Below are 144,179 nucleotides of genomic sequence, written 5' to 3' on the forward strand. Positions count from 1 at the left end.
AAATTGTTTAAAAAATCACTGGAGTATGATTTAGTTATATTAAAATATGATTTTAACTACAATTCTGGTTCAAGTTGGCTGACTGACAATGCGTATTTATCTCTTCTTCCCCAAGAGGCCCCAATACAATGATAATGAAGCATTTGTAAAACCACAAAATGAAGAGAATGGTAGAGGCTATACCTGGCTGAGAGATTACACTTCTGGAAGAAGGAAATCTGGTGGAGGATTAGCTAATGAAGAAAGAGGGCAGGGAACAGTGCAGCAGAGAAATGCAGAGAGTGTGGCCGAGGGGATAGCCACTCCTTTCTGCAGAACCTGGCAGTATCTCAGGAATGGGAAGCACCAGGTCATACCAAGAGCAAGGTAGTGAAAGGATGAGTACCCTAGAGCTCAAAAGGAGGATCTTGATACTATTCTACCAGTTACGTAGATGGCTTAGGAAAGGGGGAGAGGGAAGGGAATAGGGCGGTGATCTGGCTTTTAATTATTTTGGTTATTATTATTATTCCAGCAGAGGCCTGCCCACCTGGAGCTGGGGTTCCTTTAAGATCCAGGAGAATAAATTGGCAGTTATATAGGAGCAGACTGAGTTGCCTCATTAAAAAGGCTGTAGAGACTGGCAAATCTTAACACAAAACTTGCCTTCACATGGGGAACTTTGTCTACTGCATCAACTAAATTTTTTTTTTTTTTTACTTTTTTTTTTTTTTTTTTTGCGGTACGTGGGCCTCTCACTGCTATGGCCTCTCCAGTTGTGGAGCACAGGCTCCGGACGCGCAGGCTCAGCGGCCATGGCTCACGGGCCCAGCCGCTCCGTGGCATGTGGGATCCTCCCAGACCGGGGCGCGAACCCGTGTCCCCTGCATCGGCAGGTGGACTCCCAACCACTGCGCCACCAGGGAAGCCCCCATCAACTAAATTTAACTCTTGCTACAGCTTCACTTTCTCTTACAGATTAAAAGATTGAAAGTGGTCCAGGCAGCCATTCCAAATTAAATTAAATTAAATCTTAAAATTCCAACAGTAGAGATCAGCCTTATTTGCTAAGGTTTTAGAGAGTAAAACCACATACAATGGGTGGGAATAAGAGGGGAAAAATGTTTGGCTCAGTGAAAGAAATAACTTCTTAACAACTAGGGCAATTCAAAAGTAGAACAGACTACTCTGAGAGGTAGCAAATCCCCATTCACTGAGAACCTATGTGCTGATCAGTGCTATAAAACAACCATTAGCTTTGCAGCTCCACTCAAGGTTATTTTTAGTATATGTTGGGAAAAAGAGAGTTTTGTCTTAATGTCCCTCTGAGTTCTCCACCAAGCAATCACTCCTTAGCTTCCCAAAGACTTCTCTGCTAGTACCAAGATTCAACTCTGCTGGTCACTCCCTAGAACTATGGGTAGAGGCCCCACAAAACAAGCTATCCCCTTACAATAGTGCCAGAGGAGGTGTGAGAGGGGCAAGCCTTCTATAAAAATCACCATTAGTTTAAGTTGCATGGGTTTATTGAGCATAACAACATTTAAAAAATGATTTTCCTTTGCTTTTGCTTCTGTACCTGTGGTAAAATCTCTTCAAAAGGGATACTCACTGGGCATAAGTTGCTATACAGTAGTAGATAACCAGAATGTTTCTCTGCCTTTTTTCCTCCATGGCATTGACTTTTTTACAAGACCAAGTCTGTAATCTTGCAGAATAACACACATTTCTGATTTTCCTTGCGACTTCATTTAGGATGGTCACTCCCTCAATAATACAAAGACCCAGGAGAAACTTTGAAATTATTTTCTTCAAGGGCTCGATTAAATTCTTTGCCAAAGGTTAATTTCTTTTGGGGCTTGGTCTGAGAGTTGAGGGGCAGTGGTAGTTCTAGGGATACAAAGGTAAATCAGATACATTCACTTTGCTAAGATGCTGAAGAGGTGAAATGTGCAGGAAGTTAAACCCATTGATCTTGGCTCTAACATACAGTCATTTAGTGATTTTTTTGATCTACTTGTCTCCACCTCTACTGCACTCACGAACCTGGGTTTCCCTTCTTCCATTTTTGCTCCCCACCAAACAATTCCTCACACAGTTGTGAGTGATCTTTATAAAATGTAAATTAGATCCCCCAGTTTTGTTTTTTTTTTTGCGGTACTCGGGCCTCTCACTATTGTGGCCTCTCCCGTCGCGGAGCACAGGCTCTGGACGCGCAGGCTCAGCGGCCATGGCTCACGGGCCCAGCCGCTCCGCGGCATGTGGGGTCTTCCCGGACCGGGGCACGAACCCGTGTCCCCTGCATTGGCAGGCGGACTCTCAACCACTGCGCCACCAGGGAAGCCCCCCATTTTTTTTAACAGGACTTGTTGTCTTCTAGATCTTGCCTACTTTTCCAACTTCAGCTTGTACTCACTACATCCTAGGTATACAGATATTCCTTCAGTCATACACAAATATTTCTGTAGTGTCTACTATTTAAAATATTGTTCTAGACAAAAGAGAAAAATCTTTTCCTCATGGAACTTAACTTTCTTCTTGTTCCTTGAACAAGCCCACCTTCCTCCTCCCTCAGGGCCTTTGCACAGGCTATTCTCTGCCTAGAATGCTTTTCTTTGCACTTCCCGTTCCTTTTCTGACTATTCTATTTAAAGTAGCTTCTTCTGGGGCTTCCCTGGAGGTCCAGTGATTAGGACTCGCGCTGTCACTGTGGTGGCCCCGGGTTCAATCCCAGCTTGGGGAACTAAGATCCCGCAAGCCACGTGGCACCACCCCCTCCAAAAAAAAGTAGTTTCTTCTACTCCTGCTGTGAACTCCATATATTTCCTTCATAACTCATACCAGGGAGTATATGTATGTGTGTGTGTGTGTGTGTGTGTGTGTGTGTGTGTATACAGATATATAAAGAGTTTTTTGTGTAATACGTCTATTCTCTAAGGCCGGGATCATGTTCATTTAGTCTGCCACTTTATACTTAAAACTTAGCATAATGACTGTTAGCACGTGGTAAGGGCTCAATAAACATTTGCTAAAAGAATAAAGACTCTGATTATATTTTTATTGAAAAGAATCAATGATGCCCAATTATCTAAAAAGCCTGTTATTTATATCCTTTTATATGTACACTTCAGAAAAAGGTAGGAAAGTCTCTAAATTGTGATTTATGGGCTGTCAGATTGGCCACCGGACCTATCTTGATCTTAAAAAAGTTACTCATCTAATAAATACCGTGAATGTGAAAACTCTGAGTCTCCACTGCTATCTCCTCTCCATATTGGTGCTAATTTTTATAATAATCTAAGCATATAAAAAGTATACATAGTTCCAAATATTTATCAGCTTACAGCAATATGATTGTAAGTCATGGGTGAGGGAAAAAATAACCATGTACTAAACTGGAAAAACAGGTTTTTGAGTTTTAGAGTCCAAAGGTAGCAAAGGTGTAGTTAAACGAATAAAGCAAAACCAAAAATTGTTAAAAGAATGGGGTAAAAGCAGAGAAAAGGAGGTCCCTTAATGAGAACAGTGGACATTATATTCTTGACCAAGTAGATATAGGTCACAGAGTGCTGTGTTGGTCACAAAGGGGACCAAATTAGAGACGATGGATGGATTCTTATAAATCCAACCCCACTATGGGAAAGCAACTCCAAGCATAGGCCCTATGATCATAGTTCAGTAGCATATTTATTATTCCTATCACGTAAATTTCTTTTCATTCTGCTAACATATTAAACAGTGAATACAGAATATACATTCACAAAATACAGAACTTCCAGGCTAGATACAAGAAAAAAAGATTTAAAACATCAAGGGTCTATATATGGTCTTCTGTGATGGAGTAAACTGCCTAATGTAGTTATTGCATATTGGGCTTCCACATAAGAATTCATTTGAAGAGTGGATTCTTTTAGAAAGTCTGAAAACTACTTGTCTAAAGGATGGCAGAACTATTACAATACATGGGGATTTTTTTAAAGGTAGTATTTCAAAATGCTTTAGTTGATTTGCAAAAGTAAGGCCAAAAATTATAAAATATTCCATGGCCCACAAAGATCTAAAATGCCCAAAATATAATACACAAAATATACTTTGTATTTTAATTAATTAATTAATGTATTGCTGACTTCTGGATTTTGCTGACCTAAAAACGGGCTTCAAATAGGTACATCTGAATTTAGGGTATTATTCCTGGCCTTGAAAACTCTCTCAATCACTCTGTTTTGGAACCTCAGGCAAGTGACTAACATATGACTTACATAAAAAGGACTGGTTGTGCTTAATACTTGAAGATTATATAGCTAGAATAATGCATGTTTTACCTACAATTCTCCTTGCACTGATTAAACTCTTTACAGCTATGACTTCTGTTGGTAGGATCCTGTTTCTTAGTTCCATTTCTACCTAATGGGATTAAATGATACTTTTTTTTCTTAAATGTAATTTTTTTCCCCTAAAACTGTTGCATATTATCACCCTCTGTTTTGAACTAAAGGTATTTCCTAATTCCTTCTTCCTTTACCATAAACTATACCAAACACAAATGCAAACAAGTTATTTGCAAACTATAATGTTTTAAAGAAGGAGAGTAAGAACTGGGAAGTCAAGAAATCAATTCGAGTTAAGTAAATTACTGAATTCTGAGACTGAATAATTACAGGACATAAATAATTTGGACTCTTAAACATAAACCACCTCTTCTATTGCTCCCCATCATCTAATCAGGGTCTCTAAACTTTCCGATCCCGTAGCATGTGCTCGTTTTCTAGGGTTGCTGTAACCAAGTACTACAAACTGGGTGGCTTAAACAACAGAAAATTGTCTTACAGTGTTGGAGACTAGGAGTCCAAGATCAAGATGCCAACATGGATGGTTCCTTCTGAGGGCTATGAAGGAAGGATCTGTTCCATGCCTCTCCCCTAGCTCCTAATGGTATGCTGGCAATCTTGGAGTTCTCTGGCTTGTAGAAGCATTACCCCAAAATCTGCCTTTATCTTCAAGAACACCAGTCATATTGGCTTAGGGGCCCACTCTACTCCAATATGACCTCATCTTAACCAATTACATCTGTAATGACCCTATTTCCAATTAAGGTCATACTTTGAAATACCAGAAGTTAGGATTTCAACATAAATTCCGTGGAGGGGACACAATTCAGCCCATAATGCACATAATACATGTTATTTATTTATTTATAAATTATTTACATCCAGTACTGCAGAAAATTATATACACTGTAACCCCTACAAAATTGGAAAATTTAAAAAAACAATACAAAGGTAAATATACTAGAAGTAGTAATATTTTCTTTATGAACCATAACAGGTTGCCTTGCACACACTCTGGATTATACACATCTCACCAATTTCAAGGATAAAGTCAAGCTCTTTGGCTTGGTACATCCTACCTTCTAACATCTGCCCTCTGCTTACTTCGCCTGCCTCTTCTGTCACCCACCACATACCTGGCATTCCAACCAATCTAAAGTATCTGCAGTTTCCCACATGTGCCAGGCTCTTTCTCGGTTCAGCAACTCTGCACTTGCTGTTTCCTATTACTGGAATGTGCTCATTCTCTTTGCTTCCCGTGAACACATAGTGAACTCTCAACCATCTTCTGAAACTCAGCTCAAATGTCATCTCTGGAAAGCCTGCACAGACTGCTCTAGGCAGCACAAAGCACTTTTGCAGGGCAGGTAGCACCTTGTTCATATCTCTATTATTGCAAATTTCTGTTAACATATACATTTAGGCTGAACTGATATGTGACTATTTTTGATCTAAAAACCGATGTAATTTCATGTGGTTCAACTAAATATTTCACTAGACAAGTCCATCGAGAGCATGGACGGTATTATTCATTTTTATATTTCCAGTGACTAAAATGGAGTTTGACATAAAGTCCATAATATATGCTTCTTGAAAGTAAGGAAAGGCTTACACATATACCTTCCACTTTCAGATTTTCCTTTTCAAGAATGGGTAAATATTCACTTGATCCTTCCTATAAAATAAACCATTGGTTTAAGCTTCATTGGCTTTATTTAGTTCAATAGTATTTTAAATTACTTTCCCTTGCTTTTGTATCTGTGTGTGTGGTAAAATCTCTTCAAAAGAGGCACTCGTTTTTTAAAAACAGAGAAAAGGCAGGAAGAAGCTATGTAAGTATCGTTTTGTAATCAATATAAATATATTTTACAATTTTACTGTTTTACTTTCAAAATATTTTTATGCTTTCGAACAAAAAATACAAGTAATCATAAGGAATATAAACAGGAGAGCTAAATAAAGAGATTATTGTATAAAATGAATGATATTTTAAATTCCAACAATATTTTAGAGAGCTAATGTAAATCTAATTTTAGAATTTCAAATTTTTCCTAATTTTATTCAGTTTGTAGAAAAGCTGTGGTAACTGAGATAGCATTTAAGTATTACACAGAGAGTTAAAAAGCATGGCCTGCAGAAGTATTCAGCTAGAGTTAGGAAGCAATACTTGGTGAAGCCTGCGAGAAATTAGAAGGAAGTGAAACACAGTTACATGAACATTTTCCACTCTTCCTCATTAAGCCCTTAAATTAACAAAATGCATGCACTGAGTCTTCAGCATGCCAAGGCAGTCATGAGCAACACCTTTCACAATCTGGTTCTTGTCTATTTTAGAGACTCCTCTGCTTTTACGGCATTTCATGCCCTGTATACTTGAACTACAATGAACTTCTCACAGAGAAAACCACATTAAATATGTCATTATTACATATCTTTTTCTAACTGCTCTTTCCTCAGCCTCAAAAATCGTTTTCCATCTTTTTGCCTTCTACTTGTTAAAAAGTCAGCTCAAATATCATCTTCTCTGGGATTTTCTTCCCCATTTCTCCAGCTAGTGTTGTTGACCTGCCTTTTGCATCTTCACTGTACATAGTTCATGCCACCACTGCATTATTTTAACCGTAGTGCTATAATTCACCTGTTGACATCTATCTTCTCAATTATATTATCACACAGTGCTGGGTACACCACAGATACTCAATGCCGTTTGTTATACAAATAAATCAGTAAGAAATGAAATGACAGTCTTGAAAAACAAAGTGCTAATGAAAAGCTTATTTGGAAACAGAAATTGTGACTACAGAGTAAAGTCTGTTCCACGAGGACAGAGACCATGTCTGCCTTGTCTACTGCTATATTCCTAGTACTTAGTCTACTGCCTGGCAGCATGTGGATGCTTTGTAAGTACTTACTTGAGAGCTTGTTTGGAGGTTCTAGCAGGGGAGCACCTCAGTCCACCTCTACTGAGGACAGTTGTCCTCTTCGACCGAGCGCACAGCTTTGGGAGGGACACACATGGAGTAGTGAGGGAGGGGATACCTTCCTAGCCAGCCAGATTGGCCAGATCAACCCTGGTGATTAATGGGGTGACAGATGTTGCAGCCAGATCACCCTCACATCCTATAAATATTTACTAACTAAATACTTAATGTATATGGAAAATAAGAAAAAGCAGACTACATATTAATTGAAGATAAGCTGAAGAAGGGCATCCATAAAGAGGTAATAAGAGAAGCACCTCTAGCATAAGAGGTAGTATATCAAGGAATAAAGAAACTGTAGAAAACAATAAGATCATTGATTAGCAAAAATTTTTTATAAAAATTACTAAACATATTATAAACATGAAAGAATACTGAGGGGGAGAGGCAAATATAAGTTCATGTAAATATGATTTATGTTTTCAGTTAGTCGGAGTGGTCATAGACATTAGCCTGACCACAGAAATAAAAATAACAACGTCCTTCACATCTGCAAAAGATTCTGTATCATTTGCCACTAGGCATTTGTGTTTTCCTGTTTAATACCTCTACCTGGGGCATCAAAAGTGGTATTTAATCTCCAAATGGAGTTAGTTATTCATTTACAAGCATACCACATTATGACTGCATACCTGTAATTTATATTGGTGCTGCATCATTTTAGGCTTGCTTTCCTATGATACACTGAAGCACTTAACTTGGTATCATCATCAAACAATATTTAAGAGGACCTGTGTGCCTCTAATACCTATGCCCATGTACTTACAGTTCACTATGAAGAAGCTGAAATCTCTAAATGTCCATTCCACTCACACTATTTTTTTTTTTTTTTGGCCGCGCCACACAGCATGTGGGATCTTAGTTCCCTGATCAGGGATGGAACCCATGCCCCCTGCATTAGAAGTGTGGAGTCTTAACCACTGGACCACCAGGGAAGTCCCTATACACTCACACTTTGGACCTAGATCAAGGTGATGGTCAAGGTACACTGGCAGTATTTGTGAACTCAGATGGCAAGATTAAGACTTCAGGGCAAACTCCACCCAAGGTTATAAGAATTCTACACATAGAAAGCTTACCCTCTTTGCTTGGCACTTGGACTTGCCCATCTGTGCTGGCAAGGTTGGATGTGGCAACCCTTGACCCCAGGTTTCATGCCGTGTAGTCAAGGTTTCCAGGTACCTGATTTATACCTCCTTTTTCTGTCCTCTTTCACTAACAGATGTAAAACTCCCAGTGAATTTATTCTAGAATTTAGTATTTTCTACTCATTGAAATCAAACCTAGGGATAAAATGGGGCAAAGACTAGGACTAAAATCTTAAAAATAGAAATTACAATGTAAATAGACTTAATCAGAGCTTGGCTTGGATTTAAAAGTTAACTTAAAAAGTGGGTATTTATTTGATGGTTTTTTAGTTTAGCTGTTTTAGTTATACATCTATTTTTCAATCTAATGGTACACAGAAGTAGTCATTCATCCAAGGAGAATCAAGAAAAGCCAGCACTTGCACCTGAGGCAAGATACATGTTACTTCATGGCGCTGTTCATTAATTATTCAGACAAGCTTTTCAAATTAGAATCTGTGAAATCAAAAAATTGAAATGATAACTTTGTGACAGTCATAGTTTTGTAATTTCCTGGCTCTACTGACAAGTGCAGCATTTGCACAAAATTGCTCTTCTGTGGGTCATCCCTTCTGGGAATCTGTTAGACCGGCTTCAGGATATTCAGGTTACCCAGACTTTGTCTGGGCAACTGAACTGTAAAGTGTCTTGAGAAGTTCAAGCCACTGCTTATATAGGTCTGTCTGTCCTTACCCTCTCCCACTCTCACTCCTTCCCCTAAAAATACTCTTGGTCTAGTATGAGATAAAAGCACTTGTGTCTACCAGCACCCCTAAGAAACACTGCATCTTTTCTGAATGTGTATTTTTGAAACATAATTTAATTAACTGAAATTTCTAAAAAGGCATGATCAATGTTTAGATTTAAAATTTTGACACTTTAGACTTCTGCTTCCTCTTGCAAGATAGGCTACATTAGAAAATTAGTTTAGTGTCAGGATGAACATGGAATTCCAGTTCATTTGTGAAAAGTTCCTTGTAGGGCTTTTCAAAGCATAGGATGAGGTAAAATGTCCACAAACACGAGGCTTACACAAGGCACTCAGTAAACATTATCCCCCTACCCACAGTGATGGTCTGCGAGTGTGGCTGAAACAATGAAGCAGAGAACAGTTATTCTGGAGGTGAAGTTTTCCTGTTCAAGAACAAAGTAAAGTATAAGCGGCAAAGGAAATTCACAAATTGGGTACAGGGCTGGGTTTTCAATCTAGAAATTCTATGAATTTATCATCTTTCTTTACACCCTTTGCCACACTTAGGTTTCAAAGTCATAATATATACTTTACCCTCTACCCACCAATTCTTAGCTAAAATAGTTCCCTCTTTCCAGAAAACTGACTAGTACCATAAAACTTAGGCTTGTCTTTTTAGAGATTTACAACACTGAGTAAGGCTCCTGTCATACATTTTACAGGCTTCCTATCCCTTTCTTAAAAATAAGTATCAAAGGATTTCCCTGGTGGCACAGTGGGTAAGACTCCATGCTCTCAATGCAGGGGCCCCGGGTTCGATCCCTGGTCAGGGAACTAGATGCCACATGCATGCAGCAACTAAGGAGCCCTCAAGCCGCAACTAAGGAGCCCACCTGCCACAACTAAGACCCGGCACAACCAAATAAATAAATATCAAAATGATCTGATGTCCTTCCATACAAAAATTCTGGCAGCAAAATTAACCTGCCAAGAGATGTTACAGATGGTTTCTATTTACTCTGTTTGATCCCTTTTATTCTTTCTGCCTTCTTCCTGCTCTGTGGTGGCTGCTGACTCTCCAACGAAGCCTTTAAGCAGCAGCCACTGCCTCACCTACAATTTTCAACTTCCCCCAAACTTGAGTACATATGCGAACTGGAAAGACTGTGATTGAGCAAGCAGTTAAGTCATATTTGTTGTAAAATATCAGTGGTTAAGAGGTGAGAGTTCAACTCACCTGCATTGTTGAATTAGAAAAATACGGGCTGAAAGTTTCACATCTTGATAGTTAAGGCCCTTTCTTTTCCCCCTGACCCAAGTTCCAGGCAGGAGAGAAAGGGGGAAGGGCAAAGGGGTTAAGTGCCCCCTCCCACCCTGAAAGGAGCTGTCCTGAAAGCCTCACCCAGACTGCCATGACATCACTGCCATCCCTAGGAATGAGGGAGGTTGGGCAATCTACATTTTTGTTTGTTTGTATTTTTTTACCTAGGCACGTTGCACCTGAATGAAATAAAGTTCAGGTAGTAGGAAGAAGGGGGAAAACAGATACTAGACATCTCTGCCACAGACATACTGAGTTTGAGGTGCTTTTGATATATCTGTGGAAGATGCTGAGTGGTTAGGTCACAAACACAGAGGACCAGCCAGGTTTACAGATATACGCTGGGGAACTGTCACTATAAAAACAATTTACTGACATTATGGGCATTTTTGAGATTGGCCAAGAAAAGGAATAATGTGAGGGAAAAAATGCCCTTAAATTGAAACTTGAGAGTCTCCAGAGGAGGAGCCTATAAAATATTGTGAGAAGGAGCTGATATGATGAGTCTGAAATGTTTTTGAGATACTCAAGTGAACTAATAGTTGCACTTGAATTTGAATGATAATTTTCTCCTGGTGTCCCCACACCCATCCTTTATTTATTAAAAATTTTTATCTTGGATACTATATGGCTAAACAAATGCTATTTGGGTACTTTAACTTCTTCTTGTAACCTGATCTCATAATAATTAATTGCCTTTTAATTAATTAATTAATTAATTTGGCTACCCCGGGTCTTCATTGCAGCATGCGAGATCTAGTTCCCTGATAAGGGATCGAACCTGGGCCCTCTGCACTGAGGGCGTGGAGTCTTAACCGCTGGACCACCAGGGAAGTCCCGCCTTTTATTTTTTTAACCGGAGTTACTTTAATTATTTCTGTATGCAACACCTCTACTTACAACACAGAGCATATTTCAACTCCAGGACCTCAAATAGGTTGTTTTTTACCTCTTAAATTTAAGAATGATTATAACCAGGGTGAGGGAAAAGATTTACATAATCATCACAGAGCCCAATGTTGGTGGATGCCAGAGAAATTAATGGTGAATCTATGGTTCAGCGGGTTCTTTTGTCATATATGTATACATGGATTCAAACTTGAGAGGGATCTTATCTGTCAGCAGAAAGGGCAAAAATATAATGTTATGCACATTAATAAGTTTCCTTTTCTATAGTTAATTCCAGTAGTTCTTTTAACAGGTTAGGTGTGGATGGATGCAATGCTGGTCAACAGGTTTTTTACTTCAACAGTAAAACATAAAGTTTTCAGATGAATACAAAGAAACTGGTCCTAGACATTATGTTTTGTTCCAGTTTGATAGAGTTCTTTTTCAAGTTTATTCAGAGTTGCTTAACTCCAAGGTTCTGAAGACAGCTATGGAAGAATCAAAATTGACCCTCTTACCCCTGTTACTACTCTGTTATCTAAATAGACCTTTCTTCCTACAGGACAAGATTATGTCAGTGTTTTTCTTACAGCCCTGACCATCCCTGTATGAGGGGGACACCCATAAAATCTCATGCTATAAACCTGGCACTGTTTCACTATTCAGATCTGCAGCTAGAGCTATTCTGCACTTTTGGAAAAGAGTTATAGAAATGTATTCTGAGTTGTATGAATTTTCAATGCATCACTGTACTAATATCAATACATTAAGAAAGAGTAAAACTAATAAACTAAGAAACAGTCACTATGACTGAAATGCATATGTAGGTATAACTAGATTCATCAGAAAGCTAAAATTTTGACTTTTTTTTTGGCTGTACCATGTGGCATGTGGGATCTTAGTTACCTGACCAGGGATTGAACCCGCACCCCCTGCAGTGGAGGCATGGAGTCTTAACCACTGGACTGCCAGGGAACTCCATTGATTTTTTTGTGGATATACTACTGCATCACTATAGAACTATTCTATTAGTTTCTGGTGAAAAACATCTAAATTAGTTAATCAAAATTCAGGCTGAGTCATTAATTGATTTATCCATTCAATAACCATTTGGTGGGTGTCTAACGTATACAAGGCATTTGCTAGATTCCAGAGATACAGTGGTGAGTAAGAGTGAATAAGAAAGATGTGGTCCCTGTCCCCATGGAGCTTACTATTTACTGAGGGAGACAAATGATAAAGAGTAAGGAAATAATTGTAAAATAATTATAAACTGTGATAGGTGCTCTGAAAGAAAGAGAATGCTGTGACCAAGAATAATGAAAAGAGGAAGGCCTGTAATGACATCTGAAAGAAGAGTTAGAGGTGGGAGGGAAGAAGTGTTCCAGGCAGGGAACTAGCCTGGGCCAAGGGTCTTAGGCAGGACTGGGCATGATCAAGGAACAGAGAGAAAGCCATGTGACTGATGCAGCAGGAGCAAAGGGGAGTGTGGAAGAGATGTTCTTTCCATTTTTCCACATGATATAAAGGTAGAAATCAAAGGTAGAAATCAAAATCCTAGAGCAAGAGTCAGCAAACTATATATTGCAGTCCAAATCTAGCCTGCCTATTTTTATAGTTTTACTGGAACACAGCCATGCCCACTCATTAATATATTGTCTATGGCTGCTTTTGTGCTACAAGCAGTAGTTGCTAGAGAGACATGTGGTCTGCAAAGCCTAAAATATTTACTATCTGGCTCTTTACAGAACAAGTTTGCTGGCTCCTGTTAAGTGTGGACTAAATTAGAACTGACAACATGAAAGTTGAAAAGATCAGGCTTTCCTAAGGCATAGAACCACCCTTTATAACTGGTCAATGTTGATTCACAAAAGAAAGACACATAAAGATGTGCAGGTCAGTGTGATAGAGGTAGGACTTTGAGATTTCCATGCCAGAAGGGTAGAAGGGATGTCTTTAAGGTTAATACAGGGTTTCATAAAGCAGAGGGGGGACTTCCCTGGTGGTGCAGTGGTTAAGAATCCGCCTGCCAGTGCAGGGGACACGGGTTCAAGCCCTGGTCCGGGAAGATCCCACATGCTGCGGAGTAACTAAGCCCGTGCGCCACAACTACTGAGCCCACGCTCTAGGGCCCGCAAGCCACAACTCCTGAGCCCGCGTGCCGCAACTACTGAAGTCTGCACGCCTAGAGCCCATGCTCTGCAACAAAAGAAGCCACCGCAATGAGAAGCCCACGCACGGCAAGGAAGAGTAGCCCCCGCTCAACGCAACTAGAGAAAGACCGCGTGCAGCAATGCAGACCCGACACAGCCATAAATAAATAAAAAACAAAAACAAACAAAAAAAAACTCAGGGTGTCAGGAACCGGGACAAGGCCAGAGGATAGTATACTGCAGAGCAAAAATCAGTTATGCTCAGGAATACTGGAGGACATTATACACAGAGAAAACCAGATTCTAGGAGGACAGCTCTAAACACTGCTAACACACATTTATCGTGGCTACGAGTTCACATATATTTGCTTAGTATCTGTCTATTCTAGCAATTGACAAAGGAAGGGCCCTGAGTTAACAAACAAACAAAACTCTCAAAGGCTACCTTATGCGAAGTCAAGTCACTTTTTTCTAGATCAGAAGTCAGACTGGGTTACGTGACCCACAGATATGTTTTGTCTGGCTTGCACAGGTTCTTAGGAAACCTCACATTAAAAAAATCTAGATATTTAGCAAGTAGGCCTGCTTCATTTCCATATAGGAACAATCAGCAATGTACCTTGTAGATAAGGCATATAATTCCCAGTTTCCACAGTCCTCACCACTTCCTATTATATTATAGTCAACCTGCCTTATTATTTTTTTAACCTATCAAGACCATTTGATTGTAACCTCTGATCCTCATCTTACCATAAAGATCACAAACTGCTCTTTATATACTTCTTTTCAACATTTGTTTTCTAACCATGTCCCAGATACTATGCATACAAATATAAATAATGCATCATCCCTGCTCTTAAGGAGGCTCTCAGGCTAGAAGCAGAGACCACTGAGTTAAATGCTCCTAGGCAGAATGATGATGGCACAAAGGAATGATCAACTCTGATTTGGCAGGTCAGGAAGCACAGTACTAGGGAGATGCTTGAACCCAATCTTGGAGGGGTATGACAGGCAGAATGCACAGAGCGACAAAGAATGCCACTCTTTTGGCAATTACACATAGTTCAGAATAGATGAAACAGAGGAAAGCTGTAGGAGAGTGATAGAGAAAGGAGTGCTGGGGTTATATCAAGAATGGCTTGGGCTCCCCTGGTGGCGCAGTGGTTGAGAGTCCGCCTGCCAATGTAGGGGACACGGGTTCGTGCCCCGGTCCGGGAAGATCCCACATGCCGCGGAGCAGCTGGGCCCGTGAGCCATGGCTGCTGAGCCTGCGCGTCCGGAGCCTGTGCTCCGCAATGGGAGACGCCACAACAGTGAGAGGCCTGTGTACCGCAAAAAAAAAAAAAAAAGAATGGCTTGTATTTACACTGGAAAGTGTGACTTTTATCCCATATGCCAAAGGGAATTAGTGAAGAGACTGAGGCATAATCAGGTTAATATTTTAGAAATATAATTTTGGAAGCAGCATGGAGGATAGTTTAGAAGATGGAAGACTTACAGTTAGGAAGGGATCATTGACAAAATCCAAGCTGGCTTGAGGCCTGAAGGCAAAAGGCAGCAGTGGGAATGGGGAAGAGAAACTGGCTAGAGACAGTGACTGACTAACGCAGAGGGTGAGAGAAAAAAAGAAGTCAAAGAAGAGTCCCAGGCTTGTAGCTTGAATGTTAAGGTGGATAAAAAATGCAGGAAAATGATACATGGGAGGATGAGAATGGATGGTATAAAATCTGAGGTGTAAGTGGCTACAAAAGCGGCAACATACATTTAGCATCTGGATAAGAGTCAGGAATCGGGCAGAAGGTCAAGGCAGGAGAGAAAGACTTGGGAATTGACAGCATTTCTAATAAATCAGAAGACACTGTGATGCGTAATACCACATAGAGGTATTCAGAGTCAGATAAAGAGCAATGACATAACCCTAAGAATCCCCAACTCCCCAATAAAAATTAATTAAAATAGCATATGAGAGAGAGAGAAAAAAAAAGTACAGTCTGTGTCCTCAGAGGGCAGCCAGGTGTCAGACAAGAAGATGGAGAACCAGGGTACAGGGTAGTATGTTTTCAATAGAGCTGTTAGCTGTTAGAGGAGGAATGAAAAGAGGTGGGAGAGATAATAAGTGAGTAAACAACAACAACAAGTGAAAAGAAATGGGGACAAGAAGAAAAGGAACCAGCAAGTTAGGAATCTAGTCTTGACAGGGAGAGAAGGCTTCTCCAAGGAAGTGAGGCTTAGCTTGAGCTGAGATCCAAAGGATGTGATGTCTCATAGGTACCTCATGTTCATCAGGTCCAAGATCAAAGAGCATCCCAAACTTGTCACTCTTCCAGTGTCTCCTAGCTCAGTGAATGGTCCCACTGTCCATCAAGTCACGCAGGTTAGAAATGTAGGAGGTATTAATGACATCTGCCTCCCTTATGCCCATTATCCAAATCATCACATAAGCATCAGGTAAAGAGAAAAGCAGTCGGGTAGAGGAAACAACATATTTAATATCCCTAAATTGTAAGACAGTATGGTGCATTCTGGAAATTGAAGACCTTTTACTTTGAGATAGAAGAGGAAGGGGCTAGATCATGATGGGTTTTGTTGGTCAGTTAAGGATTTTGTTCTTTATCCTAAGAGAAATGGAAGCCATTGATGGGTCTGAAGCAAGGAAAAGTGACAAGATCAGATTTATCTTTTGAAAAGTGTATTCTGGGTAGAATGGTAGGCAGACTGGAGAAAACTGGAGTATAAGAAGACCACAAAAAAGGCTACTGTTGTCATCCAGGTGAGAGGGGTGGTACTTGGAATAGGGTACCAACAATGGACATGGAGAGAAGTGGATGGTTTTAGTGGTAGTAGAGATTAAGCCAGTAGGAATTGGTGACGGTAGTGGGAATTCTCTCCTAGTTCAATGTTGTTAGGAATGACCTAGTTGTAAGGGAATGGCTGATTACATGGGAGAAAAGACAGATAATTGAGCATGTTTTGTAACAGTACTGCCCTTAGACCTGAGTGAGTACCCTCCTCCTGCTGCAAAGGGCAAGGAGTGCATGAGGTCAAGGGGCCATGTCTGTCCCTTGAGCCTGCACTCCTCTTTCGGAGTGGCTAGATCTGAGGGCAGATGGAGTGGCTGATTACACATCACTACTTGCAGGGGGTTCAAGACGTGGACATAGCTTGGACATGCTGGGTGAGGTGGGTGAAGAAGTTGGGAATGGGAAGAGAACAGCGTCAGTCTGAGGACTCCATTAGTCTAAGAATTCTAAATTTAAACCTGGCTTTCCAGATCATTATTTAAGTAGATTTGCCAAGGTAGGAGAGTAGAATATATTTTTAATAATAGTTTGTTATCTTGATTTATAACTTAAATATTTAGACACACGGTCTGTGAACCTCCATAACCACACTCTTGCTCAGGCTCTATAAATTTAGGGTCTGCCTTGATAAGAGTGTATAAAAGAATATAGTGCAATTAGTAACGAATTCAGGTGAGAGTCCACTTTAGCTGGGCCCTTAAGAAGTCAGATTTTCCAGACTGCTGCAGGGGAGATAAGGGTATAAATGGTGCAAGTTTACAGGCACTATATTATGTATATAAGAGACACTCTCATATCTGGAGGGCAAACAATTAAGAAGTTATTTTAATTGTAATGATTTCAGTGTGATTTTGAAAAGCTTCTTAAATACAGCCGAAGTTTAGGGCGCAGAAGGGATCTTAGTAATCATGTAATCAAATATAGTCACTTAATAAATGAAACAGAAGTTCAGACAGATAAAGAAAACCCTGACTGAGGTCACAAAGCCAGTCAGTAGCAGATGATTTCCAGCCCCATAATCTCTGTCCACACTTTTCAGTAAGACATCTACTGTCAGTCAATTCCACTACACAGCTTACACTTGCTTTCATTGCTATGCATTAAAGTACAGTGAATAGTTTTCATTACTTTAAAAATTTGATGCACCTCAAAAAAAGTCTATAAACCAATATTAAATTTTGACTCCAAAATATTATTAAAACCAATCCCCTTTACCCCTCAAAAGTGAAAACAAAATAAAGAATTCCAACTTCATGAGGTCACGAGAACTGGTAATTCTGGAAAGTTACTTTTAATTGTTTTCCACAAAGTTACAGGCAGCTTAGGGCACCTTTTGGGACTCAAAATATCCTGACTGGTCATCTCCTCATTTGACTACTTTTATTTTTACATCTGTTCCTTTGACTTCTTGGTCTCATGTAAGACCTTAGAGTAAAATTATAATCGTACTCTTCACTTGGTTGCAATTACTGTAACCCATCTTCTCAAATTCCTTATCTTCTAAGGTACAATTCACAGCACGCGCTTACAAAACATCTAACACTCAGACTGCTAACTAAACGATAAAATACACACTTAAAAAAAAAACCTTGCTTTTCAAACATCTATAAATATCGCTAGTGAATTTTTCTTAGCGAATCTGAGTTATAATAATAATAAAATTAAAATCTTTAACGGTCTAATCACAAGCGCTTAAAAAAAAAATTCTCCAGGAGAGTCTTACCTTCAAGCTCGGTAGTAATCCGAAAGTTCTAGGTGTGCAGAAGTTACCTCCCTCAAAGCATTAGAGATGACGATCTTAGCAAAAGAGTAACACATCTTGTCAGGACACCAAGTGACTTTTAGCTCCTCCCATCAATCGACTACTGCCTAACAGAAGGAAGGATTTAATTTCCGGCAAAATTTTCTCCTTGGAGCTGAGAATCTGCGAAATTCGGCTTTCTGAGCGGGAAAAGGCAGGGGAGGGACCAAAAGGACCCCCCAGGGAAAAAGGAAGGGACAGTGGTATAAGACAAAGTCGACGAGGCAGAGACGAGCGCGGGGCCGGGGCAGACTTTGGGGTCTGGAGTTGGGGTTCTCTCAGACACTCACTGGGCACCCGCGTTCACGCTGACGACAACTGGACGACCCTCCCCTCACAGCTTGCTCCGCCATTAGCCGCGCCCCGCGGCCCTGTGACCTCCAAAACTGGTACGCTTGGCGATTCCCCCCACAACTTCGGCTCCAGACTTGCGCTTTTGATTGGTTCTTAAGATATCTCTCAGCGTGGCTCGCCCAATGGAGGGCCCGGCCGCTCCGCCCCTTCCCTGCCCCCTGAGGAGAGCCCGCCCCTGCCCCGCGCCTGGGAGCGGAGGAGAGTAAATACAACAGGAGCGCAAAATGGCGGAACCGCCGAGCTTAGTGCACTGCGCCCCCGCCGCCGTCTCGGAGAAAGAACCGTTTTCCAAGCTGCAGCCCCCCTCCCGGGACCCGCCAGGTCCTCTGTCTTCCAAGAAGATCCGGACTGAGGAGAAGAAGACGCCGCGGAGACTGAACGGAGAAGGAGGCAGCGGCGGCAACAGCAGGCAGCTGCAGTCTTCCGCGGCACCTTCGCCTCAGAGCTATGGCAGCCCTGGGTCTTGGAGCTTCGCCGCTCTGTCTGCTGCCCCCTCCTCGTCCTCTGCTCGGAGCAATTTCTCTTTCTCCGCTGGCACGGCCGTCCCCTCCTCAGCCTCTGCTTCCTCGTCCCAGCCGGTGCCGCGCAAACTGCTGGTCCCTCCTACGCTGCTGCACGCTCAGCCTCACCATCTCCTGCTGCCGGCCGCCGCCTCCTCAGCCAACGCCAAGCCGCGCAGACCCAAGGAGAAGCGAGAGAAGGAAAGGAGGAGGCACGGCCTCGGCGGGGCAGGCGAGGCCGGCGGGGCAGCCCGCGAGGAGAACGGGGAGATGAAGCCGCTGCCGAGAGGTGGGTGCCGGCGCCGGGTGGGGGGAAGGGAGGGCGCCCCAGGTCCTCGCCACCCGCTCGCGCCCGCGGGGCCCAGGCAGGGGGAGCGCGGGGGCCGCTTGCGCCAGCCTGGAGGGGGCGGGAGGCGTCCGGTTCTCCCTCGGAGATTTTGCGGTCCCCATGGGGACAGGAAATGGAGCCTGTAATTTCGGTAGCACCGAGGGGGATGGCTGAAATCTATTTTCTGTATCGTTTCTGCCTCGATAATGCGCGGCAGGATTGGTAGAATTCGATGTAGAGGACCCGCCTAGGTGTGTTTCGCTACGGAGGGAGATGGGAGGGAATGGGATCGCGAAGGGTTTGGTCCTGTAGAAGATGCTTGATTATTAGACCGTTTAGACGTGATCACGGAATTTGTATTTGTGACACAGGCTCTAACGCCAGAAAATCCTGTCAAAAAAAGGGGTGTGGAGAGCATTGGCGTCAGCTGGAAGCTACCAGAGGCCTGAGCTTTTCATCCCTATTAGGGAAATGAGGTAGTGTGCAGGGCCCGGAGTGTGCTGTTTCATAAGGTATCCTCCCTCCACCCTCCTCTCCGCTCCGTATTCTTAAGTGTTGTGAGTGGTCCTGTTTGAAATACCACCCTTCAGAAAGAATTTTCAGCCATATTCTTTTTTTCCTGCAGCAAATGATAAAATCAGGAGCATTGACGTTTTTTGGCCAGACCAAGTACTTGCTGCAAAATGTTTTAGCATCAGAGAAAGGCAAATTCTTAAGCGTTCTTTTCAGACACGACTGCGCGGTTTTCTTTTAAAAAGTAGGCTAGTCATATGATTTTCAGGAAGTATTTCTATAAAATAGATGGTCCTACCTATTTAGATGTTTGATACACAGTTTTGACAGTGGTACAACGTGGAGACTGGTTGAAAATTAGATCTTTATGTGATCAAAAGCTTAAAGCACGTAGTGATCTTTATTATAAATGTACATTGATACACAGTATTGTGAAAGTATTTTTGTTTGTTTTAGGAAAAATGAAATGTCAAGCAGTTTTAGCATTGCTGATCTAATGGTAGCTTAGATCATGAAAAATTCTGTTTGAATTAGAAAGGTATATTTTCGCAATTTTTAAAAATGTTGTGCACGAGTATGTAGCAACAGTGTTACTTTTTTGATATTTTGCCTGTAGCAAAGCTTTGACATCTAAGCATAGGCATCAGGTACTCTGGCACAAGGTAAAGGATCCCTCAGCTTTGGAGAGTGTTGTTTCCAGGAAAGTGGTTTTGAGGATGGAATTTATACGACTTCTAGGCTGGGATTTTAGGTGATTAGTATTTTAAAGCAATTTTGTTTTAATAATTACATTTAAAATTTGAAAGTGCCTGGAAGTCAGCATTTGCAGCTCAATATCAGTCTTATTTGTGATGTGTATTTGCTCTTCTAAGGTCTTTGAATGAGAACGTGAATATGGGTATAACATTGTTGATGTATTGGAATGGCTGAAAATAAATAAGTAAGCATTCTTTAACAATTCTCTGGAGCACATAAATTGCTTTTAAAGTGAAATGGCTGTTAAAGAGAAAGTTTTCTAGTCTTTTAAATTACATTTAGAATCCTCCTTTTGAAGGCTACAGCTTACATTATTAAGCCTGAATATAAGCAATGATAGCTTTTATTCCATGATTTATGTAGGTTTTTTGAGTAGTGACTAGATAGTAACACTATGGTAAGATTTTCTTTTCTTTCTTTCTTTTTTTTAATGGAAATGCTGCTATTTTATAGAGGAATAACTAAAAATCAATGAGAAGGATTGCTTTTCAGTGTCTTGGTGATACATTTAATGGTGAAAATCTTTACCTCTTAATTTGGGAAGTACTCATATCCTTCTGAAGTTCAGATTTAACTGAATTGAGGTTCTGTTTTATTCAACTAGGAAAATTTTTAAAAAACAGAAATATTAAAATAACAAAATTATATACATGCATTTAATATAGATATAATTGCAAATATAAAAGTCCTAATTTGCAATACATTTCTCATTTTTCTGCGTTTTTTGTGAAAGTCTTAGTGAATGGATGACCACGTGTCTGTAGTTTTAAGTATATATCTCTTTTTGGTATTGCTTTAAGTTGGATAGTTGATAGGATAGCACATAGGATAGTTCAGTGACTCCCACAATTATCCCATAGATCATTGATTGACCAATCTTGATCAGAACTGGAAATTAGTTATAAAGACACCAAAGCAAGGAAAATAAATCCTTCTCTCAAAAAACAAACAAAACCCCCAAAACCATCCAAAAGATGCAGCCCCCAAACTCCATTAAGCAGTTAAACTCCTGTATTTATTTGTAGTAGTTTTTTTTTAAAGTCTTTAGTCAGAACTGCTACATTTTTACATTGACTACCATTCTAACAGAAGTTATTTGGATTAAATGAACGTGTGTGTATGAAAGGCAGGGCATTTAGTAAATGTTGAGTCAGAAGCATGATGATTTTTTTTTAACCTCATAGTAAATGAAAGATGGGTCGATCCAGATAGAGGAAGGATCGTTGACAGTAGATCTGAAAGTTAAGAGTGATGAACAGGAAGGTTATAAAAGCATACCAGTCTAGGTCCATTTAGCATAAGGGTTGATGCCTTACAGACCTAAAACCTCTGAGGCCATCTAGTCATAGTACTGTAGCCGACTTGCATGACAGCCCGAGTCATCAAGTAAATGTTAAATTTACTTCTTATAAAAAGAAAAGTGCAAAACATTTTAGATTTTTTTAAATTAGTTTTATTTTTTATTTTATTTTTAAAATTATTTTTGTCTGCGTTGGGTCTTCATTGTTGCCCACGGGCTCTCTCCAGTTGCGCCAGCGGGGGCTACTCCTTGCTGCTGTGCGCAGGCTCCAGGCGCCTGGGCTTAAGCCCTTGTGGCTCATGGGCTCTAGAGCACAGGCTCAGCAGCTGTGGTGCACGGGCTCAGTTGCTCCACGGCATGTGGGATCCTCCCAGACCAGGGCTCGAACCCGTGTCCCCTGCATTGGCAGGCGGACTCCCAACGAGTGAGCCACCGGGGAAGTCCTAGATTTTTAAAACTATGAGATAAAAGTTTTGGTGTATAAAGAGGTAAACTACTAAAGAGTTCGCAGCCCATTTTCCTGTAAGACTGAATAAATTATTAACTGGTAAATGTGGAAGGTAAAAGTGAACATGTGCTGAAGGTGTCCAACATTTAGAATTACAACAAACAGGGACTTGTGTGGCGGTCCAGTGGGTAAGACTCCGTGTTCCCAGTTCAGGGGGCCCAGGTTCGATCCCTGGTTGGGGAACTAGGTCCCACATGCATGCTGCAACTAAGAAGTCCACATGCTGCAACTAGAAGATCCTGTATGCTGCAGTAAAGATCAACTGAGGATGCCACATGCTGCAACGAAGACCCCGTGTGCCACAACTGAGACCAGGCATAGCCAAAATAAATATAAATATATACATAAATATTAAAAAAAAGAATTATAGCAAACAATAGAACAAACATATTATTAGATAATAAGCTGCCTTAACTGATTCCAGTAACCAGTAAAACTTGTATAGATCTTCTAATTTTTGTTAGAATTTTTGCTTTGCATTTATTACCTTATTTCCTTAAAATGACCCTGTGAAGTAGCCCAAGACAAAACCAGTGCATTTCACTAAATTTTTGCCTTGAAAGTGTAGTTACAGAATTTAATGAAAATAGAGGCTTTCCTTAGAATTGAATAATTTGAGGTATGTAATTATCAATGATTTTAAAGGGATAGATGTTAAAAGATTTTTCAAACTAGGCTTTTCCTCCATCTTTCTAATACTGTTATTCTGCAATTTCAGGTTAAATTCACGTTGAGAGTTTTCATCATTCCAACGAAATATTTGTCAGTGCTGAGATAGTAGTTTACTATGATTTAGTTTTCCCGTGTAACCTTTTGCTTTTCATGCCTTGTTTTTTCATTTGCTTAGTTTTGTCTTTCTGTATCCTCCAGCAGCTCGGTAAAATGCTTCTCAGTACAATTTTCCACATGGTCAAATCTGTCACATAAACTTACCACTTCCACTTATTCCTGTAGTCATCCCCTCTGTAGCTGTCCTTCCTGCTTTATTCTGGATTGTTTTCTGTTTAGGCCTGCTGCAAAGCTGTTATCTTGGGACATTCTGGGAATGTTTTTCACTTTTGTTGAGTCCCTTTTTTCCTGGATCCCATGCCTTCCTTTTAGTTTATTCCTTCTTTTTGGTTTCTCTCCTATTACTGTGAAAGAGTGCATGAGATATTTTGAGGGCTTTCGTTTTTACCCTCACACTTGACTGTTGGGCTGTTGAGAGATTTCTGTATTGGAAATCATTTTTCCTTAAAAGTTTGGAGGTGTTCCTTTATTGCTTGGCTTCCAATGTTGATGCTGAGAAATTTGATCTCCAAAAAACTGTCTTTTGTCCTATCTGGGAGATTTCAACCCTTTCACTGAAATTTAAAATTTCAGGTATCTTTTAAAAAAAAATGTTTTATGAGCTCTTCTCTATTTCTGTATTATAGCATCTTGTTTCTTTTTCATGGGTACAGCATCTTCTGTTATCTCTTCAAGGATATTAATTACAGTTTCTTTGACATTTTCTTCCATGCCTTGCATTGTTTTTGGTTCTTCTTTTTTCTGTTTGTTTTGGTCTCTTTTTTTTGTTGTTGAAGGCTTTCTTCAGATCTGTGTGATCCTCAGCAGTTCCTTCATATTCAAGAGAATGTTGCAAAACTAATTGAAAGCTCACTGGGCATGCATGAGCATAGCTTAGTGACTGATGAACTCCCTTGTTTTTATCTTTATTTTTTCTTCTCTAGGTGGTGGGTAAGAAGGCTTTCAGTTTCTTCAAATAATGGTCCTTCATTTTTCTGTCCGTCTGCATAAGTGGAATAATGGAGTGAGGAGAGGATTGGCAGAAGTAATGAGTATTGATGGCAGAGTTCTAGCGCTGGGTGGAGGAAGAAAGCTATTACAGGTCTCACCAGTTTCTAAATTTTCACTTAGTCTCCTTGTATTTATACCAGTACTCGCTTCTCCCTTTTTCTGTGTGTGTCGCCCCTGAGGCTGGAGCCACGGTGTGATTCAGTTTTGCTGAACACCTCTCATTCCCTTAGGAGTGTGGGGGTGGGAGCGTGGGCGGGGGGGTGAAGCAGTGTGGTTCTGTCATCTTGCCTTTCCCAGCACCTCCCATTTCTAAGCCCTTCTGGGGTGCTGCAGAGTAAACAGGGTTCTTTGTCATTATTTCTTTCTATAGGGACTTACCTTAACCTTCTTCCATTTATGCCAGGTCATTTACCATTCCACCATCAACGTTCTGTCTTTATAAATTATATCTCAGATTACAGTTACAGTATCTCCTAGTTACATTAAAGGTGGAATTTATGTTTCTAGTTCTTTTTCTCCCTATTGTTGTGGTATGTTTTTCAAGAAGAGATCTTAAATTTTAGCCTTATTTTGATTTGTTCGTATTTGTGGGACACTGGTGAAATCACTTAATCTTTTCGAGCTCATACTCATCTGTTATTATCGGTGTCCACAGCATGGTTGTTAGAATTACATGAGCCTGGTATATGGTAGGCATTTGTAGGGATGTTAGTTCCTAACCATTCTTTCCTGTATAGTACATTGGACACGTTTAGTTTCACTGAATTCATGGGTATGTATAACCTGTATAGTTTTCCCATTGGTATCCTGGTTTCTGAGAATTTTGAATTTTTGGTATTAGTATGAACCATACTAACTTGCTGAAAGAAGTTTATATGTCAGAGGTTTCCAGTTATTATAGTAAATGTCATTAATTTTTCACCATCCTCAAATGAATTAAAGTTTCAAATTACAGATAAACCACTTAAAATAGGATATTGAAAAAATAATGATATTTTTTCAGTTACAGTAAAAAGAATTCTGATGAAAGAATTGTGGCTTATATAAAATCTTTGTGTGTGTGTGATTAAGGAGAATTAATAATAAATGTACACTCTTACCAACTAAACTAATTTTTTATCACTTTAAACATTTTTATTTCTGAAGGTACATTAAACTTTGTACGTTTTTTTTGAATTTTAGATTTAAAATATTTAACTTGTTTTGAAAATATTTAACTTTTTATCATGAAAATAATTTAATTAATACAAAAGAAACCAGAACAGTATAATTTTGGTTTTCTCCTTTGAGGATAATGAAAATGTCAGAATTAGTAAATTCTGTCAAGCTTTTTTGAGATGGGCCACAAGCTGATGCAGTGAGTACTTAGGTGCAGTTTGTGCTAGAATATAAGCTTCTTGAGGACAGAAACAACAAAAATAAGAACAAGGGTTAACATTTATAGAAGTATATACTCAGCACTTTATATAGATTTTTATTTAATTTTCACAACTTCTTTAAAGTTTAGTTAGATAGTAGACTTTTGAAAGTGCTTTATGGAAGCTCAGAATAATTTAAATGACTTGCTGAAGGATATGAAATAAGTAGTAAATCTAGGTTTCAGATCTTTAGATAGTTTGACCTCAGAGCTCTCTCTCTAAACTACTGTGCAAAACCATGTTAATATTTTTAAATCTCCTTCATCCAGAATTGTACCTTGCATTGTGAGATAGTTTGCCAAGTAAATGAACTGGGCTTTGATGGAAAATTAGGATTTATGTAAATGGAGATGATGGAGACAGGCTTGTTAGGCAGGAGGGATGGTGTGAGCAAGATTGTAGAGACAGGAGTGTGTCTGGCATGTTCAGTGGTCTGTGAGAAGAACCATTTGGCTGGGATTGATGATTTTGTACAAAGTTGTGAGATAGGACTGCATGGCAGTTGAAAGTCTGCCATAATCTGCTTTCTATTTGTCTGGATAAGGAGTTCAGACTTCATTCTGTGGGCAACAGCAAGGCACCGTTTTTTAGTAGGGCGATAATATATTCAAACTGGTATTTTAGGAATATTACTTTAGTAGCATTGTTTAGGAGAGATTGGCTGAGAAAATTGTAGAGTCAGGGGTATTAGAGACTACTGTAGTAGTGAAATGACATGATTTTAGTGGTGAAATGATTGGTGCTCCTGGACATGAAAAGGAAGATTTTAAGAGGGATTATATGATAGGGCATCATGGTTTTCAAATATATAGCAAGAAAGGAGAATTTACATGTTATTTTATGCTTTCAGATGGAGAGAATAAGCATTTTTTGAAAAAAATGTGGGTATGCCTGTAAGAGAACTGGTTCAAAAAGATGGATGTGAGTTTGAGATGCAGGCAAGTACCTTATTAAAGTTCTGTTATCAGATGCATGTCAAATTAGTAGTGAGTCCAAGGGTGAGGTTTAAAAATGTTGCTCTGTATGTAGGAGATTCTGTTTAGTTAACATGTGTGCTTCAGTGTGTGTATGTGGAGGGCTTTTTCTGTGAGGAGCAAATAATCTCAGATCATTAATTCTTAGGTAACCAGCTGTTCACAGTCTTCAAAAGGTCTCTAAAAACCCCAAGATTAGGCATGGTCCCTTAACCTTCACTCCACTCAGTTTAACAATTTACATTCCATTTGTCCTTCCCCTTTTAGCATCCCCTGCCATTTTCCTTATCTCTGCTGCAGCTATTTTAGCATTTGGTTTAGTTTGGGGCCCTTTTACAGTAGTAGACTCTCTGGCTTTGCTAATGACCCTGTTAGTTTTCTTATGTCTGTTGTTAGCACTCCTCAAATCTTAGCTTAGTCCAGAGGTTTAGATCTGTGTATTCAGTTGCCTCCTTGACATGACCACTATTAGGTGGTCCATAGAACCTTAAGAGTAATATGTTCACAACTCATTGTCTCCCTTACCCAAATTTGTCTTTCCATGTATGCTCCTTATCTCAGTGCTCAAGTTTGAAAACTGAATTCTCCACTTTAACTTTATCACACCTGTAGCCAGATCTTTTCGCTTCTAGCCACTGTCTTTCCCGTCTATCTACTTTTATGCCTTCCGTTCTTTTAGTATTAGTTGAAAGCTAATTATCTCTAGCCTAATTATCTCTAACCTCAGTTATTGTATAACTGCTTCCTTATTGGGCTCTCTACTTCACATCTATGATCTTTCATTTCATTTTTCATTCTACAGCCTAAGTGATAACTAGAGATCTAAATGCCTATTTGATGTCACTTTTCTGTTTATGAGATGATGTTCAAATTCCTTAAAATGTCCCCTAAGGTTCTGGATGATCATATCCTCGTTTAGCTCTTCAGCTTCTCCTCAGTGCTCCTTGCTGCCTAGAACTTTCTCCATCCATTATCCTTCCATCTCTAGTTCCACACTTCTACTCCACTGAACTTACTCATCTTTTAGGACTGAACTTGAAAGGGAGGCCTTCGCTACTCCCTGGACTAGATTAGGTCTCCTTGCTGTCTCTTCCCATATCACTTTGCCATATCCTGACTTTCTTCACTTCATTTTTTTTTTTAAATTTTTATTGGGGTATAGTTGATTTACAGTGTTGCATTAGTTTCAGGTGTACAGCAAAGCAAATCTATTATATATATATATCCACTCTTTTTTAGATTTTTTTCCCACATAGGCCATTACAGACTATTGAGTAGAGTTCCCTGTACTATACAGTAGGTCCTCATTAGTTATCTATTTTATATATACTAGTGTGTATATGTCAGTCCCAATCTTCCAATTTACCCCCCCCCACTTACCCCCTGGTAACCGTAAGTTTATTTTCTACATCTGTAACTCTGTTTCTGTTTTGTAGATAAGTTCATTTATAGCCTTTTTTAGATTCCACATGTAAGCAGTATCATATGATATCTGTCCTTCTCTGACTTCCTTCACTTAGTATGATAATCTCTGGGTCCATCCATGTTGCTGCAAATGGCATTATTTCATTCTTTTTCATGGCTGAATAATATTCCATTGTATATATGTACCACGTCGTCTTTACCCATTCCTCTGTTGATGGACATTTAGGTTGCTTCCATGTCCTGGCTACTGTAAATAGCATTGCAGAGAACAATGGGGTGCGTGTATCTTTTCAAATTATGGTTTTCTCCAGATATATGCCCAGGAGTGGGATTGCTGGATCATATGGTAGCTCTATTTTTAGTTTTTTAAGGAACCTCCATATTCTCCATAGTGGCTGTATCAAGTTACATTCCCACCGACAGTGTAGGAGGGTTCTCTTTTCTCCATACCCTCTCCAGCATTTATTATTTGTAGACTTTTAAATGATGGCCATTCTGACTGGTGTGAGGTGATACCTCATTGTAGTTTTGAGTTGCATTTCTCTAATAATTAGTGATGTTGAGCATCTTTTCATGTGCTTTTTAACCATCTGTATGTCGTCTTTGGAGAAATGTCTATTTAGATCCGCTGCCCATTTTTTGATTGGGTTGTTTGTGATATTGAGCTGCATGAGCTGTCTGTATGTTTTGGAGATTAATCCCTTGTCGATTGCTTTGTTTGCAAATATTTTCTCCCATTCTGAGGGTTGTCTTTTCATTTTCTTCACATGTTTAGTTGTCTTCTTCACCAGACTGTAAGCTTTCTGGAATCTGGGGCTGTGATTATCTTGTTTCAGGTCAGGCCTTCAACTTCTGGGTACTTGATAACTTTGAGAATGAATAAGTTGCACTACGTTATGGCTGTTTTTGCCTCCTCAGAAGAGATGTCTGATTGTTGTTCAGGAAAATCTTGGCAGGTTATTTCAAATGTGAAAACAGCAGAAGGTGATAATGGGATGAGAAGTTGACCAGCTGCTCACAAACAATGGGCAGATTGTCAGGTGAGCACAAGAGGCAGGTATTAATGGCATGATAACTAGAAAAAAAATGAACTGTGTGGATAATAATAATTGAATGTTTGACTCATCTTGAATTATCACAATTGCTATTTTATATATTCTAACCTCAAAAAATTAAACTTATTACACATTGTACAAACAGGATTTTTTATATTTTTAATCTGAGCTTGTTTACAAAATCTGTAATGCAATTATAAATGAAAACCTTTGCTCTGTTTGGAATTTATTTAGACATAAAATTAGGTAGGAATCATAATTAATTTTGTTCCAGTAATTAGTTTTTTTTTTTTTTGCGGTACGCTGGCCTCTCACTGTTGTGGCCTCTCCCATTGCGGACCACAGGCTCCCGACGCGCAGGCTCAGCGGCTGTGGCTCACGGGCCTAGCCGCTCCGCGGCATGTGGGATCTTCCCGGACCAGGGCACGAACCCGTGTCCCCTGCATCAGCAGATGGACTCTCAACCACTGCATCGCCAGGGAAGCCCCCAGTAATTAGTTTTTAATACCATTTACTGCATAGTTTTTCCTTTCCACACAGATATAGAATGCCAGCTTTTATCACATACTACTAAAAATCAAAAAGTTCCCTCTTTGAAATGCAAATCAAAACTACAATGAGGTACCACCTCACACTGGTCAGAATGGCTGTCATTAAAAAGTCTACAAATAGGGACTTCCCTGGTGGCACAGTGCTTAAAAATCCGCCTGCCAGTGCAGGGCCACGGGTTCGAGCCCTGGTCCGGGAAAATCCCACATGTCACGGAGCAACTAAGCCTGTGTGCCACAACTACTGAGCCTGCGCTCTAGAGCCTGCAAGCCACAACTACTGAAGCCCGCATGCCTAGAGCCTGTGCTCCGCAATAAGAGAAGCCACCGCAACGAGAAGCCCACGCACTGCAACGAAGAGTAGCCCCCGCTCGCTGCAACTAGAGAAAGTGTGTGCGCAGCAACGAAGACCGAATGCAGCCAAAAACAAACAAACAAACAAATTAATTAATTTTAAAAAGTACGAATAATAAATGCTGGAGAGGGTAAGGAGAAAAGGGAACCCTCCTGCAATGTTGATTTAATTGGGTGCAGCCACCCATGTAAATTGGTGCAGCCACTATGGAAAACAGTGTGGAGTTTCCTTAAAAAAACTAAAAATAGAGATGCCATATACTCCTAGGCATATACCTAGACAAGACTATAATTTGAAAAGACACATGCACCCCTATGTTCATAGAAGCACTGTTTACAATAGCTAAGGCTTGGAAACAACCTAAATGTCCATCAACAGATGGCTGGATAAAGAAGATGTGGTGTATATATACAGTGGAATATTACTCAGCCATTAAAAAAGAATGAAATAATGCCATTTGCAGCAACATGGATGGACCTAGAAATTATATCATAGTAATCAAAGTAAATCAGAAAGAGAAAAAAAAATACCGTATGATATCACTTATATGTGGAATCTAAAATGCAACACAAATGAACATAACAAAATAGAAACAGACTCACAGACATAGAGAACAGGCTTGTGGTTGCCAAGGGGAAGGGGGGATGAGGGAGGGAAGATTGGGAGTTTGGGATTAGCAGATGCAAGCTATTATATATCAGATGGATAAACAAGGTCTTACTGCATAGCACAGGGAACTATATTCAATATTCTGTGATAAACCATGAGGGGAAAAGATACGAGAAAGAATATATGTAACTGGGTCCCTTTGCTGTACAGCAGAAATTAACACAATGCTGTAAATCAACTATAGTTGAATAAAATTTAAAAAAGTTCCCTCTTGGCACTTTGTGCTCTCCCACTACTTCCATTCTGGGGGTGATCTGTTTTATGTTCCAATGGTTTTGCCTTTTTCAGAATGTCTTTTAAGTTGAACTATCTAACTTTTTCCATGTTTGGCTTCTTTCACTTAGCATGTTGCTTTTGAGTTGTTACATTAATCAGTTCATTCTTTTCTATTTCTAGTAGTAGTTCATTGTATGGAGACACCACACTTTGATTTTTCGTTTGCCAGTTGGTGGACATTTGGATTGTTTCTAGTTTTTGATAATTATTAAAAAGCCTGCTACAAACATTTACATACAAATCTTGGGATAGATACATGTTTTCATTTCTCTTCCGTAAATACCTAGAAGTAGAATTGCTGGGTTGTATGGTTAAGTGCATGTTTAACTTCATAAGAAACTGTCAAACTTTTCTAAAGTGGCTGTACCATTTTTCATTCCCACTAGCCCTTTGATATTGTCAGTTTACTAAATTTTAGCCATCCTAGTGGACATGTAGTAGTATTTCATTGTGGTTTTAATTTGCAATTCCTAATGATTAGTGATGTTGAACATCTTTTCATGTGCTTATTTTCCATCCCTATCTCTCTTTTGTGCAGTGTCTGTTCAAATTGTCTATTATTGGGTGTTTTCTTATTATTAGGAAATTGTGAAAGTTCTCTACACTGTGAACAAGTTCCATATGAGATACGTATTTTTGCAAATGTATTCCCCAATTCCTTGGCTTTTCTTTCTCTTAATATTGTCCTTTATACTTTTTCACAGCAGAAAATTTGAATTTTGATTAGGTCCACTTTATAATTTATTTCTTTTATGGTTTGTGCTTTTTGTGTCTGAATTAAGGGAGCTTTGCCTAACCCAAGGTCATATAGGTTTTCTCTTATGTTTTCTTTTAGATACTCTATAGTTTTAGGTTTTAAATTTAGGTCTGTGATGTATTCGGAAAATTTTTGTATTTGAGTTTTGTTTGTTTGTTTGTTTCTCCAGTACACGGGCCTCTCACTGTTGTGGCCTCTCCCGTTGCGGAGCACAGGCTCCGGACGCGCAGGCTCAGCGGCCACGGCTCACGGGCCCAGCCGCTCCATGGCATGTGGGATCTTCCCGGACCAGGGCATGAACCCGTGTCCCCTGCATCGGCAGGCGGACTCTCAACCACTGCGCCACCAGGGAAGCCCTGTATTTGAGTTTTGGATCAAGGTTCCTTTACTCTTATTTTTCCTTTTTGATTAACTTAAGAGTTATTTTGTAAAGTACCCCCTCCGCCCCATCCCATAGAGATTTTTATTAAATATATTGATTGAATTAGGGGCAAACTGTAATTGTTACAGAATTACCTTTGTACTTAAAAGCTACATGTATATCTTTACCTATTCTTTTATATCTCTGTAAAATTTATTGATATTTAATACATATTATGAGTTTTCTTGTATTTTGTTTTATTTTGGGGAGTTTTTTTTTCCAGATTATTACTGGTATATAAGAAAGCTTTTGGTTTTTCTACATGTACTTGATAATTGGGTATATAATTTTATAACAGTGAAAGGTTATCAATTATAATCAGGAACAGGTTGAATTACAGAAAGATTACTTTGTAACGTTCAGGAAGTGATTTGTTTGTGGTACATCAAGCATTGTGTTAGTCTTTAAAATCTGAGATCTCTAGCAGCAGAGTGTATAATTGTTCAACTTAAACATTTTTAGTACTTAGATGCTGTGGTAGGTGTTAACAAAAATGACTAAATCAATAATTTGCAGTCCATGCCTTCAAGTAACTTAAACAATCTAGCAGGGTACTAGAAAAAGTAGTTATAATATTTAGTACAGTAAGTTAAATACCACAAGGCAAATGGAAAGTAGTGGTGGTAGCTAGTGGGAGTGGGCGCAGGTAGATGTTAAGAATCCCTTTCTTTCTTAAGAATCCCTTTCCTCTCCCGAAGGGATGCAGGAGGAAGGAGAGGGTGTTTTGAGAGAAACTTTGAAAGACAGTGTGGTAGGATTTCAATAAAGAGTTAAAGAAGTTCTAGTTAGAGCGTTATATGAAGTGTAACATTCATGGGAACTATATAGGAAAACTGAGCTGTGCAGTGTCACAGATACTGAGGCAGGAAATAATTTATAGATGTTTGATTCTCTTTATAGCTTTGACATTATATATTGCTAAGCATCTTTATTCTAGCCCTTCATCGTAGATTTTAAAATATCAGTTGTTTTTGTAAGATGCTCTGTTTTAACATTTCTCTGAAGTCATTGTATGTCTTGTACATACATAACTTAGCCCAACTTCTTTGAGCATAAGAAGATTTTGTGAAGGCTGCATTAGGTATTGCTGTGTAACAAACTAACCTAAAACTTGGAGGCTTAAAACAACAACCATTTTATTGTATCTAATGATGTTCTGGGTCAGGAATTCAGCAGGATTGGCTAGATAATTTTGCTTCATTCGGGGCTGACTGGGGTTACTCAGTGGTGTTCATTTGATGGTTAGTCTTGTCTGGTGAGTCCATGATGACTTTACTCATGTGCCTGTTGCCTGTCAAGGATGATGAGATGCTGAGCTGGTCCCCTCTCTCTCCTGTCATCTCAGTGCCTTTTTACATGATCTCCTCATCAGGATAGTAGGATTTCTTACATGGCAGAAGGAGACCAAGAGACCTGGGTGGAAACAGCAAGGCTTCTTCTAACCTAGCTTTGGAAGCTTGAAACAGTTCCTCCCTGTATACTTATTAGGGCCTTAATAGGTATATTTGTTTTGTAAAATTTTACTAAGAGCATATTCTACATTGAACTGAAATAGATAAAGCACCTATAGGAGAGTTATTTAGTGGTATTAGCTAAATACATAACTTTTAAAAATTTAGAACCTTAATTGGTTGTATGAAAAAATATAATTAGGAGTGTATAAAAAGAGCATTTGTTCCCACTTATGTTATTATATTAACCGGAAAGAACTATATGATTTACTGTTTGCATTATAGAGTATAATTTTAACTAAATAATTGTATAATGTCGACTTAAGAGGTCTAGAATGTCCCAGGTTTTATGTGTCACTTTTTTTTAAAAGAGAAATTGGGGCTGGATAGTGAAGGGTCTTCTATTATGCATTTCTCTTTAAAAAAAATAAATTTATTTATTTTTAAAATTTATTTATTATTTTTGGCTGTGTTGGGTCTTCATTGCTGCATGCAGGCTTTCTCTAGTTGTGGTGAGCGGGACCTACTCTTCATTGCGGTGCTCAGGCTTCTCATTGCGGTGGCTTCTCTTGTTGTGGAGCACAGGCTCTAGGCACGTGGGCTGCAGTAGTTGTGTCTTGCGGGCTCTAGCGTGCAGGCTCAGTAGTTGTGGCACACGGGCTCAGTTGCTCTGCAGCATGTGGGATCTTCCCAGACCAGGGCTCGAACCCGTGTTCCCTGCATTGGCAGGTGGATTCTTAACCACTGTGCCACCAGGGAAGTTCAATATGTGTCACGTTTTATATAACAACTATAGTGTAAGATTCAGCGACTAGAGTGGTTTAATTCTGTAACCTAGATACCAATTATAATATCTCACTACTTAATATCTTTGTTTTACAATATATTGAAAAAAGAAGAAGTAATTATACTTCTGCTTTAGAGGCAAATTTTTCCTGCTAGGTCAATGAAGAAAACCTGACTTGAAATCATCTTCCATGTTATGCCTGGCTTGGCTTTCATGTAGGTATATAAGTATTTTTGTTTTCCTGTTACTTTTTTTTGGTGTTCTTGGGACTACTACTGCTATACTATTTTGTCACTCTATGCATGTTACTAGAGGCTTTACTAATAAAATTCTACTATTTGTTTTTAACAATAATGGCTACATTTATCAAGTGCCTTTAATACACTGGGCATGTGTTGGAAATAATGCATATGTTGCCTTTAATTCTTCTAAAAAAATCTAAAAGATACATGCTGTTGTCTTTGACAGATGAGAATGCTGAGGCACAACACAATTCAGTAGCTTGTTTGTGTCAGTTGGTCAGTTGGTGGTAGAGCTGAAATTTGAACTTAATATGTCTAACTGCAAAGCCTGAGTTATTTCCACCGTACAGTAGACCACCTGTCCGAGGTTTCATTTTCTGTGGTTTCAGGTACTTGGGGTCAACCACCGTCTGAAAATATTAAATGGAAAATTCCAGAAATAAACAATTCATAAGTTGTAAATTGTGTGCTGTTCTGAGTAGCATGATGAAATCTTGCACTGTCCTGCTCCATCCCTCCCAGTTAGTTAATCATGCCTTTGCCCAGCACATCCACACACTGCATGCGCTACCCACCTGTTAGTCACTTAGCAGCCATCTCAGTTATCAGATCTACCGTCATATTCATGTACCCTTATTTTACTTAATAAAGGCCCCAAAGCATAAGAGTAATGATGCTGGCAATTTGAATATTCTCTTGCTGTACCTAATTTATAAATTAAACTTTATCGTATGTATTGTAGGAAAAACATAGTATACGTAGGGTTCAGTACTACTTGTGATTTCAGGCATCCAACCGGTTTTAGAATATATCCCCCCAGGGTAAGGGGAGACTACTGAATTACAATCCATTTAAAGTTTCTTCATCTCCAGCTGTCTTAAACTGTCCCATTTTCAACATTTTGTCCCTTTTTTTTCTTTTCTTTTGGCCTCTAATATGTTAGCCAGAGCAACCTGCCTATTCCTTTTTTTTCTTTCTTTCTTTCTTTCTTTTTTTTTTTTTTGGCCTATTCCTGAGTAGTAGCAGACGTAAGAATTGTACAGTTTGAACTTCCTCTTCATATCTTGAGGCAGAACCATTTTTTGCACTGCGGTACAAAACATAGAATGTTGTTACTGTATGAGTCACTGTACTATTTCCCCGTTATAAAAAAAAAAAAAAAAAAGAAACATAGAATTACGGAATACTAGAAAAGAAGGAGTCTTCAGAGGTCAGTTATTATTGCCCCTGATTATATAAGCACAAGCAGCAGAAGCTCCATGGCACTCCCTCATTTCAGCAGTTCACAAGTCCTTGTGTTCTTAGTCGACTGGGTCTGCATAAGTCTCTCAAATCTCGGGGTTCTTCGTGTATCAGTTTTCACAGTTATGTCCATAAGGACAATTCACCCTGATTTCAGCAGTTTCCCTCAGTGTGGATGGGTAAACAACTCCAGAGGAGGAGTCAGGTGTTTTAAATACCATCTGCCTCATGCCTGTCAGATCTCAGCCATCCCTTAAATAGGAAGAAAAAGTTTTCTTCTTTTCCTTCCAAGTTTCTGTAGCCTGTTTATACATTATTTCTTCCCCTATCGTACAACTCTATTTACTGGGCAAGACTTGATGCAGAAGAGCCAGAAGTAGTGCTTATATATGTGCAGGTTATGAGTTAGAAACTGTCTCTTATTTTTAAATATCAAAAAACATTCATGGTAAATAATTCTCTTTATAGTTATTGGTTTTCTTTCCTAATGTGTGGTATAAGAGTTTTTAACTAGAAACAAGGGGACCTGATTAGGAGTTGTCCTGGTTCTGCCATTTAGTGTCTGTTCCTGGGAAAATCTTTTAAGTGCACTGAGACCCAACTTTTTCCTCTGTAAAATGAGGATAGTAGGTGAGATTTCTAAGTTGTTCCTATGAAAAAACAAATTCTGTGGAAACTTTTCTGACAACTGCCCCACTCCAGCACTATCTTATTCTTCTCTTGTTGTATCTCCACTATACCCTGCTTATTTCTAGAGTTTTATAAAAGAATTTATGTACTTTCTTATATTACATTATGATTTCTCTAATTTGTCCTGTACTTCTTTCTTATGTGGATTCAACAAGCATTTACTGCCTGCTGTACACTTGGCACTGTGGGGGGAATGCAAGGAGGAAAGCTATTTATATTTCTCTCTTTTTTTGAAAGGAGCATTTTTAAAATTAATTTATGGCTGCGTTGGGTCTTCGTTGCTGCACATGGGCTTTCTTTAGTTGCGTCGAGTGGGGGCTTCTCATTGCGGTGGCTTCTCTTGTTCCGAGCACGGGCTCTAGGTGCGCTGGCTTCAGTAGTTGTGGCTCGCGGACTTAGTTGCTCTGCGGCATGCGGGATCTTCCCGGATCAGGGCTCGAACCCGTGTCGCCTGCAGTGGCAGGCAGACTTCCAACCACTGGGCCACCAGGGAAGCCCTATTTATATTTCTTGCTTTTAGAGTATTTATAATTTAATTGGAGAGATAATTAGCTGCAGTGTAAGCAAGGCTCTGTATTGTTACTCATCTTGTTTCTTTTTTCTGCATATTGACCTTTTTTTTTGTCTTCTGTGACTGCTGACACTTTAGATGCTTATCACTAGCAATTTGTTTCTATTTACTTGAACCATTTTCTTCTTTTTCCCCTGGAAACTGCATTCATATTGAACATCATTTATATGCAAAACACTCTTCTAGGTTCTGTAGAAGATAACAAAGATGAGTAAGATATGATAACTACAAAAGAGTTTATAATCCAGTAGGGCAGATGGAACAGCTACACAATCAGAATTCAAATCGTAAGAGAGAGAGGCAGTGATCATTTCTAGTTGTAGGGATCTAGGAGTGCTTAATGAAAGAAGCTGAATTTCACCTAGATCTTTCAGGATGTGTAGGATTTTGGTAGGCAGAGTTGGGATGGGCAAGACATTCCAGCTCAATGGTATTAGCAAAAATACTGGAGTAAGACATTTGAATAATAATGAATCAAACATTCTGGAATTTTGTGTATGTATACATGTGGATGAGTAGTAGAAGAAATTATTAAAAGATAAGGTGAGTCTTGACTAAGATCCTTGAATGGCATACTATGGGAATTTTCTTTTTTTGGTAGGGTTTGTTTAAAGCAGAAGAGAGTGCCATGATAAACTATACTTTCAAGGAATATTTGGTCACTCTATGCTTAGTGGACTGGTGGGGAGGAGAGAAACTCTAGGTAGGAAGATCACTTTTTTTCAAAAGGTAATGAATCAATGGTGGTGGTAGCTATGGAAAGTGAAAGGAAGATAGACATATTTTAATGGAAAAATAGACTGAACTGAGCAGGTGACTTAATGTTACGGGGAAATGGAAGAAGGAAGTATTATAAAGGTTTTTGAGAATTTTTTGAATTTTAATGTTAGGATTTTGTGCCATTAACATAAAGAGAGAATTAAAAGGAGAGCTTGAACCTTAGTTATATGATAAAGATGATGATTTTGGTGTTAAATATTTCTTATGGAGATGAAGGCGTGGAACTTGGTAGAAGGGTTGGGTTGAGAGATTAGTTTGGGGATTCATTTGCCTAAAGTTATAGTTTAAATCATAGGATTGCATTTTTAGAGGAAATAGAAAGAAGAGAGGAAGCATGCCTAGGGTATACGCTAGGGGAATGTGCAGGTTTGGGATGATAAATTGTGAGTTATTGAGTAGTCATGTAGGATAGTGCAGTTTCACTGCAACTTAGGGAGAATTTTGAGTTGGAGGTCAATAATGTCTGTTGCACTAAGGACTGAGAAAAAAGGGCTGAGAAAACATTGGATTTGGTGGTCTTGATTAGCTTTGTTGGGGGGAGGAGGTGTGATAAGTGTCTTCTTTCCCCATCCACTGTATGTGCAGTCCTTTCTCTTTTTATTGTATCCTTCATCTTTTTCTTTCCGTTGATGTTCTTATTTTTGTAATTTACTTTCCCTTCTGCCTCCCCACTTCAATTCTGTATCACTTCTCTTATTCTCCTGCTTCCTGCTTGTTCTCAGATCTATTTCCAGCTATACTTATTCGTGGATCCGGAAGGATAATAGAGGAGGATATCAGTGTTGTTGCTAGACCCATCAGTTTCATGGACTGCATTATTGCAGCGTGAATTATGGCACATATAACAAAGCAAGTAAAACTGTGATCACATGAAGCCTATTTGAGGTTGGGCTACACGAATGTATTGCAGCTGAAAGCTTTAGCATGAAATTCTACCAACATTTCTTAAGAACTGCCAGTGTGGATTTTTATGACACTTATATTAAAAAAAAAAAATCTGAGGACTTCCCTGGTGGTCCAGTGGCTAAGACTCTGCGCTATCCCAATGCAGGGGGCCCGGGTTCAATCCCTGGTCAGGAACTAGATCCCTCATGCCACAACTAAGAGTTCACATGCAAGTAAAGATTCCGCATATCACAGCTGAAGATGCCACATGACACAAGGAAGATCTCTCACGAGGCAACGAAGAGCCTGTGTGCTGCAACTAAATACCCGGGCGGCCAAATAAATAAATAAATAAAAATAAATACTTAAAAAACCTAATGAGCCTGTATGAATATCCCTCTTTATAGCAAAATCTGTGGTTTAATAAGTCTTAATATTGTGTGGGATTTCTGTGTTTCTCTTAAAAACTATTAAATCTAACAAATGTATATATGTATACATATTCATATATGTATACATATATAATTGTGTTATATTTTCTTTTTTTCTTTTGTTCTTCTCTTTTTAAATTATAACATAACCTTGAGGTAATGTATGTAAAGTGAGGCAGAAATGCATTTGAATAGTTGTAAATGAAGGGAGGACTTGGGAAAAAGTAAGATTATTTGTGTGTGTTTGTTAGTTTCTAGTATATTAACTCAGTGTTTTATTTTGAAGTGTTTTTTACTCATCTCTTTCCTTCTAATATGGCTTAAGTGATTCTAATTCTTTCTTAAAAAAATATTTGTCTGAAAATAATTATCAGTTCTTTCAGGGAGAAGATTTAGGCTAACAACTTATTTACACATGTAATACATAAATATGTATCCCTTTCTGTTGCAGAAATTTTAAATAATTTAAAAGTACATGAAATAAAAACCAAGAGCTCCCTTTGTTCCTTAGGTGTTTGTGTCTGTCCTTCCAGACCTTTTGCTATGCATTTACATATATACATGTTTACATATATACACTCACAGAAAAGAATATTCAGTTTATTTTTTAAAACCTAAATATCCTATATGCATTTTTCTGTAACTTGTACTTTTTAACTTAACAGTGTGTCTTGGAGCTCTGTCCATTAGTGTTAAATTTATATACACATGTACAGTATGTGTCTGTGTGTATGTTTTTCTTCTAATTAACTACGTTTTGCCTTTATAAATTTATATAAAGTATAGATTTCAGTAAGCTTTTAATTTTAGAATAGTTTTAGATTTACAGAAAAGTTGGGAACTTTGTACAGAGTTCCCATATATGCTATATTCACTTTCTCCTATTGTTAAAAATCTTAAATTTGTATAGTATATTTGCCACACTTAATGAACCAGTATTGATATATTATCATTAACTAAAGTCCATATTTTATTCACATTTCCTTAGTTTTTACGTAATTTCCCTTTTCCGTTCTAGGATCCTATTGAGGATAACACATTTTTAATTAATTAATTTTTGCTCTGTAGAGTTTTATTTTTCAATTTAATTTAATTTTTTTCAGTTATACATACACATGTATCTATTCTTTTTCAAATTCTTTTCCCATTTAGGTTATTACAGAGTACTGAGCAGAGTTCCCTGTGCTATACAGTGCGTCCTTGTTGGTTATTTATTCTAAATATAGCAGTGTGTACGTGTCAATGTCAAATTCCCAGTCTTTCCCCTTTCCCCACCCTCCCTCGCTGGTAACCATAAGTTCCTTCTCTAAGTCTATGAGTCTGTTTCTGTTTTGTAAATAAGTTCATTTGTATCATGTTTTTAGATTCTGAATATAAGCAGTGTCATGTGATATTTGTCTTTCTCTGTCTGACTTACTTCACTTAGCATGATAATCTCCAGGTCCACCCATGTTGCTGCAAATGGCATTAATTCATTCTTTTTAATGGCTGAGTAATATTCCATAGTATATATGTACCACATCTTCTTTATCCATTCATCTATTGATGGACATTTAGTTTGCTTCCATGACTTGGCTATTGTAAACAGCGCTGCAGTGAACATTGGGGTGCATGAGGATACCACATTATATTTAGTCATCATGTCTGTTTAGGCTCTTCTTGGCTATGGTAGTTTCTTAGAATTTTCTTGCTTTAGATGACCTTGACAGTTTGAGGAATACTAGTCAGGTATTTTGTAAAATGTCTCTCAATTGGGATTTGTCTAATGTTTTTCTCATGATTAGACTGGGGTTATGGGTATTTGGGAGGAAGACCATGGCTTTGTAAATTTTTAAAATAAAATTTAATTAAAAAAATAAAATAATACTGAAAGGTTTATAGTGAAAAAGGGCCATAAAACTCTCCATTCCTGTCTCCAGCCCCCTGTCCAGCTGTAACTCTTTTTTTTAAAAAAATTATTTATTTATTTATTTTTGGCTGCATTGGGTCTTTGTTGCTGTGCGTGGGCTTTCTCTGGTTGCGGTGAGCGGTGGCTGCTCTTCTTTGTGGTGCACAGGCTTTTCATTGCCGTGGCTTCTCTTATTGCGGAGCATGGCCTCTAGGCGCACGGGCTTCAGTAGTTGTGGCACGTGGGCTCAGTAGTTGACTTGTGGGCTCTAGAGCTCAGGCTCAGTAGTTGTGGTGCATGGGCTTAGTTGCTCCATGGCATGTGGGATCTTCCTGTACCAGGGCTCGAACCCGTGTCTCCAGCACTGGCAGGAGGATTCTTTTTTTTTTTTTTTTTTTTTTTTTGCGGTACTTGGGCCTCTCACTGTTGTGGCCTCTCCCATTGCGGAGCACGGGCTCCGGACGTGCAGGCCCAGCGGCCATGGCTCATGGGCCCAGCCGCTCCGTGGCATGTGGGATCTTCCCGGACCGGGGCACGAACCCGTGTCCCCTGCATCGGCAGGCGGACTCCCAACCACTGCGCCACCAGGGAAGCCCTGGCAGGAGGATTCTTAACCAGTGCACCACCAGGGAAGCCCTGTAACTCTTTTTTAAAAAATTTATTTTATTGAAGTATAGTTGATTTACAATTTTGTGTTAATTTCTGCTGTACAGCTAAGTGATTCAGGTATACATAAATATATATATACACATATATATATTATTTTTCACATTCTTTTCCATTATGGTTTTTTACAGGATATTGAATATACTTCCCTGTGCTGTACAGTAGGACCTTGTTGTTTATCCATTCTATTTATAATAATTTGCATCTGCTAATCCAAACTCCCTATCCATCCCTCCCCCGGCTGTAATTCTTAATTCTCATCTCCTTTTAATTCCAAATTTCTAAATAAAATGCTCATTCTGCCTTTTATTTTTGAATCAATCAGCTTTAGACGTATATTGCATTCTTGTTAAAATAAATAAGAATTTAGCACTTTAAAATTTAGCTTCTTTCCTATCTCTGATAATTTCATAAACCTTAGTTGAAGCAATAATCAGGGCTTATTGTGACTTTGCAAACACTGTTCAGTGCAGATCAGAGATCCTTTTCTCTATGGCTTTCTTGGTTTTCATGTAGCTAAAAATTACCTCTCTTTTTTATTTACATATATACTTATTGCTTCATTTTCTGTGTTATTCTCTGTTGTGTGATAAGAGGTAATCTGGCAATTCCCCTTTATTCCTGGGGGGCCTTGTTTCTGCAGTTCTCCATTCCTGTGTTTCGACCTGAACTGTTACCCTTTAAGCCAGCTGCACAGCTTTCATACTGATATTTTCTTGTGTTGCTCTCCTGTGCTCTGGGTCCCTTGTTTCCTGGGTCTCATGTCTTCTTCCTTCTTTGTTTACTCCTTTACTTAGCATGCCCTCATGTAACTTCCTCAGAAAGGATGCATGTGTGGTAAAAATTTTGAACTTTTGCTTGTCTGAAAATGTCTTCCGTCATGCTTGATTGATAGTTTGGCAGATTTTAGAATTCTAGGTTAAAAAATATTTTCATTACGAATTTTGAAGTTACTGCTGTATTACTTTCTAGTGTCTACTGTTGCATTGACGGAGTCCAGTTCCACACTGTTACCTGATCTTTTATATGCGATCTTTTTTTTTTTTTCCGCTTCTTCTGGAGGCTTTTAAGATCTTTTTTTTATCCCCAGTGTACTGAAATTTCATGAGGGTGTGCCTGGTGTGTTTGGGGCCAGAGGGGCTACAGTGGTGAAGTCCATTCTTTGTACTCATCCCTTGAAGAATCTTCATTCTGGAGACTGATCTTTTATGGGAAATATTTATTTATTTATTTATTTATTTATTTATATTTTTCTTCCTTATGCAATTGGTTTCTTTTTCTGAAATTTCAGTTAATTTGATATTAGATCTCCTGAATAGATCCTTTGTGTTGCCTTATTTTTTTGCTATTTTTCACTTCTTTGTCTTGTTGCTCTGCTTTTTGGAAGATTATCTAAACTTTATCTCTTCCAACCTTTTAATTAAGCCTTTCTGTTTTGCTATTGTCTTTTTAATTTTTAAAAGTTCTTGTTTTTTAAATTTCCTCATTCAATTCAGCTTGAGTATTTTAGGGAAGTACAATCAGCTTGTCTTTGCCTTGCCTAGGGTACCTGAGCCTTGAGGCCTGTTCAGTTCCTACAGAAAATGAAAGTTTCAGTGTTTGTCTTAAAGGGTGAGATTGAAATGATCACTTGAATGTTTGGGGTGAGGGTGGGAGAACTGGGAAGTCCAACTCTTTCTTATATAAACTTTTAAACAATTTCCCTTATTTTAAGATCCCTGTATGTGCGTATGTGTGTGTGTATACATACATATACAGATGTATACACATAAATGTGTGTATATGTGTGTGTGTTTATATATATACACACAGTATACATATATATGTCAGATTTGGGATCCTTTTATAAATTTACATTTACATATATCAACTTGCAGTTTTCGTCTAACGTATCATGAACATTTCCCCCATGATGTTAACTGTTATTTAAACATGATTTTTAATGGCTTCATAATTTTCCATTTCTGAATATAACCAAATTTATCTAACCAATCTCCATTATTAAACATTTGTTATTTACAGTTTTTCACTGTTAAAAATAATGTGGGATGAAGACCCTTGTATGTGTATTTTTGTGCAGGCTTGGTTTTCTTTTTATTAATCTTAGTTGTGGAATTGTGGGATCAGAGGAATGATGAGTTTTAATATTTTTCCAACATATTGTTAAATTGCTCTCCAGTAAAGACTATTAGTTTATGCTCATCACTGTGTAGAAGTGCCTATTTCGCTTCACCTTTGCCAAGCAGCACTGGTTACTGTTATTTTTAAGAAAATTGGTCTTTTAAAAAATTTTGTGTCCATGTAAGATGATGGATATTCACTAAACTTACTGTGGTAATCAGTTCGTCCTGTATGTAAGTCAGATCATTATGCTGTATACACGTTAAGCTTATTCAGTGCTGTTTGTCAGTGATATCTCAATAAAAATGGTCAATTTGATAGGTGAAGAAATGATTTCATGTTATTTTAATTGAGCTTTTCTTCATGTTTGACATTAGCATTCTTTGAAATTTGCTTGTTTTGTGTCCCTTGTATCTTTTCCTGTTTTCTTTTTAAAATTTTATTTTTCTATTTTTAATTTTTCTTTTTTTTTGGTGGTAAATTGTGAAAGTTCTTTATATAAAAAGAACTCTGCATAAAAAAGAAATCAGCCCACTGTCTTTTGGGGAAAATTATTTGTCTTTATTGAGACTTACCCAGAAAAATTTTGGATCCCTACTGTTATCGGAGGAATAGCTTTATTAAATCTTAGAACTGTTTGTCAGAAATGACCAGGTCAGTTAGAAAAGGGATATACATTTGAAGAACTACTACTGAAAGACTTTCAGGACTAAGAATTCCCTTCCTTGCCATGGAAAAGAAGGAAGGATTAACAAAGATCAACCTGGAGCACCTTATTGGAGAGAAAGTCATGATGTACTGTAGAAAATAACAGTAATTTCTCACTTTTATTACAGGACTCGTTTCATGCATTGAACAAGCATTTATTGAGGGAGAGCCTTCTCTACCCTCAAGGAATGTACACTGGTGGGGTTAGGAATGATGCTAAGAAGAAAGATATGTTTGTAACTAACTAGAATACGGTGTGATATAGAGAACCTGCTTGCTGTATTATAGCACAATGGACCTGGTCTAGTTTCTTAGCACAGAACAAATGAGAATGAGCCTATCAGTGACTGCCAGAAGTTAGAGCTGTCACGTCTTTTACCTGGAGTGATAAGAGACAGGTGAGACAATAAAAATGAAATGATTCTCAGCTGCTATTTAGTTTTGAACAGTTAATTTTTTCTTCTGTTTTTGAGGCCAATATGAGGATGACAGTGAGAGTTAAAATTTTTGTCAAAATGAAAAGAGTAAATTATATTTCTTATAATTTTGAAAGCAGGGATGTATGTAGTACATTTTTTAAAGTAATTAGAACTGTTAAAAAATGGGTGGCAATCTCCTGTTATCTGGAAATCTGTGAATTAATTCTGAAGATTCCAGATGAATGGTTTGTTGATGTATTATTTGATCAGTCTCTTAAAAGTATTTACAAAACTTTTTATGTTTTGCTTTCTTACTGGAGCAGTTCATATAATACTTGTGTGTGTGTGTGTGTTTTTCATCCCTACATTATTATAATGACATTAATACTTGTGGAGACAAGTGAATTTTATTATAATCAGACGAAAACATTTATTTTGTTATTTAAGAACTGGTTTCCAAAGTGGTACTTATAATAAAAATCAACTGATACCTTGTCGATTTTAACATTCTTTAGTGCAGCACTATTACTCATTTTTATCTCATACACGTAAATGCTCAATAGAAATGTATTGGGTGAGTGAAATACATGTTACATTGATGCATATGTGGCATATACTGCTAAATCATAAGTTGACCATATGTTTGAAAATCCCATTTATATTTTGTTTGAAATTATTTTCATCAGGTTTCTTTTTTATATCTTCTACGTATAAGGTATGTCTTTAGCCCATGTGTGTTTTTCCACATATATAATTTAAAGTATGTTGTGAGTTGATAATGACTTATTTATTCCTTCTCTTTCCCTCCATTCTTAGATTCCTTTTGCATCTTTAAATTCAAATCATATCATGGGTCTCTTAGCATCTGTGTTCCGTCTGTCCCCTATCCCCCTTTGTATTTTCAAATAAAAAGTGTCCTTATGTTAAATTGGGCTTTTCAAAACAGATAATTTGTTGTTCTTATGGTGGAATAATTCTCACTTTTATTCTAAGAATTGTGATGGGAAGATGAGCTAGAAATTCTTTCCAAGCCTTAGATTAAATCATGAAGGATAAAACTGTACAAATTATTGGTCATGAAAAGAAGTAAAAACTAAGAATGACACTTGTTAAAGAACAATGTATAACTGTAAACTTGATGGCAGGGAGCCTTTTCCTTGTGAAAAGACCTCGAAGTGGCTTTTATAAATATGAATGCATGACAGTGTGGTAGCAGCAGACTTGAGGTTTTATAGACAGTGAGGTTCTGACTTGTTATGGCCCCAACTAGAGAGCATGCGTGCCACAAACTACAGAGCCTATGTGCTCTGGAGCTCCGGTGCCACAACTAGAGAGAGAAAACCCTTCAGGCCACAACTAGAGAGAAACCCACGTGCCGCAACTAAGACCCGACGCAGCCAAAAAATATAAAGTCTTTATTTAAAAAAAAGAAAAAGAGAAATAAATGCTTTTCTACTATGTATATATAGACTGATTTGTTTTTGCTTCATTTGCTTTGCAGGTTTTGGGTGTAGTATAGGGTAGGAGGTAAATGCAGTTATGTCGTCAGTCACTCTTATAGTCTTGACTATGCCACTGTTTTTGTTTCCATAGGTGTTTTTTGTATAATGACTTCACACCTTCAACTTATTTTTACTTGAACTATTTAATACCATACTTGAAGGCATATTTCAAAACCCCTTTTCCTGTATTACAAAACTAATATGCTCCTATTGCAGAAACTTAGAGACTTTTTGCCACTTAAAAGTAATGGCTTACAAAAAGAAATGAAATTGAGTTATTTGTAGTGAGGTGGATGGACCTAGAGTCTGTCCTACAGAGTGAATTAAGTCAGAAAGAGGAAAACAAATACCGTATGCTAACACATACATATGGCATCTAAAAAAAAAAAAGGTTCTGAAGAACCTAGAAGCAGGACAGGAATAAAGACGCAGACATAGAGAATGGACTTGAGGACACGGGGACGGGGAAGGATAAGCTGGGACGAAGTGAGAGACATATATACACTACCAAATGTAAAATAGATAGCTAGTGGGAAGCAGCCGCATAGCACAGAGAGATCAGCTCTGTGCTTTGTGACCACCTAGAGGGGTGGGATAGGGAGGGTGGGAGGGAGACGCAAGAGGGAGGGGATATGGGGATATATGTATATGTATACCTGATTCACTTTGTTATACAGCAGAAACTAACACACCATTGTAAAGCAATTATACTCCAATAAAGATGTTAAAAAAATAAAAGTAATGGCTTTTAATGATTTGCACTGTTATCTTTCAGTCTGTTTTCTGAATGTGTATATTAATCATAAATTTTAAAAAATTGTGATGTGTAGAGGCAGGAGGTATATATGAGAGATCTCTGTCTTCTGTTCCATTTTGCTGGGAAACTAAAACTACTCTAAAAAATAAAGTCTATAATGTCTATAAATAAGTATATTTATAAATAAAGTCTATAAAAATTGGGTCATATTATATTATAGTTTTATTTCCTGAGAAACTAGTTTAATTTTATTCTGAAAAAAATTTGTTTTGTGACTGTGATGGTTTATAGTGTATCATATTCTTTATATATGTCATTAAAATTCTATAATTATTTTAATCTGTGGGGTTGGAAGTCAGGATCCTGGTTACCCTTAGCAGTGCTGCATAATAAAGACTGGAAGGGGGTACCTGAGATGGGTTCCGGGTGCTGTTCATTTTTGTGAAAATTGAGCTGTATACTTATGTGCTTTTTTCTGTATGTATATTATACTTTAATAAACTTCTGAAAGTTTAATAATTATTGAAATAATACTTTTAGGTTAATAAGATTAATAGGGAAAAGAAATGCTGAGACATTTCAGATGACTATTTTCTTCAGTTGTGGTTAATGATATATAACTAGTTCATTTAAAAATGTGTAGTTACTTAGGCAATATTAACTTATATATGTGTCTGAGCTCCAGCTATTTGTACTGACATTTTATGGCTGGATGACAGCCTATGACATGTTTTCAAGGACTTTAAAACAGCAAAAATTAAGAGTAGTGAGCCAATCTGAAGTGTGAGAACAGCTTAATCTATTCTAGAATTTTAGAATAAGTTGTATATGAACATATGAGGACTTTATCTAGCTTTTTCATCTCTGTGTCCCTAACTTTTTCTTATACTCAGCAATGTGTATTTCTTAAGTCAGTGAATCCCTGTTTTAGTTTGCTCAGCCATCAACTGTCCTCTCATCTGCTTTGAGTATTATCACTTTAAAAAAAGCACTTTGTCAGTTTGATAGGTGAAAATATCTTGTTTGAATTTGTTTTTTAAATTAATAAGTTTTAAAATGTTTATTAAATACATAGATTTAACTTTTTTGAGAATTATCTAGTTAAGTAGTTTGGAGAGTCGTTCAGTACGGTAGCCCCTAGACTCGTGGCTTTTTTTTTTTTTTAATTAATTAATTTAATTTTTGGCTGCTTTGGGCCTTCATTGCTGCATGCGGGCTTTCTCTAGTTGTAGCGAGCGGGGGCTGCTCTTCATTGTGGTGTGTGGGTTTCTCATTGCGGTGGCTTCTCGTTGTGGAGCATGGGCTCTAGGCGAGCGGGCTTCAGTAGTTGTGGCACATGGGCTCAGTAGTTGTGGCTTGCCAGCTCTAGAGCGCAGGCTCAGTAGTTGTGGCACATGGGCTTAGTTGATCCACAGCATGTGGGATCTTCCCGGACCAGGGCTCGAACCCATGTCTCCTGCATTGGCAGGTGGATTCTTAACCACTGTGCCACCAGGGAAGTCCTCATGTGGCTTTTGAACAGTTAAAGTTGAGCTACTTTGAATTGAAATGTGCCATAAGTGTAAAATATAGACTGGAATTTGAAATCTTATTATGAAAAAAGGAATGTAAAATATCTCAGTAAGTTTTTAGTATTGGTTCCATGTTGAAATGATGTTTTAGATATATTGGCTAAATAAAATATTACTAAAATTAATTTCACTAGTTTTGTTTTGTTTCTAATGTGACTACTAGAAAATTTAAATTTACGTATGTGGTAACCATTATATTTCTGTTTGCAGAGCTGATCAAGACAGTGATCTAAACATTAGGTGACTAGGACCTGAACTTAGGGTAGTATTTATAGAAAGAGAAATAAGGAGGGATTTTAAGAAATTATGAAATTGGCATATATGTTATATAATCTTGGGTGTTACATTACAGGCTTTTTGCAGTTTTGTGTGTTTCCATCATAGCTTTGTAATCAGTAGTAAGCTTTTTGAAGACAAGGATTTCATCACTATTTTAAAATTCTCCTCTGCATTTCGTCTTTTGCTGGGTGCATAGGAGCTTGATTGAACAACAGTAATTAAAAGGACATCGAATAATTTTATACACACAAAGTTTGAATTTTTAGAATGCAGGTCAATGATTCTTAGAGTTCCTATACCCTTTATTTTAATATCATAATATCACCAGTTAGCCACGTCAGTCATATCTTTTTTAAAAGGTGCAAGTATAAGGGAACTAACATCTAGTCTTATATATATACCAGGCTCTGGGTAGTCATTTTATATCTTTCTTCATTTAGTCCTTGTAGTAACTCATGAGAAAGATATCAACCATTATTTTACATATTAGAATATTGAGAATGAGTATTTTTTCCAGTGTTATGTTAACCAATCCAGATATTCCCAGCTTCAAAATTAGCCCCTTTTCCGTTGTAGTTTACTCTCTCGATTAAAGTTAGCCACTTACTTTAAGTGATTTGAAGTTAGTTTGTTGTTGTATTGGACATGAAGTATGTGAAGAATAATCTTTAGAATAAAATGTGTAGTGATAAATTTTGATAGTTTATGATGTATTATGTATTCCAGTGTTCAATATATGAAAGGAAGTTTATAAATAACTAAAACCTTAGAGAAAGAAAAAAAAGCATGTTTGTTTTTCTTTCTGATTTTCTTGGTGTGTTGTAATTCTAGAAATTTCACTGTAGTTCATGAAAAAAATAAAATTTTAAAATACTTTTAAATATTTATTTTGTCTTTTAGATAAAATCAAAGACAAAATTAAAGAAAGGGATAAAGAAAAGGAAAGAGAAAAAAAGAAGCATAAAATAATGAATGAGATCAAGAAAGAAAATGGAGAAGTAAAGATTTTGCTGAAAAGTAAGTTTATATTAAGTGATTTCAGTTGTACTGTGTTACATTGTTCAGTATATATGTATTGGCTTAGTGATTAAAGTAAGAAATGTTATTTGGTGCTGAATTTTGCTGGGAATAAACATTTGTGGTCAGACTATGAAAAGTAAATATAATAGTGGGGTTTTCTAATCTGTGTAGTAATATGTCTTTAGTATATTTATTTAGTGAGTTATTAGAAAGTACTAAAGGTAATTATAAGGTTCCTTAAATTATTTGAAAATAGGTTCTCTAACTCTGTGTTTATATTACTAGTCTTTATCCATATTTAGATAATCTAAAATAAAAGGCTAAAGAAATTTTTAGCATGATAGTTATGGTGGAGGAAGTGATCTTACCAGTATTTGATGATAATCACCATAGCATAGTCTGGGATTTAGAGGGAGCATTTTACTCTGAGCTAAATAAGAAGGTGTTGTTTTACTGTTTGTTTCTTGCATGCTTAAGAATATCCTCTTTTTGTTTCCTGTTTTTTCTCATTACAACTATTTTTAGTTGTTGTTTATACATAGGGGTGGATGGTGAGGTAATAATATAAATCCTGTCAATAAATCTGAGCTTTTCCAGAGAGAATTTGTGATAGAAGGATAGTTTTAAATTCACTCAGATAGCAAGGTAAGAAGAATCAGTGGCATTTGGTTGCTAGATAGCTAGCAAATTCATTTGCTGCCTCATCAAGTTAACAATTTGTGGATCAGAACACGTTGACTTTGATTAATTTCATATTGAATTTATGTGTGGATAAGCCTTTCTATCTGCATAAGGGAGAAAAGGCCATAGCACTGTAGGTGCAATGAAATTACTGGTTAATTTATATTATTTAAGGTAAACAGTATTAGATTCTATAATTTCATTTCATTCTTTGTTTCCAGATGTTCTTTGGTGGCACTTTGTCTAAGCTCTATTTTATACTTGTCAGAACTTTATTTTCTATAAAATTCTTTTGACCTTGAAGAAACATGTCAGAGCTTAAGTTGATGGCTACTTGGTGAATGCTCATGGTCCTTTTCTTCTATTTTTTTGCAAGTGTGTTTTATCTATGTTGTCTAAATAGACTGTAAGCCTTTGAGGCAGGAGTTGAATATAATCACACTAGTGCTCTACAGCAGCTAATGATTAACACTTGAAATGTTTTCTTATTTTTACCCTCTTGGTTTAGTCAAATAGTCATTTTTTATTGGTTTAGTCATATAGTCATTTTGTTATCCGTTTGTACAGTGATGTAAATTCCTGTCACTTGGTTGAATGTTAGATTCCTAACATACGATTAATGTGAAGTATGTGAACCTAGAAATTACATGTGCAAGCAGAATTTTAAATAGCCTGAAAAGTGGAGATTTTCCAGTAATATACAGTGGTAACCTTGACTTTGAAGTAAATGAAAAATTTAAGAGGTATTTTGAACCAAGCTAAACTAAAACCTAGTGATGATAGAGGGGAAAAAAAGAGATAGATTTGGAAATAAATTGGTGACCTCTGGGATGACCATAGGAAAATCTATTTATTGTAAAATGGAGGTAAATAATGATTACTGTCTTACAGGGTTGCAGAGATTAAATGAGGTAAAGTAAGGGGGAAGTGCCAAGTACAGTTGTCTAGCCCTCAGGTATTCAATAAGTAGCTATGAATGTTACTTATAAACACATGAAAGATTAACTCTTGTGATTAAAAACAATGACAAAACTATCTCCCCTCCTAGTGGGTAGTATATAGATAATTAAATGAATAAAAACATGATTAATTTGAGAAATTGTGCCTGTCCCATGGTAAGCACTGAGTAAGTGTAAGCTATTGCTACTATCTGGCAAAAACAATTTGTTCTGCTTGTGTGGCCGGCCATTTCCCAAGTGAGCCTTATGATCAGGGAAAGGCATCCTTTGTTACTGGTGTCCTGGAGCAACAAGAGAATCAGTTAAGTGGGGGCAGTAAGTATCCTATTATTTACTACTTTATGTCCCTTTTTCTTTTATGGCTTTCAACTTTTATTCTCTCCTTAAAATTTTCTCCTCTGATAATGCTAACAATTGCAAGCTATGGCAGATGCAGGCATTGATTGATTGGTGATGACACTTGAATATCTGACAGTAGATGCTAACTCTCACTCCATGGGACTTCCCTGGTGTCCTAGTGGTTTGATCCTAGTCCAGGAACTAAGGTCCCACATGCTGCGGGGCACGGCCAAAAAAAAAAAATTTTTTTTTAAAAGGGGGAAAAAAATAAAGTAGCTAACTCTTACTCCACACCAGTCTTATTTCTTCCACATTTTCATTAAAAACTGCGTTATGACTAGAAATATGTACATGATTATATACATGCCAGAAATGTTTTATTGATGCAGAAATCTTGTAAATGTTTTTCACTGATAAAATAGGAGCTTGCTTTATTAGAAACAGTTTAAAGGAACAAATAAATTTGAAACATAAGCTTATTTAGCTCATCCTTTTATATCTAATGTCTACCAACTACTTTTTCTGAGTACACTTATGTGTTTCAGCCGTTTTGTTGTTTATTGATAAGGTGTGAGAACATGGATGTTATGATTATAGTATTCTTGAGAGTAAATTTTATCATTATAGCATATCAGCGAAGCTTGCTGACGAGCAGGTAGAAAGGGGATGAAAAGAAGCCGGTGTTCAAGGTTATTGGTAGTGTACTAAAGGTCACAGGTAGGTAATTCATGACAGGAGGAGCGAAGATGTTACTGTGCCAAAAAAGGAAGGCCATTCCCCAAAGACCAAAGGTTGAAAATAGCTAAGCTAATTACTGCTTTGTTTCTGTGTATGATAATGGAATTATATATATATATTACTTCCCATATTAGATATGAAATCACATCCAGTATCTCTGGGCAACCTTTATTTTTCCTTTATTAACACTAAAAATATACTAAGGTTAGGAGTGGAAATTAATTCCAGTGATTTTGTGATTTTTAAAGATTTAAAAAAAATAATTTGCCATTAACAACGCATGCTGTTTTTTTTATCTGTTTGTGTGTGTGGTTTTTTTCTGTCTCTGTATGAGTGCCTCTTTCTTCTGACTGTGTATGTGTCTCCATTTCTCTCTGTGTCACATTCTCTCTTTGGCTATCTGTGCATGTGTGTGTCTACTTGGTGTGTGTGTGTGTATGTGTGTGTTTGAGGTCCACTGTGCATATGTGTGTGGCTCTTTGTGGGGAGGGTCTCCCATCAACCTTATACTTTTATACTTTTTGAGGGTCCATATTACTTAGCAATTCTTTCCGTTATAGGTATTTACCAGGCTCCTTTAAAAAAAACACTATAGTTCTGATTTATTGGGCTCCGTTTGAAGAATTATGAATTTAGAGTAAATATGTACTTTAAATACCTTTTAGTATAAGAGAAAAACATTAGTATTCAAAATGATCTTATCTCCTTAAGTATTTAAAAATTTCCTACATATGTATCTGTTGCATTTCATGTATCATTCCAAGATATTAAATGAGTGATTGTATAAAACTTTTTTAAAAATTACCTAGTAAAGGCTAGTGCCTTGATTTGATTTAAATGTAAAGAATGCATTTTACCTGTACCCACTGAGGGGGGATCCCCAAGACTACCCCCAGGTTTGATGATTTGCTGGGAGGATTCACAAGACTCAGCATAAATTTGTACTCATGGCTGTGGTTTATTATAGTGGAGTATACAAAGTAAAATTAGTAAGGAGAAAAGGCACGTGTGGCAATTTCTGGAGGAAGCTAGGCACAAGCTTCCAAGAGTCCTCTCCTAGTGGAGTCACAAAGGATGCACTTAATTCTTCCAGCAGTGAATTGTGATAAAATATGTGAAATGTTGTCTACCAGGGAAGCTCATTAGAAACTCAATAGTCAGGGTGTCTACTGGGAGCTGGTCACATAGGCACCCCCTGTGTAGCATGTAGCAAAATTCCAGAAGGAAAACAGGTGTTAAACGTAAACCATATTGTTTGCACAAACAGTTCAGGTACAGTGAGCCACTCTTATCAGGGAATGGTAGTAACCTTCCCAAAATACAAGTTCTCAGATACCAGCCAGAGGCCACCCTTGCAAGCAGGCCTGAGGGTAGCAGTCTCAGATGTGTTATGTTTAACCCTTTTCTGCACACTGTGCTCACTTTAGTATTTAATTACAGAGTAGTTTGTCATGGAAGTTTAATTACTTGATGCTCAATATAATAGTCTCTTGACTAATTTCTTATTAGTTTGTATTTTCCAGTTTCTATTATACTACTACTGTTTTCATCCATCCTTGTGACTAAGAAATAGACAAACTGTTGTACCTATTTTATTTTAAAGTAACATGAGTGGATATTTACTATTTTAACTTTAAAATATGTGTTGTAAATATAATAGGATATTAAGCTTATATTTTCACTCAAATGAAATTCTGCTTATTTTGGCACACCATTTAATTTGTACAATTTTACATGTATTTCCAGTTTAGTTATTAATTATACCTAAGCCTGTTAAACTTTAAGTCCTGTTTTTTAATACACTACTGTCTTTTTTGCTTGACTCATTTGGATTTTACTTACATATATTGAATATAAACCTCTTATAACTTTCATTTTGATTAACTCCCTGGTTTTTTTTTTGTTTTGTTTTGTTTTTTTTGCGGTACGCGGGCCTCTCACTGCTGTGGCCTCTCCCGTTGCGGAGCACAGGCTCCAGACGCGCAGGCTCAGCGGCCATGGCTCACGGGCCCCGCCGCTCCGCGGCATGTGGGATCTTCCCGAACCGCAGCACGAACCTGCGTCCCCTGTATCGGCAGGCGGACTCTCAACCACTGTGCCACCAGGGAAGCCCTTAACTTTTTATTATTAATTTTTTCCTAAGATTTTAACCTGAATCTGATGTTTTGATAGTTTATACCTGGGTAGCAAGTATGAATTTGTTAATATATTTTAAAACTACTTACATGTAGACTCGAGAAAATTAACACTGTATTAAGTGTTGCATTTTATGACTTTGCAAACCTGCATAATCAATAATGTTGACAGATTTTTAGTTTTGCTTTTCATAATGATACCAATTTGGTCTCCATTGCATACTTACGAATTTTTAGAAGAGATAGTTTATTATTAACATTAAACTTTGCTTTTTCAAGAATTGCTATGAACTTGAGAGAATATTTATGGTTGTTGTTTCAGGGTTAGGATTTAGTGATAGTATTCATATGGTGAAAAACTGACTGAATGGGAGACAAGGGAAAAAACCTATGAACTTCAGGTAGTCTGTTGGTGAGAGAAATCTTTGCATTCATGGAGTCATTAAATGTTCATCTGTAGCAGTGTACTAGATGCCAGGAGGGATTTGATGATTGGTAAAAAAAAGTGTTTCACTCTGAATTCATCAAAGTTATTTGTTTCACTCATACAGTATCCTGAAGGACGTTTATTATACAGGCATCCTATGAATGAAAAAATAATAACTTTATATGACCATATTCATAGATATAGAATATATAATAACATGAGTTTAGAGTGAAGTGATTTCAGTTCCAACTACAAAGATGAGGGAAAACAAAATGAAGAAGATGATGTAAGAGTAGTCTTTAAAGGATGGGTAAGAAAGAGTTCAGTAGTAAGTACTAGGCAGGGCAAGGATATTTTAGGGAAAGAAAATGCCTTTGCCAGTAGTAGAAAGATAAAGTAGGACTAGGTATGTTTCATAAGAAATTATAAGTAGTGCAGATTGGACCAGAGCATGGCGTACTTGAGGGCATTGACTCTGGATTCCAGACTGAAGAGGTTGTATTTGAGAACGCTTGAAAGCAGTTGAGTCAAGGGATGAACATGATCAAAGCAATATATAAAACGTATAGAATGATTAATATGCCTCCCGCATTAAGGATGAGAGATAGTCATGAGGCTTTTAGACCAAAAATTAAGGCAGTAGTATCATGGAAGTAAAAAATAATCAAGGATGAGTTGGGTAATTACATAAAACATTGGAGAGATCAGGAAGAGTGATTTGAGAGAATATCATTGGATTTGATATATGAACATTCTGGGAAAGTAAATTTGAGTAGACTGGAAGCAGACCCAGAACTTAGGGGATAAGAATGGTCAGTTAATAAAGGGAAGGCACTGGGCATTGCAGTTTTTTATAAGAAGTTTGATGGTCAAAAGAAGAGGATAGAGAACTTTAAGCAAGGGTTTTGGAGTTGATGGGATGGACTTATTTTGGGGAAGTAGGCAGGACATCTCATTCACCAGAGACAGAAAAGAATAATAGAGATATGTGAGGATGGAAGAATTTGGCTAAAGAAGCAGGTTGAGAAAACTTAATTCATGACAGGTTATCTATAAAAGTGAAATAACAGATGGAAACAGTGAATGCCTTCTTTCCTCAACTGTTATCTTAATGACTTTTTTCATATTATCTTAGGAAGCATAATATTTTCTTGTGAGGATGTTTACTCTTTTCTCTTTTCTTATCGTATAGAAATAAGTATACTGTGATAATGTTGTATTTATATATGTACACTTAAATTCTGTAGCTGTATAGCCTCTGTGGATTAATCTTTTATTCTTTGGATTTCTGAATTACTGAGCCCAGGGTCTACTTGCCTTTGGTTACAGAAACTCATTAATATATAAACTTACTATGACCCATGTCTTTTTCTTTCTTTCTTTCCTTTTTTAAATTTCCCTCTTTACCAGTACATGGATATCATTTGTACTTAGGACATGATAAGTGATTCTAATTTTGTCATCTCTTATGGTACCTTGTTAGGTCTTCACTGGAAACTTTGTAGACTCTAGTAGATCTAACATAGCCCATTTTGGATGAAAGAGTACTTTACCAAGAAGGACACATGGTAAAAAGCTAAGGAATTGCTATGTTTGTTGCTGATACACTATGCAAGTATTTTTCTCCTTTTATGATTTGTAAGTCTTGACACCTATATGCAATTTTTAAGAATTTAAAGTAAAAATGATATATATCGATGGAAAGCATCTGCAGGGCATTGTTCATATTGACTTTTGTTCATCTTTCCATTTCTGACTTTCTGTATTTAGAATTTGAAGATTATGGTTTCTAAAGCATTCGTTTCATTACTTCAGTAAATACTGATTGAGCATCTGCTACATGTCAGAATGGTACCATGCACTCTAGGCATAACTTTTTCTTAAGCCTTCCTCTGTGTGTGTGTGCCTGTGTGTGTGGAGAGAGAGGGAAAGAACCTGACTAAATTATGATTATCAATACTGTGTAAAACAAGTCCCAAATATAAACTTCATTCTGAATGAATTTTGCTTATTTATTATAAAACAATTCCTAAAGCATGGTTTTTAAAGAAACTAAAATACAGAGTTTCAAAAAAAATGTTTCCCAACAGGTGGGAAGGAGAAACCAAAAACAAGTGTAGAAGACTTACAAATTAAGAAGGCAAAGAAGAAGAAGAAAAAGAAACACAAAGAGAATGAAAAACGGAAGCGTCCAAAAATGTATAGCAAATCTATTCAAACCATCTGCTCAGGATTGCTGTCTGATGTTGAAGATCAAGAAGCCAAAGGCATCCTAAATGATAACATAAAGGATTACAGTGGAAAGAATTTGGATACCAAGAACTATGATTCCAAAATTCCAGAGAACAGTGAGTTTCCATTTGTCTCATTAAAGGAGCCACGGGTTCAGAACAACCTCAAAAGGTTGGACACTTTGGAGTTCAAACAGCTCATTCATATTGAGCACCAGCCTAATGGAGGTGCATCAGTTATCCACGCCTACAGCAATGAACTCTCCCACCTGTCTCCTGTGGAGATGGAGAGGTTTGCAGAAGAGTTTGTGGGTCTGGTGTTCAGTGAAAACGAGAACTCTGCAGCTTTCTATGTAATGGGTATTGTTCATGGGGCAGCTACTTATTTACCTGATTTTTTAGACTACTTTTCATTTAATTTTCCCAATTCACCAGTGAAAATGGAGATATTGGGAAAGAAGGATATAGAGACAACAACTATGTCCAATTTTCATGCTCAGGTAAGAGGTTTTAGTTTTTTTATTTTAACTTTTAATTATATGTTTTAGGCAAGTTTCTGTTCTTTGTTCCTCATTTTGCTATACGTTTGAAATAAAGAGATAAGAATATAATGAAACCTCTTGGGAATATTAAGAATAAATTACTTTCTTGATGTGAACGCTAGAGGTTAAATTTCAGCTTCTATTTATCTGTGTTTGTTTTTTTTTTTTTTTTAAAGAAAATCAGTGAAATAATTAAGATTCTGTTGTCCTTTTTACCGTGGATTTATTTTGGAAGTGAAATGAATTTCGCTATGTATTTTTCCAGTCCATACAATAGTTCTCTTACTTGAACATCACTTAAAATTGTCTTCTTGCTTTATGCAGTAATGCTTTAATGCTTAGCATTGCATTCATCATGTGGAAGGTGCTGAATAAATGTTGGCTATTAAATATATTGTGATACAAAGGAATCATCAGTTAAATATGTGATTATGTGAGAAAATGAGCAGACCAGTGCATATATTGAGCTACTTTCTATTTCCTACCCTTCTCTGTGTTGTAGAATATAGATTATTTTAAAAGCAGAGACAGGGCTTCCCTGGTGGCGCAGTGGTTGAGAGTCCGCCTGCCGATGCAGGGGACACGGGTTCGTGCCCCGGTCCGGGAAGATCCCACATGCTGCGGAGCGGCTCGGCCCGTGAGCCATGGCCACTGAGCCTGCGCGTCCGGAGCTTGTGCTCCGCAACGGGAGAGGCCACAGCGGTGAGAGGCCCGCGTACCACAAAAAAAAAAAAAAAAAAAAAAAAAAGCAGAGGCAGAATCCAGTCCACTGGCTCTTGGAAGTGAATGTAGGCCCATCTAAGTCTGGTGCATTGTTACTCATTCTCAGAGCAGAGACTGCTTAGGTCAAAGATCAGCCAATTTTCACATTTATTTGTGCTAAACTTTCGGTATTGTAAGTAATAATTGACATTCTAGTTTGGAAAGAGGAAAAAAGTGAAGAAAGTTTCAAAGGGATCTTTTAGTGATCATCTATCCCGAACTTTCTCAACTTAAACAAACGTAGATAGGAGTAACTTAGGGTTTTAAGGTTACTCAGTGCCAGGTTACACAACAGTGCCAGGAATAGAACAGAATTTCCTTAAACTTCATCCAGGTCTCTTTTCCTTATTTTGAGTATATTTCTTTTTTTGATATGTGTTCAAGTTATAGTCTCCACCTTAAATGATAGTCTGGACATGCAATAACATCCACTCATACCAACCCCCCACCCCACAGTATGTTTGGTGTACATTGTGTAATATACTGAAGTCTAGAAAATATACTGGTATTTAAAATTTTAATGTGTGTGTGGGGGGTACTTATTGCCTATATAACATGTTTGAGAATTGGAATTTAAATATTTTTTAGAGCCGAAAGGGAGCTGTAGAGCATCTGTCACTAGCCCTGTCATTTTATAGAATTTCAGAATGGTTAATAATTTGTCTGAGATTACACCTGTGTTTAGTGGTAGAACTAGACTGTCATCTAGTGATAGTATCTACTATATTTATTGAATGCTGACTGCCAGGAACTATTCTAAGCACTTTATATGTAATAACTCATTTACTCTTCATTACAATTTAATTTTAGCAATGAGGAAACAGTGAGAGAAGAAATAATTGCCCAAAGTCCTTTGGTATTAGATCATTCATTTGTTTTTCATTTATTATGTCTGCTAAGTGCTAGGTTTTATGGTAGGCCTCTTGACTTCCAATGTGATTTGTTTCCACTGTATCATAAACTTTCTGCTGCCATACTATGCAAGTTATTTCCATCATCTTTTAAACGTCACAATACTTACATTTGCTTTTCAGATAGCTTTTAAGGTTAGGAATTACTAATTTTTTATTAAATGATAATTTTCATCCTAATTTGTGCAGTATGTACAACATGAAAACCATGCTTCCTTTTATTAAATACAACGTGATGTTGGGACTTGTTAATCATGCCAGTGTGTGGCTAGGTTGTGGGTCTCAAGTCCTTGAAGTGCCACCTACCCTGGTTGCCATTACCTCTTAGGGTTCTTGGATAATACGTATGGCACAGAGGAAACTCTAGGCAGATGCATCCTCTTTGTTACCAGTTGTGGCTCTGGCCCCCTATCTATGTGATCTGCAAGGACTGCTTTTAAATAATTAATTAATTAGGCTGTGTTGGGTCTTCGCTGCTGCTCCCTAGTTGTGGTGAGCGGGGACTACTCTTTGTTGTGGTGCACGGGCTTTCTCATTGCGGTGGCTTCTTGTTGTGGAGCATGGGCTCTAGACGTGCGGGTTTCAGTCTTTGTGGCACACGGGCTCAGTAGTTGTGGCTCGCGGGCTCTAGAGCGCAGACTCAGTAGTTGTGGTGCATGGGCTTAGCTGCTCTGCGGCATGTGGGATCTTCCCGGACCAGGGCTCGAACCCTGTCCCCTGCATTGGCAGCTGGATTCTTAACCACTGTGCCACCAGGGAAGCCAAAGGACTGCTTTTAGTTCTGCAGCTTTAGATTTCATGGCAGGAAGCTGCCTGTGCACGGTCCATGTGCCTTTACCTCAGTATCCTCCAGATCCAGCCACTCCTATGGTATGAAGAGGAGTATCTAGCAAAAAGCTTTCCTGAACTGGTCATTTGATGTTTCCCCAAACTGGATTTTTACTTTGCTTGTTTTTTTAAGAGCTTAGAAGACTGAGGAAGTTGTTTTCTGCAGACCAGTTTTGTTTGGTTGTTTGTTTAATTAAAACCAGAGCAGCGAAAAGAATTTGCCCTAAATTCTGTAGAAACTAAAAGAGGACAGTATAGGTAAGATGTAGGTGTTTCTATGATCTTTATAGTGATAATGCTTTTCTTTGTGATAATACTCTGTAGTTGTCACAGAAATTCATTTTTGCATTTGTTTAGCCTTTATCCTTGAAACATGTTAACTTGAGATTTTTTTTTGTGTGTATGGGTATATATATGTAAACACACATGCACGTGCACATGCACACACACAATACTGACAAAAGGATCAAGACATCCTGTTCTTTGATTTTGGAATTCTTTTTACTTGCATAATTCTATATTTCGTCTTCATCTATATCCCTGCCGATTGCCTGAAGAATCTGAAGACATGGTAGAATTATATATTGTCTTATAGGTCATGTCATTTTTCTGATGTTAGTGGTATAATATCAATCAAACTGTATGAAATAAAATTCTATTTGAGAATAGAAATGGATTTTTGTAGAAAGTTTGTAACCTATCTATATCAGTTATTTTGCTGCAAATCAAACCGAAACCCTCAAAACTAAGTGGCTTAAAGATTTTTCTCACAATCTGTTGGACTCTCTGGACAGTCTTTGTCAGCTCAGCTGGGGGCGGCATGGCCTCAACCATGTCTGATGGTTTGCTGGTCAGTTGGTCTTAGGAGACCTTGCTTATTTGTCTGGCGGTTTGGTGCAATGTCGATTGGGGCGATAATCACATTTTTCTCATCATTTAGCAGGTTAGCCTGGGCTTGTACACATGTTGATAGTTGCAGGGTAAATAGAGCAGAAAGAGGGGGCAAGCCTCTGCTTGTTTTGTGTTTGCTGATGTCCCATTGGCCAAAGGAAGTCATGAGGCCAAACCCAGATTCACTTCTTGATGATAGGAGTGACAGAGTAACATTGCTCAGAAGTGAGCATACATGCTTGGGAAGAGTTTTTAGCCATTTGAACTCATCCACATCTGTCTTAGTTTTTCTACCATCTGTATTTTCTTCAAATACTCATTTGGACATTGATCGTTCTCCTGTGCCTTTGATGGTAGGGAAACAGAAAGGCAAGTAAGACAGGAGTTTTATCTGTCAAGAAACAATTGAGATTTCTGTCTTGCCATACAATATTTAATCAGCATGCACTCCAAACTCTGTAGTAAGAACTGTGAGAATATGAAAACTGGGGCAATTATCTTCTAATCACCCTTTTCCCTCCCGCAAACTCTAAATCTTATTTTTTATTTTAGCCTGGTTCTGAGTTGCTTGTAGCAAATAACTTATGTCAAGTGTTAACTCATAATTAAATGGCTAATATTTTAATAGTGAAACAGTTATTAAATCTGGTCGGATCTGTTAGCCTTGCCTCTCTGCAAAATGAGGGGAGAGAACTAACATTTACTGAATTCATGGGTCATTCACCATGCTAGGCCAGTAAAGATGATTTGACATACCATCTTTGACCACTGCCAGCCTTTGTACTGAATTTTCATTTTGACCAGTTGTGCTTGTCATGTCCTCCTTGAATGCTTTTGAACTGATCTGTTATGGCAGGTACCAGATGTTCTAATTGAGAGACTTTTTCCTTATTTTAGTTATAGTTACATGAATATTTTTGAAATGTTGATTATATGTTATTTCTTGTTATATGTTTTAATTTGAAAGGATATGCCAGATGTGATGGGGAATGGCTCCCCCTTGTGGCACACATATTTTTGTTAGATGTTCAGATTGCCTCAGTAGGAATGTGGTGAGCTGGTCTTGTTTTTTAAAATACGAGACTCCCTTCTTTCCTCTTGCCCTCCCCCCCAAAAAGCTCACCAGAATTGAACCAATAGCCTCTTCTGTCCTCACCCCCTCAATTTTTTGCTGTAATAACTGTCCTGTTTTTGTGTTTTCTTTGGATTAATGATGATACTAGCTAGAAGCATCTATAATATCTTCTATATTTATTATGGATAACTATACTGTATAAAGTATAAAGTATTTATAACGTATTCTGTGGAATTTTTACTATCTTGGGATGTTATAGGTACACTAAAAGAAAACAAGTAAATAAGAAAAACAGGTTTTGAAGTCAAAATAGTTTGTCTAATACTGGGCCAAATAAGTTATGTTTGTTTACTGTGAGACTTCTCAGAACCTAGCCTTTAATAGTGTGTGGTGAACCTCTCAAACAGGAAGAGTTTTCCAAACTTACTGGACTATAGAATCCTCTCTTCAGGGACTGACATATCAGGGAATACATTTTGGGAAACAGCATTATTTCAAGTGAGTCATGCCTCATGGTTTTTTGAATTACATGTGTCCATATTCGCTTCCCTTGTTGCAGCAGTTTTTACAAGTAAAATAAGAGAAAGCAGTATTGAGACTTACAGATTTACTTTTGGCAATGTATTTCCTGTCATAAAGGCTACTTTTTTCTTTGTAGCAAGCCAAACTCAGAATCATAAGGTTGTGTTTTTGTTTTTTAAAGATTATTTACGTAAAGAAAAATGAATAGGGTTTAGTTTAAACGTGATGTAACAGTTCTTTTCCCATTAACCAAAGCTTCTGAGATTTTGTTATTGACACTTACTGGCAGAGGGTTCAAGAAGTCTTTTATTTCCTGCTCTCCAGTCTCCCCCACCCCCCCTAAATGAAGGGAAATGTGAAAATACAGTCATGGTGGTGGTAGGGTTTTTGCTGGGTAGGGAGACTCCAGGGGAGGTTTAGATTAAAAATGTTACATCTGTCAACAGCTTTTGCAAATATATGAATAAGTATCATTTCTGTCTTTTATTGTGTTTTTTGAGAAGTATACCTAAATTGGGAGGAACAATATGTGTCCTCTTTGTAACTCTACATTTCCGTTTTAGGAAGCATATAGGGCATGTTTTAAAGCAGTGACATTTTTTGGTATTTCCAATTTAATTTTTTAACTGCATCAGAAAACTGATAGTATGATGAATGTTTACTGAAGCAAATACAGTAATTTCATGTCAAGCGTCATCAGGATGTGAGATTTTCCAGATTAGTGGTTTTTCTAGATAATGGAAGCATACAGTTGTAAGGACCAAGATTTATCCTTTTCCTGAGCATATACAACATAACTTATCTCTTTTATTTTCAGTCTAGGCTTGTCATTATGATATTATAATATTGATGACCTAGGGGAGCTGCAGCTGTGCTTACCTCTTGCCCCTCCTTTCTCTTCTAAACTTGTGGTTTCTTATCCTTTATGATTTTAGATGTTAGTTAGAATTATGCCTAGTGTAGAAACATATATGTAAGAAGAGTATCCTTCTGTGAATCATGGCCTTTGTGACAGTAATTTTGACTATTTAGAGATTCTTTCAACTCTTATCTGTTTCCTTCTCCCATCCCACTGCTTTTGAGTTGTAATTGTTGGATAGATTATTTTTGGAGAATTGAGGCTTTTTTCCTTATGATTATTATAGATTTACTTTTATTCCATGTAATAGAGGAAACTGGATTATTTGCTATATAATATTGCCATATAATAGGTATCGCATAATAAAAGGTGTACTATTTACTTTTTTGTGAAAAGTGTGTGGATTATATTCTTATAATTTTTTTTACCAACTTAAGATGTATCTATATGGTTCATCAAGAAGTATATACTTTTTGAATTTGAATACATTGTTATGTGTAGTTTTCCATTTTTGAAACATTAAATTAATGGTTCAAACTGATTTAGTATATGTTTCAGGTATTGGGTTATTAATCTAGAAAGTTGTATTAAATGGTATGTAATTAAAAGTTACATTACAGTGTGTTTGTTTATTTTAATTCGGGGATAGTTGATTTATAATATATTAGTTTTAGGTGACAAGGTCAGGATTTTTATAGATTATACTCCATATAAAGTTGTTAAAAAATATTGGCTATATTCCCTGTGCTGTACATTATATCCTTGTACCTTATTTATTTTATACATAGTAGTTTGTACTTCTTAACTCCCTGCCCCTGTCTTGCTCCTCCCTCCTCCCCCATTCCCCCTCCCCCTCCGTACAGGTAACCACTAGTTTTTTTCTATATCTGTGAGTCTGTTTCTCTTTTGTTATATTCATTCATTTTACTTTTTAGATTCCATATATAAGTAATAATACACAGTATTAATCTTTCTTTGTCTGACTTATTTCACTTAGCATAATATTCTCCAGGTCCATCCATGTTGTTGCAAATAGCAAAATTTCATTCTTTTTTATGGCTAAATAGTATTCCATTGTATGTATATACCACATCTTTTTTTTTTTTTTAAACTCATCCTGTGAATCTGTTGTCTTCTGCTTTTACATAATATTCATTAATTGTTTAATCTCCTCAATATGTGAATTTATGGCCATTTTTCTAATCCCTAATGATTACTTGTATAGTATAGGTCCTTTTTTATTTTGTTCAGTCCTGGTCCTGTTTTTTTTTTGTTTTTTTTTTTAATTTTATTTATTTACTTTTGGCTGTGTTGGGTCTTAATTTCTGCATGAGGGCTTTCTCCAGTGTGGCAAGTGGGGGCCACTCTTCATCGCGGTGCATGGGCCTCTCACTATCATGGCCTCTCTTGTTGTGGAGCATAGGCTCCAGACACGCAGGCTCAGTAGTTGTGGCTCATGGGCCCAGTTGCTCCGCGGCACATGGGATCTTCCCAGACCAGGGCTCGAACCCATGTCCCCTGCATTGGCAGGCAGACTCTCAACCGCTGCGCCACCAGGGAAGCCCTGTACCACATCTTTGTTATCCATTCATCTGTTGTTGGACACTTGGATTGCTTTTATATCTTGGCCATTGTAAATAATGCTGCTATGAACATTGGGGTGCATATATCTTTTTGAATTAGTGTTTTCATTTTCTTCAGATATATACCTAGGAGTGAAATTGCTGGATTGTATGGTAGTTCTGTTTTTAGTTTTTTTGTTGTTTGTTTTTTGTTGTTGTTGTTGTTTTTTGCAGTACGCGGGCCTCTCACCGCTGCGGCCTCTCCCGCTGAGGAGCACAGGCTCCGGACGCGCAGGCCCAGCGGCCGTGGCTCACGGGTCCAGCGGCTCCGCGGCACATGGGATCCTCCCAGACTGGGGAACGAACCCGTGTCCCCTGCATCGGCAGGCAGACTCCCAACCGCTGCGCCACCTGGGAAGCCCTGTTTTTAGTTTTTTGAGGAAACTCCATACTGTTCTCCATAGCGGCTGTACCAATTTACATTCCCATCAACAGTGTACAGGGGTTCCCTTCACATCCTTTCCAACATTTGTTATTTTTGATCTTTTTGATGATAGCCATTTTAACGGGTGTGAGGTGATATTTCATTGTGGTTTTGATTTGCATTTCCCTGATGATTAGTGATGTTGAGCATCTTTTCATGTGCCTGTTGGCCATCTGTATGTCTTCTTTGGAAAAGTGTCTATTCAGGTCTGCCTGTTTTTTAATTGAGTTATACTGTATTTTAAAATTCAGATTACTTTCACAAGCTAAGATTTTGATTAATTTAATTTTTTTTTTTTTTTTTTTTTTTGCGGTACGCGGGCCTCTCACTGCTGTGGCCTCTTCCGTTGTGGAGCACAGGCTCCGGACGCACAGGCCCAGCAGCCACGGCCCACGGGCCCAGCCGCTCCGCGGCACGTGGGATCCTCCCGGACCGGGGCACGAACCCGTGTCCCCTGCATCGGCAGGCGGACCCTCAACCACTGCGCCACCAGGGAAGCCCTAATTTAATTTTTAAAATTTAGTTTTAAATTTATTTATATCCATCCTATTGAGTCATCAGATTCTTATCTTTAATATTTGAAGAATGAATGTCTTAGAAGAAAATTGCTGTTTTGTTTTAAACCTGATAGCTAAGTATATGTAATTTATATAGAGACCATACTTAGTGGAATATATCTGTGTTGTGGGTTTTTTGGTTTTTTTTTTCCTGCACTGCGTGGCTTGTGAGATCTTAGTTTCCCGGCCAGGGATTGAACCCGGGCCCTTGCCAGTGAAAGAGCGTGGAGTCCTAATCACTGGACCGCCAGGGAATTCCCTATCTGTGGTTTTAATAGTGGACAAACAGAATGTACTTTACAGTTGTAGCACATTTTGGTGAAAAGGGGAGAGAATTGTGCTTTTATTTTATTATAGCAAATTATGTGTTTAAGTGAATTTACATATAGTATATATGTATTTTGCCATGAGGTGACCAGAACTATGAAGATTCAAATACCATATTTAAGGTTATAATCCAACAAATAGAGTCTGTATTACTTTACTCTTTAAAATTCAGTTTCTCCCAAATATCCTTTGAAATATTTATGAATTTTAATAGGGTATACTTTAAAAAAATCATCAAAAGATATAGCCTCCTTTTAGGTAGCCTCAAAATAGACATAGGAGAGGAGGAAAAGTCAAATTTGTTTTAATTTAGTCTATTGTGTTAAAATTTCTAATATTTAGACGTGTTTTATTTTATTTTACTTGTAAACGAAGAACAACATTTGTAAACTTGGAAATTAATGTAAAGGAGTAATTTGAATGAAATGATATGGCTAGGTCAGTAATGTTCTCTTCAATCAGTGAAATGATCATTCCAACCTAAAACAGCAACATCTGGTTAAATCAAAGTTAGTTAAGTACTTAAGTTATAAGTCATTTGTCTTTAATATTACCACCCAAGAAGCTTTACTTATTTTTTCTGTTACTAAATGATACATGTTTTTACTTAACATTTAAACACAGAAATTTTACTCTAAGAGGGCTGAATGTTAAACTTGTTAATAACTAGTTCCGGTTTTTTTTTTTTAATATTTATTTATTTGGTTGTGTCGGGTCTTAGCTGTGGCACGCAGGCTCCTTTAGTTGTGGCTTGAGGGCTCCTTAGTTGCGGTTCGCCTCCTCCTTAGTTGCAGCAGGCGGGCTCCTTAGTTGTGGCATGCAAACTCTTAGTTGTGGCATGCATGTGGGATCTAGTTCCCTGACCAGGGATCGAACCCAGGCCCCCTGCATTGGGAGCGAGCAGTCTTAACCACTGCGCCACCAGGGAAGTCCTACTAGTTCTGTTTTTTTGATTATTAATTGTATTTATCCCTTCTCTATAGTTAAATACTGTTATAGTAGGGTTTTTGTTTGTTTTTTTTTTAGAATGGAAGTAGTTATTTGAATTGCATGGCAACCACTATGTAGAACTCCAAAATCTATTTCAGTTATTTGAGAAATGAGTTATTTCATGTTTTTGCCTATTAAATAAACTGTTATAATTTCAGACTTTACATTTCCTCAGAGTAGATTGTCTCTGACTCTTAAATCCTAACATTCATATTAAAGAGCATTCTTTCTTTATTGATGTATCTTTTGTATGCATGTATTTAGTTCTTGCACATACTCCCTTGGAAAAAAAGAGTCCAGTAGACCATATATGTGTTTGCCTTTTGCTTTAAAAGTATGTTTAAAGTACCCATTTCTTTGCGAGAGCTCATAAATTCAGTTGTGCTTAGTACTTTGGAAGGATTCCCTCCCTGAACATTCCTCCCTGCCCTGATTATTTAGTTGATAATTGAGTCACTGTCCAAATTATTCAGCTGATCCTTGTTGATGTTGATAATTGAGTCACTGCCCAAATTATTTAGTTGATGTAGTAGAATGAACCAGCTGGATGGCAAAGACTTTCTTGATTCTGGCTTTGTTACAACTAGTTAACGATTTAGATGAGTCATCTAAGTTTAAACAAGACAGAGAAGATTGAGGCACAGAAAATTTACTTATTTGTGTGAAGTGGAAATATTACCTAATGTGATTTGTAAGTCAAATGAATATTTCAAAGCACTTGTAAATTTGTGTTTTACAATAGAAGGTGTTTGATTTCACTGAATGGTCTTCTCTCAAAAACACATATGACCATTTGCAGATCCAAAACTGAAGCCACAAGCTCAGAGTCACGCAACAGAATTGATATCAGTTCTTATAAATTTGCTAAATTTCAACTTGATATTTTTAGCTTTGTTAGACTGCATTACAGAAGTGCATAGTGATGACTAATTTTCCTGTTGTAGTACTCTTAGTATATCTAAACATCTGAAGCCTAAATATTGTTGTAGAGTCAGATTTTAACTTTTAGCTCTCTCAGTACTGGAGATGCTAGGAACTTTTGGGAGAGAAGAAAAAGGTCAGATCATGAGTACAAAATGGGGACACAGACCCCAACTTTTTTTTGTAACTTGGGTATTGGAGCAAGGTTTTATGGTTCTGAGAAGTGAATTTGTGATAGTGCATGAAAACTTAACCTTGTAATTCTGGTAAATTTATTAAGGAATTAATGTATCATTGTTATGCTGTTTTGCTTATTATGCTAAAAAATAAAATTCTCAAATGTTCTGTTACGATAGAACTTTTATTGTCATGTTTTTGTTGTGGGTGGGGGCTTAAATACATTGATACAGAATACTATCTATATCAGCTGCAATTGTGGGAATTCACCTTGTGATATGAAAATATTTTAGAGTCTGTGTCCCTGATGTGATGAAAGCTCATCCATCTGGGTTTGCCTGGTACGGGACTTTCCATTTTAAAACTGGAATAGACCCAGGCAAACTGAGACAATGTAATTTCCCTACAGTTAGTGGCCATAAAGGCTGATCCAGAGAAAAAAATAATTAGGATTTTGCTTGAAGTTTGTTTATGAAAAGAAGTTGTTTTGCTTTAAAAATACTCTTGTTTACTACTGTTAGTATATGAGGTTTCTTTGCAAGATTTAAATGTGTTTTTGAAAACTTAGGTACCAGTGATCCTTGAGGTATATATAGGTTGTTTTATTTTGGTTGATATTCAAATGATACCCATTTGCTCACACTGTACAATTACTGTTTTCTTTAGCAATCTGAGGTAAATCTTTCCGGTTAAGGAAACTCAAACTCAAGGAATTTAAGTGATTTCTGGAGGTCACATAGCTGGTAGATAGCAAAGGTAGACAGATTTGGGACCTAGGACTTTTGGTTCTCAAGCTCTAGTAGATTTTCATCAGAAAAATGTAAACTGGATCCTAGTTAACATGCTAAGATCATTCCCGGTGGCCTTTTGGACATACAAACTACTGGTGATGGTTAAATGCAACGTTTTCAGAGGGTCTACTTTTGAAAATTCTGACAAAAAGATATGAACCATTTAGGAAAATATAGGTACAGGAACTTCTGAATATAATTTCAGTGGCACTGTAGATCAAATAATAAACTGCTCTGTTATAAGGAGAAATTATAGTTAGTTGTCTGGAATTACGCTGTTTATCTCAACTGTATTTTCATAAGCAGTGTGTAGGAATAGCTAGAGAAGGTAAAATAGCTTGATTTTGTGCCGATCTTTTCTTTTTTCTTTTTTTTTAAGTGCCTTATTTTTTTTACTGTTTGTGAAAGGCTTTTTTTTGTTGTTTTGCTTGCCACACATTATGTTCTAATATTTTCAGACAACATAATTTAGTGTTATCCAGTGATAACAGGCATTATCTTATGTTTAACTTAATTAACTCCATATCCTTCAGGTAAAAAGAACGTATTCTCACGGTACTTATAGAGCTGGCCCAATGCGACAGATCAGCTTGGTGGGAGCAGTAGATGAAGAAGTGGGAGATTACTTCCCTGAGTTCCTTGACATGTTGGAAGATTCACCATTTTTAAAAGTAAGAGAAAACAATATCAAGCAGTCTAAGTTGTGGGAGTTACTTTCATGCTATTAGTGATAACAGATCATGGCTGTTTCAGAATTATAAAAACTTTGATTTCATTTGAATTATAAGGAAGGAAAGGAAGAGATGACAAAGTAGAAGTAATTCTTGTGTAGTGTTGTGTGTGTGACTTCTCAGGTACTGATTTTAATGGCAAAGCTAAGTGGTGGAACAGAAAATAACACTTGCCTGTAGCTGCCACTTTAGGAAAATAAGTTCCATCCGTTTATCAGCTTTTTATAAACTGAGTGCCAGAGGATTTAAGAGGTACAGAAAGGATGTCTACTAAATTAAAGCGTTCAGGACAAGGGAATGGCAGTTTGGGTTTGTGGAAAACTGGCCTGGGAAGTTGTATAACTATTTCAATCTTGCGAGATCCTACCTGGGTTGGGCAAGCCGTTTAAACTTTCTAGGCTTCAGTTTCCTCATCCATAAAATAAGGTATTTAAACTATGCAGCTTTAAGGCCCCTTTAAATGATTTTTAGCCAGATTCTGTTCTGGTTTTTTTTTTCCCCCAACAGTCTCTGCATTCCAGAAAATATTTCTTCTTATGGGTGGCTGCGGCTATCCTATTGAGAGAAAAATCTCTGATCTGTGTAGTTAGGTCAGTTATTTAATCAGTAATTCAAAGCTAAAAATGTGACAAGATCAGTTTGTCTCTAGTATTTGCCACATAATCTGTTAAACATCTCTTCTTTTTTCACTTCTGCATACTTAATTTTCTAGTCTATATGTGTATATATATCTTTTTCTTCCTTTTCTTTTTCACCCTACTCCATTCCCCTTTTATTTCCTTTTTTGTTCCTTTTGAACCTTTGGTTCCTTGTCTGTTTCACCCAACTAGTGACATGGAATTTGGTTGCACTTATTTTGAGTGCTATTTTAAAAACACCATCATTTAAATATTTATGTTTCAGATTTTAATTTTAAAAGCAAATGAGCTAAATGCATTCTTTCTGGAGAAATTTAATTTGACAAGCTCCCCTTTTTGGAAAGGGGGTATGGTTTTTAAAAAAATACTCATTTTGTCACCATTCCATGGATAGTGGCCCTTGGTCATTTCTCTTTTCTTTTCAAAGATGTTAATTCCTGCTTTTAGACCAGCAACCTTTTCAAGAAACTACTACACAGAAATAAATTTTGATTTTGGTTTAGTTTTCCTTTTTGTTTTGTTAGGTTTTGATTATAACTAATCAGAGGTATATCCCCCCTCCCCCCCCCCTTTTTTTTTTTTTTTTGCGGTATGCGGGCCTCTCACTGTTGTGGCCTTGAACCCATGTCCCCTGCATCGGCAGGCGGACTCTCAACCACTGTGCCACCAGGGAAGGCCCACCCTCTTTTTTTTTGAGGTATCCATTTTTTAAACTCAGTTGTTCATTTTTATAGATTCTCATGGAAGACACTTATTTTGCCAACTAATTAACATCATATGACCCATATATTTGGGAGAAGGAAGAGTAATAAATGATAAATACAGTGAATCATACCTCTCGCAGGGTTGGGGAAGTGGGGGAAACCATCCAAGAATAATTACTCTCTTGTTATGTTTGAAATAGAATATTATGAAGGAAAATTTATGAATATATATGAATATATTTAAAATAGGTATGTATTTCAAATGTATATATGAAATTTTGTCAAGAGGACAATAGTCTTTAATGTATATTTGAAGATACATTTTAAAAATAATTAATTTCTCTGTAATTATTTGCCTCTAGTGTACACTGCCATGGGGGACACTATCTAGTCTAAAATTAGAGAGTCGAAAAGATAGTGATGATGGTCCCATCATGTGGGTACGCCCGGGAGAACAAATGATCCCTGTGGCCGATATGCCAAAGTCACCTTTCAAAAGGAAAAGGTATGTTGGATATAAATGTTTTTTGCTGGGGATGGGTATTTGTACATTGGTATGTGTATATTGTTGAAATTTGGAGGAAGAAGGAAGGGAAAATTTAGAGTGTAATTGAAATGTAAGTTCAAAAATGGTTACACATGCTGATATAATTTCTTATAAGTATCAAATATAAATAAAACATGAAAAAGGTAGGCAGATGACAATAAATTGTAACTAGGAATGGAAAAAATATCATTCACAACAGAGACATAAACTGTTTTGGAATAAATTTAATGAATATTCAGAAATAAATTTAAATAATATTCATTTTAAGAAAACTGAAACATCTTATGAAAGATATAGAATAAGATCTAAACAAATGTTTAGATCTGTGTTCTGGATTGGACAAAAATGATAGTCCTTTGGAATTTTTAGCATTACAAATAGACTCACACTTCCAGCACTGGATAAAATAATTTTAAAGTTCATAAGGAAGAATAAGTGAAGTCAGTCTAGAAAGCTGTGAAAAAGAAGGTAAGTATGAGGGGGACCTTGTCTTACTCAATATTAAAAAGTACTATGAAGCTCAAAAAGATCATTGGAATAGGATAGAGTACACAAACAGATCAAAGTATATTGGGAACTTAATAATGAGTTAAGTGGGAAAAGAAAAATTTATTTAATGAATAATGCTGGCATAAATGAGAGTCCATTTGGAGGAAAACAAAGCCATAACCCCAGTGTTATATAAGAAGTAAGGGATTTGGACATAATAAGTAAAAAATAAAAATATTAGAATAAAATGCTTAAGCTTAGGAGAGATCTTCCTAAGCAAATATTAAAAGATACAAAGATAATACTATTTGTGAGAGAAAAGACATCAACAACAAAGTTCAAAACTATGATAGACTGGCATTTGTAACATGTGACAGACCAAAGTTAATATACAAAGAGCATTTCTAAATTGAGAAGAAAAATGTAGAACAACCCAATAGAAAAATAGGCCCCAGGTAGTCGATTGTATATTAAATATATATTAAAAGAATTATGAGATATTATTTTTACCTGTTACATTGGCAAAAATTATTAACAGAGCGAGTATATTACAGGCTGGTAGGTACCTGAGGAAACAGGGTAATATATATTATTGGTCTATGGGTGAGCTTCCGTAATCATTTTTTAGAAGTAATCTAAAATAGCTCATAAAGTTTAACATATGTATACTCCTTGAACCAGGACCCCTACTTTTGGGAATTTGTCCCAAGAAATAAAAGCACTAAAGGTAAATGTATAAGAATGTTAATTGCAGCATTTATTATATTGAGATAAATTTTTAAAATGGTCTGAATGTCCATTAACAGGAGAACGGTTGAAGAATGTGGTGAAATAGTTAATTTCATAATATGAAATTTTGTCTGTTGAGCTGGATATCCATGGTACTTGAAAAGAGCAAAATGTAGAGTATATGTCCAGTATGATTCTATTTTTATGAAAAGAAATTAAAAAAACATGTATAAGAGTATATTTATGTAAGCACAGAGAAAAGTGTAGAAGAATGTACACTAGCGTAACATTGATGGGAATGGAGTGGGTGATCCTGGGGGAGATAATCCTTTTTTTAGATGTCTAAAGATGGTCTCACTGGTTATAAATTTAAGAAGAAAAAACAGAACAGGGAGAAATGGTCATAGAGTAAAATGTAGGTTATATGAGAGCAGGGACAATGTTGTGCTTGTTACTAATGTGTCTCTAGCACCTAAACAGAGTGTCTGTTTAATAAATAAATTTTGGTTCAATGAAATTTTTACAAGTTAAATTTTAAGCTGGTAGTAAATGGTAAACTTGGTGTGTATCTCAGTGATTCTTAATTTGGATTTACAAATCATTTTAAGAATCTGAAAGACTCTCCCTAGAATAATGCAGATATATACAAACTTTTACATGTAATTTAAGGGAGTTCACCAGCCCCTTGAGGAACTTGTAATCCTCAGGGATTACAATCCATGGTATATATGGTCATTTCACATCACGTTATAGTCTGACCAACTAATGACAACAGTGCCCTAGGCACTGTGCCAAATGCTTTAATAAGGTCTTAATTCATTAGAATGTGGTATAATGAGGCGAGACTTGGTTTGAAAGCCTGTTAGCTTTCCACAGAAAGCAACATCATCATCTAGATTTCTAATACCTGTAAAACATTAATCACAAACAGCAAAAAAGTATGTTAAAGCATTGTGTGTGTGTCTGTGTGAAAGTTTATATAAAACTGTAAGACAAGAGTGCACAAAGAGTAGTAAAGTAGTAAAGTTTGAGGGTGGGAAGTTAGAGAACCAAAAAGGAAGAGTGACCCTAGGGGTAGACTAGGATGAGACGAAAAAATAATGGGGGCAATCCTGATTTGTCTCTGGAAGCAACAGAAAAATCATACAGGGAGATAAATAAGATGATGACTCCCAAAATAAATTCTTCTCACCCAGTTCCCCTTCTGCAGCAAAATTGGAGAGGGTTTCTGCAGTGAGTGAGGCCAAGTAGGCAGCACCTTCTGTATGCATATGGATTCTAGAAGGTGAGCAGTGGAGGAGAGGCCCAGTGGGAGATGTCTGTCCTCCAGGGTGGAGCTAAAGTGTTTTTTTCCCCTTACCTCCAATAAACCGTGCATGTTTTATGGAAGCACTTATTGCCTAGTGTTTTCTTGCTGTTTATTTTTTGGTCTTTCTCTCACTAGAATATAAACTCCTACGAGAGTAAGGAACTTGTCTGTCTTATTCACTACTGTCTTGTTCAGTAGCTCCAGTGCTTAGATAGTGCCTGACACAGAGTAGGTGTTCTGTAACTATTAATGCGTTTAAAAAGTTAAACCTGTCAATACATCAGTACAAATGTTTGAAGGCAATTAAGCCTTAATATGCATAAGCCTGCCTCTCTCTGTCTCTATATATATATAATTTTGTTTCAACAGAACTACCAATGAGATAAAAAACCTGCAGTACCTACCTCGAACTAGTGAGCCTCGTGAGATGCTCTTTGAAGACAGAACAAGAGCTCATGCAGATCATATAGGACAAGGTTTTGAACGACAGACTACAGCTGCTGTTGGAGTGTTGAAGGCTGTGCACTGTGGAGAGTGGTATATATTAACTACTGCTATTTAATGGCTTCTAAAATTTTTCTTGGGAAGTTTTTCAGTAATTCTTCTTACTGTGGGGGAAAAAGTTTCATTTTCCCCTGTATTTGGATATCCTAGTTGTATAATTGTACTAAAGAAGATTTTCACTTACTAGAATCTAGATTTTATCTTTTGGGCTTGACTGAAGTAGTTTCATTTCCTACGTGACTAGAGTTGAAAACAGTTGTCTTACCTAAGGTAATGGAAAACCTAAGGTTCACTTGGTGCTTATTGTATGCCCATTTACAAATGTTCAGTTAATTTTCTCTACTTTTAGGCCCGTATTTATTGCACAAAAGGGAGACTGAGGCTCTGGACTATCAAGTAATGTTGTCATAGTCATATAGTTAACAAGTGGTAGAGCTGAGTCTGATTTCAGAACTGACTCCAGATTCTTGTGTTTTTTCTTGATGCTGTTTTAACTTGCTATCTTTCTAAGGTTTGGTATCTACTAAGTGTTTGTTTACCTTACTATATTAATTTTTTCTGGCTTTGCTTGTAAGTTTCACTGACTCTTTTGATAGATTAGAAAAATGGATAATTTTCTTAATGAAAATGGATAATATACTTAGAGGTGGTCATCCCATATGTTAAAAAAATTTCCATTTATTAAATTGATAAAACCCATAGAGCAAAGCTATATTTATACTGTAAGATAACTTTGCTCAATTAGGTTTTGTTTTCAAGTTGAGTATTGTTTGGGTATGAAACTTAAGATGGAATATGCTGTTTTGCTTATTAAATCAGTTGAATTAGATACTAAGTATGTAAGAAAATTTTCTAAGTAAAAAGAAACTTTTTAATTCTGAAAGTATAAAATGTCAGTATTATTGCATAGATTCCTAAGATGTTGTGAAAAATATTGCCTGTATTTTCTGTACAAGGAAATTTTTTCAGGGGCTGTGAATACAAGATTGACCCTTTGTTCAAAAGGGAAAATTTAACGTAATATTTTATAAATTAATACTGAATGGAGAGGCCACTGTAAACTGACCTTCTTTCTTAACATAAATGAAGCTTTATCAATTTCAGATATACAAAGTAACTAGTACTGAACTAACCCTAAGAGGTCCTTAGGAAAATGACATTAATAGTTTATAATTCAATAATAATAATTTATAATTGTGTTTAAGTTAAATGGTAATTATCAAATATCTGTAGTTGTTCCCATATAGTTTCTAACATAATCTGGTTTAAAATACTAATTTTGTCAAAGAGTAAAGGCAAATTTATCTCTTTGGAAATCATTACAACCCCCTGTTTCAAATTAATGAGATTTTTCTTGAATGTTTGGTATAAAGGATTAAGAGTGGCATCAAAATTTATTTAGGGTGAACTCTGATTTATAGATAGTATTTGTTAAAGTTAGCCATATAGTTACATTTTTTTTCAGAGATAAATATTCTTGCTTCTTAGCCTTAACTTTGTTTAAATCTCTCTTAAGCTCCTTTAAATTATTGTTGGTTTATGCTTGCTTCTCCACTTTATATGTTATTTGATGTTAGAGATTGTGTCCTGTCCTTCACAGGTCCATCATAGTTCCCTATGAATAGTTAGTGAATGAAAAAACACTTGAAGCTAACAATTTCACAGTGAAAAAGACTGTTGCCAAAGTATGAATATATTAGGTGGCCAGATTTAATTTGAGACAGATTTTGGAATGAGATGTTGCTAGCTCTGAGTTTTCTCAGTATTGTAAAATACAGTTTGCTTTCTATACCAATGCTGCTTTAATCTCTTAGTATTAAAGATGGTAAGAAAATAATTTGGTTGATGCTTTAAGAGGGTTTCATGGCTCTGATGCAAACGTGGTCTATGATCCCTTTATTGTTATTCCTTGTTGTTAAATTAAGCTATACTAAGGAAATTGGTGCTTTCTCTTAGTGTTCTCCTTATCTTAGTGTTTTGAGTTCTGCTCTTTTTCTCAAGGAGACATTAGGCATTAGAGTATTAGATTCTTTTTTTCATTAATTAATTAATTTTTTTATTTATTATTTTTGGCTCTGTTGGGTCTTGCTGCTGCACACAGGCTTTCTCTAGGTGCCCTGAGTGGGGGCTTCTCTTCATTGCGGCATGTGGGCTTCTCATTGCAGTGGCTTCCCTTGTTGTGGATCACAGGCTCTAGGCGTGCAGGCTTCAGTAGTTGTGGCTCACCGGCTCTAGAGCACAGCCTCAGTAGTTGTGGCGCACGGGCTCATTGCTCCATGGCGTGTGGGATCTTCCCAGACCATGGCTTGAACCCGTGTCCCCTGCATTGGCAGGCAGATTCTTAACCACTGTGTCACCAGGGAAGTCCAAGATTCTTGACTTTATCTTAGAGCCAGGCTTAACACCAATTTGAGATAAAGGACTGGGATTGATAGAGACTACAAAGAAATCTTAAACTAGATAGACTTGTGAAGTGTTGATGAATTTTATATCACTTTTTAGTATTAGGAAGATAGAATTCACATAGATTTATGTATTTCAGGTTGAAATCCAGTTTTCTGAAAAATCAACTATGGAAGTATAATTTGTATTCAGTAATACACACTCGTTATAAGTGTACAGTTTGATGTGTTTTGACAAATTTATACAGCCATGTTACCATTACCACGACTAAAATATAGAATATTTTGTTTCCTTCATATACCTTGGCAGTTAATCTCCCCCCATTCTTACCCCAGCTCCAGACATCTATAAATCTATTTTCTGTCTTTATAGGTTAGTATTGCCTAGTCTAGAATCTCATTTAAATAGAATCTTATGTTGCCTGACTTCTTTCACTCAGCATAATGTTTTTGATACTCATCTATATTGTTATGTGTATTAGTAGTTCATTCCTTCGTGTTGCTGAGTGGTATGTCATTGTATAGATACATCACAACTGATTTATCCATTCACCTGATGATAGACATTTGAATTGTTTCCAGTTTGGGGTTTTTATGAATAAAGCTCTTATGAACATTCCCTTTCAAGCCTTTGTGTGCACATAAAATTTCATTTCATTTCAGTAAATACATAGAAATGGAATTACAGGGTCTTAGAGTAAGACAAAATAATTGTGTATAGAGATAGTTCTAAGTCTACAAAAGAAGTATTATAATTTATCTAAGTCACAAGATAAGACAACATTGAAAAGTCACTTGTATATATTTTAATTCTATATATTAGCAATAGACACTTTGAAACATTTTCAAAATGAAAAGAAAAAATAATGCCAACTTATAAAAACATAAAATTATACCTGCTATGTAATGTGTAAGAACTTTCAATAGTATACTGCCATCTCTCCCTGCTCCCATTTATGGCCTTTGTGCTAATTATTATTAATACATTTTGCTTTATGTGTGCTATAACCATCCCCCCAAATATGTTGCTTTCTTTGGCATTAAGGAATTATTTCTGAAGAGATTTTTAAGATGAGAATAAAATATCTTTCATATTTACTATTACTTGCACCCTCCATTCCTTTGAATAGATCTACGTTTTCATCTAAATATCATTTTCCTTCAGCCTGAAGAAGTTCTTTAACATTCTTTGTCATACTGGTCTTCTGGTGACAGATTCTCTCAGTGTTTGTTTGTCTGAAAATGTTTTTATTTCACACTTTCTTAAGGATATTTTGGGGGATATAGAATTCTAGACTGACTTTTTCTTTCAATACTTTAAAGATAGTGTGCTCTCTTCTGGCTTGCATTGTTTCTGATGAGAAGCCTGCAATCATTCTTACCCTCTTTCCCTGTATATTAATGTGATGCATGAGTTTTAGATTTTCTCTTTATCACTGTTTTTTTAAAATTTGGTTATGATTTCCTTGGTATGATTTGGGGGGGGGTTGGTATTTATGTTTCTTGGGATTTTATTCCAAACTCCATTTTTGAGCATCTTTTATAAACATGTATTTGTATATTCTTAATTAATTGAAGAATTTGGGGATTTTTTTTAGAATTATATTTAAAGACTCAACCTCAGCAAGTAGGATGGTAACAGTTTATTTTATAAGTACTTTTCTATTGAATGTCTCTTAATTTTTAGGAGTTATTTAGGGATTTTTGGTATCATTGCAGTTATATATGTCTGTATTAAAAGAATGTATTCCCTTTCCCCTATATTTACCTCTAAATTTTATATTGTATCTTTAATTTAGCACTTAATTTGTTGAAGTATTGACAACAAATTAAAGACTTTAAGTTAAAGTCTTAACTTTAAGACTAAACACTTAGTTTTTTGATTTGCATAATTAACCAATTCAGGTCAATTTAATTTTTCAAAATATGGTTACACATAGCTATAATAAAATGAGGTGAGGCTGCTCCTGGAAATCTCTACCCCTTTGCAAGAGCCCTGATGATATGTCTGCCTCCTACCCCTTAAAATTCCCTTAATCTTCTCCCTTCAGGGAGAAGGTGTTTTTAGAGCATGAGCTCTCCCTTCTCCATTCCTTGATTAATGAATAAAGTTTCTGCTCTGCTATACCAAAACGTGTGTGTGTGTGTGTGTGTAAATAATAAAATGAGTTGTTTGTATCCATATTTAGGTTGAAACTCATGGTGTTATCCCTTTGTTTAAATATGTAAAGTGGTCTTCTAATTACAGTTCATTTCTAAGATAATACTTTGGTGTTGACCATAAACTTTCTTTGCTTTGAATTTAATAAGGACTTAGCAGAGTGAAACATTAATGGCAGACTCTTCATTATTTCATGTTCTTTTTTAGGCCTGATCAACCCCGAATAACCAAAGATGTAATTTGTTTTCATGCTGAAGATTTCTTAGAAGTAGTTCAACGAATGCAGTTAGATTTACATGAACCTCCACTGTCCCAGGTATATTTTAAACTACTATTATCTTCAATTTAATTTTTATTGTGGAAAAGACTTATTGGTATTTCTTGTTTTGTTTTGTTTTATTTTATAGTGTGTCCAGTGGGTTGATGATGCAAAACTTAATCAACTGAGGAGGGAAGGCATTCGCTATGCCAGGATTCAGCTGTATGATAATGACATTTATTTTATTCCAAGGAATGTTGTTCATCAGTTCAAGACAGTTTCAGCTGTATGCAGTTTAGCATGGCATGTTCGTCTCAAGTTATATCACTCAGAGGAGGACACTGCTCAGAATACAGTTACTCATGAAACATGCACATCACGAGATTCCACATCATCTGTTCTTGGACCTCACAGTGACAACATGATTTGTGCTGTAAGCAAAACCTCCTTGGATTCTGTTTTTTCAGACAAACTTCATTCTAAATATGAATTACAGCAGATTAAACATGAACCTATTGCAACTGTAAGAATCAAGGAAGAACCTGTGAATGTTTATATTCCTGAAAAGACTGGAGCACCAAATAATATGGATGGCAAGAATGTTAAAGCAAAATTGGATCATGTTCAATTTACAGAATTTAAGATTGATGTGGACTCTAAATTTGAAAATAGCAACAAAGATTTAAAGGAAGAAATGTGTCCTGGAAGTCTCATAAGTCTAGTTGATACAAGGCAACATAGTTCAACACATTCAAATCAAGAGAGAAAAGATGATAACATTTTGTGCTAAATTTGTATATACCATTTAAAATTGGTTTTTTTCTTAAACTTAATAATGTAATAAAGATTCGTGAATTCTGAAAGCAAGCCAAGAACTTGCTCCCAAGTCTGTTACAAATTATAGTTTATGTAGCTTTGTAACATTCCTCAGTGCCTGTCCATAACTGTGAAGTATCAAAGCACTTAGGGCCAGATGCACTGTAAACATTGCAGGTTTAAACAAAAGGAGTCTTTAAAAAGATCATTTGAGTTGGAGTTGTAGGTTTTAGAATAGAGCTGACATTAACATATATATATATATATTTTGTAATATGAGCCAGAATTCTTTTTTGACAATTTAAGGCTTTTCCATAGAGCTTATTTATACCGATTTTTTCTTCATTTTAAATGTGTCAGCACTGTAGTGTAAATAGCTTTAAAAAAACCTTTTTAGTGTGATTTATACTGAAATGTGAGCCACTTAATAAAGGTTCATAATAATATGTTTTCTGTTGGGTCTGCAAAAAAACCCCACCAAACTGACAATTCAGTTAAATCATTTATTTGATCTATTATGTTTCTGCTGGTATATCCACTTAGAGTGCTAATGGAGTGCAAATGTATGTATTCAAATCTTGTGAATATTTAAATTCCCCACACTGTGCAAGCATTTTTAAAACCAAGATTCAGTTATGAAAGCATATTTATATGTGTGTGTGTATGTATGGGAATATATATATATGTTATATTTTGCATAACTTCTTAAATTGCTGAATAAGATGAATATGTGAAACTTCCTATGCTCCCTGGAATACATTTTTAAATATTTATATTCAACATTAAGAGAGCAGCTTAGGTAATAGAATCAATTTTATAAGTTGGGAGAAACAAGGTCTGTTAGTGATATTTAACCCTTTAACTAATGAAGTTATGTGACCCGATTATATAGCCCTATAACATGAATTTTCTTTGTAGTGTATGGAATAAGAAGTTGAGAAAATTTTCTTACTTATCAGCACCCATACTATACCTAATAGTAGCTGAGAAAAAATGTTCAGTTACAGAAAGTTTAATTCTGAGCAGTTAAAATCCTCTATTACATTTTTCTTGAGGAACAGAAGGAAAATATGGCAAATACAAAATATTAAAATAAGGGCAGTGACTCAACTGCCATATACAAAGAGATAACTAACAAAATAAGATCTGTTACCTCATCTTTCTAAGCATCCCTCTCCCTACCCTAGCAAGGTAAACAACTTAGAGTATTTTTTTTCTTTTTTCAAAAGAAGCTCTAGAAAGTAAAATTGGGATAGGAAACAGGATTGCCAGTGCCTAGCTAAAGATGATTAAAACAAATCTCTTCAATAATGGACTTCAGCACCGTTTCAGATTGCTTCCACTATTGTAATTAAAAGTCAAACAAATGTCTTCAGTGTATGCTTTGATGTTAGGAACTCTGCTGGTTGCAAATCTATTTTCTTTTACTTGAATTTGGTATTTTTCTGAGCTCATACTTTGGTTGATTACTTTCAAATGGGGTTCTTTGTGCTGCCTTTTGAGCTAGTGTTGCTATTCCACTTTGAGTGGTTTCTACTCCAGCCTCATTTGTGGTACCCATAAAACTGCTTATCTCTCTGGTCAGGGAGAAGCTTACTCAGAGGCATTTCATCAGGAAAAATAAACTGCAGCATTGATGTCATTTCTGGCCTCCAGTTTAAAAGGGTAGGCAAATATTGTAAGGAAATCTCAGTGGTTAGTAGAAAATCAGTATATTTGCAACATAGGAATTTTCATGACGTAAGGAAAGTATAAATCATGCAAATGTAAATAGGGATTTTGTTTTATGTATTACTTAACATGCTCCTCACCACCTTTATCTTCTATTTTTAGCTAAATTTATGTATTTTCACCTACCTTTTAGGGAGACAAAAGTTTATAACAAACCAGTATTGAAAATTGAGAGAGAATGTGGTAAAAATGTTTAGGTTTTTCTTTCTTTAAGTGAAGGGTAACATATTTAACAAGGTTCGTTTTAGCTCCAGTTTTCCAGGGTCATACACATAGATGCATGAGACCATACTGCAATAAAATGTCTTTAGGGTATCCCTGCAAAATATATGAGCCTTAAACTTTTAACTTAAAGACATACCTAAAACAACCAGAGTGGTCGCTTTTAAGTGTAGTTTCCTATATAACCTATAGTCAACCTTCTCCATATTTTGAAATTTTAATTGTTTTGTAAAATGCATACATCTCTGTGGAGGTGAAATACAAGTTAGTGAACACAGATTTCAAGATACAGCCTTGTCACCTTGAGTAATGCTTATGTTCCTGTCTTATGGGTTATAATTTAAAAATTCTCTTCAGATGCAATCTGAGAAGTTGTTGGCTACGTTTGTTACATACAAATAATTTTTATTTCAATATTGTATTATATTAATGGTTTCCTAGTTAGTACATTCCAGTTCTTATCTGAACACAACTTTTTTTCTGTTATTTCCAGTTTCTTGGACCAGAATAATGGAGCACTTAAGATACAGTTTCTATGTGAACTTATACTATATAGAATAAATAGTTGTTATGTAAATTATTAAATTGCCATACAGACCTTTACAAAAAAAAAAAAACTAAGGTACCTCAGTGGTGTCTGCTACAGTGATTTTTTTTCTTTTTAATTATTTTTGTTCATATTCTTTTAGCTAAGTAATATATTCCATTCTCAGGTTAGCTGTTTAGCTATCAAAAGAATTAAGCATTTGTGATATTTGGTTGAAAACTTTACTAAAGCCATATTCATTATCGTCTTTGTCACTACAGCTGTTGACCTTAAATAAAGATTAGGTTGATCTAGCACAACACTCTGTGTGTGTGTGCATGTGCCTGTGTGCGTGTATGTGTATAAGGTTATTGGAAATACTGTTTGTTTCCGCATATATTCATTTTTAATCCATTCTTTAACTTTGTGGGGGGGGTGGTCATGGAGGGTAGGAAATATTTTATTTCTTGGATTAAGTCTTCAAGGTATTTCATTAGTGTTCCTGAGTGTAAAATAGGTTTTTCCCAAATACTTATGGCAGGTAAGATCGTCTTTGTAAATAATAGATTTGCACTGTTTTGGTAAATTTGGATTCAGTTATTTTTTGGATAGTTTCATTGTCATGTAAAGCAAATATCTCAGTTCATTTTGCATTTTTAGCAAAGGTGCAGGATTTATTTTTGGAGTTTGAGAGGAATTTTCTTTGTCTTCCACCTTTCAATAAATACTAAAATTGATAACCATAATCTTTTTCCATGTTTTGTAATTATTTTCCTATATTTGACATTTTACTTTCATCTTGTCATATTTAAAAATTCTTGTCTGTATCTTCAACAGAAACCATAAGATCTTGAAAGTGATTCCAGTCCGAAAATCGTTTTTACTCTTAAAAATACCAAAAATTGACTTATGCCAACAGAGAAGAATATTAAAGATCACCTTAAACAAGGTCGCTAAACTAGTAAGGTATGGGTGCTGGGATGGCATGGTAAATTGCCTCCCTTCCCTCTAGATATGACTATTTTCATCCCAGGAGGAGAGGACGAAAGTACCATTGTTTTCAAAATACTTTTAGGCTGGTAAAAAGTGACATGATGGGTTTTATCTTTAGAGTGGTAGAACAGCTGTTTCTTAATCTTTCTTCCTTCTGTTTAACTACTTTGATATGTAAATAAAATTTTACTGGTTTTAGAATGTGCTGTTTCATTGAAGAGTTCTGTTTGATATTGGCTCTGGCAATATACCTCAGATAAGAAAATTAAGAGGACAACTCAGGAGAGGTATAACAGCCTTAATCTCTGTCCTGGCTTTTCTGTTCAGTTTTTCCTGTAACCCACTGCATATTGCAGATGGGAGTGACAGCTTTCTAAAATGTTAAGCACAAGGAACCTAAAAGCAGAGATGTCTTTCCTTTTTAAGTTTACAGGCGTTGTATATCATATTTCTTCTGGGAGAGCAGGGAAAGGAGGGGGAAAACATCTTGCATTTTAGGTTATCTTCCCTTCAGGATTTCAGACTCAATCAGGGAATGTGAATGACCTGAGAACAAAATGTGGGAAACAGAATTATGTTAACTAGAAATTAAAACTTACTACTCGTATGCTTTATTACCATTATCTACCTTCCAGGAACGGCACTATTAAAATATGAGAACTTTGGATCCTTCAGTACATTTTGAAGTTTAGAATTTATACATTTATGTCTTGAAAATGTTAAATCTTTACACTTTCCTATAAAGGTCATTGCTATTGTACTACTGACTACTACTAAGTGTGCAGACTCGCAAGTCAACATAGTTGCAAATATTTTGCATAGTGGTGTTTAAAATTTTATTTAGCCAGTTCAGTCCCCACCCAGCTGTCAAGTTTCTTCTTCAGATGAAATTTTATGTGAAAAATCTCAAGTCTGTCTTAAAAAAACAAAAAATCTTGAGTATGACTTTTATGCTCTTTTTTCCATCTGTCTTCCTGACTAAGTTCTTAGAAATCTGTCTGCTTCACTTCCTCATCTCACTACAATTTCACTTTAATCCTCAAATTTAACATTTTAGCTGAAGTGATTCTCTCAGTGGTCACCTTTTGACTACCAAATCCAGTGGGTGCGTTTCTTAATACTTCTGTTTAACCCCTGTAACACTTGTTATCAATCATTTACTCATTAAAGCTCTGCATGACCTGTTGTGGGGTTTTTTGTTGTTGTTGTTTTCTGTTTCTTCGGATGGCTTCTTTTACCTCTCCACCATTGTTTAAGGCAGTCTCTATGGTTCTTCCCCTTAGGTCTCTAGGCTTTGTCCCTGAACTATCTTCGTGACCCCATGACTTCAGTCAGCCTTGGTTTCTCAATCTCTAATGACCCATGTAATCAAGTCTAAATTCTTCTCCCTTGCGCCCAAGAATTAGCTGTTCCATTCCCTCCTAATTTTGTTATTGCGTCACTCTCTCTCTGCAGTCATCTCATGGTAATCTGATTTCTCTATCTTTTCCTCTGTGTACAGTTGACCCTTGAACAACATGGGCTTGAACTGCGAGGGTCCACTTACACACATAGTTTTCAATAAATACATACCACAGTACTATACAATCAGTTGTTGGTTGAATCTAAGAGTGTGGAACCTTGGATATGGAGGGCCGGAGGGCCAAGTGTAAAGTTATAAGTGGATTTTCGCCAGCGTCGGGGTCAGCGCTCCTAACCCCCATGTTGTTCACGCGTCAACTCTACAATATATCATGAGATTTTCTTGAGTTGACCCCAGAAATGTTTGTCTACTCTTCTTGTTATAGTAGCTGTTCACAGTCATAGTAGATGTTCATCTCACCTAGGCTCTTAAAATAGCATAACATGTTCTAGGCTGCCTGTCGCCCTCTGCCCCCTCTGCCCCTACCCCCATTCCAGCCCATTACGTTACCACCAGATTAACCTTTCTAAGACAGATATGGTTGCTACTCTTAGAAATATTCCATGGCTCCAAAGAGCCTTTAAGATGTGGCCCTTCCTTTCCAGCCTTATCTACTATAATCTCTTGCATTTGATGTACTCAATTTTCAGCTTTACCAGATGGCAGTACTTGCCATTTCCTTTGTGTACTTTTAAAATTCTTTGCCTTTGCTGGGGAAAATCTCTGCCTCGTATACAACATGGTGAAATCTTACTTCTCTCTTCAAAACTCCAGTTAAACCATCTCGTGTGTATCTTTTACTGACCTCATCTGCTCCAACTGTCCCCTCACCTCACAGCTGATATAGATCCAATTATTTCCTCTGCTTCTTGTGTCCTTTCTTCACATCATTAACATTTGTTAAGTGTATGTCAGGCGCTAGCTAAAGCATGAGTTAGAAGTTACAAATTTTCTTTATCCCTTTGTGTCCCCAATACCTAATATATAGTACACTTGGTGTTCAGTAAATATTTGAAGGAACAAAAGTTGAACCTTAACTTTATTGGGGTGGAAAAACAAATTATGTAGGTTTCTATAATTTAAAACGTCCATCTCTGACTTAATTCGTAATGTAATTCTAGAATTGCAACAGAAAAGTGGAGAAAATTAGATCAGTGGGCACTATAAAGAGACGAAATTTCTATTTTGTACTTACTACAGCCTTATAGATAAAGTTTAAGAAGCTACCTATTAGATATCTAGGCCCATTGGACAATGTGGAGAGTAAGTATTGTAAAGATAATTATACCTATAAAACTTGTTCAACTTTTTTCCCTTCAACTAGAGATACACTGAAAATTATTACAAATTAAGGATAAATTTTAACTATACCTAAAATGATAAAAATAGCAAATATAATTTTCTTTTAAATTATTTTTTATTTTTGGCTGTGTTGGGTCTTTGTTGCTGCACATGGGCTTTCTCTAGTTGCGGCGAGCGAGGGCTACTCTGTTGTGGTGCGTGGGCTTCTCATTGCGGTGGCTTCTCTTGTTGCAGAGCACAGGCTCTAGGCGCGTGGGCTTCAGTAGCTGTGGCTCATGGGCTCAGTAGTTGTGGCTCGCGGGCTCTAGAGCACAGGCTCAGTAAGTTGTGGCACAAGGGCTTAGTTGCTCCGTGGCACGTGGGATCTTCCCAGATGAGGGCTCGAACCTGTGTCCTCTGCATTGGCAGGTGGATTCTTAACCACTACGCCACCAGGGAAGCCCAGCAAATATAATTTAAGAAGCATCTTAATATCTCATAGTCTGAAGCAGAATTTAACTATTCCTAAGTCATATTTGGCAAGATAAAGTCTGGTTATCTGGTTGTCAGAGAGGCATTCTGATTAAGCTTGTGTTGTTCTCCCTATTGATACTATAAATAAACATTCAAAAATTGAAAATATTGAAGAAGGATGATAACACAGACTAGTTTTCTTTGTCTTTATTCTGTTTTAGGAGTGGGACAAGGACATACAGGTGGCACATTTTCACAGACAAAGTTCTGTAAAGCCACTTCACTGGGATGATATGCTGAGGGCATTTGTAGCAGTGCAGCTGTGGGTTATTAAAGGGGGATAGTACACTTGTATAATGTTGAGAAATTTCTTCACTAGTCTGTATTTCTCATCTATAAAATAGGGGGAATACCTATTCTGTTAATTGGTGGTGAAAATTAATGACAGGACATGCCAAATGCTTATCTAGCACATTGCTTGGCATATCATAGACACTACAAACATTAGCTTCTGATCCTGGAATTAACATAGTAAAAAGAATAGTTAGAAGAGCTGTGTGCTGGGTCACCCTAATTTCACATCTTCACATCACTTCTGTGTATTCCTGTCTCTAATTTTGGGCAGAGGATAGGCATCTGGCAAGAGGAAAAAGTTGCATCAAGAGGTCAAAGGTGAGGTATGGTGGAGGTAGGACATCAAAAACAAACTTCTTTCTAGTTCACTATTTTGCTCAGGGATGGCAATTCAAAATCATGTCACAGACTGTCTTTTCCTTATATAAGTGAATTACAGATTTGTGTTTGTAGTGTATAGATTATAGTGGTAGTAAATTTGCTTTATGGTGTAGGATTACCAGTATGGTTACAGTATAATTGGCTAACTTTAATATAGGGCAAGCAAAATGAAAGTAAAATATTGAAGTGTAGATCCCTCTCAAGCTTTTAATCCAGTGTTGTCTTTATGTAGCATTGATAACTGGTATCTTCTGTTGATGCTTTCTTTTTTTTTCTTCAATAGGAAACCTATTTGTGGAAATGGCATTTGGAGTTAAACTTCTCCATTTACCAATGACCATGGGCTAATTTCATTTAATTTACCTGGGCTTTAGTTTTTCTATCATGAGGAGGTTTTTTGTTTTTTTCCTGTGTACCTTCTTTAAGTCATGAATTCTAAGGACACCAATAATACTTTGAGGAAGAGTGATGTTTACTCTGCAAACATCAATCAAGGATAAAGGAAACCCCTTTGTTTAACGCTAAAAGAACTCTGATAATTTTCCTCTCAATAGAGAGAAATAACTTTTCTTTATGATGCAGGTGCATAGTAATATGCCTGCCCCTATTTGAAAATGGCTCTATGGTTTCCTCTCCTTTTTTGGCCATCACTTCTGTTCATTAATCAATATCAGTTCCTCTTATTTGCTGCACTGTGAAAAAGCAAAGTAGAAACCAGATGATCAAATTCTAAGGTTAATAACTCTTAAAATTACAGTAAGCTGTAGCCCACGGATGGATTTCTACTCCTTGAAGCTTTATGCAACTATTTTTCTTAATGCTTGGAAGCTCTCCATTGGTGGATTTGTGGTCATGTTTCATGTGGTAATGGATGGTGCCACCACATCTGGTTTCTGTGTTCATGAAATGTTGAATAAGTCGTGGTTCCTTTGAATATCTATTTCATACTTTTCATATTTTTAATTGCTATAGAAAATTATTTTGTTCACATGTTGCTTTTAATCAGAATTTTTTTTTTAATAAATTTATTTTTGGCTGCATTGGGTCTTTGTTGCTGCTTGTGGGCTTTCTCTAGTTGCAGCCAGCGGGGCTCCTCTTTGTTGCGGTGCGCAGGCTCTAGGCATGCAGTCTTCAGTAGTTGTGGCTCACAGGCTCAGTAGTTGTTGGCGCACAGGCTTAGTTGTTCTGTGGCATGTGGGATCTTCCCGGACCACGGCTTGAACCCGTGTCCCCTGCACTGGCAGGCAGATTCTTAACCACTGCGCCACCAGGGAAGCCCTTAGTCAGACTTTTTGATAAGTATTTGCCCAAACCAGTTTAAGTTACTTCTCTGTGTTGACCTGGAAATTAATGACTTCACTAAAACCTTTCAAATTTAAGTTTCTTTCTTAAGGCAGAATGTGTTCTTTTTATAAACTCCATCAGTAAACATCTCTATTATAAACGAGGTATCCTATAGCTAAGACCAAGGGGAAGATATTTTCTGCAATACTTACTGTTTATGTATTATTACATTAGTTTTGTTTCCGTCTGTAAGCATAATTTCTCTTTTATGTCTTTCATTACTTACTGTTCTAAAGTAGGCTGTGATATTGTGATTTATAATAAGAAATATGTATCTAATCTTCATCCCTGTTCCTGGCATAGGAATCAGATACCCTTGGAATTTCCTAAGTGATAAGTGTGATTAAGGTGTCTTTTGAGCTTATGTTAGTGAGGAGACTCTTGCAAAGCTCCTAGGTAACCTACGGATTGGGGCTGGTTGCCAGGGGAACCAACCTAGCGATTAAAGAGTTGAAACTTTCAGTCCCCCTCTCCCCACCAGGGCTGGAGATTGAGTTCAATCACCAATGGCTAATGATTTAATTAACCATGCCTATGTAATCAAGTTTCCATAAAATACCAAAAGGACAAGGTTCAGAAAGTTTCTAGGTTGGTGAACATGAGGAGATGGGGAAAGAGTGGTGTGCCCAGAGAGCATGGAAGCTCTGCACCCCTTCCCCATACCTTGCCTTATGAATCTTCCATCTGGCTGTTCCTGAGTTAATATCCTCTTATAATAAACTGGTGTTCTAGTAAGTAAAATGTTTCTCTGAGTTATGTGAACTGCTCTAGCAAATTAATCAAATTCAAGGAGAGGGTCATGGGAACCTCCATTCTAGAGGCGGTAGGTCAGAAGCAAGGTGACAACCTGAATTTGTGCCTGGCATCTGAAGTTGCAGAGGGGGTGGGGGGCACGTGCAGTTTTCTGGGACTGAACCCTTAACTTGTGGTATCTGATGCTATCTCCAGATAGTGTCAGAACTGAGTTAATTCCTTGGTGATGTAGGGAAAACACACACACATCTGGTGTCTGAATCGGGGAGGCACACATCAATAACTTACTGCTGCTTCAGGTTGTTTATTTAGTGTGGCAGTATACCAAGTTAAGAAAGAAGAGTTCTACTTCCTGGGACTCTTTCAGATACTCTTACAATTGATTGATCCTCATGTGTGAACAAGTTGGTTATTGTGTTGCCTTTTTACATATAATTCTTACCGAACTTCTCTTTTCCTTGGAGACCAGTCCCACATTTCCTCTTAGTAATGTCATATAGAATTTCTGCTTTTGCTTGTTTCATGGCCTAGCTCAGGGGTCAGGAAACTACTGCCAATAGGCCATATTTAGGCCACTACCTGCTTTTTGTATAGCCTGTAAGGCAAGAAAGGTTTTCACAGTTTTAAATGGTTGAAACAAAAATCTAAAGAATAATATGTTGTGATATGTGGCAATCATACAAAATTTAAATTTCATTGTCCACAAATAGTTTTATTGGGACATAGCCACAGTCTATGGCTGCTTTCTCACCACAAGAGCCGAGTAGTTGTGACAGAAACCATATGGCCCACAAAACTTTAAGTATTTACTATATAGCCCTTTACAGAAGTACTTTGCTGACTCCTGGCCTAGCTGATTGTTTACATGTGGTGGTGTTCCTTCTTTTCTCTGTGAGAGATTATACTTAGATGATGCTTTCACAAATACAGGTTTTCCTGAACTACAAAACCCTCCTATCTGGTTTCTCACAGAGATTACAGCTTTCTTCTGCTTTGAATGTATTAATAATAGATTCCAGTTACCAAATAGTTTAGATCTCAATTGAATTAGGAATACCTGATCAAGTCTTGGAACATTATGCTCCCCATATTAACTATCCTTCTTAATCCGATTTTTACATACCCCAAATACTAATATATACCAATTATAAGACAGGGAAGTATTTGTAACTGATCAGTTTTTTATTTATTTACCCTACCTCTGTAGTTTCAAACAAAGAGTTAAGCAGTATTAATTTGTAGTGTTGTGGCTGAAACTTTGTCATATTATCTGTCTTTACAAAGGAGAACTAGACCAAAATGCTATATTTAAGCAATCCTCTCAAGTATTAGCAGCCAGAAACCATTTTTTTGTTAGATATTTTTTAAATGAACAAAATACTCCTTTAGATACTCCCAAAGCCAAGTGAGGGCTGTATAGGGCAAGAACATCACCCTGACCCTGCTTTAGGGTTATAAGACACTTAAGACTCTTTGGAATTCTTGTAAGTACTGCCACCTACACTTCACTGGAATTGGTTAAGTACCCTCGTAGGGTGATCTATAATTTTTCAAACCAGGACACTTCTAAGAATGAAAGGGGAACTAACTCCCTGAGGCCCCAGGTCAATAGGCATAAACTGGACCTTCCTGACATAACTGGGATGTATAGTTCCCCTAACATTAGAAAGAGGCAAGCTTCTGCTCTGTTTTAATATGCTACCTCTAATTTATTTGTTTCAAATAGAAGGCAGAGGTAACAATGAACTTAGCCTAGATAAAAAACTGTCGAACTCTCAGATTCTTTCTGAATGTAAACATGAAGTGGCACCCCTAATTATTTCAGTAACTGTTTTTCCTTCATAATTGAGAAGCACTATTTACTTTGGTAGTAATGGGGCCATGATATATTAAACTTCCACCCAAATATGTAGATTAAAGGCTTTATATTTACTTTAAATGTTGATCACATACTTAAAACATTATTCAATAGTCAAGTAGAAAAATAAGATCCAAAACAAACTTTATTTACATAGGACAATAAGGGTACTAATAACTCAAATATTGAATAATTAAGTTTTGGGTTGACTAGAAGTCCATGATTCACCAAGACTACTTTATGGAAGCAGTATAAAATTACATTTGATATTTTTCTCAGTTCTCTGGCATTCTTCAAGCTTGCAAGGATTCAGAACACTTTAATGATAGCTTGTTGAACAGCAATAAAATGAGATGATGTCCTTAGAAGTCAGTCTCTCACAAAAAAGACGTTATATCCAAGCTCTATCAAAGCCCCAGCCAGTAAGGCCCATAAAGGAATGAAGACATAGGACAGATTCATGGTAGTAAACTGTTCCAGTTTAGCACAGAGTGCAAGGCAGAAGGCTAATTTAAGTAACATTGCAATGAGGTACCAGGCTTTTTTTTTAATATTGTGTGATCCATGTCGAGGGTCAAAGCCAGACTTACATCGCCCAGCCATTTTCACAATCAGCATGACAAGGAGGATAGTATCAAATATCCAGACTGGAATAAATATGAGGAACCAGTTCCAAGGTGCCTTCTCATCCAGTTTCAACACCAACATGATCAAGAAGAGTAATGTGAAAAGCCAGGTGAGTAGTACTCTCTGAGCCAAGGACATTCTCATTTAAACAGTTTAAAGAGGCTGTTGCAGAGTCGAAAAAAGGGAAATATACCCTAAGAGAAGGAAAAAAAGTCAAGATTGTTTTGATACCAGAAAAAAATTTTTCTATTCCTGGTTTACAAAGCTGGCTCTTTCCAGCTTTGTAAAACTGATCTATATTTCTGTTTTGTACTAGTACTGTATGACTGTTACTGGATATGTTCTAATATCTGTGAGGTCTAGTACCTATTTACCATTTTCTTTTCCAGAATATTTTCTACTATTTTGACCTTCCACGTTTTTCAATGCTAAAATCACTAATTCTTAAAAACTTGGAATTTTGATAGGAATGCATTCATCTATAATACTTAGGTATAAGCACTTATTTAATCTTCACATATAGGTTTACAGTATGTTCCATACTTACTCAAGTTTTTTTATCAACCTTGTGACCATTTGGAAAAGGGTAAATAGAATGGGAAATCAGAAGCTAGGCTGCATGAAGTTGGGTGAGGAGTTAACAGAAAATAATGAAATGCAAACAGTTGACAACATTTTATTCCTTTGAAACATTTGGAGAAAAGAAGATGAAAGGTCAGACATACAATGAGGATGACAAAGGAAGGATCAAGGGCTTCCCTGGTGGCGCAGTGGTTGAGAGTCCGCCTGCCGATGCAGGGGACACGGGTTCGTGCCCCGGTCCGGGAAGATCCCACATGCCGCGGAGCGACTGTGCCCGTGAGCCATGGCCGCTGAGCCTGCGCGTCCGGAGCCTGTGCTCCGCAACGGGAGAGGCCACAACAGTGAGAGGCCCGCGTATCACAAAAAAAAAAAAAAAAAAGGAAGGATCAAGAACAAATTTTCAGTAAAGTAGGAATCTAAGTATGATTATAAACAGAGGGAAATAAGCCACTGTGCAGTGATAGACTGAGGATGAGAGAGGACACTTGATGGCAACAGGAAAAGATCAGAAGGTAATGGGGATGGTAACAAAAGCATGGGTGATAGGAGTAAAAATGCAGGAAGATAAGAAACAGGGAAAAGGTGAGGAAGCTGGCCAGATAAATCAAATGCCCTAGACTATCATGTTTTAAGTAATTATATTTTAGAACTAACTTTGATTGCTACATCTCTACTACTTCAAACAGTGGGTGACAGTCATGGTGCAAGAGTATATATCTGTTGTATTTCAATAGTGACCTATGAGTCTCCTAGCTCCCTTCTTTCCCTTATACCCATCTGCCTGCACTCAACTTGTTTACTTGGCTGGCAGATACTTCATACTGCACTATGAAAAACAGATGCTTTTGCTCCCAGGAAGGCATTTTCCATGCTGGTCTCCTTTCCTGGCCAGAGGCTGCCATTGTGGAATGTGGGACTGACTTTGGAAGAAGAGGTGGAGAGGCGCGTACTGATTAGTAACTACAGATGGGTTTCACACTGTAAATTGAATTTGCTCAATTCCCATTTCCAATCGATCTGGCCATTTTTATGGACTTTTAAAAGGTTTACGATAATACAGTTGCTTAAACGTATCTTTTCCATCAGCCAGCCACTGGATGAGTCAAGCTTCATTTTTTCTCGTAAAGAACTGAGTAGCAACTGGTCTCAGGAAGGGAGCTGCATTCAACATAGGTACTTGAAACCTGGAGGTGAAAAGGCTGCAAAGAACACAGTCTTGTGGCTACAAGTTCTATTATGTGGGATGCAACAAACTTTTGTATGCACTTTTACTAAAATGCCCTCGACTGGGAAGCACTCTGTTGATATTTAAATGACACTTGAAGGATTATGGATGCTGGGGTTCAGTGATGACCTACAACTCCGATTTCATTAATTTATTAATAAATCTCTGTTAACTTATTATATTTGTTTCCTACTACTACTCTTCTTTCTTCTTAAAGAAGGGCGGTGGGGGGGCGGGCAGGGTGGAGGGAGCTGCATACTCCAAAACAAAAATTTATTCAACTAAAGTATTTCTCATTTGAGGTGGTTATTTCTTGCACCTGCAAGATAGTTAAGTATATGCTTATCCATTGTTAAAACCTGCGCTTCCCCTAAATGGCAATCTAAAGGCCCCTGCCCACAGTTCAACGTCTCGGTACCAGGTGTGTGGGCTTGATCATTTGTCCATGGTGCTTGCCACACCATCTCGCATTTCCCTTCTCTCGCGACTGCCAGTAGACTTCCCAGTGAACTCGCCCCATCCCGAAGACAGTTTTGTTTAATGGGCCCCCAATACAGAACTATTCTAAACAATGAGTCACTTTCTAAAGGTTCCTGCTGCAACAGCCTTGGCCAACCTGACCGTCCTTCAAAGGAACAGCGTTCTGCTTACACTTACCTGATTTTCGGGCCTACTTATCTCAGAACTTCAGGGCGTTCCTAAACTATCCTTGCCCTTCGTCTTCGAATGCCGACGGTCCGCCAACGGTGCCCTATCCGGACTCCCCCTATTCTGCACTGTGGGACCAGTACATTCTGGAGTTGAACGCAGTTCTTGTACAATATGATCCACAATGCAAACAGAATCCCGGTGCCAAGAGGTGTATGTGCGTTTGGGACCGGGAGTGTGAGGGGGTGAGGGGATGAGGGACGGCGACACGGCCCACGGAAGCATCTGGAGGCCAGGGCACCGCGGGGGTGGGGGGCGCGGGGGGCGAGTGCACTTCGGAGGATGCCGGCTCGTTGGAGCCCCGGACTCACCTGGCAGCGCCGCTGGCTGGAGAGCGCAGAGGGGCGCGAAGATTAGGAAATTCGCCAGTTTGGATCCTTGGCCTTTTCCACCACGCTTTTTCCTCCATTAAATCCAGACCCCGTCACATGATAATCAAGAAAAAGATCTCAGTTCCGCCTCTCCAAACAACCACAGTGGAACCTCTCTCAGGTCTACCTCGGGGCCGCGCCCACATCCGGGGCAGGGTCTCACCGCCCTGGGCCTACCCTATAGGTAGAGAGAACGCCAATCTGGGTTCAGAGGCCCCCTTCCCTGCGGTAATTGGACCATTTGGCCGCCAGTGCGAACCAACCGACTTTTCCGTGCGATCGGGTTTGTCAAAAAGGCGGCAATAAAAGAAGCCAGTAGGCCCGCCTCTCTACTGCTACGGGCTAGGAGGAAAGTCAGTCTAAGCATAGCCGGAGCATCCGCGGTTCCATTGGGCCCACAGATGCCAATCAGACTTGCCAGCGCTCCGCCCCGCCTCCGCGGGGCGCCCCGCCCCTCCCCTCGCTCTCCCAGTCAGCGCGCGGAGACTGCAGGCTCCGGCGCAAAATCCTGCGGGAGAGGGGGTGGGGCGACGGCTCTGGAGGCAGCGCGCCCGCGGGTTGCTTCGTTGTGGCTCGTCAGGCTCCCGTGGCGGCGGCGGCGTTTGCCTCGGTGTCTCCCGCGCGCACTCCAGCCGCCTCCTAGCGGCGCGGCGCCCTTTCCTACGGTAAGAGCCGGCATCACCTCCGCGCTGAGGCGGGCCGCGTGGAGGTCGTTGGGTTCTGACAGAAGCGGAGGATGAAGCTGGACGAGGGAGGAGAAGAGCGGCGGGTGGTATGGAGGTGGGGGGTGTGGGGGCATCGCGTAGTCCTCCCGGCCCGTGACTTCCTCGGCAGCCGCCGGCACCTGCGCTCCGGGACACTATCATTTGGCCGGTGACGGAGGTGCAGCCTGCCTCCTCCCGAACCCGCGCTGTCCTCGAGCCTTGATGGTGATGGGCCGAAGCCCAGCGCCGCCTCCCGCCCCTCCGCCCCCTCCCAAGTCCCCTCTCCTTCGCTTCCTTCCCCTGGCGCTATGTTTGGGGCGCGTCGGGTCTTTGAGGGAGTGCGGGGTCATCGGGTGGCCGAGCCGGGGTCGGCGGGGAGCGGCCAGCTAGCAGTCGGAGGAGCGGGCTCGGGAGGAGGGGGCGACCCTGCGCGCGCTGGACGCCGACTGGAGTGGGTCGCTGCCCTGCTCCCACTGAGCGGGCAACAGTTTAGTTTTCTGATTCCAGCACTGACTGCGGAGCTGGCGCTGAAATCCTTGGCATGGGCCTTAAAGGGATATTTCTTGTCTGGAAACAATGCCGCGGTCCATCAGCGTGCTTCACCTTTTCTTATTTTTATCTGCCTGATGTTGACAGCCAGTGTTCTGGTATTGTTCCTTCGAGTCATGGCTTTCTAACGCAACACCTCCTTGTAGAACTTCAGAGATTATTCTGTCACTAATCTGTCACCCTTTTAATTTTTAGCCCGGCCAAAAAAGGCCCTGCCTTATAACAACATATACTGTCTAGGGAAGTACAGAATCTGGAACAATTTATTAATCTCTGTATCTACATACCAAGTAATTTTAAAATTCGTGGTGAATGTGTTAGGTATTTTGTTATTCACACTTGCTCACTTTGTTAATGGTATATTCTGCTTACTTTGAGATTGGTTGTTATTTATGGTACTTTGATTTTATAGCTTTTGGTTAGCTTTAGCCAACTAAGCATTTGAAGATTTTTCTTTTTTTTTCCCCTTTGAGACTGGCTATAGCCTTAGTGTTTGCTCTTGTTTCTAGGGATTATGTAGTTTTAAGAACTTTTTTTCTCCAAAACTGGGCTTTTTCATAGATTTTTAAAATTTTAAGGAGGAATTCTGATAATTTGGAAACTAGGCACTTTAGCCTAAAGAGCCATAAAATAGCATAACAATATAAAATCCTAACTTTTTGGAGTAAGGGTTGCTAAGTTTAAGAGAAGGAAATGGGTATCCTCTGTCAGGTGTAGTGGCTTAGCCTCTAGATTCCAGACCAATATGGAGGTGTGGTGAGAATGAGCCATGCCTGAGACCAGACACAGGTGGTTCCAGGAGCGTTTTCTTGCAGGGGAAATAGCCTGCCTCTCACACGGGTTAGTTGTCTTCCTGCATCAGGTAGTATTAAGTTAGGTGGTAGTAAAGTAGGAAGTGTCTGTGTTCCAATTTTCAAACTTGCTGGTAGGGCTTGAAAATGTGGTGAGCGAATAAAATATAGTGTACAGTGGGGACACTCTTGTATAGTCAAGCCTCCAAGAATAAACTTCTTTTGAGTCCAGACTGGCACTGGACAGTTGTCCCTAAAAGTCAAGTAAGTGACCTGAGCAATTTTTAAACCATGAACCTTTTTGGCTAGTCCATTTCATTCAAAATTACAAGGAAATTTTTTTTTAAGTTTTTATTGGAGTATAGTTGATTTACAGTGTTGTGTTAGTTTCAAGTGTACAGGAAAGTGAATCAGTTATACATAGATCCAGTCTTTTTTAGATTCTTTTCCCATATAGGCCATTACAGAGTATTGAGTAGAGTTCCCTGTGGTACATAATAGGTCCTTATTAGCTATCTATTTTATATATAGTAGTGTGTATATGTCAATCCCAGTCTTCCAATATACACCCCCCTGGTAAACATAAGTTTGTTTTCTACATCTGTAACTCTATTTCTCTTTTGTAGATAAGTTCATTTGTACCCTTTTTTAAGATTCCACGTATAAGCGGTATCATGTGATATTTGTCTTGTCTGACTTAACTTCACTAAGCACAATAATCTCTAGGTCCATCCATGTTGCTGCAAGTGGCATTATTTCATTCTTTATTATGGCTGAGTAATATCAAAATTATAAGGAATTTGTACTGAAAAAGGCTACACTAGACTGAGTCGAAGAAAATTTAGGGTAGCATGTAGGAAAAGTGAGGATTGTCTATGTTACCTCATTTAATCCTTTTAATCCTAGGAGGTAGCTACTGTGATTACTGTCCTCCCATGAGTTAATGTAGGTTAACTCATGTGTTCAAGATTTCTCAGCTAATAAGTTGGTGGAGGTGGAATTTACATCTAATCAATCTGATTACAAAGCCTATATTCAAAGCTGTTGTGCTTTCCCATCACAGTAAAAATGGCTTCGTAGAGATTTGGTTGAAGGAGAGTAATCAATGGAAAATAATGCTGCAAAACCATAAACTGAATATTCAGTAACGCTTTGAGATCGTTGTATAATAGGCACTGTTGAGTGTTGCTGGGATGTAAGGATGGAGTAACCTTCCCTGTCTTTGAGGAACATCCCTTTAGTGGGAGAGAGAGATATTTGAACGAATAGTGGTAACACAATGCAGTATATACTATAAGAGAGTGCCGTAGAGTGTGTGGTTTCATGGAAAGAGAATTCAGTTAAAGTTCAGACAGACCAGCGTTTGAATTCCTGTTTTGATTTGTGACCTTGAGCATGATACCAAACCTTTTTCATCTTTAGTTTCCTTATCTGTTAAGTGGAGAGAATAATGTTTCAAAGGGGAGTATTAGTATTAAACAAAATATGTAAAGTATTGTCACACTGGTAAGCCCTGAATAAAGAAGAAGGAAAAAATAAATTGAACAGAGTTGAGAAGGGGTTGGAGGTTTAGCAGGGAGCTATCTCTGGAACCTAAAAATGTGACTGATAATTTTGATTAGTGGGGAGGGAAGGCATCAAACACAGAACACACAGAACTGGAGGCAGGAGAACCAGAATATGGATTGTTGAGGGAATGGCAAGTAATTGTGGCTCTGTATAGAAAGTATTTTTGAAGGCCAAATTTAAATGATAATTGTATAGAAATGTGGCTGGGCAATTTTAGTGGTTATAAATTGCATCCTTATAGGAATATCTCAAGAGTTTGTACATTGTTACATTTTTATTTAATATTTACCTTTGAATACTTATTTTCCCTACTGTCAGTTAAAATTTCATTTCCAAACATGTTCAGGCAAGCAACTATCTCATTATTTCATTGGGATACTTCATTCTAAGCTGCAAAAGAAGACTAAGGCAATTGCACCAAATTTGTGAGGTGTGTTTTGGGATTATTTAAAAAAGAAGAAGAATCTTGGGAATTTCCTGGAGGTCCAATGGTTAGGACTCCGTGCTTCCACTGCAGGGGCCCTGGGTTCAATCCCTAGTTGAGAACTAAGATCTGCAGGATGCATGGCTCCGCCAAAAAAATTAAAATAAAGTAAGGTAAAGTAAAGACGAGTCTTAAGTGATTGATTGCCTTCCCTTAACCACCCCCCCTTACCTACTCTGTTGCCATATAGAGTCAGTATTGCAAACTACCCTTTGCATATGTATACCCTTTGACTGTCTTTTCTGAACTGAAACTTGAGATGTGACTGTTGGACAGAATGTTTTAAATTGGGACTGTCCTTGAAAAATCTGAGAAAAAGTCCCATGGTTATGTCTTCCCCTCAGGTTAGCACAGAACCGTAAATACTCCCATTGGATTTATTTATTTATTTATTTATTTTAAACATCTTTATTGGAGTATAATTGCTTTACAATGTTGTGTTAGTTTCTGCTGTATAACAAAGTGAATCAGCTATACGTATACATATATTGCCATATCTCCTCCCTCTTGCGTCTTCCTCCCACCCTCCCTATCCCACCCCTGTAGGTGGTCACAAAGCACCAAGCTGATCTCCCTGTGCTATGCAGCTGCTTCCCACTAGCTTTCTATTTTACATTTGGTAGTGTGTATATGTCAGTGCTACTCTTTCACTTTGTTCCAGCTTACCCTTCCCCCTCCCCATGTCCTCAAGTCGATTCTCTACATCTGAGTCTTTATTCCTTTCCTGCCATTAGGTTCATCAGAACCATTTTTTTTTAGATTCCATATATATCACATTAGATTTATAAATGTGGATCACTTTATAACCAGAATCATATGACTAAGTTGAAAATATTAAGTGACATTTAGGAAAGCTGCATTTTTAGTCCCAACTTGTTAGCTTCATGTAAATTGCTAAAATGACACAAAATAATAGAGGTGAGTTTTCAGATGAGAAAAAAAAATTGCTTCCTAGAACAGGTAATTTTAGAGGACTAGGAAAGAAAATATGCTGGACTTCATTTTGAACAGGAACTGAAGCAGGAAATGGCGGTGGCTGAACCACAACCTGATAATAATCGTAACATGATTAAATTTGACATTTAATGAGAGGAAGTAAAGGCAAAAAAAGTGTACTGTATGCAGCTTTCCAGTTTCAGAAACAGTAGGGGAAGGGACTATTAAAAGTGTATCTACAGAAAGTTTGAAGACATGTAGTAGGCACTCATGTTTGTTTCATGAATGAAAGCACCTTAGTCATACATTCAGTAAAATGTCTTTTACAGGTAGCAAAAAGCTTATGAAAGTTATGTGGCACAAGTTTTGGTGCTCTACAGACCTAGGTTCAAGTTTCAATTATACAGTCCACCAGTTTTCTAACTTTGGGCTCATTATGTAACCTTTTCTTTTTTAAAAAAATTTTATTTATTATTTTTGGCTGCGTTGGGTCTTCGTTGCTGCGCGCGGGGCTACTCTTTGTTGTGGTGCGTGGGCTTCTCATTGTGGTGGCTTTTCTTGTTGAGCGTGGGCTCTAGGCACATGGGCTTCAGTATTTGTGGCACGCAGGCTTCAGTAGTTCTGGCTGTTGGGCTCTAGAGGGTAAGCTCAGTAGTTGTGGCTCGTGGGCTTAGTTGCTCCGCGACATGTGGGATCTTCCCGGACCAGGGCTCGAACCCATGTCCCCTGCATTGCCAGGCGGATTCTTCACCATTGCGCCACCAGGGAGTCCCCTCATTATGTAATCTTTTTGATGTTCAGTTTTACCTAATCATAAAATGGGGATATCTACTTTGCAAGATTTTGAAAACTAAATGAGCTAATATATGTGAAGCACTTGATTCATTGCCTGGCTTATAAGACTTGCTCAAAAAAAAAAAGGTTGCTGCAATTGTTCAGCTAAGTTGAGCAGGTATACTTTTTTAAAAAATACAATTCTCAAATAGAGTAAGGAAAGGCCGAAAATGGCAAACAAAGAAAACCTTAAAAGGAGACAATGGATGTTATATAGGTAACAGGCAGTGTTGAATAAAGAATTGAATCATTGCAGCCACATAGAACAAAAAAAGGGAAAAGATAGGGAGCGAGCTTCACGTTGTCAAATTTTTTTCTGAAGAAAGGAGGTCAGACTCATTAAACCAAATAGAGCAAATAAATAGGGTTTTGCTGTTCTAAATGACAGTAAAAAGATCACTGAAATTGGGTCTCTTGTACTGTGAATTAAGTATATAGGGAAAGGGACTTATCTTCTCAACTCTTTTAACTACCTTCTTACTCCTCAAGTTCTTTTAACAGAGAAAAGCCATTGTGCAGTTAATTGTACAGTAACAGAGAAGGCTTTAATTGCAAGTAATCCTGGTAGATAGAGCAGCTTAATTTACACAGATTCCCTAAATGTTGATTCTGTGTATTAATCACATTGCCTACCAATCTACCTTTTGGTCACTGAATGTCTAAATGTACCATATGTTGAAAAATTAAACATATCTTCTTGTTCTCCTCTTGTATTCCCTGTTCTAATGAATGGTTCTTCTGATGTTCAAGCCAAGAATCATGGAACATCCTTACTTCTTTACTCCCCATACCTTTCATGTCCAATCCATCACTGCATCTGATTATTGTCTCTACTAATTATCTATCTTTTAATCATGCCCTATCCCAACACCTACCCCAAGTTAAAATACAAACGCTCATTGCCCACAACTAGAGAAAGCCCGCGTGCAGCAACGAAGACCCAACACAGCCAAAGAAAAACATTAAATAAATAAATAAATAAATTTAAAAAATGCTCATTACCACTGACTTATTTCATGCCCTCATCATTTCATTATTGTCACTAGTCTCTTTACTTTTTTTTTTCTGGCCGCACGCCATATGGGATCTTAGTTCTCCCACCGGGGATGGAATGTGGGCCTCCTGCAGTGGAAGCATAGAGTCTTAACCACTGGACCTCCAGGGAAGTCCCAGGTCTCTTTACTTTTAATTTAGCCTCGTACTAACCAGTTCTCTACACAGCTTCCTTCCAGAATGATTTTGTTGAAATACTGACATAACCATATCAAACTTATATATCCATAGTGCCTGCACATGATAGTTAATAAATACTTGATCTCTCCATGTATCTTAAACTTAAGACAATATTAAATGACTTGCATACTTATGCCTGGAGTTTTCTTTATGGGAAAGATTTTAACTACAAATTCAATTTCTTTAATAGACAAAGGGTTTTTTATTTCTTTTTGAGTGAGCATCTATTATCGTTTGTATCTTTCAAGGAATTTGTCAATTTAATCTAAGTTGTTAAATTCATGGACATAAAATTGTTCATAATATTCCTTTATTATCTTCTTAATATCTGTAAGATTTGTAGCAATGTCCCCTTTCTCATTCCTGACTGTAAATTTGTGTGTTTTCTCATTTTTTTCCTGTTCAGTCTGACTAGAAGTTTGTCTGTTTTATTGATATTCTCAAGAACCAGGTTTTGGGTTTTTTAATTGATTTTGTGTTCAATTTCAATAATTTCTCTTTATTATTTCCATTTTGCTATTTACTTTGCATTTTATTTGCTCTTGATTTGCTAGAATCTTAAAATGTAAACTTAATTTGTTAATTTATTGTCTTCTAGTATATATGTTTAATGCTATAAAATTCCCTTCTAAATAGTGCTTTGGTGGCATCTCAAGTGTTGATATGTCGTGTTGTCATTTTTGTTCAATTCAGAAATCCTTGCTGATTTTGTGATTTCTTTGTTGACCCTATAGGTTATTTAAAGGTATGTACCCAAGTCTTCCAATATTTGGGGATTTTTCAGATGTTGATTTCTGATTTAATTTCAGTGTGGTCAGAGAACATACGTTGTGTGATTTGAATCGTTTTGAATTTATTGAGACTTGTTTTATGGCCCAGAATGTAGTCTCTCTTGGTAAATGATTCATGTGCACTTGAAAAGAATGTTGGGTGGAGTGTTCTATAAATGTCAGATCAAGTTGATTGATAGAGTTTTTCAGATCTTCTCTATCCTTACATATTTTATGTCTGCTCATTCTCTCAATTTTTAAAAATAATTTTATTTATTTATTTATTTATTTATGGCTGTGTCAGGTATGAGTCGTGGCACGTGGGATCTTCGTTGCAGCAGGCAGGCTTCTCTTTAGTTGTGGTGTGTTCCAGAACGTGCGGGCTCAGTAGTTGAGGTGCACAGGCTCTGTAGTTGTGGCTCACAGGCTCCAGAGCATGTGGGCTCTGTAGTTGCGACACGCAGGCTCAGTAGTTACAGCGCCTGGTTTTAGTTGCCCTGTGGCATGTGGGATCTTAGTTCTATGACCAGGGATCTAACCAGCATCCCCTGCAATGGAAGATGGATTCTTAGGCACTGGGCCACCAGGGAAGTCCCTGTTCTCTCAATTTTTGAGAGAAGGGTGTTGAAATCTCTGACATAATTGTGGACTTGCCAATTTCTCCTTGCAGTTTGATCAGTTTGGCTTCATATATTTTGAAGTTCTGTTACTAGACACATACATATTTAGGATTGTTATCATCTTTTGATGAATTGGATCTCTTTACCATTGTGAAATGGCCTTCTTGTAATATGCTTTTCTCTAAAGTCTACTTTATCAGTATTGCCACTCCAGCTTTCTTTTGATTAGTGTTAGTGTGATATATCCTTTTACATTTTTTAACTTTTTACCTACTTGTGTGTTTGTATTTAAAGCGGATTTTTTTAAAGCATATTTAAAGCATATAGTTTGTCCTTGTTTTTTTTTTAAATCCAGTGTCCTAATCTCTGCCTTTTAATATAGACCATTTACATTTAATATGATTATTGATTTTGATGGGTTTAAATCTACCATCTTGCTATGTGTTTATTTGTGCAATCGGTTCTTGTTCCTTTTTTCTGTCTTCTTTAGTATTATTGGAGTATTTTTTTTATGACTGTCCCCTTTATTGGAGTATTAATTATCTATAGCTCTTTTTTTTTTTTACTGCCTGTCTGTAGTGGCTGTATACATCTTTAACTTATCACATCTACTTTGAGTAAAACACAGCTTTTTATATCATATAAGAACCTTGTAACAGTATACTTCCATATTCCCTTCTCAGCCTTTGTATTATTGTCATACATTCTGGTTTTACATATGTTATAAATTCCACAATATAGTTCTACTTTTTTAGCTTTAAATGGTCATTTGTCTTTCAAAGGGATTAAAAATATTTTTTTTGGTTTTTTTAGAAAAAATGCTCTTAAATTTACCCACATATGTACCATTTTCAAGGCTCTTCATTCCTTTGGAATTCTTTTTTCATCTGGTATCATTTTCCTTCTTCCTGAAAGACTTCCTTTAGTATTTATTGTAATGCTGTACTACTGATGAAATTTTTTCAGCTTTTGTATATGTGAAAAAAAATATGTATATATATATTTTATATTTTTTACATTGAACACTTCAGGAAAGAAAATAATCAAGTGATGATTCAAATGCATGAATGATTCAAATTCAAAATGCAATCCCTGGATTCAATAAATATCCTTTATAATTATACCCAGTCAATATTAGAAATATATGTAGGCACTAAGTCAGCTAACAAAATAAGTAAAATAACTATATAAATCTCAGGACTGGGGAACATGCATGATCAGGTAAGTCACTTTGCCACTGTAGATGCTTTTTAAAAAACATGATTCACGTTTGCTTCAATCACATACACATTCATTGCAGGTGTTTCCCACTCCACCCCCACCCCCACCCATCCCCCCACCCACCCCCCAGCCACACTGCATGGTATGTGGGATCTTAGTTCCCTGACCAGGGATTGAACCTGTGCCCCCTGCATTGGAAGCACAAAGTCTTAACCACTGGACCACCAGGGAAATCCTGCAAGTGTTAAATTGGACCATTGATGCTAACAACTTAAAACTATGATCTTAAAAGAAAATTCAGTTTAATACAAAGAAACTCAAGAAGAAAATCTCAGGACCCTTGATCAGAAGTTTTGATGCCTGTCATACTACTCTGGTGTATACAAAGGTTCAAGTAAGGCTGAGAAAGAAGAATTGTTTCCTTTTCCCTTTAAAGACATGATCCAAGAAATAGAGGAATCGCACATTCTGTAGCAACTAGCTATCCGTCCATACACTGCCAATAAAGGACTGCTTACATTAGTAACTAAGTTTTAAAAGCCTTGGCCAGTGTTACAAAAACAGAACGTTTAGAGTAATATTTACGAATACAAGCATAATTGTTTTTTTGCCTTCTCTAAGTAATAATCTTTGAAATGCTAAAAGTGAGTTCCAGCTGTGGTTCTTTTCGGACGTGGGGAGCTGCAGGTGCACATGGGATGGTCTACTGATTTACCTTCTCACAGTATTCTTTGGAAGCAGTTGGATGGGGCTTGATTGTAGGAGAATCTGGGGTTCATTTGGCTGGGCAGACTTCTCCATGGGTTTCCACAAACTGAAATGCCTCCACCAAGCGGAGAGTCTCTTCCATGCTTCAGCCCACTGGGAGATCATTGACGCTCAAATGCTTGATGACTCATTGGGGTCAATTATGAAGAGACGTCGTAGTGCAAGGCCAGGATCTGCTAATGGCACACCGTAGTCTCGGGAAATCTGTTTAGTCAGATCTGACAAGAGCGTGATTTGCATGTGGCCCAAACCGCCATTCTTCCTTGGTGTGTTTACCCAGGCCAGGTGGGAGAAGTGGGAATCCACTGACACTGTAACAATTTCACAGTTAACATTGTGAAATTCATTGGCTTTGTCACTGAAAGCAATAATTTCTGTAGGACACACAAAGGTGAAATCCAAAGGGTAGAAGAAGAGCCCTAAATATTTCCCCTTAAAGTCATCAAGGCTTATTTCTTTGAACTCTCCATTGACAACAGCTGTACCCTTAAAATAAGGCGCATGCTGGGTGACGACAGGGGCATGGTATGAGGAACTGGTGCTAAAGGCGAATTTTGCTTGACCAGAACCAGACACAATGCATTTGTCAAGCACGTTCTTCAAGAAGCAGCAGGCCTAAGGGCTGCAGCAGAAATGCCCCAAGGAATGGCACTCACGTGTTGGACAAGCGAAGTCTGGAGCAACCTTCCTGCCGTGGCTGCCATCTTAAGGGTGCACGGGACCCGCGGGGCAGACGGGGAAGCAGAGAGCTGAAAAAATATTTTTGACTTTATTTTTGAAATATATTTTTGCTGGGTATAGAATTTTAGATTGACACTTTTTTTCTTTCAGGACTTTAATGATAGTGCACCACTGTCTTCTCATTGCATTTTTCCAATATGAAATCTGTTATCCTTATTTCTTTATATTGAAAGTGTTTTTTTTCCCCCCCTGGCTGCTTTTTAAGATGATCTCTCTACCATTGGTTTTAAGCACTTTTATTATGATGTGCCTACAATGTGTTTTATGTTTCTTATGCTTGGGGTTTGTTGAGCTTCTTGGTTTGTAGATTTACCATTTTCATCAGATGTAGAAAAAGTTTGTCCATTATTTCTTTAAATAATTTTTCTGTGTTTTTTCACTCCTCTCATTCTGGTACTCCAGTTACGCATATATTATGCCACTTGATATTGTCCCACAGCTAACTGCTGCTCTGTTCATTTTTTAAAAATATTTTTTTCACTCCTTGTTTCAACTTGGATAATGTCTCCTGTTCTGTCCTCAAGATTAGTAATCTTTTCTTCTTTTCAGTTTCTGATCTGCTGTTATCTCATCCAGTGTATTTTTCTTATTAGACATTTTATTTTTCATTTCTGTAAGTTTGATTTGAATTTTGTCTATATCTTACATATTTCTCCTTTACATGTTCAATCTTTCTTCTGTCTTTTAAAAAATATATATTTATTTATCTGGTTGCGCCCAGTCTTGGTTGTGGCAGGCAGGCTCCTTAGTTGTGGCTTGCTGGCTTCTTAGTTGCAGCACATGGGCTTCTTAGTTGTGGCATGCAAACTCTTAGTTGTGGCATGTATGTGGGATCTAGTTCCTTGACCAAGGATTGAACCTGGGCCCCCTGCATTGGGAGCATGGAGTCTTATCAACTGCGCCACCAGGGAAGTCCCTCTTCTCCTTTCTTGAATACAGTTAACCTTTGAATGATGTGGGCATTAGGGGTGCTGACCGTTCACACAGTCGAAAATCTGTGTATAACTTTATAGTTGGCCCTCCATATCCACGGTTCTGCATCTGCAGATTCAACCAATCATATAGATCATGTAGTATTGTAGTATGCTTTTATTTTTTTAAAAATCTGTGTATAAGTGGAACTGTACAGTTCAGACTGTTGTTCAAGGGTCACCTGTATATGTAGAGTCTATACTAGCCGAGTTTTCAAAAAATTGTGGTAAGTAATACATAACATAAAATTTATCATCTTAATAATTTTTTAAGTATATAGTTCAGTAGTGTTAATTACATTAATATTGTTGTGAAACAGCTTTCCAGAACTTCTTCATCTTGCAAATCTGAAACTCTGTATGCATTCAACAACAACTACTCTTTACTCCTTCCCTCATTCCCTGGAAGACATTCTTCTGTTTTCTGTCTCTGTGAATTCAACTATGCTTGGTACTTCAGATAAATGGAATAATACAGCCTTGGTCTTTTTGTGACTGGCTTATTTCACTTAGTGTAATATCCTCAAGATTCATCCATGTTGTGGCATGTGGCAGGATTTCCTTTGAGGCTGAATAATATTCTGTTGTATAATTTTCTTTATTCATTCACCCATTGGTGGACATGTGAGTTACTTTAATCTCTTTGCTATTGTGAATAGTGCTTCTGTGAACATGGGTATGCAGATATGTCTTCAAGACCATGCTTTCACTTCTTTTGGGTATATACCCAGAAGTGAGATTGCTGGATCATATGGTAGTTCTATTTTCAATTTTTTGAGAAACTTCCATACTATTTTCTATAGTGATTGCACCACTTCACCATTGCACTAACAGTGCACAAGGGTTCCAGTTTTTTCACGTCATGTTAACACTCGTTATTTTCTGTTTTGTTGATAGTAGCCATCATAATGGGTATAAAGTGATATCTCATTATGGTTTTAATTTGTATTTCCCTAATGATTAGCGATGTTGAGCATCTTTTCACGTGCTTGCTGCCCATTTGTATATCATCTTTGGAGAAATGTCTATTCAAGTCATTTGCCCTTTTTTTTTTTTTTGCGGTACGTGGGCTTCTCACTGTTGTGGCCTCTCCCGCTGCGGAGCACAGGCTCCGGAAGCGCAGGCTCAGCAGCCGTGGCTCACGGGCCCAGCCGCTCCGCGGCACGTGGGATCCTCCCGGACTGGGGCACGAACCCGTGTCCCCCGCATTGGCAGGCGGACTGTCAACCACTGCGCCACCAGGGAAGTCCCATTTGCCCATTTTTAAATTGAGGTATTTGATATTTTGTTAAGTTGTAGTTCTTTATATATTCTGAATATTAACCCCTTATCACATACATAGTTTGCAAATATTTCCTCCCATTCCATAGGTTACCTTTTCACTCAATTGATTGTATCCTTTGATGCACAAAAGTTTTTAAGTTTGATTTAGTCCCATTTGTGTATTTTTGCTTTTATTTCCTGTTCTTTAGGTGTCACAACCAAATAAATCACTGCCAAGTACAATATCATGAAGTTTAACCCTACATTTTCTCCTATGAGTTTTATAGTTTTAGGTTTTACTCTTAGGTCTTTAATCCACTTTGAGTTAATTTTTATATAAGATAAGGGTCCACTTTCATTCTTTTGCATGTGGATATCCATTTTTCTGCACACAAGTTGTTGAAGAGGCTGTCCTTTCCCCATTGAGTGGGGTCTTAGCATTCTTGTCAAAGATTATTTGACCATATATGCAAGGGTTTATTTCTGGACTCTGTTCTTTCCCATCGGTCTATTTGTCCTTATGCCAGTACTATGCTGTTTTGATTACCATAGCTTTGTAATATGTTTTGAAACCAGAAAGTGTGACTCCTCCAATTTGTTCTTTTACAAAATTATTTTGGCTATCTGTGGTCCCTCAAGATTCCATATGAATTTCAGGATGAATTTTTCTGTTTCTTCAAAAAATGCCATTGGAATTTTGAGAGAGATTGCATTGAATCTGTAGATTGCTTTGGGTATGGACATCTTAATAATATTAAGTTTTCCAATCAGGAACATGGGTTTCTTTCCATTTGTGTGTGTGCACGCATGTGTGTGAATGTATACATGTACATACATATACATACACATAAGGTGTATGTACACATGCACAGTCTTTTGTATATAATAGCTGTTTTAATCATAGCACTTTTGTCATTTCTGGATTCGCTTCTTGTAACTGATTTTTCTCCTCATTATGGGTAGTATTTTCCTTTTTCTTTGCATGCCTGCTAAGTTTTGTTCTGGATGCCAGACATTGTGAATTTTGTTGTTTGGAGCTGTCTTTTCTTTGTATTCTTATAAATATTCTGAGCTTTGTTTTGGAACACAGTTATGTTATTAGAAACAGTTCTTAAAGGCATGCTTTTAAAGCTTTGTTAGATAAGTCCTGAGCATCCTTTAGTACAAGGCTAATTTAGCCTTATTACTGGGGCACTGCCCTTCTCAGTATTCTAGCTGTTGCCCATTATTACAGGATTTTTCCACTCTAGCTGTGAACTCTTACCATCCCTGTGTGAACTTTGGTAATTGTTATGCCAGCTCCTTTCTGGTGGTTCTATTCCTGGCTTTAGGTAGTTTCTCTTCATAAGTGTGCTGATCAACAATAATCAGCTGAAGACTCAGTGGGAATTCTCTTCAAAGCTCCAGAGCTCTTTTGTGCTCTTCTCTCCTCTCTGGTACTTTGCCCTGAGAACTCTAGTTGTTTTGGTGTCCTTGAATGCTCAAATCTGTCCTCTCAACTTGGGGAGACTGTCAGGCTCTGGTTTTCCCCTCCTAGCACTGTGTCCTGGAAACTCTACAGGCAGTACTATTAGGAAATAATAGGGCTCACTTTTTTGTTTCCTTTTTCAAAGATTATTGTCTTGCACAGCCTGTTGTCCAATGTCTGAAAAGATTTCACATATTTTGTCCTTTTTTTTTTTTTTTTTTTTTTTAGTTTTAAAGGTGGGAGGGGGAATTCCCTGACGGTCCAGTGGTGAGGACTCTGTGCTTCCACTGCGGAGGGCTGGGTTCGATTCCTGGTGGGGGAACTAAGATTCTGCAAGATGCATGGTACAGCCAAAAAAAATAAGATAAAAGGTGGGAGGATTAATCTGGTCCCTGATACTCCGTCGTGGCTAGAAGTGGAAACCCCTCTTCATTAAATTTTAAAGTAATGCTTTAAAATACATGAAGTACCATTTTTAGTATTGTTTTAATTAAAACCCATGATTTTAGAATGTATTAGCTTTGGATAGCAAGAACCAAATTATACCGTACGTTTTGACTGGATAAACGTGTTTATGTTCAGCTTCCTCAGCATTCCTGTTGTAATTGAAACAAATGTAGGAATGTATGGTGAGTCAAAAGGAAAGCAACTAATTGCATTTTCTTCTTTTTAGAACCCAGTTCTCATTGACAAAAAATATGAGAGAGTGAAAAACATGGCTATATTATTACTAGGGCAAATTAATGAGAAGTAAGTATTAATATTTCTCTAAAGGTGTAACAATTCAGATTTTATCATCATTGGAAAATAAATATTTGCCACAAAGACTAAAAATACCGCTGTGATCCAAAAATACCTTTTATATTTTGAGAGGTCAGTGTAACTTAACTTTGACAATAATAGGTATTGAAGGTTGTTAAAAATCTCTGTAGAGGAAATGTAGTTAAGATGTTAGAAGAGTATGTCTAAAAATGTCTCCTCATTGATCATAGGCAACTGAAATGGCCTTTTTCTTTTGATGGAGGTGAATTATGTAAATTGGTAAAATCAAAACATAGAGTCAGTTTTCTTTTGTCTACCCTGTGCATCCCTTTCACTGCAACCACACTACATGAGAAAATAAACTTAATTATAAAAGGAAGGCTTTATGTGTATTAAGTTGATAGTGTGTGTGTAGAAAATTAACATGAGAAAGGAGGTATTTTAAAACTGAATTAAAAATTACTATAGTTATTTTCTTCTTTTTTTATTTTGACATAATTTGACTTTGAAAAGTTACAAGAATTCCTGTATACGCTTGAGATTAACCAAATATTAAACATTTTACTGCATTTGCTTTATCCTTATTTTTATATATACAGATATACATTACTTTTTTCCTGACTCATTTGAGTCTTTATAATCCTTTAACTATGAGAACCTCAGTTTTATTTCCTAAAAACATTCTCCTACGTAAGCGAAGTATGATGATCAAAAATCAGGAAATTAACTTTGATACAATAGTATTATCTAATCTTCAGATATTATTCACATTTCACCAGTTGTCACAATACTGTCCGTTATGGCAAGAGAAAATCCAGGATCACATCCTGCCTTTAGTTGTCATGTCTCTCTAATTTACTTTAAGGTGGAATAGTTGTAGAGCTATGTTTATATGTCATGATATCGACATTTTTTAAAGTGTTGAGGCCAGTTATTTTGCTGAATGTCCTTCAATTTTAGTTTGGTTGATTTTTTTCTCGAGACTAGAGTCAGGTTATATACTTTTGGCAGGAATATCACAGACATAATGTTCTTTCCAGTACATTATATCAAGAAGCAGTTGCTGCAGTTTCTCCTATTACTGGTGATGATAACTTTGATCATTTAGTTAAGAAGGTATCTGCCAGGTTTCTCCAAAGCAAAGTCATTATTTCACTCCTTGTAACTATTAAGTACCTTGTGGAGAGATACTTTGATTATGTAAATATCCTATTACTCTCAAACTTACGCATTGGCTTTAATATCTATTGATGATTATTGTACAAATCTGTTTTCAAGATGGTTGCTTAGAAGTTCTCATCACAAGGGAAAAACTATGTAACTGTGAGGTGATGGTTGTTAACTTATTGCGGTAATCATTTTGCAGTATATACATATATCAAATCATTATGTTCTACGACTTAAACTTATGCAATGTTATGTCAGTTATATCTCACTAACATTGGGGGAAAAAAGATGGTTGCCAAATAGTGATTTTTTTTTTTTTTCCAGTTCACCAATTTCTTCTGTGTTTATTAGCTGGCTTCCTGGTACAAAGAAGGCTTCCTGCTCCAAAGAAAGCTTCCTTCTGTTATTTATTTATTCATTCATTCATTTGTATCAGTATAGGCTCATTGATTTTTTTAAATTCTTTTTTTAAAAATTTATTTTATTTATTTTATTTTTGGCTGCATTGGGTCTTCATTGCTGTGTGCGGGCTTTCTCTAGTTGCAGCGAGCAGGGGCTACTCTTCATTGCAGTGCGCAGGCTTCTCGTTGCGGTGGCTTCTTTTGTCGCGGAGCATGAGCTCTAGGTGTGCGGACTTCAGTAGTTGCAGGACACAGGCTCAGTAGTTGTGGCTCGCGGGCTTAGTTGCTCTGTGGCATGTGGGATCTTCCCGGACCAGGAAAGAACCCGTGTCCCCTGCATTGGCAGGCGGATTCTTAACCACTGCGCCACCAGGGAAGACCTGATTCTTATTTTATTCTTCTGACACTGTCCCTATTATTCTTTGAGCACTTTAATTTTTGACCCAACAAGTTGTTCCAGGATCACCTTGCACTGTCTCTATGCCAGCCCTGGAATCAGACATTTCTCTAAGAGGCCTTGATTCTTTACTGTAGATTAGTATTTAGAGATTTGGTTGTTAGATGTGCTTATTGCTACTGAGGAATCATTGTGTCTAGGCCCTCTTAGTGGATATAGCTAAGTGCATTGTATATGTGTGAGCATCTATGTATGTGGATGTGTGTAATACACCTATATTTTTTAGAAAGGATTATTGAGTTAACCAGTATCATGGCTGCTAAAAATTTAAAAAGTGAATATATCCTTAGGCTGCATGACCAAGTGATCATGTCCCTATTAGTGGAAGTTATAAGTCCACAGTGTTTTGCATTCTTCAAATAGGTTGTTTTGTTGGCCAACTAGATTCCAGGAATTTAGATCTTATCTGATAAGGAAGATGACCTGGATAGTGAGAGGTTTGAAAGGCATGGTATGTGAAGAACAGTTGAAGGAGCTAGGAATATTTAATCTGGAAAAAGAAGAGATTACAACAGCATCTACTTACTATATTATTTTATGTGAAGGCAGAAGATGTAAATTTATTCTGTGCCCATTTAGAGTATATAACTAATACAGGTGAATGGAATTTAAGAGAGACACCAATTTATCTCTGAATAAGGAAATTTTTGAGGTAAGCTCTCTTCTAATGGAGTGAACTGCCTTGAAAAAAGCCTCAAACTCAGTTATTACCTCTCTTCAATCAGAAGAAAAGTTTGCCCATTTTCGTATAGTTTAATTTGTGCTGTGAGAAGTTGGAACTACTTGAAAGATGTCTTAGCATGCTGTATTTAGTGGCTTAGTTAATTGTATGTCTCATGAGATGCATCATGAGGAAAGGGTTCTAGTCTAAATATATGTAAGAAATACTGTATACATAGTTTCCTCTTGTATATTTATAATGCACAGCAACATAGTAGGTTGTGGGAAGTCCAAAGAAAACTTGTTTGACTTTTTCTAATGTAGTGGATTTAGGGGACAGGTTAGACTAGAGATGTAATCTACATATATAGTGGTCATTACCTACACATGGTATTTAAACTAAGATATTTTGAAGCAATCAGCAAGGGACTGAGTGAAGACAGAGAAGATATCAGGGACTGAGCTCAGGGAGAAGATGGGAGCCAGCAAAGAAACTGAGGAGTAGCCAGAAAGTTAGGAGCAAGCCCAAGAGAGTGGTTTCCTAGAAGCTAAGTGAATAGTGTTCCAAGAGGAGGAAGCATAGTCAGCTGTGTCGTATGAGCAACTGAGACCTGACCATTGGATTTAGCAACCTGAATTTATTCGTGTCCTTAAAGGGAACTTTCAGTAGAGTGTGGGGAGTAAAGGCATGATTGGATTGAAGAGAGGAAGTGGAGAAATTGGAGGAGATAGCAAAATTTTGCTGTGAAGGGGAGAAGAGAAATGGAATAGTTGCATTTGCTGAGCACATACCTTGTGTCTTATACAGTCATCCCTCGATACCTGCAGGGATTGGTTCCGGTACCCCCCACTGGGGAAACCAAAATCCTCTGGTGCTCAAGTCCTTTATATAAAATGGCAGAGTACTGTATAGTTGAAGAGATTAGGCAACAGTGAAAAGAATAAGCTCTACATAGTTGAGCTCATGATTCTGGTTAAATAGTAGTTGTAGTACGTTTAGAAAGTACTTTCCTCTGTGGTATGGATTTGAATGGGCTAGAAATTGAAGCGTTTGTTTCCTGATTTATAGAAAATTCCCTCAGGTTAAAAGAATGTTATCATGTAGTGGCTATTAAATTGTGTTGCATTCCTGAGTTTCCAGGCAGCTTGGGCCAGTTGGCTTGGTAGTTAGTAGTAATATGAAACCCAACCCCCAAACTTCATTTTTATTAGCCTTGAATTGATGATCTGGATATATTAATAATGGTATTACATGAAATAGTGAGTTTTAATATGTTCATTATTTTAAAAATGACTCAGTTTCCAAGAATAGTTCACTTGTCCCATAAGAAGTTATCTGGTATATTTAAAGCCATGTGTCCTAATTTTAAATTGGCTACTATAACTATGGGGGAAGAAAACCCAGGGAACACAATTTGGTTCTTATTTCTATTTCACCATTAACCCTCCATCCACCTTCTTAGAACTAATTCCAAGCTCATTTCTTATATGTGTATGCTTTTGCTGTAGTTTCAGTTACTCATTGTAAGGGAGTGAAGTTGTTAGACCCCTGTGTTTAGTCTACCACTTTTTTCCTGGTGGTTTGAAATATTTAAATCTTAAATTACTCTTTAAGTAATTAAGTCGCTTGCACACCATTCCTTATATGTTCTTACAATTTAATTTCCTGTGCTGATCTGGGCCTGGAAGAATCCAAAGTAACTTGTCAAATAGGTCAGAACAAGGAGAAAGTCATTTTAGACAGAGGAATTATCACCAGGTCTAGAAGGCAAGCATGAAAATATATTTGGTAACCCACATGGCCTGACTGTAGGATATGTATATGGATGGCGGATTGGAGTGGGTAGGTTGTGTGTGGAAGAAGGTAGAGATGATGGATGCTACTGATTATAAAAGCAGTGAATCTATGATAAGGTTGTAAAAGAAGGTCTTTTGTATACTATGCTGATTAAACTCTTTTCTTACATAGTAGGAAATCATTAGAGATTTTTTAAGAAGGAGAGAAACATGTTGAGGTCAGTATTTTAGAAAGATAAATGGTGAAAGTGAAGAAATAATAAGAGACTGTCAGAGTAGTCCTGGTAGTAGATAATATGGGCTTGCACCAGGTCTGTGGTAGTGGGGCCAGGGAGGGGTTATATGAGAGATGTTTTGGCGGTGTGACAGGTAGATGCATTGATTTATTCCTCCATATTTATTGAATGGTTCCTGTGTGCCAGGTAGAGAATTTGTGGTGTTGGGAAAGGAAAGGAGACAAAGATTCTGGGGTTCCTTGCTTAAGTACCAAATTGAGTAGATAATAAAAGAATAGTAGATTTGAGGAGGAAAAATGCATTTTAGATTTGTTTTCCCTGGAGGTAGTTGTAACAGCTTCACAGAAGAGCTTAAGCTTGGTTCTGTATTTTCTGTTTAGTATCTTGAATTTATAAAAAGAATTGAAACTGGGTGTCTTGCCTTTACTTCCCTCTGTTAGAAATAACAGAAGTAAAGTTGCAGCTGTTGTTAGTTTAGAATCCTATTTTAGAATATTTAAATTTTGCTTTTCACTTGAGTCAGGAACTCAAAAGATTGTCATTAGCACTTAAAAAATAAATGTTAAAAAATAAATTTAGGTATTTATGAGTAAAAATGAAGTAGAATCACAGAATTTTCCCTTCACTAAAAACCAAATGAAAATAGGAAAAAGTGGGTGGGGGAAGGAGAGGGCAAAAAAATGGAATAGAAGGGCTTCCCTGGTGGCGCAGTGGTTGAGAGTCTGCCTGCCGATGCAGGGGACGCGGGTTCGTGCCCCGGTCCGGGAGGATCCCACATGCCGCGGAGCGGCTGGCCCCGTGAGCCGCGGCCGCTGAGCCTGCGTGTCCGGAGCCTGTGCTCCGCAACGGGAGAGGCCACAACAGTGAGAGCCCCGCGTACCGCAAAAAAAAAAAAGGAATAGAAGCACACGAGAAAGGGGTATGTACAACCTTATGCCAAGTACTTCAAAAAGTGGAGGCCAGGAAAGAATGAGAAGATACTGGGTGTATCTGTCAAGGTTTATAATTCCATCCCCATATCCCAGCAGCCAGACTAAGGAAAGATGAGGCCTGCAAAACAGGAAGTATCCTCACTAACACTGTCCAGCGAAGCAGATCTAAGAGATGAGTAGGAAGCATAAAGTCAACGAAAAATCCTTGAGAAGACCCGCATACTAATGCTGAGTCTCACACTTCAGGGAGCATTGACATTTTGAAAGGCACTCTTGTTAAGGGCAAGAACCAAAGCCCATGAAGGTAGGCTAGCCCTCTGACTGGGGGGATGGATCCTGGTATAGGACACTTAATGACGTTTCAGCAGTGGCTGTACGCAAAGTCCAAACTAAGCTTTCTTTGTCCATTTCCTGCATTGATGGGTTATAGAAAAATAGATTAAAAGCAGTATCCAGATCTCAAATTGAAGTTTGTGTGTGGTGTGTGCATGCACATGTGTGCATAGAAATAAAAATGTTCCCAGCTAAGGTAAAAAGGATGTTGAAGTTGTCAAGGAGAATCCATTAGATATCAAAATAAGTAGGAGCTCAGTGTAGCACTCCCCATGTTAAACACGATCAAGATTTTTTTAAAAGATGGCATGGCAACTCTACAAATACACTACAGGAAAAAAATAAATGAAAGAAATGACCATGAAAGGACAATAAGACTGTCCTACCTAAGCATAACTTGTATCCCTGGAATAGAGACTCCACCAAATGGAACAGAAAAAGATTTCAGAAATATCATGCAAAAATAACATTTGCAGGTTGAAAGGCTCTGAATACCAGGAAAAAAAAATTGTGAAATGTTGAAAAATGACTACACCCTAGTAGTTAGTAACTTCAGAAATATGCAGAGAATTATTTTGGCATCCTGGCCAAAAAGAAAACCTGACCTATATGTGGTGTGGGGGGGAATCTAGCTGACTGCAAACTTCTCAGTTACGTGCAATTCCAAAAGACATTTGAACAATATTTACAAAGTTTTGATAGCAAAAAAAGTATATATCAAAAGTATTATACTCAGCAGTATCAGATTTGGTTTGACTGCTAATAACAATGGTTAAAACTATAAGGATTTATAATCTTGGATACAAGAAATATGGAGGTAGACAGTCAGAACTGGTAAGGTGGCTTCATCTGGCAACCTGGGTTCCTTCCTATCTATGAATACACCTGGCTTCTGGTCTCAATATCACTGTCCATGGTGGCTGCTGAAGCTTTGGCCATTAAAACAGCATTCCAAGGAGCAGGAAATAGAAAGGGGGGAAAGAACCAAGGGCTTTCTCCAACTGAGTGAGATTCTTTTAAGGGGCCTAACTTGGAAGTTCCACCTAATACCGCTGTATCTGGACCAGAACATAGTCACAGCCACACCTGGCTTAGGAAAGGTCTTTATTTTGGGCAACAATGTGTCCAGCAAAACGTTTGCAAAAGGAAAAGGAGGATGGAATAATGGGAGTCAATTAGCGATCTGTGGTGATTTTTTCTTTTTACAGGTGTCCTCTTCTTTATCAGCCCTTTCTTCTTCTCATGTCACCTTGACTTCTATCTCCTCCACTTCATTTAAATTGCTCCTCCCAAGTTCATTCTAACCTCTGTTTTGTTTAATCCAGTGATCTGTTAGCAGCCTACTCCTTTGTAAAAGACCCTCCTCTCTTGGATTCTGTGACATCACACTCACCTGCTTGCTTTCTACTCATTTTCTGTTCTTGGCCTCTCTTGTTTCACTTCTCTGAATAGTAGTCGACTTGAGGCTGAACCCTTTTCTTCTCTAATTATACTCTTCTTAGTTGATATGTCAGTCACGTGATTTTATTGAAGTCATCTCTGAGCACAGGTCTTAAGTATACTTTAGTTTTGACAAATTCATATACCTGTGTAACCCACCTCTGATTTTAAATATTGACTATGTGTTCATGGCTTCTATACTCATATCTCCATCTTTATCTTGAGCTCGGACTCAAGTATGTAACTACTTGTTTGACATCTTTATTTTTATGTCAAATAGGTATTGTCACCTTAACAGGTCTAAAACTATTTTTTTGTATTACTTTCATAAACCTTTTTTAAAATTAATTTTTATTGGAGTATAGTTACTTTACAATGTTGTTCATAAACGTTTTTTTAAAAAAAATATGCATCCATCTCAGAAAAATGGTTCAAACCCAAAACCTAGATTCTTCTCCCTAATCCCTCCCCCAACCTGCCCCATCCTAGTCCATTTCTAGAGCTTGTTGATTTTACGCATAAATAAGCTTCCTTTCTGTTCCTTAAAAATTCTGAGCTCATTCTCACCTCAAGGTCTTGGTGTTTACTGTTCCCTCTGCTCAGAATGTCCTCCCTCAATTCTTAGCATAGCTGGCTGTCCTCATCCTTCAGATCTCAATTCACGTGTCATCTCAGAGGGGACTTCTTTGGCTATCTTTTCCAAAGGTACCCCGCTCCATCCCAACTATATCTCCCTGTTTATTTCTTTGATAGCACCACCTCAACACAAAATTATATTGTTTGCTGTTCATTTTCTGTCTTCTTTTTCTGCATTGTAAGTTTCGTCACGGCAGGAACCTTGTTTCTTGTTGACTGTTGTGACCTTAGTGCCTACAACAATGCAATATTAGTAAGTGTTCAGTAAATAAATATTTTTATTAATATGTTAATTTTAATTAATATTTATATTAATATTTATTAATGTATTTATCAGATACTGGCTGAAACATCTCTAAAGTAGTGTTTTTCAAATTTTATTCATGGTATTTTTAATGAGGTATAGGTAGCAATTTTTAATCTAAATAAATTCATTTTGATGATCTATTAAATCTTTAAACCATTTGACTATCATTTCATGCATTATCATTTGTTACCTGTAACACTAATTTAGTTAATGTTTTTACTAGAGGCCTCTAATAACATATCCATATTTGAATGATGACTGAATGGTTGATGTAAAAAATTTCTTGTGAGTAAATGAGGAAGTTAAACCATTTAGATTGTATTTCATTATTGATTTTTCCAAATGGCACAACAGTCAAAACAAGAATCACTTACACAATACACTATCAATTAAGTATTTGAAGGACCTTTTAAGTATTTAAAAAAAGCCCAAAGGAATGCTACTGGTAGAGATTTTGTGGGTACATACTAAAGTTAAGATACTTGAAATTCAAAGAGCTGCTTTTAAAGGACATACAGGGTGGGTTGGCTGTACACATCAGGAAGTTCTACAGAGGGTTTTGTGGGTATTAAGATTATAACTCTAGTTATTCTCTTAGATTTCACAATAGTACAACATGTTTTTATAAATACAGATTTACACAGAAGTTACTTGGCTGTAACTTCTTAGGTTAGGTGTTATCCTCTAGCCCTTAAATACACAGACTATGTGTTGGTTCTATGAAGGAAAATAAGAATTACAAATATTCCTTTTATGAACTGGTAAAACAGAAAGTGTGTACCTCTTAGATCTCATTTTGCATTTGATTTTTCTATCCTCAGATTGGAAATGACTTTAAACATATAGTTTGTGGTATTTATTCTTCACAACATTTCCATGAAATAAAATCCTGTTCCAGATGAAGAATTTTGTAAGTTTTCAAGAAATTGTAACAATTTGTAGGTCATATGATTAGAAAATAGAAACCCTGAAACTAGTAGAAGGTTTCCTTCTGTCGACACCAGGCTCCTCCTACCAGAATTTCCCTTTTTTTTTTTAACTACAATATCAGTATGAAAAAATTTGGTTTGAATCTTAGTGTTTATTACCTTTTTAAGGACAGAATAGCTTTGTTCCTAGTTTCTGAAGTCTAAAAATTGCTTATTTTAGCCTTGGAGGAGGCAACTGAGTTATATATAACTTTAGCATTTAGGAATAGAGGTAGACTAGACTTGGCAGGTTTGACTTTTACTCCTGTTCATTGTACTTTATAGGTCTGCAAATCGTTATATATTGGTTGATTGAGTGACATATCAGCAAATAAACCAGCCATATTAATTAAACTTCACAATGTTTTTGTACCTTTTAGTATTAGGGAAGAGTATGTTTCTATGTTTATATGCATGTCGAGGTCGTGCAGGAGTTTGACGGATAGAATTTTTAATTTCTGGCCTGCCAACTAAAAATTGTCACTCTCCCTCTGGCACTACAAGAATGAAGTTGTTAGCCACTGTGGTCGCTGACCTTCAACACACCCTGAAAGGAGTTCAGGGTGGAGTTTGTGGAGATCAGGAATGAGGCACTCTGTGCTCTCGGAAAAACTGGCAGTACAGGCCTTCATATAGTTAGATATTTTCAGAAGATTTTATGAGCCCAGTTTCTTGTATACTTTCATATCTGGAAAAGCACTAAAATCATTCAGGGAGACATCTGCTCCTCGTGACTAGCAGCGGTCTTCTTGTGACTAGTAGCACCCTTCTGCCAAAATGTGTGATTAATTGCATGTATCCCCACCTTTACTAAAATCACATATATACCGACCTCGCCCCCTACCTCTTCGGAGCAGTTCCTCAGAGCTTTGTGAAAGGCTAGTCTTCCAGGCTGTAGTCCTCATTTTGCCCCAAATAAAACTTAACTGACCACTCTCATTGTTGTGCTTTTTTCTTTTTTTTTTTTCAGTTGATAGAAAAATTAAATTCATTCATCTGTGATGGTACCAATACTTTGGTTGGCAGCTGTTTAATTTGGTTTGTAAACATTTGTGCTTAATATATACAGAAAGCTATCGGAGAGTTCTGAGGTAGTAAAGACATTGATTGGACTGCTCTCAAAGAACTTATGGATAGTGGTAGGGGCACGTATAAAGACAAGTATACAGAAGTCTGTACAAAGCAGAACATATTAAGTGTAATGGGAATGCAGAACAGGATGAGAAGTATTTAATGGAGGAATTTGGGAGAAACTTACAGAGAAAGTAGAATTTAGGAGGCCGTCTTGAAATCTTCCTTGTTTTGGAAAGAGAAGAACTGTTAATTTTGACACAGGTAGAAAAGTGTAGGAAGTGTGGTATGATTGAAACAGATGTATGAGAAGACGGTGAGCAATAATGTTGGGTAAGTAGGGGTTAGTGTGAGACTTTAGAGGGTCTAAATACAATTCTAAGTGCAGTGGGGAGTGACACAAGGTTGCTGAATAGCATAATAATGAGATTCCAAATATGTATGACTGATTTAACTAATGTTAATATTTTTGGGTGTGTTAGTAAAGGAATTCACAAGAACTCCTGTACATTATTCGAATTTTTATTTAACCTTTATTGAGTTGTGGAATATTTGACTAGATGGCACTGGTAAGAAACTAAGGCCCAGAGAACTCAGTAACTAATTCAAAAGCCCTAGCTCTTAGTGTCAGAACTTGAATCTAGAACCCAGTTCTCCTGATGCTTAGTCATTGCTTTTTCTCTGCTCTCCTTCCTCTTCTGCATGTTATAATGTGTTGGGTACTTAGTGAGACACAAAGGAAGAAGGATGCCTCTTTTTATCCTTAAGAGTGTTTACATATGATTGAATGACATGTGTGGCTATATTGCTTTGCATTTTTATTTAAATAGCAGATTTATTAGTACAAATCAGTGCTGGAAGAGACATCCAGCTTCAAGTGTTCCAAATGAACACTTAAAGCTAGCTTCATCTTAGAGGAAGTAGGATTTGAACTGATCTAGAAGGTTGGATGAGTGGAGAAAAGGAATGAGAATTACAGCACAAGTGAAGTTTCAGAGGTGTGCATAAATTATTTTCTGAGAGTAGTGAGAGTCATGCTGGAACAGAGAAATTTGTTTTAGAATTATGAGAGAAGTACATTGTAACATTATGTAGTATTCCATAGACTGATTTTTTTTTTTTCTAACATAGGGAATGGTTAAAAACTTAATTTTTCTTTGGCTATATCTGTGCACAGAATACTTGTGGGTATTTGATAATGAGATTCTTTTTCTTTCTTTTTTTTTAGAATTTTATTTTACTTTATTTATTTTTGGCTGCTTTGGGTGTTCGTTGCTGCACGCGGGCTTTCTCTAGTTGTGGCGACCGGGGGCTACTCTTCGTTGCGGTGAGCAGGCTTCTCATTGCTTCTCTTGTTGCAGAGCACAGGCTCTAGGCACGGGCTTCAGTAGTTGTGGCTTGCGGGCTCTAGAGCACAGGCTCAGTAGTTGTGGTGCATGGGCTTAGTTGCTCCACAGCATGTAGGATCTTCCCGGACCAGGGCTCGAACCTGTGTCCCCTTCATTGGCAGGTGGATTCTTAACCACTGCGCCACCAGGCAAGCCCCTGATAGTGAGATTCTATTAAAGCAGACTTAACATACTGTCTCTTCATAGTCATCTTTTCCTTCTATCCTAGTCTTTGGCATTATAAATGCATTTTGTGTAGACCTTGACATAGTAAAGAGTAATTTCAGATGTTTTGACAAGTATGATGACTAAAGCAGCGTCGAGAGAATTAGCTCAGAGTAACTGTCTATGGCAATATTTAACTGTTATGCCTATGGTTAGCTCTTGTGTTTTCACAATTGGATTATTTTTATATCTTAATATCATTTTTCTACCAAATTATTTGATCAAAAATATTAAGATCCTCTGTTTAAGGTACCCAATAAGCTTAATATTCTACTTTTTTCTGTAAATTAATTTTAGTGTCAATTTAGCATAAAAAGTATTTATCATGAACTATCATGATAAAAGATACTATAAACCTGTATTCCTGGACCGGTAGAATTAAAGAAGTTGGAAAAGCTTTAGAAATAATCTTTATTATTCATGAAATCATTTGTTGATTTATTATTTCTTGTTGTTTGTACTCATGTGTCTGTGCTTTGTCAGATGTCTGATTCAGGAGTCTGTCTTAGCATGCTGTAAAACCTGTTTTAAAAATAGATACGAGCCACTCCGTGTCACTGAAAGGTTGTTGACACAATGGAAAAACTGTTAAATGAGTTTGTAGAGCAGAACTTACCATTACCTGAAGAAAGGTTGTGTTTCTTTTTTTTAAACAAAATTGATTGAAATTTTATGTCCGTAAATCCAAATGAATATAATTAAAATATTTAGAACATTTTATGTACCTAGTGTACTGTTAGAGTTGATTTTCGAAATTTATTTCTTAGTGTAGCTTGGTGTAAATCAAAGTATATAAAAAAAACTTTGAGATTATTTTATTTGAACCAGGTACTGTTTTCCTCACTTCCACTGAAGCTTTTTCTTAAAAAAAAAAAAAAATACTATTTATATGACCATTTAAATATTCCCCAAATATATTAAATATCTTATATATTTAATAGATTGGGTGAATAAAAAATCCTTTCACATTTTCTATATGAAATGCATATTATTTACACCACTGGGGATTAGAAAGAGGATCTTTATTTTGGTAGATAAGCTGGAATTTTTGTCACTAAAGATTCGGTGAGATTAAAGGACAGTAAAGTGAAAAATTGATATTTTCATACTTTTTGTAGTTTGCATTTGGCAAGGTGGGGACAGGAGAGGGAGGAGAGTTATAACCAGTTTGGAAAACATAAACTATAGTCTTCACAGACAATTATAATGAAGGTGTAATGTTGTAATGAATAGTCTGCTGACCGAATCAAGGTAAAACCTCTAGGACAAGATGTGGTTTAAGTTAATGAATTACTCCCAAAGACCTCCAGGACAGAAAAACAAAAAATGGAAGATTTTAAGTCAGTAAGGACAAGCTTCCCCCCAGAACCCTGGTAAGAGAAATAAAGGTAGCCACATCTGACTGAGAAACTTCAGAGGAGGTGAACTTTGAAATCTCTAAATAATCCATGTGTATGGAGTGGAGAATTGACGTTGCAGTCTTAGGATAATCAGGTAACTATTTTTATTTTAACTGTCAACAAAAACTGATTGCACATTTTTCTTCTCTAACCTGTTTGCCATGTTTAAAAAAGGAAATATAAATATTTCCCAGTTCCTGAATTGGGGAATTTTAAAATATAAAATTAATAAAATAATTATAATTGACCATCTATATGTACTAGACTTTGGTAAGCATTTTATGTATATTGTCTTATTAGTCACAAAAACTCTATAAGGGATAGATAGGTACAGTTACTCCTGTTTTATAAGTGAAAGAAACTAGATCATAGAGGTGAAGTGACTTCTTCAATATTGCATATTAGTTAGTGGAACCATTTGAATTCTCATCTTTTGACTCTATGCTCCTTCTCTTTCCATGATGCCAGGGAATTTATGAGGTTTTCAAAATATGGTTTACTTGAATTTGATCAGTTAAAGATGCAATCAGTATCTTAGGAAAGGTAATAAATAATCTGGTCTCTAACACTGTCAAAAATATATGCAGTCACAACATTGTAAATCAACTGTATTTCAATAAAAGTTAAAAAAATACAGGCAGTATGTAAATTCTGCCATAAATTTTAGAAGTTGATCTGAATATTTGAACTTGCTGGTGATAATTGTCATTATATTTGAATCCTTATATGCTCCCAAGAATGGAGTATAAAACCTCTGGTATTTTGTTTACTCTGGGCAAACTCTGTAGTGTTAGCATCTCGCCGGTTGCAGATCTGCATATGCTAGGATTGGCTGAGCAGGGTGCTCTACTCTCAGAATTTTCTTGAGATCCTGTTTGGCCTTGGATGATCCTAATTTGTAATGAGTTCTGCAATGAATTGTGCGTTTGAACCTGTTTAAGCTCATCCTTAACACCTGCCAGAGATGCCCTCCATGCTGGTGTAGTATTAAGACTAGAAAAGTATTCCAGAGGTAACTGGAATCAGTCTGAAATTAATTTTCTCTAGGAGTAAGGAACCATTAAGTTTAGTATCCAGAAAGATGCTTATGAAGTAGTCTGTGGTAAATTTCTGAAGATTAGCAAACTGTGATATCTGAGAAGTCCTTAATAGTAGCTATTCCTGTGTAATTAACTCTCATATTAGCTTAGTATTTAACATACATTAATTAGGTTTCTCTAGCTATTTGATTTTAGTTCAACTTTGTGTTTACTGAGCATCAGGGAAAATTAAATATGATTATAAATTTTGGAATCTCTATCAAGCCATCCTTTAGCAACTGTAATTGATGCTAGTTCCTAGATAGAAGCTGAAGCAAAACTGATCTGTTACTGAGTGAATGGATTGATTCCTATCATATGTGAATTTATAAATGAAAAATTTCCAGTATAACCTGGAAAATTCTGAAATTTATTTAAAAGACTTATTTTTAAAAAAACAATTCAACTATTTTGTAAGAAAATTTAAGTGTTATATTCATGTAGAAAGATCCTTTTCTTATGGCAACTGATTTTTGTTCACTTAAGGAAACCTGTTGCTAAAATAGTAATGAGGAAGGGTGTAATATAAGTATAGTCATACACCCCTGCTGTGCAAGTAACCAGAGTGCTATGCATACATGTTGTTCAGTCTCCTTTTAGAAGGTGGAAGTCAAGTCCTTTGTATGTTTTTCTCTCTTGCACAGCCTAAAATGACGAATGTGTGATCTCAGTGGAATAAATGGCGTCCAAAGTCACAGATGCTATAGTGTGGTATCAAAAGAAGGTAAGTTGATAGTCAAAGCTTTTAACCTTTTAAATGTTTTTGTTCTAAAAACGCATGCTTTTTTTTAATACGATGGATTTATGTCAAGTATTACCGAAAATAAGAAAGGTGGTGCTTAGAAATACTTTTCTCTACTTTTTACTCCACATTATCAAAGTAGCTAGATTAATTATTTTCAGTTAAAATATAAACCAAATTTCCAGGATTATGAATACAGTTAGCATTTTATGAAAGCATTAAATTTTTTCTTGCATTTCTTTTGAAGAAAGCTAGGTTAACAGAGCAGTTATAATTTTATAACAAGGGAAACTATAGTTTAAGTCTATTTCTTGTAAGTCATAATTCAACAGCTGAATCTTTTCAGTAGAATAAACCTTTGGAGACTGTATTTTTCAAACTGAAATATTAAAATGTTTATTTTGATGTTGTAGGAATAGTCGTCACAACTACTTAACTAGCTGTGTCATCCTACGTTTCAAAATAAGCTTTACCAGTGTAATGTTTTGTTTATAAAGTACAAATTCTGATGCCTTTTTTGAAGATACAGTAAGCTGTTTATTCCTGAAGAGTGTTGTTTACACTCTTTAAAATGTATTGTTGTTTTATGTGGTATCTTAGATTTTTAGCTTATATAGTGAATTATGTTTGTTTTCACATTTTAAAACGTTTTTGATGCCTTATTCATTAGGTTCCTATTAACAAAGATAATTATATATTTAAAGGTTTTCCTATGTATGGGAAAATCAGACAATTTTAAAATTTAGTTAAATTGTAAATAAGTGGTAAATTAGCACACTTTAAAGATTAGACATACCTAAGAATACAGTCTGTCTTTGGATGTGTCATTTCTTTTCTGGGTAGAACATACCACAGATATACAGTATCACATTTTTCTCGTAAAGTAATGAATTGGAAGTATTGATGTTGATCATGCTATTAATTCAATCTTTTATGTTTTTATATTAGTGTCATCTTTACTTTTAAATTTCCAGTCAGCTTAAAAGAAAGCTGAATTAAAGAAAACTAATTATTTTCCTACATAGATCTTTGAAAGCTTTTCTCTTAATTTCTACTTATGGGAGTTAGTAATATTTATTAAACATTTTATCTATCGGACTTTTTAGGTTTAAAAATTTCAAACTTCACTGAAGATCATTTGTAGGATGCATTAGGTTAATTGACCTTTCTTGAGATCGGAGAGTTTCAAATATTATACTCACATTCAGTTTTAACACAGTAACAGCTTTCTTATCTGCGGGTCGTCTATCTAGCAGCTTTGGTTATGTGCAACCAAAAAATTCTCCAGAGCAACCCTAACAGATAAAACAAGTTATATTTAGCAAATATAATCACATATTATGTTAGAGAGTCACCAGAACCATTAACCAGATTTGATTTGCTCTATTGTTTTCTTTTGATTTTAAATTTAATTTTCTTGAAGAATACGTGTGAATACTTTGAAAGATTTAGTATTTCAAGACTTTTTGAAAACAAAAATAACAGCCCCTATTGGTACCCTTTCCTGTCCTTATCCAACCTCTGAGTTCTGCTCCCTGGAGGCAGTTGGTGTTTCAAAGTTCTGCTACTCTTCGTCCTGGTAGGGAGTAGGGGAGGGTGGGTTGCAAATATCGGGTGTGAAGTTGGGGTTTTCATAATTACTTTTTGGGGAATACTGACATTTGTGGGTAGGAATTGGATACAAAATATCATGCAATATTCTAAATTAGAGTTGGCGAACTTTTTCTGTAAAGGATCGGGTGGTAAGTGTTTTAGGCTTTGAGGGCCATAGGTCTCTGTGGAAACTACTCAACTCTGCTGTTACAGGACAAAAGCAGCCATAGACAATGTGTAAATGAATGAAATGAATGGCATGACTGTGTTTCAATAAAACTTAATTTACAGAAACCAGCAATACGTTAGATTTGGTCCACAGGCCTTAGTTTGCATACCTGTGCTCTAAGATAGCCTCATAGAGCTATCGTAGGGCACCAAAAAGAACTGCCCTGCTAAAAATGGAATAATGCCCTGTTGAATAACACTGTTTAGTTTTTTTTATGGTATTTACTTTTTTTTTATACCTACTTTGCCCAAGTTATAAAGGTGCAAAAGAAATTAAGTCATACAACCAAAATCAGTGACCAGATACCCATATTTATACCATAACTTCCTCTCTGTTTTCCCTGCTAGTTCCATGCTAAAACGCCATGAGGGAACAAGAGGGAGAAAGAACTATGGAAAGTCTGGGTCTCTGAGGCAGCCTTCAAATTTAAGATGATTATTAGCCTCTGCCACAAAGCAATTAATTGTCGCTAAATAGTTATACAGTTTAGCAATCTGAGTGGTAACTGTTATTTAGAATCTACTCAGTTGTCTCCAGAAAGTAGTGGGCAAGGGGCCCACATTATAGATGTTTTTTTGTTGATTTTTGACTGTATGATAAGGATTTAGCTTTTTTATGATTTCTTTCCAATCCCCCTACCGCATCTTCCCAGTGAGTAAAATTTTGGTTAAATCAGTATTCAAGGCTTATGTTTGTGTGTGCAGTATTTAGAGCAACATCATGTAGTATCTGTGATAATATTTCCTGTCTGTGCAACAGTTTTTATGTTTTCTTTGTTTTTCTAGTTCTTGAAAGTCTCTGACAGAACTGCACAACTTTTGTTGTAGTCAGTCACATTCAGGTATTCTACCAATTTCTTTTTTTCCTTTCTTGGGAATGACCCTCCTAGAACTCTGTGACCTCCTGCTCCATTCTTGGATGGATTGTTCTCAAGTCATGCCTCTCATCTGCCATCGTGGTATTTCCTTTTATCATCAGCCTGAGAGTTCCTTTCACTGCTCTTTGGTCATATAGATTTGTGTTCCTCTTAAATATAGACTTGTAAAAAAAAAATTCTTTTCTTGCAGGAGGGACCCCTTCCAGGGCCTGAGAGTGGGCTCTTGTCCAACACTTGTAAATGAATTGTCTGAGGGGACACACGTGCTGACAAAGCAAGAGACTTTATTAAGGGGCACCCGGGTGGAGAGCAGGAGGGTAAGGGAACCCAGGAGGACTGCTCTGCCATGTGGATTGCAGTCTTGGGTTTTATGGTGATGGGATTAGTTTCCGGGTTGTCTCTGGCCAATCATTCTGACTCAGGGTCCTTCCTGGCGGCGCACGCATCACTCAGCCAAGATGGATTCCAGTGAGGAGGATTCTGGGAGGTTGGTAGGACATATGGACTGGCGTCTCCTATTGACCTTTCCCAAATTCTTCCAGTTGGTGGTGGCTTGTTAGTTCCATGTTCCTTACCAGGACCTCCTGTTGTAAAACAACTCATGCAGATGGTTATTGTGGTGCCTGGCCAGGGTGGGTGGTTTCAGTCAGTGTTTCCCCTAACAGTTATATAACATTTATTATGTGCCAGGCATTTTCTAGATGCTTTACATATATTAACTAATTTAACATAGGTAAATGAATGAAATGAGACAGAGGGTCTGTTTCCTGTCTCTGGACATTATTGGGTGAAGCTCTGTTGCCTGAAGCTGTTGTAATGAACTTGCTCCCCAGAAGGGAGCTTGACAGCTGGCCGAGTCTGGCAGAGTTGAAAGATGGAAAGGTCCTGAGTTTTTCAGGACTTTTTGAGCCATGGAATTAATTAACTCTGGAATTGTCTTATCTTGGGACTTCTTACTGTATGAGATAATAAATCCCCTTATTTTTTCAGTCACTTGAAGTTTAATTTTATTTCCTTGCAGCTGAAGGCATGCTAAGTGATAACCAGGAAATGCTTTCTGATGGTATGTGGTTTCCTGTATAGTGCTCTTTTGCCTCTGAATGCTTATAATAGTAGATGTAAAATTAAGATCTACCAAATAGAAGTACTGAGCCTCAGACAAATGGGTTTATCACATTTTGTCTTTTAAGCTTTTTTTTCCCTTGAACCATATTCTCATAGGTACCATTAAATCTCTAATGTAATTTTAGACTACTGTGTCTTATAGTATGATATGGTTGAAAGAGCACTTGTATTCGATTTTGTGACATTTATCAGCTTGTAATATTGAATGTGTTAATCTCTCTGAGCCTCAGTTCCTTCTTTTGTAATCTGAGGATGGTAGTCCTTCCTCTCTGTGCCTCACAGGGTTATGAAGGAGTGAATCAACTTTAAATATAGTTTTTTAAAAGGTTTTTAAATTGGTTTATGAATTGTTGAATAAGTATGAAGTATCACTCTTAAAAATAATACTAGTAATGCATCTTATGACTTGGAATATAGTAGATGAGACATTGGAGTGGTGGTCAGTACTCTGCAGTTTCTTTAATGACCAACAGGAGTATGTGCTGCACATACTTCTTCCATCTGACCAAAGAGGTGGGTATGTGACTAAGACCAGACCAGAAATGGTACCTCATTCCCTTGGCCACAGTGATGGGTCCAGGTAAATCTGACGACCCAAACTCTCCTGCTATAGTTTTTTGTTTTTGTTTTGTTTTGTTTTTAATTAGAGCTGCTGGAAAAGACTCTTTTGCTTCTTTCCTTTAGGAACTTTCATTTAGAAGGATGAAAGTCTAAGCATGTTACCACAACATGGAAAAAGTTTCAGAAGAAGAGAATGAGAGAGCACAGAGAGTCGTCAGGAATAGGGAAAAAGCAGACAGCCACAGGCCAGCAGGTGCTCTTGTCCCTGGATTCATTCCACCCTGAGATTAGCTTCACCCCTGACCTTTGAGTTGTTTAGCCAATAAATTTCCCTTTTTAAAAAAAAAAAGAAAAATTATTTATTTATTTTTGGCTGCATTGGGTCTTCGTTGCTGCGTGTGGGCTTTCTCTAGTTGTGGCGAACAGGGGCTACTCTTCATTGTGGCGCATGGGCTTCTCATTGCGGTGGTTTCTCTTGGCACAGGGGCTTCAGTAGTTGTGGCTCGCGGGCTCTAGAGCGCAGGCTCAGGAGTTGTGGCACACGGGCTTAGTTGCTCCGCGGCATGTGGGATCTTCGCAGACCAGGGCTCGAACCCGTGTCCCCTGAATTGGCAGGCGGATTCTTAACCAGTGCGCCACCAGGGAAGTCCTTAAATTTCCCCTTCTTGTTGAAGATAGTTTGAATTGGACTTTTACTTGTAAAAGAGTGTCCTGACTAATGCATAGAGAATATATGTTTTATTGTGGTATATAATATATACACAAAACCACACAGATTATTATTTATTATATATAATATATTTACATATTTACACATATATTTACAAACTGACCAACTGCTTATGTTCAGAACTGTTTGTATCCTGTTTATAAAATAGGACTCAGATCGAGAAACAGAATGTTACCAGCTTTACAAAACTTTCAGGCTCCCTTTTAGTCACAGCCTGACCCTTTTGAGAGTGACCACTGTAGGAGACAGTATATCTTCATGGTAACAAGAACATAGGTTTTGGGGTTGGAAAGCAGAGATTTGAATCCTTGTTCTTGAAAGCCTGTATAATTCTGGACAGATTGTGTCTCTGAATTTCACTTTCTTCATATATATAAACACTGACTTTTATATTTTAAATGATGATGATATATGCAAAGTGTTAGCAAAGTGCTCTACACAGGGTAAGCCTTCAATAAATGAGAGTTATTTCTATTATTATTATCTCATATTCATACACTTATCAGAGGAATTGTTCCCCAGACTTATCAGAGTGCTTTATTTCATGCATTCTAAAAATTCTCACGAGGCTAAAAAGATTCTTACTTGTAAAGGAGAAACCTAAAATGTCAGTCTTCTAATACCCATCCAATATTAGAACAGTAAGTATTTAGTTGATGTTTGTCTAACACTTGTACAGCAGAGATATGATTAAGTGTAATTTATAAGCCTTAACTTTCTTTGCTTCAATCAATGCTCGTGTTTTCCACCATTTCCTTTTCAATGTCACTTACTTGCCAAAAATAAGTCTTTTCCTAGCGTAAATACATTGGTTAGTTTAGTTACTGAAATATGTACCTTTTCACCTAAGATTTTTCTCCTGCATTTTGGTCATGAAGTTCTTAAAATTTTCCACCCTCACGCTCTCTCCAGTTTGGGTATTTCTAAAATAAATAATTTGAGTGTGAATTTTATTTACAAGGAAGAAAGAAACTATGCTATGCAGTAGTCAAGATGGTTTGACTTTAGAGATCTTCTAGTTCCTGTTAAACATTTTGCTTTACAGATGAGAAACCTGATGCCTGTAGATCTAATAACTTGATCATAGTCATGAATTAATGATAAAACCAAAACTCAGATCTGCTGACTTTCAGGCCACTCTTTTCTCCTGTACTAAAGTTGCTTTGAAAAACACACTGAAGAAACTTTTATAAAATTCATTTGTTTAATTTGAAAGGTTTTTTTTTTTGACTGTTTAAAAGAGCTCTTCATTTAATCTGTAGATAAACCTTAATGAAGAATGTTTATGTTCCCATATTCCTCTTTCAGCTTCTGCAACTAGGTGCAGAACTTTCTGACAGCCTCAGTTGTCTCATCAGTATAAGAATATATATAGTACTAGTATGTACAGTATAAGATTGCAGATGCTTTCCAAAGCGCTTACCAAAGATTAGTACTTTAGCACAGTCTAAAGTACTATCTGGATAAATGGTTCATTTCTTCCTCTGCACAGTTTTTCCTAATTCTACATAGTGAAGATGAACAGTATAACTTCTGTAGGCATACCTGTAGTCACTCTCAGTAGCAATTTTGGCTACCTGGATTCTTGCAATTACAGCAAACCTTTTCTTGCCCAATGACGATAGTGGTCCAGGTCCCTCAGATTCTAATTCTGGGGAATCTGGACTGAGCACCCAGGAGCAAGTTATCTTAACTTTTTCTCCATATTAATTTTACCTTATATAGGTAAGTGGAAGGAAGCTAAACAGTTTAATGTGTTTGATTTTGAATAACTTAGATGTTTTATGATCTCATTTTTTATTTCACGTGATTGAGCAGCAATAATATGTTAGGTATTTTCTAAAATACAAATGTAACCAAGATATGTTAATACTCTTGGCATTAATTTAAATTGCTTTAAAAATATGATACAGCTTTTCATGCTATTTATAGTAAACTGTTAGAAATATGTAAACAAGGAAGGTACTGTATTCTTGATTCCTAATATGTATGCATCATTTAGTTGGGGTTATGTTTTAGAATAATAAACCAGAGTATATCTTATTATAAATATTAAAAGAATGCAATTAAGGCATATACCTTCCTTCCTTGTCTCATGCTGCGTTATTAAGGAAAGGGAAGCATTAGGTAATTCATCAAAATGACATAATAGCTAACATTTTGAGCTCTTATATGTCTGTTACTGTTGTTAGCTCAATATGTATTAGCACACTTAATCTTTACGGTTACCCTGTGGTTACTAATAATATTACCTATTTTAGATATTTTTAGAGCTGAGTAGATTGTACTTCAGGAAGAGTTTTGTATATTCTCCTTTCCTTTTTTTTGTGTTGAGAAATCAATATTTTATTTATTTATTTTTTATTGGCGTATAGTTGCTTTACAGTGTAGTGTTAGTTTCTGCTGTACATCAAAGTGAATCAGTTATATGTATATATATATCCCCTCTTTTTTAGATTTCCTTCCCATTTAGGTCACCACAGAGCACTGAGTAGAGTTCCCTGTGCTATACAGTAGGTTCTCTTTAGTTATCTGTTTTATACATAGTAGTGTATATATGCCAATCCCAGTCTCCCAATTCATTCCTCCCCTTCCCCCCTTGGTATCCATAAGTTTGTTCTCTACATCTGTGTCTCTTTTTCTGCTTTACAAATAAGTTCATCTGTACGATTTTTCTAGATTCCACATATAAGCGATATTATACGATATTTGTTTTTCTCTTTCTGACTTCACTCTGTATGACGGTCTCTAGGTCTATCCACGTCTCTGCAAATGGCACTATTTCGTTCCTTTTTATGGCCGAGTAATATTCTGTTGTATATATGTACCACATCTTCTTTATCCATTCCTCTGTTGATGGACATTTAGGTTGCTTCCAGTCCTGGCTATTGTAAATAGTGCTGCAATGAACATTGGGGTGCATGTGTCTTCTTGAATTATGGTTTTCTCCAGGTATATGCCCAGGTCTGGGATTGCTGGGTCATATGGTAGTTCTGTTTTTAGTTTTTTGAGGAGCCTCCATACTGTTTTTCATAGTGGCTGTACCAATTTACATTCCCACCAACAGTGTAGGAGGAAATCCTCTCCAGCATTCATTTTTTGTAGATTTTTTGACGATGGCCATTCTGACTGGTGTGAGGTGATACTTCATTGTTGTTTTGATCTGCATTTCTCTAATAATTAGTGATGTTGAGCATCTTTTCATGTCCCTCTTGGCCATCTGTATGTCTTCTTTGGAGAAATGTCTTCCACCCAGTTTTTGATTGAGTTGTTTGTTTTTTTTTTGATATTGAGCTGCATGAGGTGTTTGTATATTCTGGAGATTAATCCCTTGTCCTTTGCTTCGTTTGCAAATATTTTCTCCCATTTTGAGGGTTGTCTTTTCATCTTGCTTACGGTTTCCTTTGCTGTGCAAAAGCTTTTAAGTTAATTAGGTCTCATTTGTTTATTTTTGTTTTTATTTTCATTACTCTAGGAGGTGGGTCAAAAAAGGTCTTGCTGCGATTTATGTCAAAGAGTGTTCTGCTTGTTTTCCTCTAAGAGTTTTATAGAGTTTGGCCTTATATTTAGGTCTTTAATCCATTTTGAGTTTATTTTTGTGTGTGGTGTTAGGGAGTGTTCTAATTTCATTCTTTTACATGTAGCTGTCTAGTTTTCCCAGCACCACTTACTGAAGAGACTGTCTTTTCTCCATTGTATATTCTTGCCTCCTTTGTCACAGATTAGCTGACCATAGGTGCTTGGGCTCATTTGCTTTCTTAATAGGCCTGACAGCTTCCCAGCTGGCAAGGCAGCCATGGAGAGTCAGTAGAGACAGAAGTATCTGACAATGATTAGGGGCTAAATGCCACCCTTCCCAGGTACTTCTTAGTGATCAGAGCCAAGGCAAAAGAATATAGGGTGTTTTTTGTGTAAGGATGTGAATTAAATTACTGATGGGTAAGGCCTCATTTGTGGAGCCAGTCCATCTGGTTTTGAATTGCTGTATTCTGCTACTTACTGTTAAAATTTGTACAACCTAAATTTTTGTAACTATAAAATAGGGATAGCAATAATCTGTACTTCATAGAATTGTGAGGATTTATTAAGTTAGTACATGGAAAGTGTGTCTGGCATTTGATAAATAATATCAAATGCTATTTCTTGTTATTATTAACAGCATTAACTGCCTCAACTGGCACTTAATATCTTTTAGTAACCAGGGGTGGGGCCTTCCATCCATGTTAGGGTCCCAGTCAGTTCATGCTACAGTGTAGGTGTTATTTTAAAGACAGATACCTCTTATGGACATCTTGCGTGATGTAAAAGGTTTCTTTCAATGAATATGACCCAATGCCAACACTTTTTTCACTTTTACTTTCAAGTTTCCCATAATTTTCATACATGTATTATTTTTCAAACAATACTCCTGATACTGATGTTATTATTACATGACTTCCTGAGTGGAAGGATTGGGGGAGAGATTTCTAGAAAATGGGAAATTTAATAATTTCAAACAATTTACATATACATATTTTCAGAGGAATCCTAAAATTCCAAATAATATAAATTTAGCAGTTATTTGTACAGCATAGACAATTTCTTTATATTAACATTTTCTTAGTTGCAGTGAACTATAATTTCCACTACATAATGTTTTGATATCTCAAATCCTTTGGGAAGTAAATCCTATAAATATTCAAGTTAATATTAGGGCAGTATTAAAATTAATAATCTAGAATATACACACACACACACAAAGCAGAAGCAGTCTTCTAGGTACAGGGATGGAAAGCCTGCTAGGAGTCAAAACTTAATGGAAAATTCTTTTCATTCCAAATTCTGACTATATATATATTTTTTTTCCTTTAAATGCTTGTCATGTTATTTTATTTAAAGAAATTTTACAAAAACATAGCTATTCCGTTTTTACAAAAGAGCTTTATTGACATGTAACTTAAAAGTGATAAAATTCACTTGTTTTAAGTGTACAATTCAATAATTCTTACTAAATTTATGGTATTATACAACCATCACCACAGTCTAATTTCAGAAGATTTCTATCAAAAGAAATGTATTGCTCATTTGTAGTCACTCCTCCTTCCTATCCCCACCACCACGAAGCCACTGATCTACTTTTTGTATCTTATAGATTTGCCTTTTCTGCCATTAGTGTCTTTTGTGTCTGGCTTCTTTACTTAACGTGCTGTTTCTGAGTTTCACTCCTGTTGTAGCATGTGTGAGTACTCCATTCCTTTTTATTGCTGAGTAGAATCCCATTGTATAGGTGTACCAGATTTTGTTTATTCACAGTTGATGGACATTTGGATTGTTTCCACTTTTTGACTATTATGAATGGTGCAGGCATAAACATTCATGTACATACCTTCATATGGACATACATTTTCATTTACCTTGGGATAATAACTAGGAGTGGAATTACCAGGTCACAACTGCCAAACTGTTTTCCAAAGTGACTGCTTCATTTTACATTCCTACAAGCATTATATGAGGATTTTAGTTTCTCCACATCCTTGCCCAAACCTGTTATTGTCTGTCTTTCTTTTTTTTTTTTGGCCGTGCCGTGCGGCATGTGGGATCTTAATTCCCTGAATGGGATCGAACCTGTGCTCCAGCAGTGGGAGCGTGGAGTCTTAACCACTGGACCTCCAGGGAAGTCCCATGTCTTTTTTAATTATAGACATTTTAGTGGTTGTGAAGTGCCATCTCTTGGTGGTTTAATTTACATAGTCATTTCTTTTAATTGATTATTTTGGTATTATAATTTTAATCTACAGTTTGATACAGTAAAACATCTATGGAATTATCCTATTCATGTGTTCCTTTGGTTTTACTAGACTGATGAAACCCTGTTCAGGGAATTTACAAGGTTGGCAGAACCTTTAAACCTAAAACAAGTTGTGTTTAGGGGGTAAATCATGCCCCATACCTCTTATAAAGTAGTTAAACAGTTCAGTTGAGAAGATATTTTAAATATATACATTGATGTTTCTTTTTTTTTTTCCTCACGCTACGCGAAGTGTGTTGGTGTGGGATCTTTTCTCTTCCAGGTTTGCATTAAGTCTTACATGCAAAGAAAGCAATAAAATTGGACTTTTAAAAACTACAATCATGAATACAAAGGAAAAGTGATAGCTATTCTTGGGAATGTGATTGATTAGAAACAAATCTTGGGACTTCCCTGGTGGTCCAGTGGGTAAGACTCCACGCTCCCAGTGCAGGGGGCCCGGGTTTGGTCCCTGGTCGGGAAACTAGATCCTGTGTGCATGCCGCAACTAAGAGCCCGCATGCCACAACTAAGAAGTCCATATTCCGCAACTAAGATTCCACATGCCACAACTGGGACCCGGCGGGGCCAAAATAAATAAATTGATAATAATAAATATATAAGTGGAATGAATGAATGAATAAATAAATATTAGAAAACCTAAATCTTGGCAAGTCAAAGAATGGATCTATCTGAAATAGGTGGTATGTTTACTTAATTCTTATCTAAACAAGTAATTTGAAATGGGTTTGCTACTAAGAGATAGTAGTTTCCATAGATCGCTATTATTTTGAGAAAAGAAAATCAAGATTTATCTTGGAAGGTAGCACTGTGTAATGGAACGCCAGCCTATGGGTATCTGTATCTGTAAATGAGATCCAAACTGTATCTTAAAAGCTGTCTGACATGGGCAAGTTATTTCAACCTCTGTGAGACTCAATTTCTTCATCTTCAAAATAGGGGTAAAAATGTTGACTTAAAAAAAATTTTTTTTATTGAAGTATAGTTGATTTACAATGTTGTGTGAATTTCTGTTGTACAGTGAAGTGATTCAGTTATATATGTATTCTTTTTATATTCTTTTCCATTATGGTTTATCACAAGATATTGAACATAGTTTCCTGTGATATACAGTAGGTCCTTGTTGCTTATCCATTTTAAATGTCATTGTTTGCATCTACTAACCCCAAACTCCCAGTCCATCCCTCCCTCATCCCCCCTCCCCATTGGTAACCATAAGTCTGAATGTTTTTTGAGAAAGTTCTCACACAGAGTCTGAGAGTTTTAAAAATTAACATTCCCTTTCACTTTGGCACAATTTTAATTTGTACCACATACAGATATTCTTGAGTCTTAATAACTTGAAAATCAACCAGGAGAAAAAAACAAAAAGCAGGGCCCTTGTGGTCAGACATGCTATGTTTGAGTCTGGTTCTTTGATTTGCTGTCTTATGACTTTGGGCAAATTATTGAACTTTTCTATATCTGTTTAATTTTCTTAAAAAAATTAGGATTAAATGATATTGTATAAGTAAAATAATTGGCCCAAGGCTTCCTATTTCATGGTTGTTGAACTAGTTGAATAATAATAGCAGGTGACATTCATTGAATGCTTACTATGTGCTACATACTGTCCTAAGTATGTTACCTGCATTTAATTATCACAACAACTTTATGAAATAGGCATTACTGCCATTATCCTGAATTTGTAACTGAGGAAACTAAGATTCAGAGAAGTCTAGTGGTTTCCCCACACTCACATAGAGAATGCGTGATGGAGCCAGAATTTAAACCCAGTTGGAATAGGCTACAGAATCTGCACTCCCTTAACTGAGAGTGATTCTGCTCCTAACATGATGCCCAAATCTGGCCTATTTCTTCTGCCACTTTTCTTTCCCTTTTCTGTGGGCTCTCAGGTGGTTGTGGGTGGTGGCATTAAATATGTCCTGTGTGTCTTGTCTCCTGCTTGGACTGTAATCCATGACAGAGCAACAACTGCTCAATAAGTGGAGCAGCAGTTACGCAGTTACTGTTTATTCATACAACTCTCATTTTAGCTTAAATGTATTTGCTTAGTCTATTGGAAGTCTTGTACGTATCCTGACTAGCTTGGTTTTGGTCATTGTTATTTAAGTTAATTTTTATAAATGCGTGTTTGGCTAGGAGAATTATGATCTGTGTTGTCGCTGAATGCCTTGTCTTGGATGAGGTGAGAAGATGAAGTGTTTTTTTGGGGGGAGGAAGTATTTTTCCTTAAGCTTCATGTATAAAATATGTGCAGCACTGTTAGTGGTAAAGTGAAGACAAAGTAGAATTTATATTTGGCCTTTCACTGTATTTTGATGACTTAGAAGCTAAAGAAATGAATCCTTATTTTTTTTAAATTAAGCTGTTTAAGTAATGAATAGCTTTTAAAAAGTATTTTAAATAGTTTAATAATTTCTTTAAACTATTTAATAATTTCCATTCTAATTGTTGAAATAACATTTATTGAAAAATTCTAATAATTATTAATTGCGTAATGTTAAATTTTATAGTTTTGGCTGTAAAAGCTTTAACACCTGGGAATTAATGTTATAGGATTGTTAAATAGAACTCTAGTATTCACCCTGAGTAATGTGTTTTTGACCCTCTGATTGATAAAGTAAGGCATATTTGAATTATTTTCCTATGATTAATAATAGCACCTAATAATCTTTTTGTCCTCACTAGCAGGATCTTCTCACAATTCATGATGCAAGTTTAGGTTAAGTAGAAAAGTAGCAGTTAAATTATCTTTGCCAAGATGACTTCTTGGGAAAAGTTTTTAATTGGACAGTACCTTGATTAATAAATTCACTGAGAACACACTGCCATATACTAGCAAGTTGGAAAATAAACAGTCTTCATAAATTATGCAGAGTGGTGTTGGTTTGCATTAACAGCAATGTTCTCGTTAAAGTTAGGCCAGGAAAAAACACCACTGTGTTCTGCTTCTACTTTTCACTACACACGTCAACTCTGCCAACAGCAGACAGCCAAGACCTGGGAAGGAAAGACAAACCAGGACTATGTTGGGCCCCTCAGAATTTCTAGAAACTTCTCTGTTGTATTAATTTTATTCACCTCTATTAGTCATCCATCTCTGTTTCTCCTGTTCACCTCACATTGGAATGGAAAGAGAATTTGACTGGCTCAGTTTGAGTCAGCTGTCTAGCCTAGGATCACTGTGGAGGAGGGGTGTGTATAGGATCAAATTACACAGGTATGGTCCTTTAAAGTCCTCCTCAGAGTATAGCAGGACTTCATTCCTTTATTCTTAGTGATTTGATGATTTTTCTTAAGTATAAATGAGAGGTGTTAAATCAACTATATACTTGCTTTTTAATCTTTAGGTTACAGATTACAGCTGCTAATTAAAGATGGGGGCTTGACACTTGGGGGCTATTGAGGACCCCTGATATTACACTGTATCACTTGCTCTAAGGGTTAATCTTTTTAATCTCTTGAGGACTAAAAGGGAATACCAAGAGAGCATTCAGGAGAGGTAGTCCATGGCTGCTTCCTTCTGCCATATGGCTAGCCCCTACTGGTTGCTACAGAGGCCAAAGAGCTGATGAGGGCCTTCTCTCCTTGGCTTCTTCCAGATCTTGGAGTTCTCCCAGTTCTACCACAGAGCTGTTTGCCAGGTTTCCTTCCTTCCATTCCCTCCCTTTCCTGTGTGAATCAGTTGAATTCATTCATCACCGCCTAATGCAACTTAAGTTACCCGTCTGCCGCAAGAGTCCTGTATGGAATGTTGTTTTCTTGGGCACTTCAAATATTTTAGCATTTTGCCTCTTTAACTCATTTTTTCCCTTGATATTCTAGGACGTAGGTATCTATCTATCTGCCCTTTTGTAGTACTAGAATTTCTGACAGTTTTGTTATTAAAATTTCTGTTATATAACTCATAGGAAAAGCCTTATTTATTTTTATAATGAGACAAATTGATTTTGAGAAGTGGCAGTTGCTTTCGTAATGACTTGCCCCCTCTATCACAGTACTTTTCCATGAGAAAATGTATTCAAAACCACCTAGCCCAGTACCTAATATGTGATGCTACTCAGATGATATTAGCTTCCATTTCCTCTTGATTTTTTTAATGATGTTTCAATCATAGTTTAAAAGTAATACATGTCTACAATACGAAAAGTGGAAAATGCAGGTAAGTATAATACAGTCACACAATTACCCTACTGTTAACATTGTGAATTTTCCCCAACAAAATTAGGATTATATTGTATTTAGGTTTTTATTTACTGTTTTCATGTAAAGGTACTTTCCCATGTCACTAAATACCCTTTTAAAACATAATTTTAAAGAGTATAATATTGTTATATAAATATGCCATAATTTATTTATTAAACCCTTCTCCTATTTACATATAGCGTTCATGTCATTGAACTAATAATCTCTTCTTTAATAGCTTTATAGATAGAGATTTTTGAGTAAACAGAGAGGAACATTTTCAGGCTTTTGAGACATCAGTCCTTATATATGTAACCAGTCTCCCATCTCAGCTGCCATACCATCCCATTCAAGCTCTTTATTCTAGACCTTCTTTGTCTTTCTTGGGCTCTGACACCCCACATGAGCATATCCTCCAAGTGCTGCTCTGGGTCACTCCCGCATGTGGTCACCCTACTTATCCTGGCTAGGCTGTGATTCCCCTAACCCCACAAGGTCCCCCTCTACACTCCACTTTGGCTGATACCCTGCCCTTGTCACCCCTAAGTGTCAGACTCTCTGACACCCTGCTTTGGGTCCCCCATGACTCTGCCCCCTCTAATGGCTGTAGTACTGAATTGTTCGGGAGAAGCAGGGAGAGAGAAAGGAAGCTATACGGTTTGAAGACATACTGAAGGGCCTTGCCAAGTGCATAGCATCATGCTTGGCATATTGTAGGTATTTGGTTGGCAGGGTGTGTGTGTGTGTGTGTGTTTGTGTACCTAATTCTTCCCCTCCTGATCCTGGACTGTTGAGCCTTGGTGGTGAAAGAGAAAATACAAACATAACTCAGCTGACTCCCAGCTGACTGCTTCTAATACCAACTCAGCTGCATTTGCTCTTCCTGGAATCCCTACTCTAAGTCACTCTAGTTGGTACTGTATTCTGTCTCCCCGAGTGGTTGTTTCTTACCTTCTTTATTGTCACCCATTTCCCAAACTCCCCAGCTTCCATATCTCAGCTAATGACTTTGCCTACTATTTAAATGAGATTAAGATTATTTGACATGAATATGTTTAACTACATAACGACTTCAAAATGTTTCAGTATTTTTAGCTCTCTTTACCTTCTTTCTTGAAACTCTTTCCTTGTTTGCTATTTATTATAGATATATACTATATTGCTTTTATATACATAAATATATAATGCTTTAATTATCATATATATTAATATACTATATAGTCTCTCCCTACCTAATTTTTCTAAGTCTTCTTACCTAACTTTGATACTTCTCCCCTCCAGTTGCATCTTTATCCTTCTTAGCATTTTGTTCTTATTACGTTTTCTATTTCCCTAGATTATCAAATTGACCACATAATATCAAAACACCTAGTTTATGCTGCTGAGTTCCAAATTTTTTACCTTCCCAACTCTCTGAACTCAGACATAATTCCTAGCTGTCTTAGAGCTCCAACAGCTTTTCTCAAACCTGTTTTTTTATTCCATGTCATGGTTAATGATCCCCATGAAGCTCCAGGTACGTAAGCCAGAAATGGTCATCTTTATCTCTTTCCCATGTCCCCATACCCAGTAAGTTTCCTATTCTTGTACATTTTACCTCACAAATACTGCTCATTTTCAGACCAACTCTTGCTGATGTATAGTGCAATAGTCCTTATTTCATTCTGCTTTGAATTATAACTAACTGAATATTTTTTCTTTGGATTTACAATTTCTTAGAAGCAGATTCTACCATGATCATCTCTCTTTGTTGAATTAAAGAATACTCTTCTTTTTTTCTAAACTTGAATCAGTGTTTTACTGATTAAAACTGGCTTTCCTTAGGCAATAGGAACTTGGTCATGATTCATGATTTGATTATATGTATGTGGCTTGTAAAACACTATTCTTAGGGTTAATGCAGGGAAGAGTGTGGTTTTAGATGATGCTTAGCCTGACACAATCTGTGGGAAGAGATTAAATGGCCTTAGCTCTTATTACTTTTAATGAATGGAATCTTCGCTAATTAAGATTTTAGTATCTGAGGATGTGTTTTCAAACTTTGATGTTTTGATCCAAATGCCAGAGGCCAGCTAGATATATAGTATTTTAAAATGGATTGAATTCCAGAAATCTGTTTTCTTCCTTTAAAAATTATATTCTCCACCCAAAAAGATCTTAATCTTTAAAAAGTTTTTTTTTATTTGCCTTCTACTTAAGCAGCTTTGCTTTTCTGTAGTAATACTTTTGGTTATGATATGATTCTGCTAATAATTGATAGCAGAAGAAATAAATGACAGTTGAAGCAAAGAGATTGCAAAGAAACCTCTTTGCTTATAA

General features: G+C 37.2%; 3 protein-coding genes and 1 pseudogene across 26 annotated transcripts in view; 2 read left to right on the forward strand and 2 right to left on the reverse strand.

The window, feature by feature from the left end:
• Positions 1-18,621: 18,621 nt before the first annotated feature.
• On the forward strand, positions 18,622-81,482 carry RSBN1L (round spermatid basic protein 1 like). Its single transcript, XM_029233585.1, has 8 exons — positions 18,622-19,213; positions 49,897-50,013; positions 57,386-58,026; positions 70,259-70,396; positions 72,161-72,303; positions 75,242-75,409; positions 80,147-80,255; positions 80,347-81,482. Exons 1-8 carry the CDS (start codon positions 18,649-18,651, stop codon positions 80,986-80,988), a joined length of 2,523 nt encoding a protein of 840 aa, XP_029089418.1. The 5' UTR covers positions 18,622-18,648; the 3' UTR covers positions 80,989-81,482.
• A 10,978-nt stretch (positions 81,483-92,460) lies between these two features.
• Positions 92,461-95,971, reverse strand: TMEM60 (transmembrane protein 60). Of its 2 annotated transcripts, none has more exons than XM_029232972.1 (2): positions 95,787-95,971; positions 92,461-93,154 (listed from the first exon to the last, which is right to left on the reverse strand). In XM_029232972.1, exon 2 carries the CDS (start codon positions 93,102-93,104, stop codon positions 92,703-92,705), a length of 402 nt encoding a protein of 133 aa, XP_029088805.1. In that variant the 5' UTR covers positions 93,105-93,154; positions 95,787-95,971; the 3' UTR covers positions 92,461-92,702. The 2 variants fall into 2 exon arrangements, with proteins under 2 accessions (XP_029088805.1, XP_029088806.1); XM_029232973.1 differs by lacking the exon at positions 95,787-95,971 and adding an exon at positions 93,686-93,814 and having other exon boundaries at positions 92,474-93,154.
• A 340-nt stretch (positions 95,972-96,311) lies between these two features.
• The window catches only part of PHTF2 (putative homeodomain transcription factor 2), a 163,361-nt gene continuing 115,493 nt past the window's right edge, over positions 96,312-144,179 (forward strand). For 11 of the 23 annotated variants that reach the window (XR_003795134.1, XR_003795131.1, XR_003795135.1 and 8 more), the window contains exon 1: positions 130,905-131,407. Coding sequence is in view for 8 of the 23 variants with exons in the window: in XM_029233151.1 (XP_029088984.1) it covers positions 131,348-131,407 (60 nt within the window). In the remaining 15 variants the exon portion in view is untranslated. Of the gene's footprint in view, positions 96,512-111,020; positions 111,519-117,110; positions 117,168-123,933; positions 125,043-126,671; positions 126,752-129,406; positions 129,433-130,489; positions 130,532-130,900; positions 131,408-144,179 lie in introns of those variants that run through there. The other 12 variants (XM_029233144.1, XM_029233150.1, XM_029233152.1 and 9 more) reach the window with 10 other exon arrangements.
• On the reverse strand, positions 105,725-107,149 carry LOC114901443 (annotated as a pseudogene).

The sequence above is a fragment of the Monodon monoceros genome, unplaced genomic scaffold (assembly GCF_005190385.1).
Source record: "Monodon monoceros isolate NGI ecotype Baffin Bay Population unplaced genomic scaffold, NGI_Narwhal_1 Super_Scaffold_2, whole genome shotgun sequence".
NCBI lineage: Eukaryota > Metazoa > Chordata > Mammalia > Artiodactyla > Monodontidae > Monodon > Monodon monoceros.

Bases quoted from the DNA above. Each gene is read 5' to 3' on its own strand.
- RSBN1L (XM_029233585.1), top strand. From the start codon at position 18,649: ATGGCGGAACCGCCGAGCTTAGTGCACTGCGCCCCCGCCGCCGTCTCG. The intron at 19,214-49,896 runs GTGGGTGCCGGC...TTTGTCTTTTAG, and splicing joins GATGAAGCCGCTGCCGAGAG to ATAAAATCAAAGACAAAATT. The intron at 80,256-80,346 runs GTATATTTTAAA...TTTATTTTATAG, and splicing joins ATGAACCTCCACTGTCCCAG to TGTGTCCAGTGGGTTGATGA.
- TMEM60 (XM_029232972.1), bottom strand. From the start codon at position 93,104: ATGAGAATGTCCTTGGCTCAGAGAGTACTACTCACCTGGCTTTTCACA.